At 37.1% G+C, this 144,179-nt stretch overlaps 4 protein-coding genes and 1 pseudogene across 4 annotated transcripts; all 5 read left to right on the forward strand.

Annotated features, from left to right (window-relative positions):
- Positions 1 to 29,866: 29,866 nt before the first annotated feature.
- Positions 29,867 to 33,201, forward strand: LOC117987846 (ecdysone oxidase-like). Its single transcript, XM_034974913.2, has 3 exons — positions 29,867 to 29,963; positions 30,945 to 31,078; positions 31,630 to 33,201. Exons 1-3 carry the CDS (start codon positions 29,927 to 29,929, stop codon positions 33,199 to 33,201), a joined length of 1,743 nt encoding a protein of 580 aa, XP_034830804.2. The 5' UTR covers positions 29,867 to 29,926.
- A 5,887-nt stretch (positions 33,202 to 39,088) lies between these two features.
- LOC117987847 (ecdysone oxidase-like) lies at positions 39,089 to 43,770 on the forward strand. The gene is made up of 4 exons (XM_069502734.1): positions 39,089 to 39,096; positions 40,591 to 40,712; positions 41,046 to 41,179; positions 42,196 to 43,770. Exons 1-4 carry the CDS (start codon positions 39,089 to 39,091, stop codon positions 43,768 to 43,770), a joined length of 1,839 nt encoding a protein of 612 aa, XP_069358835.1.
- Positions 43,771 to 47,869: 4,099 nt separating this feature from the next.
- LOC117987848 (ecdysone oxidase-like) lies at positions 47,870 to 54,435 on the forward strand (annotated as a pseudogene).
- A 7,852-nt stretch (positions 54,436 to 62,287) lies between these two features.
- On the forward strand, positions 62,288 to 63,742 carry LOC138403196 (ecdysone oxidase-like). The gene has a single exon (XM_069502735.1). The coding sequence runs from the start codon at positions 62,288 to 62,290 to the stop codon at positions 63,740 to 63,742; it is 1,455 nt and encodes a 484-aa protein (XP_069358836.1).
- Positions 63,743 to 67,439: 3,697 nt separating this feature from the next.
- On the forward strand, positions 67,440 to 71,215 carry LOC117987849 (ecdysone oxidase-like). Its single transcript, XM_034974916.2, has 3 exons — positions 67,440 to 67,556; positions 69,021 to 69,154; positions 69,629 to 71,215. The coding sequence occupies exons 1-3, from the start codon at positions 67,532 to 67,534 to the stop codon at positions 71,213 to 71,215; spliced, it is 1,746 nt and encodes a 581-aa protein (XP_034830807.2). The 5' UTR covers positions 67,440 to 67,531.
- The last annotated feature ends 72,964 nt before the right edge of the window (positions 71,216 to 144,179 follow it).

The raw sequence follows: 144,179 nt of genomic DNA on the forward strand, positions 1-144,179 counted from the left end.
CTTAACCACTAGGTATAGGCTATCAACAGTTACGCACTAGGCTTATTATTTACTAGCTTATGCTCGCGACTTCGTCCGCGTGGACTGCAAAATTTCAAACCCCTATTTAACCCCGTTAGGAGTTGAATTTTCAAAAATCCTTTCTTAGCGGATGCCTATTGCCTACGTCATAATAGCTATCTGCATGCCAAATTTCAGCCCGGGTTTCAGCAACAAATTTTAACCCATAGTCCGCGACAGGTTGAGATGGCAATTGGGGTATGAGGCGGGGGGACGCCCCGCACACTGGCACGGCACCCGCGCTCGTGCGCACCGGACTAGCGCGGGGCTACGCGGGTGTGCGGGGCATTCCCTCCCCGATTGCAATTTCAACCTGTTGCGTACTAAGTATACCTGTTCCTAACACAAACTTAGTTGAAGGATAAACAAATTCTTTTTAGGGTTCCGTTCCTCAAAAGGAAAAACGGAACCCTTATAGGGTCACTTTGTTGTCTGTCTGTCTCTCTGTCTGTCAAGAAACCTACAGGGTATAATTTGTGGTTACATCAAAGTGGGGTACCATATGAAAGGGCTTCACCTGTGCATTCTAAAACAGATTTTTATTTATTTTTACGCATCATAATTTTCTAATTATCGTGCAAAATGTCAAAAAAATACGACTGAATTACGGAACCCTCGTTGCGCAAGCCTGACTAGAACTTGGCCGGTATTTTTTTTAAAAGCTCTATTCCTGTTTCTGGGTAGGTAATAATGGGAAAACTTTATATCTCCAACTTTTAATAAATTTAAGAGAGTTCGGAATATCCCCAATGCACTTACAAAACAGTGGAAATAAAGGATTGAATTAGTTACAATAGTTGGAATCGGTACTGAACCTGAAATAATAGTCTTAAAATAGCGTTCAGAGACCTATATATCAGAAATGCAACGTAATTAAGGGGAAAATGGGCTGCAGGGGCGGAATTTATAACTTCCTTATGAAATGACCAACTTAAAATATTACCTCGTATAGAACAGTAATTGCTCCTTTTATTTCGCACATGGGAACCTATAGATTCTATGGAAATATTAGAGGTGCAACACTTGATGTTGCCGAATTATGTGCACCATGACAGGCTTTGTTTAAAAGGAAAAGGTGACTGACTTACTGACTGACGCACATCTCAAACTACTGAACATGCAGACACCTATTAGTCATGACGTAGACATCCGCTAAGAGAAGATTTTTGAAAAGTATCTCCTAAGCAGGTAAGGGGGATTTGAAATGTGTGTAAACTAGGAAATCTTATTTTTACGTCAAAACCTAAAGTTCTGCACCATACCTAATGGGCTGAACAAAATGTTTTGCGCTATGTTTTGATTTTAGGTATGAATTATTTACACACGCGAGTTTTTTATATTCTATAAACGCAGCAAAAAAAATTTTGTCGGACCGTGCGACTGCAGGACTATGACATTTGGAAAAAAATATTTTGCAGTTTGGTTAATACAATCTCGTAACTCTTGCTCGATCTGCAATATAATATTATAGTGACCAACTGTATATCATTTTCAAACGGTGGTATAGTATGCGGCAGAAAATAATGTACATCGACCGTTAGAAAGTAGTATAGTAGCTGTTTTGTGAAGCACTGTCTCAGTCATTGAGACCGAGAAAACGTCACATAGTTATGAGTGACAGAGACAACGCTCTACAAAGCCGAATTGTCATTCTAAAGGCCGACGTACATTATTTTCTGCTGCGTACTGTAATATCCATATAAGCAACGGCAATATTAAGTAAATATATTATATAGCGGATAAAGCAAAATTTATAGCCGTTAGCGCAAACTAATGAGCCTATAATAATAACGGGTAGGTACAGGTTTTGAAAAGAAAATAATTTTCCCCATTACTGCGACCCTTGTAATGACGTCATTTGCATCGTATCTTTTTCATCTGGTAAAGAGGCATCGTAACTGACTGGAATGGACTCCCAAATGGACAGTTTAATGTTAATGAGATATAATTGGTACAGTCCGATATCACATCTGGCGAAGAATACCTACACATTGTAGCGAATAGCTTCTTAATTAATAAAGCTGGACGTGCATTGGCGCATCTTCTGAGTGATTTTTTCTTGGCAGCTTTTTTATTTTTATCAGCTAAGCTTCTCTCTAGATTCTTGAAGCTCGGGGGCAGCTCAGATGACCAAAACTTATGACTGATGACGCTGCAATATACGACCACCTTTAACAATAAGTAAGTACGCGACAGATCGAGATGGCAATCAGAGTATGAGGCGGGGGGACGTCCCGAACACCCGCATGTCACCCGCACCCGCACCGCATATCTCGCACCGGGTCAGCGCTGGGCTCCTAAACCGTGAGGGCTGTACGGGTGTGCGGATCGTCCTCACCCCGATTGCCATCACGATCTGTCGCGTACTATAGTAAGTAGTATAAGTAGCGGCGCCATATACGCGGCCAGTAGGGCCTACGCAGCATAGTCAATCCGAAACAAATGATGAACAGCTGATGAACGCACGTCAATCGTCTCAGTCACGACCCACCAAAGCGCAAATATACCACAGCCTCAGGCACGCTCAGGATTTCAGGATGAGACAGCTTGACTCGAGGCAGCGCATGGACAATGGACATACGGCTTTAGAGCTGAACCACATTTAAATTGCTTCATCTAACCAGGTCCACACCAAGCAAACAGCCTCACAAAAACTGCGCGTAATGACGTCATTTGTCACGCACTCTTATCTTTTTCATCTGTAAAAGGCGTCATAACTGACTGGAATGGAGTCCCAAATGGACAGTTTTATGTAACTGAGATGAGATTGGTACGATCCAATATCGCATCTGGCGAAGAATTAACACTTTAGATATACTAGTAACTGCTTTATTAAGGCTGGGCATAATATCGGCTACTATTTCCTGAGCCAATTCTTCTTGACAGCATTGAGAAAAAACAAACACCTTGCGCGACAAGCCGGTCGATGTCGCGATGCCTGCCTGAGGCAAGAAAGTTGTCACCTTAACTAACCTGGTCCAGGCCTTACAAAAAACTGCGCGTAATGACGTCATTTGTCACGCACTCTTATCTTTTTCATCTGTAAAAGAGGCGTCATAAATGACTGGAATGGAGTCCCAAATGGACAGTTTTATGTAAACGAGGTGTAATTGCTTCGTCCGATATCGCACGCTCGCAAGAGGAGAATAATAAACACTTTATAGTGGTAATTTCTTTATTTATTTACTGAAATGTTGGGTTTAGGTGACGTCACGCCTCCGTAGGTAATGTACCAAACTTTAGTCATTTTTACTTTTACTTTTTAGAGCTCCGTACCCGAATGGTGCCAGCGAGAACCTGTTCCTAAAACTCCGCTGTCCGTCCATCCGTCTGTCTCGTGAACCGAAATAGGTAGAGTCGAAATTTTTACAGAATGTGTATTTCTATTGCCGCTATAACAACAAATAATAAAAAATAATTATTTTACTGTTAATAAATGAAACTCTCCCATTGGGTTATTTAAAAGTGTCATTCACTTCTTATCTTCATAGGATAATACAGAATTTCATTAATTTTTATTTAGTCAAATAAGTATAAATTTTATGGTCCACTACATCTACACGTATATTTCATTTATTTATCCAGTAATAATAATTTGCACACGCATCATGAATGAATAAGTAATTAACACAAACAAACTGGGAATTAAATTAACGCTGAGTAAACAAACGTTTTATAAAATAAAATTAGTAACACGGTAAAGTATGAAGTCCAAACAGAAAACTCTATTAAAATTTTGGTTAACACCCCAAAGTTATTGATGTTATATAAACATATCCTCTCACGTATCGGAACCGCTATCTGGTGTATGCAAACAAACACATTTTGGGATCGTTAATAAAATTTGTTTTAATTACCGAAGCCTTCTCTTAAACCAGTTTAAACCTTAAGATATGAAAAATAGAGTCTTTTTCAGATTGGTGATCATACTTTAATTTTAAGAGATACTTTAGTATTCTACGCGGCATTTAACTGCAGGGTGGTTATTACAAGTGCTTGTGAAAATGTGGACAGTAGAATTGGACCAATTTAAGTCTGGTTAAGCTATTTCCTATATTAGTTCCGGAGGGTTGGTAGTATTTTCAATTCAAACCCCTTTATGTAGTAACATATTGATAAGACAGGCTTTGGGTAGCTTAGTTGAAGGAGCCCCTTAATATCCTTATTCTACTTCACCGACTATCACATTGGTTAGAATAACAGCTAAAATATTCGTAGCAATTTATTTTTTTTACTATTACAATAAAACTTCAAGCTAGCCTTATCTAATTATCTTATCAATATAGCAATATTATACTCTCGAAAGTGGGACGTGCGGCCTAGTTGTGACAACGCATAATATCAATATTTATCAATCGGTTGCGATTGTTAAGCATTGACCCAAGTCGGTAACTGGATGGGTGACCGATTTTGGAGGTTCGGTCTTTTCATTTCTTCCGTGCCTCGGAGAGCACGTTAAACCGTCGTCGGTCCCCGTTATTATCGTTAACATAATATTCTGATAATAACTGCATAACCCTAGAATCGAAATCACGTTTTCGTAATGAGTTGTATGCGGAAGGACCTGGATTCTGGGCTCACCACATTATCATCTCAAGAGAACTCCTATGACGATTAATTGGAAGGAGTCACGACCCTCAGCAATGAGGAATACTACTATAAAGAAAGATGCTCTTAAATTAAAGTACGAGCGGTGCTAGCGAATATCTACTTACAAAATGTGTTTCTTAGCGTTTTATTCAGATACAAGGTAGCCCTTGACTGCAATCTCATCACCTGGTGGTAAGAAATGATGCAGTTCAAGATGGAAGCGGGCTAACCTGGAAGGGGTATGGTAGTTTTCATTAAACCCCCTGCCCCTTTGGTTTCTACACGGCATCGTGCCGGAACTAATAAAGACGCAACCATTTCATGAGCTGAATTTACTTTACACCACATTTTCAATGATTTGAAAATGTGCATGAGAATCCATTGTTAAATTCCAATTATCTATATATAGATATAATTAAATCCATTGTATCCAATAATATCGATTCATTAACGGATCGAAACAAATCGGACGGATATTTTAAATCGATATTGTAATATCGATTCAACAGTGAGTTCACATTCTTCACACTAGACTACAACCTATAGTCCGCGAGAGGTCGAGATAGCAATCGGGGTATGATTCTGGGGGACGCCCCGCACACCCGCACGTTATCCGCGCTCGTCCGCACCGGGTTAGCGAGGAGGCTGTGCGGGTGTGAGGGGCGTTCCCTCCCCGATTGCCATTTCGACCTGTTGCGTACTATAAATTAAATTTAAATTCAACGACATGGTAGGTATCAAAATACCATTTAAACGTGACTAAAGATACCATTTAAGTGTGAGTTAAATATACGGCTCGTATGTGTCACCCTCCAGTATAAATAAGGACTTGACACCGCAAGTGACAGTATAAAAAGACGACACAAGTGTAAATCGCATGACTGGTGTTCTGTTCGTGCCAAATCATGTTCTTGTTACAATAAATATTATAAGGAACGTATGTAGGGAAGATTTATTTAGAGTTAGAGATGGGCCATTTCACAGGTAGCATGTGAAAAATAATCATTTCATAATGTAATTAATTACTTATAGAAATCTGTGAAAAATCATGAAGCAATCTCACAAAGTATAAAATTCCAAGTACATTATGAAGTTAGTAACCCGAATTTAGCAATTCCTTAGTTTTTGCATCGAAGATTAAAAACGGCATTATAAATTCAAAGTATATCGGAATCGGCACACAACAGACATTGCTGGTCTCTTGTAGGAATTTCCACACGCCCATACCATTCAATGTCTATGAGTTTTTCGAAATAGGTGTGTGCCCTGCCCATCGCTACTTCAGCTTAGCAATTCGTTGAGCTGTGTCATCAAAAAATAGCAATATAAAAAAAAACCTACTGATTTTCAAAACATCCTATCAAAGGAAATATAATCCTGTAGTCATTTAAAAGAGCTCAGTACCCGTAGTATAAGATTTTACGTCACACCAAACGTTGCTCGAATTCGAGAGTCGAAACACTTCTGCGTTATAGTAAACTGGATCTTAAAAGCCTTGTTTTAAAGCTCAATTTTGTCTACACATCTGCAGCCAGCGCTCCAAGCGGAAACCTTGCGAAATTAAAATCAGTGGCATTGAATTTTGACTTCAATTCAAGGCTCTTTAGGTCCATTTTACTTTGATGTTATTGTGTTTCGATTCTCAAATTCTAGCAACGTTTGGTGAGACGTAAAAACTTATACTACGGGTACTGTATCAGATAAATTGAAATCAGTTCTGAAGAGAAAATAATAAAATCCAAAGCGATTTCATTTTATTTCGTTTTAAAGATTGCTGAATCTCGCTACGATATTTTTGTATCTAAATTGAAGCTGTGATTATATTTTTCTTAATGTACATTTTTCTACATCTATACCTACTTATAATAAAACTATAATCTCATAGATAGACGATCTTAGTGCATTAAATATATTTTGAAATTTTTGATCGGAGGAAACATTAGGTACCTACTCATCTACTATCGATATAGATGTTACCAGCAGTACATGTGTACTTCAGTCATTCTATAAGATACCTAACCATTCCATGAAATGCCGGGTTTGTTTCGGCAAAGTATAAAATGTGTGATCTATCGTTTACCATGTTATATATTTCCTAGGCATTGTATATAATTCTTAGGCATTCCATACAATTCATAAATGCTCGTAGGAAATGTACGAAATGTAATATTATACCGTAGAATAATCCTAATCCTATATATGTACTATAATATTATAAATGTGAAAGTGTGGATGTTTGGATGTTATTGTTATTCAATCCCGCTAAAACAGTTGAACGGATTTGGATGAAATTTGGAATGGAGATAGATTATACCCTGGATTAATACATAGGCTACTTTTTATCCCGGAAAATCAAAAATCTCCCGCGGGATTTTGAAAAATGTAAATCCACGCGGACGAAGTCGCGAGCATCAGCTAGTTGTAATTAAATAAATCAATAAAACACGTATAAATTATGAATTAAGAATAACGATGATGATAATGCTCCATACCCAAGATCATCATGGTTATTATCAGGATTCTCAGTTTATCTTTGTGATCTTGATTATGATGATTATGGTGATGATAATGATGATGATGATTATGATGAGGATGTTGATGGTGATGATGATAGTTAAATAATATCAAGTTTTTCAAATGGGCTACGCCAGAAGACTCGCTTTGCGCTTTACAGATACACTAGGGGTAAGACGCACGTTTTGTTTGGGGTTACAGGTTTGTTCATGGGCGGCGGTAATCATTTAACATCAGGTGACCCGCCTCGTTTGCTCGCTAAGGACAGACAAGACTGCGTGGAGTCGGGGTGCTCAGGTTTCGTTCTGGGCCACATTTGACTCTTATGCTAAAACTCTAAATGACAGACAAATAACCATGATCGCATTTGTATAGGGATATTTGTATCTAAAGAGATTTTTCATTCCGAATTTCATACATTTCCTATTGCTGTTTGAGAATTGTGTAGAATACCTAGGCATAGTATGAAATAAAATAAAAAAATATTCTCTAACTAGCTGATGCCTGGTTGGTTGGTGGAATTAGGTTTTTAAAAATCCCGTGGGAATTCTTTGATTTTCCGGGATAAAAAGTAGCCTATGTCCAGGTCTCTCCAGGTCTTTATCTATACCCATACAAAAAATCATGTCAATCCGTTGCACCGTTACGACGTGATTGAAGGACAAACCAACAAACAAACATACTTCCGCATTTATAATAAGGGTACTGATTCTAAGACGAGTATCTTAGACTATTTCATGTTTCCGTGCGAGTACCGACCATCACTAAGTAAATTCAAAGAAAGGAATGAGATTTCTTTGATATCAGTGTATAAATATTAACCTAGATTTCTTACGTAGATTCCGGAATAATCCTTCAATCTTATTTTTTTAATAAAATATTATGTAGAAGCAATATTATGATATTTTACCCTTATAAAAGTAGATAAATGAAATACAAAAATTATTATTTTCCCAAGGCTCTTCGCTCTACCTTATTTACCTGAATATGAAAAGGTTTATAGGAGTCTATGTTTGTTTCTATGTTTACCAGTTTCCTTATAACTTCCACGCTTAGTGGTCATATGACTCTATAAACAAACATTAGTAAGAAAAGAAAAATATGATATCAGATATCACACACACACACAAGCACACACACACACACACACACGCATACATACACACTGTTGTAATTTTTTTTTTAATTATATTATTTATTCTAAATCTATTCTGTTAAAATAGTTTTCATTACAATTTTAAGTAATCTCTTGTGGCCTTTTGTTAAAACTAGATTTGGATTTAAATAATAATTATGTAATTTCGCTGTTGATTACTTTCAAATAAACAATAAAATAAAATAAATAATCATAACGACCAAAAGCAGGCTTAGCCCATTTCCGAATACAAGCATCAAAATCAGTCAAGCAGATGGACCGTGTACAGGTACAAACAGACCGAGAAACATATAGACACACTTTGGCATTTATAATATACTAGCTGATCCCCGCGGCTTCGCCCGCGTAGATTTAGATTTTTAAAGATCCCGTATAGCCTATGTCACTCAGGAATAATGTAGCTTTCTACTGGTGAAAGAATTTTTAAAATCGGTTCAGTAGTTCCAGAGATTACCCCCTACAAACAAACTTAACGACATTTCCTCTTTATATAATAGTATAGAAGTATGAAAGTACGAATTCATTATGGACATAAAATAATTATTTTTTGGTGATATTCCGATATATAGTTTTTTTAACAGTCAAGACCAGCTAGTTGTCATATAAAAATTACGCAAGTGATCTCGACATTATCGTAATATTCCAGGATCTTCACCTTTTAGTGTAGGTACTTCATTTTACCTTATAGGATCACATTTTTGTCTGTCTGTCTGTCGGTCTGTCAAGAAACCTACAGGGTAGGTACGTCCCGTTGACTGAGAATCATGAAATTTGGCAGGTACAGGTAGGTCTTATAGCAGATATAAGGGGGAAAATCTGAAAACCGTGAATTTAAGGTTATGTCACACAAAAAAAAAATGTGGTCATGAACTTATAATTAGGTAGTATTTTCAATTTTCGAAGTAAGATAACTATATCAAGTGGGGTATCATATGAAAGAGCTTTACCTGTGTATTCTAAAACAGATTTTTATTTATTTTTATGCATCATAGTTTTGAATTTTGAAAAAATACGACTGTAGTACGGAACCCTCGGTGCGCGAGCCTGACTCGCACTTGGCCGGTTTTTTTAAGTCAGCCAGTTTATCCTTTTAAGTAAAGTAGTATAGATTCCAGTTTATCCAGTCAAGTCCAGTATTAGTTTATTCCAGTTTGTTCTCAGATAAACATTACGCAAGCGATTTTCAAGTTTTTCGTCGGGTACGTTCATATTTTTAATCAGCCTGTTTATCATTTTAAGTAAAGTAGAATAAATTTTACCCTTTTATAAATAAATCGAATACACGAAATGAATAAATAATAATTATTTTCCCCAGAGCTCCTTACCTAACCTTATTTACCGGGCACACGTACGACACTGCGTCGTCCTAGGTGCCGCGCGTCGTTGCGGTCATCTCGGTCAACCGTGGCGCGCAATTTAATGATGTTTATTTCGTACAGTATGTAACCAAAGTTCTTGTACATTTTTATCCCAGTTTGTTTTTATAAATCACTACCCATATTTAAAATGTGAAACTGTGTTTGTTTGTACCCACAGGATTTTTAAAAACAAACTGGGATAAAAATTGTACGAGAACTTTGGTTACAGATTGTACGAATAAACATCATTAAATTGCGCGCCACGGTTGACCGAGATGACCGCAACGACGCGCGGCACCTAGGACGACGCAGTATATCTACTCGTGTGACGCAGTGTCGTACGTGTGCTCGGTAAATAAGGTGGAGCTCTGGGGAAAATAATAATTATTTACTCATTTCGTGTATTCGCCATGCAACTTCACTATACCTATACTCATGCAAAAATCAAGTCGATCCGTTGCTCCGTTGCGACGTGATTGACAAACCAACAAACAAACACACTTTCGCATTTATAATATGGGTATTGGGTAGTGATTACCCATATTTTAAATGTGAAAGTGTGTACCAATAGTTACCTACTTGAGTTACGAAATTATTTTATTGTTAGTAACCGGTTCAACTTGGTTGCTCTTGCTACCCACAACTTTTCCGCTGGCTGTATCGCCCTTGGGCTCGGAAAATTTACCTGCCCTTAAAATCCCGGCACACAGTCATGTTATTCAACATTTACTGGGCCGCATTGAAAAGTTAGAAATTGGGTTCTTCCGATATTTCGGTTTGTGGTCGGAAGGTCCGATTGGTTTTAATATAATGTAGGCTTTGACCTATTTCAGATTTCAGCGATACAAGTTATTCAAAGAATTTTGTCGAGATTAGATTTTTGGATAGAAGCAGGTTCGACAATAGTTCGACGGGTGGGTCCTACCTTTCAGACCCACTCGAATAGTTGACGTTCGTGTATTAGGCTGCCTTTCATATTTGAACACGTGTTTAGAAGAATAGTTTGCGTTGTAAACTCGTGCGCGATTGGAGGACGCGTAACTTAAATTGAAAACGAATCTGGAAAGGTAGCGAACAAACCTGTGCCTGTTTCAAGGCAGCACGGCAACGTAAATACGCTTCGGGGTTCGATTCCCGGATGGGGAAACTTGGGTATATGTCCTGCAAATTGCTATTGCGCTGGAACCATGTCTCATCCTAACATCGAAATGACGTAATTTTGACGTCAGCGGAAATATAAATATATACCATCAGCTGGAAACTTCAGTCTAGTGGCGTCACTAAAATGGCGGCCACGCGCATTAGCAATTTACGGGACTTATACTTATAACTACTAATTTGTCTCTATGGTCAAGCCTAGTGGGAGGCTTCTGCCGTGGCTAGTTACCACCCTACCACACCAAACCAGTAGTAGATGTATGTGACGATTCTAAAGTACTTGTAAAAGTTTATTTGATTAAAAATATTTCTATTCTATTCTACAGGAAAAGCCTTACCGCCAAGCGATTTAGCGTTCCAACACGATACCGTGTAGGAATCACTGAGGCGTATGGGTTTAATAAAACTGCCCCTTCCAAGTAAGCCCACTTTTATCTTACGACTGCATCATGATCTTACCAGGTGAAATCGCGGTCAAGGGCTAACTTGTAATGGAATAAAAAATTATTATCACCAGAGATGTTCGCAATTGTAGTAAAGCGCTTAGTTTCAATTTAGGCTGAGCTTAGCGGCAATATATCAAAATGGCGCCCGTCCAGTGATTTATGGTAGCGGCGAGTATGAAAAATTTTAAAAACATTTTTCCTTTTGTTCTTCATAAAACAAAGAACTTGGGGCTTCGTAGCTAACTCTGCTTCGGTTTCAGTCAGGGTTGTAAACTCTGCTATATGCTGCTACGTAATAATTAGTGTTCGTTCTTCCAAAAACGGCGGTGTCTATGTCACTCGCCCCACACAAACGTAGTTTGGTTCTCATTTCAATATTAACCAATCAAACTCGATGTAATTTTGTACACACGGTTAAGAAATTAATATCTATGTCTGTGGTTTAACATATTTCTGTTTAAAATAACAAGTTTGTAAGTTTTGGATTTAATATAATTAAATAAGAGTTGGAGTATGTAAATTCTTGAGACCATTTAACTTTGAAACTGAATATTTTAATGGAATCCTGAAAACCACAGACATCTTGGAAAGTACCTGTCAACAAAATTATTTTGAGTCAATCAATCAAGATTAGTAAAATCAATGAATACTGTTACCCGTTGAGGAGTTCAATCCTCTATTTCCGAAATTATTCATCAAATTTTCACCAGACTTATATGGTACCAACTTGATAGTACAACCTTTGTAAAAAAAAAAGAATTGTGAAAATCGATTCTGATTTGACGGAGTTATAGAGTAAAAACGATAAAAAAATTGATCCCGTATTCCGAAGAATCCCTAACATTTTTAGGGATAAAAACTACTCTATATGTTAACCCAGAGTATCAGCTATCACTGTACCAAATTTCATTTAAATCCGTTCAGTATTCTTCTCGTGATGCAAGCACAGACAGACGGACAGACAGACAAAAATTCCAAAAAAAAAATGGTTTCGGGGTCTATATCGATAATAATGTATCCTCCGATAAAAAAAATTAAAATATATATTTTTATGTACAGAAATCGTTCCGTTACAGTTTTATTATAAGTATAGATTGAGCCGCTATATTGGGAGGTACGAAAATTACACACATATAAAATTGTAAGTTTTTCTTCAATAAAGATGGCAACCCTACATAAGAATAGGTATCCTTTTGTAGCGACTAAGTACCAAAACTCTGTTAATATACTGGGTTTAGAATAAAAGGGCTATACCGTTATCCAAAAGTTAAATTATAACACAACAAAATAGTAAAGTCAAAAGTAATGAGGGTATTATGATCATCCTTGATTTTTATATTAATACTAACAAGATGGATAGCCAAATAAGCAAAACTGTTTTTATCAAAATCAATTTTTATTATAAACAAGATAAGTACAAAGTATTATAGAATTAAATAATTGCTGTCTTGTTAAGTATGTGTCAATAGAATGAAATATTTAAAAATGGTTAATGTAAGAATTAAATTTCGTTATGTTGCAATTTATTAATCTTACAAGGCCTTAGTTAAATTATTATTATGTCAAAAATCATTTACAGGAGTGTCGCGCTATGGATTGGATTGGATGGAGTCTGAAAACAGTAAAAAGAGATGCAGTAGTCCGACGCCTCTGATCTCGTGGTAAATGACGACCACGACGACTCTTCAATATAGGGCGCTAGCAACGTAGACCAGTTTAGGTCGCTCCTTCGTTCCGCACTTCCCACACGATTGCTCTGTTTAGACGACTTCGTCGAAACTCTGTATATTATAATATCAAATCCTTACTCCGTGGTCTAAGGATGAGATCTATAGAGCGCACTTTGACTTTGCTTAGACTTAAGACAGAGTTAAAACGAGACAAATATATATTTCTCACATAAATATGTGTCGTTTTAACTCTATCTTAAGTCTGGGCAAAGTCAAAGTGCGCTCTATAGATCTCATGCTAAGGGTGAGATCTATAGAGCGTACTCTGACTTAGCTTAGACTTAAGACAGAGTTAAAACGAGACCTCTCAAATAAATCTGTCCCGTTTTAACTTAATCTTAAGTCTGAGCAAAGTCAAAGTGCGCTCCATAGAGCTCATGCTAAGAGTCGATCTATTAATATTTTTTAAAAAAGCTACTGCTTTAACTGTGCGATAGAAATACGGTGAAATAAATTGGAGTGTTGACTTGGCTGACATGTTTCAGCTGAAGTGTTTTCCCCATATGTCAATTGCACCCCGCCACTCGGTCGCTGCGATTCAACGCTCTTCGCTCTAGTGAATGTAGGATGGTTTTCCGAATGCATGAAATCCTGTTTCCACCATGAAGAACAAGAAGAAGGCGCCACATACAGTACGCGGCAGAAAATATTGGACATCGACCTTTAAAAAGAGATTGCGGTTTCGTAGTGCGTTGTCTCTGTCGTTGAGACCGACAAAACGCCACATAGGTATGAGTGACAGAGATAACACTTTACTAAGTCGAAATCTCATTCTAAAGGTCGATGTACAATATTTCTTGCCAGCTACTGTACTTACAAAGTATCACGGAGAACACAGCTCCCAGACTTTTTTTTTTATTCTGCTAAAAGTTAGCCCTTCACTGCGAGCTCGCCTGATGGTAAGTGATGATGCAGTCTAAGATGGAATCGGGCTAAACTGGAAGGGATAAGACAATACCCTTTTTGTTTCTAATGGAACGCTAAATCGCTTGGCAGCACGCACGGCTTTGCTGGTATCGTGGTAACTAGCCATAGCCGAAGCCTACTGCCAGACTAGACCAGAGTTATAGAAATTATAAAATTCCAAACCCCTGCCGATATTCGAACCCGAGACCTTCCACTAATAAGGCCACAGCGCTTACCACTGCGCCTGTTTTTGTTAACGGGGGGTAATTAAGATAATACGTTAAGTACGATAATACGATAAGTTAAGATAAAGATAAAGTTTAGCTTACTTTGGGACTGTAGTCTGTAATTTGTGTTAGCATATTATATAAGAAATTATATAAGGAATATGAAGTATATTATATAAGGAATATTAACAAATTTATATAAGGAATATGAAGTGTACATTTAATACTACTATTAAACTAACCTTAGCGTGATACAGTCGTGTTTCAATAAATCCTACTTGGCACACCTCTGTGGGGTGATTCGCTAACTGAGTGTCTTACACTGAATGATCCCCCGAGCTCATTTTGACATTTATTTTTAATCCATTGAAGGTTTTCTACGAAAACTTATTTTAATATCACTCAGTGAAGCAGCAATGTAGAACTAAGCAATGTCAAATCAGCTCGGTGGCTATCATTCAGTGTTAGTCACTGAGTTAGCGAGTCAGCCTACAGGATCATTTAGGAAAAATACGTTGCTTTGACCCTGCCACTATGTACTTCGAGCCTAAAACTCATATGAGACAATTCATAAAAAAATATTTTTTGCATAAGCCATTGTTTATTTGCAATGTGATAATAAAACGGAAGTGCGGCACGCATTTTGCGGGGACGTATACAAATTGCCCTCTTTTTCACAGCCGCACCCGATTTGGTATCATACCATGTAGGTAGGTAGGTAATTTTATCTCTTTACATTGTGGTCCGCATTAGTAAGACCCCTTTTATTAACAACTTTAACAATTTTGTTATTGTCAGATGTTAATTATAATAACCGGAATTTCACTTCCTGAAATGAAATGAATTTATTTATTTAATGTGTAACACTTTGAAAAAATGTACTACCTACTGTAAAATTGGGCGCCATTGCATGGCAGATTGTAATTGGACTTTTATAATTATGTGACCCTATTATTATACATACAATTTTGCAATAAATAAATAAATAAATAAGCCTACCTCTAAATTTTTTTTTGATATATTTTGTATATATACCTAGGTACATATTTTTTTATTATCTTTTTTTTTTTCTTTTTACTTTCTTTCAATTTTTTTCAAATTATTAATAACTTTTTTTTTTAAAATTATTGCTTATTAGGTATATCTAGCTCTAATAATTCAGAGGTCATCCCAAACGCGTTCCCAAATCCTGAATTAATAAATATTCTAATCTAATTCATGTAGGACAGCACTTATATTATGTTCACAGTCGATATCCAAAATTTTTAGGCGCAGCTGCAGGGAGTCAAAGTATTTTTTGTAACAAAGACTAGCTAATTTCATAAAAATGCATCGTGATTTCAAGTAACTTTTATTTTATTAAATAATACACATTTATATACACATAAAAGGAAAAGCTGACTGACTGAGTGATCTATCAACGCAGAGTTCAAACTACTGGACGGATCGGGCTGAAATTTAGCATACATGAGCTATCATGACGCAGATATCCGATAAGAAAAGATTTTTGAATGAAAATTCAACTCCTAAGAGGTAAAATAGGGGTTTGAAATTTATGTAGTCCACGCGGACGAAGTCGCGGGGTTAAGAGTGGCTCATAAACTTTTTCATTAAATCACTGCACCGAAAGAAAAGAAGAATTACTGCGGAAAAAACAACCTGACTGGACTGCCAAACAAAGTATGGTAGAGTTAGTTAAAAAAACCTTCTATAGCCTCTGAGGGTGTTACACAGTGATTGATGTATTGAAAACCCCAGCAGTAAAGAAAAATATTTTATAAAAGCTCCTATATGCAAAAATTACCATACAAAGGCGGTGTAGGGTTAACTCATTAATCTTGATTATTAGGCGTAAACTGATTTCTTCATAACAACACGAACTCCATTTCTCATTCCATAAAAATGAGCCACAATCATAAAAGGTCCCATTTGTTGTCAAAAAGGGACGGGTCACGACGCGAAAGGAAAAGGTTTGAAGGATAAACGATGGGATATGTACGTCTATATTGTTCAACAAAAAATAGTGATATGTAAATAAAAATGCGGCGCTTATTTTGTCTGGGAATTGGGTTATTCGTGTTCTCTCGGTTCTTTGTAAAGCCCGTTCTAGACGTGCGTGTAACGCGACCGTGAATTTTTCCCGTGACGCGTGATCTCTGTGCTAGAAATACCGTCTAGTTCGCAGTTCTTTTGTTGCCGACAATAAAATTGACATCGGACGGATGGCGATGTACAACACAACTCGAAGTAACAACACATTTTTGTTTCGCGGCATTCTTGTCTCTTGCGTTGTATATAGAGCACGTATAGAGCGAGGATATGAACTCCGTAGAGCATTTGAGTTCTGTCAGACAAGCACAAAAGAGTTTGCAGGTTTTATGCCGTCACATTTTATACGCAAAGACACGGCAAAAATGGATTTCTAATTTTTTAAATCTAAGTATTACTATCTACTATATTTATAATTATAAATAAATACTACTATTAGGATAGAAATTGTAAAAAAGTCTGTCACAAAATTGATAGCTGATGGAGCAAGCGTGTTCTGAAGTGAAACCCGTATAAGGTAAGCGCAGTGTAAGATAACCTCCATCCCGCTGGAACGACGAATCTAAGAAGATGTCGCGAAGAAAATGGATGGGGAAGGCGGAAGGATGTGTGTGGTGGAGCGCTTTCCAAAAAGTATGTGCCCAATGGACGTATATTTCCAAATTGGTACTAAAGCTATGTTTAAAATATCTTCCTGTAAATGAGTAATTTTCAATACATAACGTGCCAATTGTTTGCTCTTGTACTCACCATACAGACAAAATGACATATTTTACTCTATATCAGTTTTCAATCGTGGTTTTCAATCATAGGAAGTAGGCTATGTTACGAATGATAGGGACTTTGACAACCAAATGATAGAGTTTTGTTCCGACACTATTGTATAGTAGTAAGTAAAAGTAGTATATAATAATACAACGGTAACTGGCAACTGTACTGGTAGAACGTAGTGTTCATATACTCTTTAGTCTTTGGGTACTGGGATATGCGAAAATGGGCGAGCTGCGGGGAAGTGCAAGCAAGCGAAGCGAGGTGCGCACCTATTTCCGACGAGTTGTGTGCCCGACGATATTGGATATTGTGTAGTCTAGTGTGTTCACGCTCTAAGGCGAGGATTCGCTTACGTGTCTTATGTACGTAGGCCGAGGGTTGTTTGTATAGTGTAAAGTAAACTTGGATATATTTTGATGATAATGATGATATAATGAGATTCTACTTGAACATGTCACAAATTGCCTTAATATAATGACGTGCAAAATTCTTTAATAGTACATAATAAATAAAGATATGGTAAAGGTACTAGGTAACCTTACCTGCGCGGCATTATAACAATATGGCAATTTGGGGTCATATAAACAATAAAATTATGGATTTACGTATAATTTATTTTTTGCCAACCATACTTACCTACCTAAATAAAATTAAAGTGCTCATAACTAATAATCATGGTTAGATAGGTATGCTTATATTATATTACAAAAACCCGGAAACCTCTTTTGTGGTGTAAAACAAAGTTTCTAATTCCTATGAGATATGTAAAATCCCAAATCCACGTACCTACGCAAAAATTAGTATCAGTATAAAAGCGAAACTCTATATTTATGGAGAAAACTCGTTAGAAATGAAATGAAAACACGACTAAATTCCCAGCCACAATTACCCCATTTATAAACAGCTGCAGTCAAACGATTCCAGCCATTCCTGGAATGCTGCAGCATTCGCCCATTCGCTAAATTTACACGAGTGGAATTGACCGTGGAATGTAATCTTTATTTTCTAAGTAACTATTAGTGGAGACTGGGCAATCGCCTAACCGGAGCTGAAATCATCGTCATCATCTCAACCCATCGCTAGCCAGCTACTGACCACGGGTCTCTTCTCAAAATGACAAGAGTTTAGGCCATAGTCCATCACCGGTGGCTTATTACGGATTGGTAAATTTCACACACCTTTGACAAAATTATGGAAAACTCTTAGGCATGCCGGTTTCCTCACGAGTCACTATATTTACACTACCTTACACTTACACTAATTACACTACCTTATTTACACTACCTTTACCGTTAAAGCAAGTGATACTACTTCTTATATTAGTGAAACTATCTAAAAGGTTCTAACTACCAACCTACAAAAGTTAGCTTTTTAAATATTTCAAATTCCACTTTTACTGTTTTTAGTCTTTGTGTTTTTATTACCACCCTCCACCCTATAGAAATTGCGAGTTAAAATTTCGTTTTTATTTTATCGTTAGTTTTTTGTTATTTCCATGAAATCTGTATTTTCACAGCTCACGGCGTGGCCCATAAAAACGACAATTTTCATTAAAAAATTGCAAAATAACGCCCATCGGAATTAGCTAAATAGACTTCCACAAAACATTCGATTTCAAACAAAACCCTGTTTATTATAACCTTAACTGCAGGTTTTGTTTTGTGCGTTTATTACAAAACTATCAAAACAATAGATCGTAGCTATCAATAAACTAATGGGCAATGGCTCTCCAATAAAGTTCCGTAGTTTAAATCTATAGCATACAAAATAAAAATTGAATTGAAATTTATGAAAACTTAAAACTTTATGTACAGCCTGCGTACATTTCAAAAATATTTTGGAACCTTTTTAGAAAAACGTTTGGATTTAAAATAAGGTCCGATTTTTAATACTGTCTAAAACTGCGTTTTAGCTGACTTTACAATCAGTTTAAAAGCACGCCACAGGGAATTAAAAATCGGACAATAAGGATGCGTTTCCACTGTTCAATAGACCGAACAAGTTGTTGCTTGAAGACGTGATATTGCGTGTTTCAAAAACTGATGTTTGGACCAAGTGATCCTACGTAAGCACTGAATGCTTACGTCTTCAAATTTAACACTTGGTCCTCATTCACTAAATACCTACGTAATTTTTAGGATTCCGTACCTCAAAATGAAAAAAGGAACCCTTATAGGATCACTTCATTGTCAGTCTGTCTGTCTATCGTGTTTGTCAAGAAACCTATGGGGTATTTCCCGTTGACCTAGAACCATGAAATTTGACAGGTAGGTAGGTCTTATAGCACACGTAAGAGAAAAATACAAAACTGTGAATTTGTGGTTACATCACAAAAAATATGTGTTCATGAATAAATAATTAGTAATTTCAACTTTCAAAGTAAGATTAAAATACCTACCAAGTGGGGTATCATACTATGAAAAAGGGTTAACCTTTTCATTCTAAGTTATATCATTCTAACAGATTTTTATTTATTGTTATGCATAATAGTTTTTGATTTATCGTGCACAATGTCGAAAAATACGACTGTACCCTCGGTGCGCGAGTCTGACTCGCACTTGGTCGGTTTTCCCAAACGAGTTCGGGCACGGCATAATATAAATCACGCCTAATTATTGTTTCCTTTTTGTTTCAAATATGAAAATCTAAAAGGGGCGCACTTTGCAAGGCAGCAATAAATAAATGATCCATTTGATAACATTTGCCATCAAAGTAAAAAGGCAACGACCGTAAAAGGCTGTTTCAGTCAATCACGTAATCCCTTTCTGATATTCGTTTGTCATGTTTCTGCAACAAGTGACAATTTTGTTGATTGAATCCGTATCAAAGAGCACAAAGTATTTATAGGTCTGTGGACAGATGGTTCAGTACGCTTAGTAGGTATAAGATTAAAGGTCTCACCAACGTTGTTAATATTTAAGAGTCGAAACACAATATAACGTCAAAGTAAAATGGATCGTAAGATCCTTGAATTGAAGTCAAAAATTCAATACCTCTGAATTTCATTTCGCGACGTTTCCGCTTGGAGCGCTGGTTGTAGACGTGTAGACAAAATTGAGCTTTAAATAAGGCATATTAAGATCCTCTTTACTATAACGCTGAAGTCTTTCGACACTCGAATACTATCAACGTTAGTGAGACATAAAATCTCGTACTAAGCAATGTTTTGTGTAATCACAAACGGGAAATGTTTCAAATTCAAATATGTTTATTTTATGTAGCCTAGATACAGTATTATGCTCGCCGCCGCAAGGTCGCCGGCTTATCAGTGTTTTATAGGATATATTTCGGAGAGTGTGTTCAGGAACTTTTCGATCTTGTCCCCCTTCACCATTTTACCACCGAACCGCAAGACGTCGGGCGAGTCTCCATCCTTATGTCGACATCTACACGCACGAAACGTTTTGCGTCATCATTCCTCATACGTATGGCTAAGGTTTGGAATACTCTTCCGCGTTTAGTGTTTCCTACCAATTACAACCCGGGTATCTTTAAAACAAGAGTGAATCTTCTAGGTAAACGCGTCCCATCTTAGGCCACATCATCACTTCCCATCAGGTGTGATTGTGGTCAAGCGTATACCTATAATGAATAAAAAAAAGCCTTCCACTGCGAACGGAGCGGGCTCCACACGGACGCCGTTGAGCTCGCTTTGGTGAATTTCAAGTGCTTCACTGCAAAAGAGAGAGCGGAGCGGAGTGAAAGAGTTAAAAGAGTAGTGAAGGTGGTCGCAGACTTGAGCGGACTCCCAACGGATTCTGTACGGACTCTGTTCGACTTGCAACACTAATTTTCATACAAGTGTTTCCACGAGCGAGTTGTACGGAGTCCGCTATGTCATGACATCGAGAACTAGTTTTGAACGGACTACGCTCGCTCCTCCGCCTCCCCCAACTTTTCCTGCCGCTATAACGTCATTCCGTCGTAGTCTCTTCACTAGAATCGATCAACATTATTACAATATACATACCACAAACACATCTTGGTGACGCCAAGGCCCTCCAGAGCACTAGCAATGCTCGCTGCCAGTGGAAGCACACAAACTCGCTCATCTGACCCATATCATTTCCTGCCTAGCTCACTCTGCTTAACCCACTGGCAATCGAAGGCAAAATCAGTTTTGGGTGAAACTATTTTTTAATGGAAGGCAAAACTATTTGGCTCCGTTCCGCTCGGCCATTTCCCGCTCATTACCCTTTCGCAATGGAAGGCGGGCATAAGCAGCAGAAGTTGTCTTACATCATATTTACTTGGCAACAAGCTGAACCGCCCCGGTTTCTCTTGGATTTATACAGATATTGGCGTTGATTCTGATGTTTTTCTCTAGAATATCTGCATCTTTTTATTTCCAAAAAAGAATGGAAAATTAATTTCAAATTTAAATATTCTAAATTTTAGTATAATCTACAAAAAACAATAGGCTCACGACTGGCACATAAATTCACGAGGTTTGATAGTTCTAAATTAAATTATGTTTGTCTATTCTTTTCTTATTACGTTGGTAAAAAAGAGCGAACACTCTAAAATTTTGTGGCGCACAGAATCAGTACGATTATCACTAACATCTGATAATAATCTTTAGTACATAAATGTTCAATGCCTTAAACGTTGGCTAATTATAAAGGAATGTGCAGCGCTCAGGCAAGCCGTCAAGCGTTTAAGAGCACGAAGAAACCAATATCGTTATTTTTTGTTGAAAAATAAATAAATGAAATGAAATGGTTAACCAAATTAAGGGGTCACTCTCCGCAAAGAGATTCAACGCAGAGAGAGATGTTCTTAAATAAAATATACGTTTCCGTATTTTATTTTGGTCGAATATCAAGCCCTCGTTTTCAGTAAGTTAATTTAAAAAACATGATACGCCGTGATGTATGTATAAATACGCAACATCTGTCGAAGTAATCTTTTTGCGGGCTCACTTTTAATTACTTCCGACTTGTTCCGTACGGATGACATTCGATCCCTGATGCGTACGGTATGGCTTAAATAAACAACGGATTCTGTTTACAGCACATTCCGCTGGGAAAATCTAAAAATATATTTTAACGGTAGGCAAAAAAGTCTACACTCTATAACAGTCTCAGAACAAATACCCGTAGAAGTAGCTCTATTGTGTTACTGTTAAAGCGAGACAGCAATATCTCCGTGGCCACTTTTTTTGTTTCTCGAAATGTATTGTGTACGTGAGATTTTGACAAACAGCGTGAAGTGAGGTTATGTTGGCTCAAGTATTTTAAAGAAATAATTGATTTGTTTTGAATACAATTTTTCTTTTTGAAGTTATTGTGCAATAGTGAGTTGCAGTATACTAGGCTACAATTATAGCGGAAGCAAACGTAAAATAGAAGGAATAATATTTCATAAGTATGTAATTGTACTTATGCTTGAGTGAGTGGGACTAATAGTAGCCACGCTAAACTAGCGGCACGCTATGATGGCCGGTTTGACGTTTGTCCGCTCATGAAGTTCCGTATTAATTGATAACGACTTTGAAGGAAATAATTGTATTACTTTATTGACGATAGTGATGTGCAGATTCATAAATTTTATCGAATGTAGTTTTAGGTTTAGGACTCAAAATTTATTTATTAAATTGATTTCTTAAATGTATACAAGTGTAGAAAAATCAGTTTGCACCATTTAAGGGGTGAATGTACTTGTGAATATGAACAATTTTCACTATGTGGACAAACCTCTGAAATCGCAAAAAAATATCAATAAATTTTTAAAAATGGAATCTAATACGATCGTCACATAGGATCGCTGGCTAGCACAACTACTACCTCCGGCAAACTCGCGTCAATGCTCAATGCAAAACAAAGCAGTTTCGAATTGACGTTGCTTCGAAAAGTATAAACTGTCAGTGCAATGCGATTGTGATATAGTTTTGACCTGGCTTTGGATTTCAAATATTGATACTGCATTACTGTTGACCCTTGCTCGTTAATTTGGACTCTGTTCAAGCCCTTTGTTGTGGATTTCGTCGATATGACCGAACGTACGCAGAGAACTGTTCTAAATAGTCAGACACGTGAGTTCCTAATACGCCTTCGTAACTATTTCGATCGTGAAGCTCAAAATGGAGGGCCAATTTTACCTATAACGTCAGTGGTTGAACGCGTAGCTGATGCGCTTAATATTGGACAACGAACTGTTAGACGGATAACTAAAAAAAAATATGGCGAGACTGGCACAGAAGAAAATAAACTTCACACACCAAAAAAGAGAAAACGAGCAAAACCAGTCGTAGGCATCGATAGCTTTGATGCCGATGCTATCCGAAGACATGTTTACGGCTACTATTTACAGAAGGAGTATCCAACAAGAAAAAAGTTGGTGCATTCACTGAAGGAAGCTGGATTATTCTTCGGTGGGGAAAGTTCTTTAACGAAGATTTTGAAGACCATTGGATTTCGATACAAAAAATGTAACAAACGCAAATATTGATGGAAAGATTTGATATAGCGATGGCAAGGTATACTTTTTACGGCAAGTGAAAGAAATCAAAAATTGGCAAAATGTTGTGTTCTTGGATGAAACATGGCTTAATGCTAACCATACTGTAGGCCGTTCTTGGAACGATGACACAGCAGCATCTACTTCCAAAGTTCCTGTAGGAAAAGGATCGCGACTTATAATTTGTCACGCCGGAACCATCAACGGGTTTGTCGAAGGTTCTCTCATGGCTTTTGCGTCAAAAACCACTGGAGACTATCATGAAGACATGAATGGAGAAAAGTTTACTGAATGGTTTACCTCAATGTTGTGTAGCCTCCCTGAACCATCTATTATAATTATGGACAACGCCCCATACCACTCGATGCAAATTGACAAGCCACCTGCCCAATCCCAAAAGAAAGCTGATATCGTCGCATGGCTTCGTAAAAATGGCGTAGATGCAAACATGAATATGTTAAAAGCGGAATTAGTACGTCTTTTAAAAGAAAACAAACCAACCAAGATCCGATACGTCATTGACGAAATAGCATTAGAACATGGGCACAGAGTTATACGGTTACCGCCTTACCATTGTGAGTATAATGCGATTGAGTTGGTGTGGGCTCAAATTAAGGGATATGCTGCAAGACACAATACAGAACCCCCATTTACCACAAAAAAAATGCTAAAATTATTAGAAGAAGCTTGTGAACATGTGACTAAAGGAGACTGGGAAAAGGTTGTGAATAGAACTGTTAAATTAATAAGGGAAGATTATGAAAGAGATGTGAAAATAGATAATATTATAGAAAACGAACATATAATTATTAATGTATGTGATGATAGCAGTGACGACAGTGAAAATAGTAGTATGGACGAATCTGATTAATTATGGCCTTTTGTGGCACCTTTTTCGGTATCTTTTGTATTCATATGTTTCTTGTGTGCATATAAAGTATGTATATTCATTTTCGTTCAAATATTCAGTTCGTTCAAATAAATTAAATAAACATATACATTTTTGTTTTATTAAACCTATTTAATCAGGTACAAAAACAAAACTTAATTGTTTTTTGTTCGAGAATAAATTGACATTCCACATCACTATTGTAATGTGTCAAACCGGCCATCATAGCGTGCCGCTAGTATAGTTGCTTATATTCTGTAGGTAAATATCTGTGATGATACTAGTATAGTAGATATACTCTGTCCAGGCCGGAAATAAAACAATTGCGGCCGAGTAATATCGGAAAGTCAAGTCAAGTCAAGTCAAGTCAAATGATTTATTCAAAATAGGTAATAATTTACGCTTAAGGCGAGGCGAAGCCGAGTACTTCCACAGTAAATTTAAAAGTAATTTTTTTAACTAAACGAGCTCGTTAATTGATATTTCGGCCACTTTCGGCCGAGACTTGTATAATGCTTAGTGTTATTTCTTGTACAGTGTTACGGAATAAAACATTCGTGTGCGAGTCGGCCTCGGAAATATCAATACAACACTGATAATTTCAACTCTTTACCTATTAGATACAGTTCGTAAGATATAGAGAACCCTAACAACAGTAGATATTTTGTTAAATAAAATACTTGTGTTTGATATTAATAAAATACTTATATAAGTTACTTAGTAGCAATGTAGCATTTACAGCCTCAATAGCTCAACGGTTGAGGAGCGGACTGAATTCCGAAAGGTCGGCGGCTCAACCCCCGCCCGTAGCATTATTTGTCGTACCTATTCTTAGCACATGTTTTACGCTTAGTTGGACAGTAAAGGGGAATATTAGTCATGATTAGCATGGCTAATATTCTTTCCATTAAAAAAATATTATAAATATTTAAAATGTGTCTGTAAGCTGTATGTGGTCCAATAAATGGACAAAAATAAATTTGAAAATATTCGAGAAAATTTTGCTAGTAGGTAGTCATATTACGTTGTAAAAGCTGTCTAAAAGCCAACAAAGTATTTTAACGACGAAAGTTACAGCAACTTTACCAAGGATGTTAGCACATTCAAGTCCCTTGCTACCAATTATAGAAAATTGTGCCAACGAGGCGTCTCTACTACAAATTATGAGAGAATAGTGTAATTTTTTAGGGTTCCGTACCTCAGAAGGAAAAACGGAACCCTCATAGGATCACTTTGTTGTCTGTCTGTCTGTCGGTCTGGAAGTACCCTGTAGGTTTCTTGACCTAGAATCATGAAATTTGGCAGGTAGGTAGGTCTTATAGCAGACATTCGGGGAAAAATCTGAAAACCGTGAATTTGTGGTTACATCACACAAAAAAAATTAAATTGTGGTAATGAACTAATAAATAATTAGTGTTTTCAATTTTTAATGTAAAATAACTATATCAAGTAGGGTATCATATGAAAGGGCTTGAGCATTCTAAAACAGATTTTTATTTATTTTTATGCATCATAGTTTTTGATTTATCGTGCAAAATGTCTAAGCAAAGTACCTAATTGAATATTTAAAAAAAAATTAAGATAAGTAAAATAGAATAATCGTACTATCTTTAAACCAACTAAGCTAATTAAAGATTAAATAAAATTATAATGTAAGACAAGATAAAATCATCGTATTTTTCAACTAAGCATAAAACAGCTTGGCGGGCAACAGGTATCAAGACGTGAAAATACTTAAATATAATCATTTAACATAATTATACTTATATATATTTTGTGAACATTTTTTATAATTATTTATCTTGTGCTAAAGACGATACAATAATATTAATTTTGATCAATTATAACGAGTTACAATTAAACAAAATCGCAATATAGTGAAAAAAATAACTACTTAATTAAAGGACCTTTTTTCTTAGGTTTCAGACGTTCTATCAAAAGCACCTTTTGTTGTTTGGTCGGCAACAAAAGGAGTTTTATTATAACTCTCTAGACGACTTTAGGTAATTACTACTGAACTGAGAGGGCATCGACTAGTTTCATTCTCAGAAGCGCAGGCATTATTTATATAATATTTACGAGCTGAGTCCGAGTCATTAGAGAGCTGCAAGCTATTTCTGTACTAAATTACATCAAAATCGGTTAAACGGATGGACCGTGAAAACCCATCTGACAGACAGGTAAACCCTTTCGCATTTATAATATTAGTATGGATTGTATGATGATAACGACGTTCCAAGTAAGTAAAGACAATGATGATGGCTTTTTTGGGTTCCGTACCTCAAAAGGAAAAACGGAACCCTATAAGGGTCACTTTGTTGTCTGTCTGTCTGTCAAGAAACCTACAGGGTACTTCCCGTTGAGCTAGAATCATGAAATTTGGCAGGTAGGTAGATCTTATAGCTGACAAGTGGGGAAAAATCTGAAAACCGTGAATTTAGGGTTAGATCACACAAAAAAAATTAAATTGTGGTCATGAACTAATAATTAGTATTTTCAACTTTCGAAGTGAGTGACTATATCAAGTGGGGTATCATATAAAAGGTCTTCACATGTACATTCTAAAACAGATTTTCATTTATTTTTGTGCATCATAGTTTTTGAATTATCGTGCAAAATGTCGAAAAAATACGACTTCAAGTACTGTACTGTACTGTAGACGTACTGTAGTACGGAGCCCTTATTGCGCGAGCCTGACTCGCACTTGGCCGGTTTTTCTCTGATGATTAAATTAAGTTTTATGATAGGTATTAACGTATATTTCGCGGTCATTGTCATTTAATTTAAAAGGATAATGATCTCAGGTCCGAAACAAGTTTCATTTTTTTCCTCTTTTCAAATGTAATTGCCTTGTAATGTAATATTGTGTGTAATATAAGAATAACGCCTCAGTCAATTCACCTCGCCAGCATGAAACAGTAATTGGTTAAAAAATGTTGTGGTGAGTGAATAAACTGGTTTTTTAATTGGAAAAAATTACCATATCCATTTATTAAAATCATTTTAAACGAATGGTCATAATGGCGTACATACCTAAATATCTATCTAAGTCACTAATAATTATAAAGGTGTACAATTTTTGAGAGTTGTGGTCGATCGAAAGTAAGCTTAAAAATGTGATGTGTAATTTGTGAATGTGTTGAAATTAAGGGTTTTTTTAATGAAAATAAATACAATCCAATACAACCTAGGATCATTTGGCAGGTAGGTAGGTCTTATAGCAGACATTATGGGAAAACCTGAAAACCGTGAATGTGTGGTTAGCAAAAAAGTTAAATATTGTGGTCATGAAATAAAAATTAGTATTTTCAATTTCAATTTTGAAGAAGATAACTATATCAAGTGGGGGTATCATATGAAAGGGCTTTGCCTGTGCATTCTTAAACAGATTTTATTAATTTTTATGCATCATAGTTTTTGAATCATCGTGTAAAATGTCGAAAAAATACAACTGTAGTACGGAACCCTCGTTGCGCAAGCCTGACTCCCACTTGGCCGGTTTTTCAGTTTTAGTTTTCAGTTGCCCACAATAAACTAAAGTAATCTCTTTTGGCCTTCTGTTATACCTAGATTTAAATTTAAATAATAATTATGTATTTACGCTGTTGATTACTTTCAAATAAACAAAAAAAAAAAAAAAAAAAAAAAACTTAGTTTAGTAAATTCAGTAGGTACATTGATTATATTACAACTTTTATGATTTAAAATGAGTAACTGCTAAGTTTCTTGCCGACTCTTCTCAGTAGAATTTGCTTTCCGAGCCGGTGGTAGAGTCCCAGACGTATAACATAAGAGATACTAGTTTTCCTACATGAATTAAATAAATACTGCATTTAGTGTCTCTAAAGTCGATAATCTTTATACTTATCTAAATAGGTATATAAAAGGATTGACTGACTGACATCTGATGATCTATCATCGCACAGCTCAAACTACTGGACGGATCGAGCTGAAATTTGGCATGCAGATAGCTATTATGACATAGGCATCCGCTAAGAAAGGGTTTTTGAAAATTCGACCCCTAAGAGGGTGATATAGGTGTTCAAACCCCTATTTAGTCCACGCGGACGTAGTCGCGAGCATAAGCTAGTATATTATATAAAAGGAAAAGCTGACTGGCTGACTGACTGATCTATCAACGCACAGCTCAAACTATTAGACGGATTGGGCTGAAATTTGGCATGCAGATAGTTATTATGACGAAAACATCCGCTAAGAAAGGATTTTTGAAAATTCAACCCTTGGGTGAAATAGGGGTTTAAATTTGTGTAGTCCACGTAGACGAAGTCGCGAGCATAAGCTAGTTTAGTATATTTTTAAATATATAAAAAGGTGTCTACATCGATATAAATGACAAGTTAACATTAACTTAGATACTAAAGAACGACCCGTTTGAAATCCAGACGTCACTGAGGTTGCATTGTTGCTAAATAAACATTTTAGGACCAATGAGTCGGTGCCATTTTACTTGTTCAATGGCCCTGTCCTTACGAAGTAATATAATATAAGATAATGGGTGTCTAGATTGTTATAGATACAAACATTCAGAATATGCAACGGCACTAAAAAAATATGTAATTAATCTCCTTTCTAAAACCTTCAACTGAAAGAGAATGCCTAAAACTGACCTAGCGTGGACTAAAATAATTAACAGTAGCCGACAAGAAATATTGTACATTGACTTTTAGAATGGGATTTCGGCTTTGTAGAGCGTTGTCTCTGTCACTTATACTCATATGACGTGTTGTCCGTCTCAACGACAGAGACAACGCTCTACTAATCCGCTATCCTAAAGGTCGATATGTACTATGACATGCCTCAATAGCTCAACGGGTAAAGAAATGGACTGAAAACCGAAAGGTCGACGGTTCAAAACTTCAAACCCTGCCTGTTGCACTATTGTCGTACCTACTCCTAGCACAAGCTTGACGCTTAGTTGGAGAGGAAAGGGGAACATTAGTCATTTAACATGGCTAATATTCTTTAAAAAATAAAAGACTATATTTTCTGCCGCATACTGTAATTATTATTATTTACTAACTGATGGCCGCGACTTTGTCCGCGTGGATTTTGGTTTTTTAAAAGTCCCGTGGAAACTCATTGATTTTCCGGGATAAAAAGTATCTCAGTAATGTCACTCTCCAGGTCTTTAACTATACCCTTGCCAAAAATCACATCGATCCGTTGCTCCGTTGCGAAGTGCATGAAGGACAAACAAACAAACACACTTTCGCATTTATAATAAGGGTACGGATGCCGTAGATATTTTTTATGTCCGTATTCTCACGGATTCGGATCTGATGAGTGCGTGATCTTTGTTAGGGGTTGAATTTCCAAAAATACTTTCTCAGCGGATGTCTCCGTCATAATAAGCTATGCATACCAAATTTCAGTCCACTGTAATGATTTTTGTTTTAAACCCATGCGTCAGTCACTGATAATAATTATTTATTTTGAGGTTAGAATAAAAAGTTTCCTAAAGAAAATAACTAAAATAACAAAATATGATTGTAGTGATACGTTTTCAGGCATAATACTTGTACGGCCACAACAGGATCGGCACCTCAACTCTTTACTAATGCACTAAACTTCCTGGCAGCAACACAATGTTTTATGCCAGATAAAATATGTCCAGATGACACGGTACTTGGTAAGTATTTTTACATAGAAAAGGAGTAACAACGGCATAGTTCATGATCATAATGATGGCTGATCATCACCGGCTCACTACAGAGCATGAGTCTCCTCTCAGAGTGAGAAGGGTTTTGGCCATATTCTACGACGCTGACCATGTGCGGATTGGCAGACTTCACACACCTTTGAGAACATTATGAGGAACTCTCAGGCATGCAGGTTTGCTCACGATGTTTTCGTTCCTCGTTAAAGCAAGTGATATTTTAATTACTTAAGTAAACGCACGTAGCTCCAAAAAGTTAGAGGTGCGTGCCTGGTATTGAACCCCTGACCTCCGATTGGAAGGCGGACGTCCTAACCTAACCACTAGGCTACCGCAGCTTAGTTAGGTAATAACATATTATCATCCTTTCTCTGTGACAAGTGACAACGGTAATTTATTGACAGATTGATTTATTAACATTGATAATAATATGCCTCTTTTTCTGGGTGTGGACCTCAGAGTACCAAAACATATTGACTCATAAATGAACTGACGACCTCTGTTTCAATACGCCACCTGAACCGCTGAGCTGTTGAGACCTCTGAAATGTTAAGAATGACATTTCGGCTTTGTAGAGCGTTGTCTCTGTCACTCATACCTATATGACGTTATGCCGGTGTCAACGACAGAGACAATGCTCTACAAATCTACTAACTCCTTCTAAAGGTCGATGTACATTACTTTCTACTTTATGCCGCGTGTTGTAGGTAAGTATACTGGACTTTTGTATGAAACCGAATGCAGCAGAAAGTACGCGACCGAAATTACGCGACTGACAACTCACAAAATTATTCGGTCGCGTAATTTCGCAGTTTCATACAAAAGTCCAGTTCGTCCCACACGGCGACGCAAAATGAGTTTGAAACAATGAGAATTTCTCCTAGGCAGAATTTCTGCGACTTACAACTCAAAAAATTAAGTCCGTTTGGCCTCACCCTAACTGTAATTTTCCAGACCTGGACACATACGATTTCATAATCGTAGGAGGAGGTTCAGCAGGCAGTGTAGTAGCAAATCGACTCAGCGAAATAAGTCATTGGAACATCTTACTGCTTGAAGCCGGTCCCGAGCCTCCTATTGAATCTGATGTATGTATAACTAGCTTATGCTTGCGACTTCGTCAACGTGGACTTCATTCAAACCCCTATTTAACCTCTTTGGGGGTTGAATTTTCGAAAATCCTTTCTTCGTGGATGTACATACGTCTTAATACTACTATCTGTATGCCAAAAGCTCGATCCGTCCTGTAGTTTAAGCTGTGCGTTAATTAGTCAGTCAGTCAGTCAGTCAATCAATACTTCTAACGTATGTTTATTACTAGCAGATATCCGGCGTGTGCTATTATGCTAAAAATTAATGATTGGTTTAACGATCTATTTTAATAATAATAAATACACTTTATTTGCACAACCACAAGAAGGATTACATTAAAGAATAAAAAACACAGACAGAAGGAAGATACAAAAGGCGGCCTTATCGCTAATTAGCGATCTCTACCAGGCAACCTTGAAGATTGGAAAGTATAAGGAAAATTAGATTAGATTAATGTAGATAACGGGTGCATACTACGATTAATTTGATGTTTTTATTTGCCGATATTTCAACCGAATTTCAAAAAACATTACCTTACAAATTACAGATACCTTACCTGGATGGCACCTTGCATCAAAGCAAATACGACTGGCAATATGTTACAAAAAGCGATGGTATAAGACACCAAGGATTGCAAAATGGCGCAGTGCGATGGCCACGGGGGAAAATGCTCGGTGGTTCCAGTTCAATTAACGCTATGTATTATGTAAGAGGACAGGATCATGATTTTCAGACGTGGTATGACGAAGGAAATCCAAGCTGGTCACCGGAAAATGTAAACTTCTACTTCAAAAAGGCGGAAAATTTTCAAGATATGAAACTTAATGAAGATCCCGATATATATAAGACGTATGGACACGACGGTCCTCTTGTGATTAACACATTTAATCATACGCATTGCAAACTAGCTCAGAATATTATTGACTCTTGGGATTATATGGGAATCAAGAAGGTGCCTGATATTAATGCGGGAAAGTACCAAGGATATGGTCTGTGTGCAATATCTAGAGCAACTGCATCAAATGGACAAAGGCAAAGCACTTACAGAGCTTACCTGAATTCAGTAAGCCATAGACAGAATCTGAAAATTGTTACAAATGCCTTCGTCACCAAAATATTAATAGATGACAATGCACGAGCCTACGGTGTAGAGGTTGATGTAAATGGAAAACGAAAGAGGATATTTGCAGATATGGAAATTGTTCTTAGTGCTGGATCTATAAACACTCCACAACTCCTAATGTTATCTGGCATAGGTCCCGCAGAACACCTATTTTCAAAAAACATTCCATGTAAAATCGATTTACAAGGTGTTGGTAAAAATTTACAAGATCACACGTATGTTCCAATTCCAATCTACGGGGATGAACCAGGACCAGAAAATACAGCTGAACAAATGTTTAACGTTTTAAAATACCTATATGATAAAACCGGACACTTAGCTCATGAGAGTATATTGAATTTAAGCGCTTTCTTTTCACGGTACAAAGATATGTCTTATCCAGAGTTTCAAAGCCACGTTCTGGTATTTCAACAAAATTCTTCTACCGCTCGACCGTATCTTAACTCATTTACAGACAAAGTAGTAGATTCTTTCACGCGATACCATTCAAATAAAGCATTATACATTGTTGCATTGCATATTTTACATCCTTATTCAAGAGGCTCGATTTATTTAAATACGTCATATCCATATGATTATCCAATTATCGATGCAAATTATTACGGCGACGACAGGGATCTGCAAGCAACAGTCGATGGTATACAGATAGTGACTAATTTACTAAATACTCCCTATTTTAAATCTGTTAACGCCTTTGTTCCTAGAATAAACTTGCCAATGTGTAACAAATACGAATTTTTAAGTGACCTTTACTGGAAATGTTACTCAGTTCATATGACTCAAACAGTGTATCATCCGGTAAGTACAGCAAAAATGGGTCCAGATCCTAAAGATTCAGTAGTAAATAACTTCTTAAAAGTTCATGGTGTCGAAAGTTTACGTGTTATAGATGCTAGTATAATGCCCTTAGAAACTAGCGGTAATACTAACGCACCCACGATTATGATAGGAGAAATGGGATCTGACATGATTAAGACTGAGTATCTAATTAAATAATTTATTATATTAGGTATGTAACTAGATTTCGCCTACCCACTTCGGTTTGAGGATTTTGATTTTTTAACGATCCCGTCTAGAATTTCTCAAATATTTTCAGTGGCAGTTAGAGAGAACCTATTTGAGCTTTACGTTGATAGGCAGTTAATTTTTCTTTTTATGTTTTTCTATTAAACATACCTCAAAACCTGTAAATCTGAAAAGGCGTAGCTAATTCATCGCTTCGAAGGGGTACTTATTTTACAATTGGTAAATTAAGTTTTCATGTCTATAATATATTGTATATTTGACAGTAGTTAAAAGCTTAGCAAATATTTTTTTGTATTGTAGATACCTAAAACTAGTATAAAAACTAAATATTAGGTGCCAACGTAGAGCGTAGCGAAACCAATAATTAATCTATGGTGCCAACTGTGTGCCACCCAACGTTGATAGAATTTGAGATTGAAACAATAACATCAGTGAAAAAGTAAAGTAAAAAATTACTCTGTAATTTGACAACGTTTTCGCTTTGAGCGCTGACTGTAGATGTATGGACGAATTTGAGCTATAAAACTTGCAATTAAGTCCCATTTTACTTTACAAATTCTTTCAACGTTTGTGTGATGTAAAATCTCATACTAACCCCCACTGGCCATTTAAGATAACTTGCTGACGTACCTATTAGTTTATTTGTAAATAAACTTTTAAATAACTTTTTTTCTTCAATTTTTCTTTTTAATCGACGACACCTAACTAAACCTTGAATACGGTAAACAAAGTGACAATCTTTGTTTATCGTGTTCACAAGCTTCAAAACTTTATTACCTATCCATTTCTTTACGTGGTTTAGGTAAGGTCAGAATAATGTCATCCATAAAGCTTATAGTACAAACCTGAATAGCTGCTCAAAAGCAGACTCAAATATGATGGTTCGTTGGAATCATTGAATTTGGAAACTCATTCTTAATTCTTAACACGTAAAGTTCCTGGTGCACCTCAGACAATGGATAGCATGGTTATTGCGGAAACCAATATTTTGACATACTTCTAATAATGCAGATGCGGATTATTAGAAGTTCACATCCGCGAATGCGGATGCGGATTATTAGAAGTTCCCATCCGCGGATGCTGTTGCGGACGCGGATGTCTAAATTAATGCGAATGTTCCGCATTTGCGGATGCGGATGCGAATATCCGCAACATCCCTGTTCGGTACCATTGTACACTTTTTGATTGGTCAGTTAACGAACAAAGAAAATAACTAGCAAACACGCGCGAGGCACTCGCCACTGTGGCCCCGCCCACTTTATTTGCTGGTCTTTACTTGTTTTGGCAGTGGGCAGGGCACATAGTTCGTAAAACTGATAGAGGTTGGGGTCTCAAGGTGCTGGAATGGTGAGCTCGCACCGGAAGACGCAGCGTTGGAAGATCCCCACTAGGTAGACGGACGACATCAGACGAGTCGCAGGGAGCCGCTGGATTCAAGCAGCACAAAACCGTGGCGTGTGGAAGTCCCTACAGGAGACCTATCTCCAGCAGTGGATGTCTATCGGTTGTTGTTGATGATGATAATGATGATGACTTGTTGCAAATATGAATCCGCATCCGTAAAAGCTCCGAATTAATTGATGCAGATGCGGATGCGAATATCCGTAACACGCCTGGTGGGTACGGACATTTTATTGGTCCCGGAGGCGGGTTTTCCTCGGCAAACTCACTTACGCGAACGAGTTCAGCCCCTAGCTGGGCACTAGGCGATACGTAGGTCGTAGGACAGGTTGTAGGCTTTAGTCGGTAACAGTCCAACAAAACTTACGGGGCTCCCCGGGTGCGGAAGCAGTCATAACAGCTGATATTCTCACGAAAAAAAGAGTGGGTTTCATGAAAAGGAAAAATATTTTTGCTCTACCGAGATGCTGACAGCTGTTCTTATAATCGTATTAACGCCCAATTGATGCTTAATACGGAAAATATAAATTACAATAGCTATTACAATATTTTTAATGACTCCTCATTGAAATTTTACATAGATAAAATTAGTTAAATATAGTCCGCGACAGGTCGAGATGGCAATCAGGGTATAAGGCGGGGGGATGCCCTGCATTCCCGCAAGTCACCCGCGCTCGCCCGCACCGCATCAGCGTAGGAGCTGTCCGGATGTGCGAGGCGTTCTCTCACCGATTGCCTCTTGCCATCTCGACCTGTCGCGGACTATAGGTTCCTAAATCATATCGAGAACTAGCTGTATCAAGTTTAGGTTTTCGTTCCGTCGGAATTCGGAAACCCCATCGGAACTCTTTGATTTTCCGGCATAAAAAGTCTATCCTTTGTCCGTTTTCTGGATGCCAGCTATTTCTGTGCCAAATATATTTTTACCCGACTACGGCAAAGCCAAAAGGAAGGGTTTTTATTTTGGCAGTCTATGTATGCAGGTTTGTATTTATGTGTAAACCCTAAAAAGTAAAAACACTCAGGCATGCGGGTTTCTTCTTGATGTATTTCTTCCCTGTTAAAGCAAATTAGCCTAGGTATATCGTATAATTGCTTAAAACGCTCGTTCTTCGCAAAGTTAGTGCGGAATTAATAGCCGAACTCTTTTGAAGAATATTTAAAATTTTAATTACCTACATATTTTATGGAAAGTTTTTCTGATACCAACCCATCTCTTGTATTTATATAACTTTATTTAAACACCTGCAGGTTGTTTGCCATCGATGATGTGATGCAGAATTTATTTAATTTTTTTACCTCTCTTGTGTCGCTGTTGAATCCGTTATCTTAAACTAATTATTGTAGGTAATTATTGTAGGAAACGTGATAGCCAATGATAACAGTAACCCACCTAACTACTGTTGTATAGAAGCAGGCGTTACTTTGCGGAAGTCCATGATATGCAATGAACCAAAAACTTAATTTGCTGTAATCCGCTGAAACAGGTCGAATCTGTATGATGCAACATGCAGCATGCGAAATGCACCGCCCGTCCTCCCACTGCTAACCATGCAGGAAAAGCAGCCACTCGGCAAGCAATACGCACTACCACCACGCAGCACCACTGAAATCCCAAAACACACTTGACGCACGTTTCGCCCCGACACCGGAGCATCCTCATGATACATCTCATGAGGATGCTCCGGTACCTTACAATGCACAATTGCAAAGTGACTTTGCAATTGTGCATTGTAAGGTCTAAGTACATCTCCTTTGGCTGCTTTTCCTGCATGGTTAGCAGTGGGAGGGCGGGCGGTGCATTTCGCATGCTGCATGTTGCATCATACAGATTCGACCTGTTTCAGCGGATTACAGCTAATTAAGTTTTTGGTTCATTGCCTACCTAACTACTGATAGATAATGATCTAGATAGTTATCAATCAATCAATCAGCCTGTTTGCGTCCACTACTGGACATAGGCCTTCCCAAGAGCACGCCACCACACAAGATCCTCTGCCTTCCTCATCCACCCACTTCCCGCTACCTTCTTAAGGTCGTCAGTCCAGCGGGTTGGAGGTCGTCCCACACTGCGCTTGCTGATACGCGGTCTCCACTCCAGAACACGTCTGCCCTAGCGGCCATCGGTTCTGCGTCTAGATAGTTATATTAAATAGTATTTATTTTATAACTAGGTGATGCCCGCGAGTTCCTACGCGTGGATTTAGATTTTTATTAATCCCGTGGGAGTTCTTTCGGGCCAAAAAAATTGCCTATGTCAATTTCCAGGACGCAAGCTACCTCTGTACAAAATTTCATACAAATCGGTTAAACGGCCTTTAAGAATCCCGTGGGAACTCTATGATTTTTCGGGATAAAAGATAGCCTATGTCCATCCCTGGGATATAAGCTTACTTTGTACCAAATTTCATCAAAATCGGTTAAACTGTTGGGCCGTGAAAATCAAGCAGAAAGATAGCTTGCAGCGCAAGGATGAACAAAGGCTAGGATTTACTTCCGGAATATCAAAAGGTTCCCGTGGGATTTTAAAAAAACGCAAATTCATGCGGAATGCGGATGAAGTCACGAGCATCATCTAGTGGCTATACGTATACACAAAACTACGATTGAATAGATTCCTTGTATACGAAGTTAAAGTTCGGATTTATTCATGAGCTTTCTAGCAACAAAGTGAGGAATACGATATAGTCGAAGTTTGACTCCGTAATAAATCTCCTTGGAAAACTGGGAACTATCAAAAGATAAACTTTATGTATAAATGAACGTAAGTAATTAATCACAATAACACGACCTAGCGTATCCAAACTGACCCAACCAGAGAGATCAAAAAGGGAAAATTATTTATTTTCATAAAAGTAGGTATAGCGCAATTTGCTATTGCGCTGGAACCATGTGTCAATAACATCGAAATGACGTCAGCCGAAATAAAAATATCACGAATATATATTCGTGAAAAATATACCATCAGCTCGAAACTTCAGTCTAGTGCTGACGTCACTAAAATGGCGGCCACGCGCATTAGCAATTTGCGGGACTTATACCTTCGTATTTTAAATTTCATTTCATTGAACGTTGCTAATCTCTTGAAGTAGGTAGGTAACTATATTGTAGTTATAATATGATTTTATTTAAACAACTGCAGTTTTTCTCTCCACGATAGGTATGATACGGATATTTACAGTATTTTTTTTTTACCTCTCTTATGAATACTTAATAATCTGAAATCAAGCGTGAAATTTAGACTGTTTAAATTAGTTGTTTAATTTAATGGGAGATGCGTGAGGATATTAATATTACCTACCTAGTTCTATGATTATGTAAAGGGCAATTTTGGTCTAAATTGTTAATAAATATTTCAGACTAGCTCGCTGGCGAACTTCGTTCCGCCTAACAGTCGATTCAATTTTTTTAAATTTTTCTCTCCGTAAGAACCATCCTCGTTCTTCAAGGAATCTAAATATATAAAAGGAAAAGGTGACTGACTGACTGACGGACTGACTGATCTATCAACGCACAGCTCAAACTACTGGACGGAACGGGCTGAAATTTGGCATGCAGATAGCTACCTATTATGACATAGCCATCCACTAAGAAAGGATTTTTGAAAATTCAACCCCTACGAAAGGGGAGGAATAGGGGTTCGAAATTTGTGTAGTCCACGCGGACGAAGTCGCGAGCATAAGCTAGTATTATAAAAAAAGAATTAGCGAAATCAGTTCAGCTGTTCTCGAGATTTGCGATGACCATCATGAGTGATTCATTTTTAATATTATAGATAAGATGGTCAACTATTTTATTTCGAAAAGAATTTATAATATGTCAGTAAAAACGCCTTCGAAAGTAATGCTTTATTTCAGATCACATTAATTGAAAATCATAAAATTGATTATTGTGAGTCAACCTTAAAAGATACATGTATGCTATTGCTAATTTTTTGTAGAACTTTTTAAGAGAAACAATTTCACCATACATTGTTTTCGTGTAACTTTGAACGTTTAGGCAGCGCACGCCTCGGAAACTCTCAAATGAGAGAATTTCAATATCCCTAGGATCTCTAATTTTTTGAGAATTAAACTATACCTATTAAACTACCTTTCTCTTTAATTACTCTAACTATTGGTGACCGCATTAAAATCCGTTGCGTAGTTTAAAAAATCGACGCGTTCACACATACATACAGCGGGAAGTGACTTTATTTTATAGGTACTATGCAGAGATAATATTAGGTATACAAACTAAGTTACATGATTCAAAACAAAAGGGGTTTGCTTGAGGCAGTTGGATAATTTAAAAAAAAATTGTTTTGGATGTACGGAACTCTAGGTGTGCGTATCTGATTCGCTCTTGATCTATGTTTTTTCAGGTGTATACCAAAAAAAGTATATAATATCGAGTGTGCTTAAAGTAAATTACTTTAGACATTCGGTACCCAGCATGAAACAGTAATTCAACGAAAATGGTTTGGTGAGTGAATAAATATTTTTTTGTACCTACTTAGTTTATAAATTTTTATACTGATACATATTTTAAATTAATTTACTATTTACTAAAGTAATCCGTTCTTATATTATAAACTTACCAGCTTATGCTCGCGTCTACGTACGCGTGCACTTCACAAATTTCAAACCTCTGTAATACCCCCTTAGGGGTTGAATTTTGTAAAATTCTACGTCATAATAACTATCTGCATGCCAAATGTCAGCCCGATCCGTCTAGTGGTTTGAGCTGTACGTTGATAGATAAGTCAGTCAGTCAGCTTTTCCTTTTATATATTACTAGCTGATGCTCGCGACTTCGTCCGCATGGACTACACAAATTTCAAACCCCTATTTCACCCTCTTAGGGGTTGAATTTTCAAAACCTCTTTCTTAGCGGATGTCAACGTCATAAAAGCTATCTGCATGCCCGATCTGTCCAGTAGTTTGAGCTGTGCGTTGATGGGTCAGTCATTCAATCAGTCACCTTTTCCTTTTATATATTTCAAAAATTGATATACAGTGTGTCTATCTATTTTTTTTTAACGGTTCTACTATTCCATTTACTCTTTTCTTTCAAAGTTGGGTTGGAAAACTTCTATTAATTCTTTACCTTCAAATGTAAGTAGTAATAATATACCTAGTAGTAGTCATTTAACCCAATCTTCTCGGTAGGAATGGCACTCCGAATCCGTAGTAAATTCTTTTGACGAGTCAAATGCACTTGCAAAAGATTATTTTAATTAAAAAATCGATCTATTTTATTCCATTCTATAATAATTAATCATTCACTTAGTTGTAGTCCTGATATGATGCCCAGTTCTGCGTAGAAAGTTAGAAATTAACAAGGGGTATAGGTAGGTGTAGTTAAAACTGCCGCATCCCTTCCAGACTGGCCGGCTTCCGCCTTATAGATTGCATCTTAGCTTACCATCAGGGAAATTGCAGTCAAGAGCTATACAGTATACATTATATGAAGCAAAAAATTGCAATATATAAAAATATTCAAAATTAAGAAGTTCATGTTTCCCTACCATAACTCAATTTTCGTATCGATTTTAATCGTCAATAATAATTATTTTAAGCACTTGTTGCTTTTTTAATCTACCTACATAATTTGTTTATGAAATAACTCTAAAATAATCCTAGGTATGTAGGATTTCTATTTTATATTGAGATTATGTAACTCACTAATACAGAGAATTCAACCTCAAGAATACGCATATACAAGGTTTTGCATGAAACCAAAATCGTAAAATGTTGGCGGGGGACAGGGGAGAATGCTTTGTTGTGATTGGTGGACTCAAAAGTCAAATGTGCGCAATGAGGGTACCGAACGGGCGTGGGCCGACTTTTATGCTAAGCGACTGCCTAAGCTTGGCGATCAGGGGTATCCGGCTATTAGGCGTCTACCTACCTACCTTTCTATATACGGTGGTCTGTGGTCACTAACAAATGACTATAAATTTTGTTACATTTTCAGGGATAACACTTGTATTGCCACAACCGGATCGGCATCTCAACTCTTCGCTACTACACTCAACTTTCTGACAGCGACACAATGTTTTGTGCCAGACAGGAAATCTCCTGACGACATTGTTACGGGTAAGATTTTTTATAAAACCGCCAAAAATCATCATCATTTTTTCATCGCCCATCGCCGACTCAGTACTAAGCACGAGTGCCCTCTCAGAAAGAAAAGAGAAGAAAAGAGTTTGGTCATAGTCCACCACACTGACCAAGTGCGGATTAACACCTTTGAGAACATTATGTAGAACTCTCAGGCATGTAGGTTTCGTCACGATGTTTTCCCGAAAAGGAGATGGATAAATTAAATGCTAGTAAGGCTCTGAAGCCCCCAATATTATTTAAAAAATTAACAAAACAACAAAGTGTTTATTTTGTTTATTATTATTCAGTGGTTTGTAACATTTGCAGATTCGGAAAAATTCGATTTTATTATCGCGGGAGGAGGCACGGCTGGCTGTGTTCTAGCAAATCGACTCAGTGAAATTAGTGATTGGAATGTTCTGCTTCTTGAAGCTGGACCCGAGCCACCTGCTGAATCTGTTGTATGTATAAAATAGATTTGAAAGAAGAAAGAAAGAAAAATGTTTATTTCTTAAATTGTGCCACACATCACGTCAAGTTATACCTATAGTACGCGCCAATTAAATAGTCGCTCTTGAACTTCATCGCAAGACGCGTCGCAATAGCATTTTTTAAGCGTCAGTGGGGCGTTCGACGCGAGGGAGCGCAGCACGTCAGCCCGCACATTCGCCATCTGCATTAGTGTGAGTGCGTACATAATACACGAACGCGTGGAACAACACCTGCGTGAGATCGCACTCGCATCATAGGTCAGAATACTGTTTAATTGCCGGTAGCTATACCTAAAAATTGGTTAATACGTCGCTTCCTCCACTTGAGCATTAAAGCCAACATGCCTCAAGCAGAAGAAGCACCGGGGAGAATTTGTTAATTATCTATCCATTCTAATTATAAATGCAATAATCTGTCTGTTTAGTTGTCCCTTTTTAGGGTTCTACACCTCAAAAGGAAAAGGAATCCTTAAGAGATCACTTCTTTGTCTGTATGCCTCTCTGTCTGTCTGTCTGTCAAGACCTGATGGGAATCAAAACCTATAGGAAACTTACCGTTAATCTAGAGTCATGAAATTTGACAAGTAGCAATGTCTTATAGGACAGGTAAAGCGAAAAATCCGAAAACTGTTAATTTGTGGTTACATCACAAAAAAGTCAGTCAAACAGGCACTTTTCCTTGAATATATTTAGACTAGCCTGCGATTTTGACCGCGTGGACTACAGAATTTTCTAACTCCTATTTTACTCCCTTAGGGTTTAATTTTCAAAAATCTTTCCTTAACGGATGTCTACGCCATAATAGCTATCTACATTCTACATGCCTTTCAGCTCGATCCGTCCAATAGATTGAGCTTTGCATTGATAGAGCAGGCAGTCAGTCACCTCTTCTTTTATAATATTAGAATGGATATGGAACGCACTTGCGTGCATAAGATAGTATAAGTACCAATAAAGTAACGACTTCAACTTTAAAATTGTTGCAGATACCTGGCCTGGATGGCTCCTTGTATCAAAGCAAATACGACTGGAAATATGTTACAGAAAGCAATGGTGTAACGCACCAAGGAATGAAAAATGGCGTAGTACAATGGCCACGGGGAAAAATGCTCGGTGGTTCCAGTGCAATGAACGCTATGTATTACGTAAGAGGACAGGATCAAGATTTTCAATCTTGGTATGCTGAAGGAAATCCAAGCTGGTCACCAGAAAATGTAAATACATATTTCAGAAAGGCAGAAAATTTACAAGACATGAAACTTAACGAAATTCCTGAAATATATGAGAACTATGGGCATAACGGTCCATTTGTAGTTAACACATTTAACCATACATTGAGCAAAATAGGTCAGGATATTTTAGACTCTTGGAATCATATTGGAATCAAGAAAGTACATGATATTAACGCCGATAAGTTCGAAGGACAGGGATTGTGTGCAATATCAAGAGCAGCTGCGGCAAATGGACAAAGATCAAGCACCTACAGTACTTATTTGAATGCGGCAAGGAACAGGCCGAATTTAAGAGTGGTTACAAATGCTTTCGTGGCAAAAATATTAATAGATGATGATTTACGAGCCCACGGTGTAGATGTTGTAATAAACGGGGAAAAAAAGACGATTTATGCAGAAAAGGAAGTTATTGTTAGTTGTGGAGCTATAAACACCCCACAACTATTGATGCTATCTGGTGTAGGTCCTGAAGAAGAACTAGTTTCTCACGATATTCCAGTTAAAGTTAATTCACCAGCTGTTGGTCAAAACTTACAAGATCACGCATATGTTCCAATACCAATCTGTCTGGATGAACCAGGACCGGAAAATGCAGGTGAACATACGTTCGACATCTTAAAATACCTATATGATAAAACTGGGTATTTAGCACATGAGTTTATAATGAATTTGAGCGCTTTCTTTTCTCGAACTGACGACATGTCTTATCCAGAGTTTCAATGTCACACTATAGTATTTAGACAAAATTCATCTATCGCACGATCCTATCTCGGAACACTTAAAGATGAAGTAGCAGATTCTTTCATGCAATGCCAGCCGAATAAAGCGTTAATAATTTTTGCATTTCACCTTTTACATCCTTATTCAAAAGGTTATATAAGTATGCAAAACAACGACCCATTTACTTATCCCAAAATTTATGCAAATTATTACAGCGATGACAGGGATGCTCAAGCATCAGGCGATGGTATACAAATAGTAACTAAATTACTAGATACTCCCAAATTCAAATCTATGAACGCTTATATTCCTAAAGTGAATTTGCCCCAATGTGACGAATGGGAATATCTAAGTAATGATTATTGGAAATGTTACTCAACGCACATAAGTCAAACAGTTTTTCATCCAATAGCTACAGCAAAAATGGGCCCGAAACCCAAAGATTCAGTAGTAGATAACTTCTTAAAAGTTCATGGGGTAAAAGGTTTACGTGTTATAGATGCTAGTGTGATGCCGTCTGAAACTAGTGGCAATACTATGGCACCCGTGATTGCGGTCGGAGAAATAGGAGCCGACATGATTAAGGAGGAGTATGAAGTATCTAAATAAATCTGTCATCCAAATAATTTTATTACCGATTGTAATTTTATAACGATTAGTAAATAAAAAGCTTCCATGGTATATAATTAAAATGAAGGTCTTTTTTGTATTATTAAAAAGTTATGCAAAACACAGTAAAAATTCCAATGTATTTTTTTGGGTACCCTATTCAATTTAAAAAAATTATGAAAACTGTTTGTCGCCCACGTTTATGTTAAAGTTATAGCTCTATATTTTATGTCTATGTTATTGTTTCGTTGTAAAATACAGTATATTTCATTTTATTTATTTTTATTTATGCAGTTCATCCTAAAAGGCTCCTAAGTCGACATTATACAGTGTGTTATTTTAACTGGGACAGTATGGAGAAATCCAGATGTCCCGATTGTTTCTTTTGATACAATGAAATGATCCTTATATGAAACTGAATCGATCGGCATTAAAAAATGTTTAGTCAATTTCACTGATTTTTATGGACAACTCACGCTTGACCAAAAATTTGACTATTTTAGCAATTGTTTCCTCAAAAAAAGACCTAAAGATTTCTAAGACAGTTTCCATATATCTATAGTATTACTCAACTAACTAGTTCTAGACAGTGAATAAATGAATATGATCTCCACTGCCCATTGCCATCTCGACCTGTCGCGTACTATAGGTACCTACATCAATATCGAGAACTAGCTGTTTCATGTTTAGGTTTTTCGTTTCGTCGGGAACCTCATCGGAAATCCTTGATTTTTCCGCCATAAAAATTCTATCATTTGTCCGTTTTCAGGATGCAAGCTAGTTTCTGTGCCGAATTAATTTTATCAAGATATCGGTTCAACGACTGAGCCGTAAAAAGGTAATGAACAGACAGCCACTCATTATCATTTATATTATTACTATGGACGTGTTATAATAGTTACACATACTTCATAATGACATTTTAGTGACTTCAAATTTTTAGTAAGACCAGCCATAAATGGACAGCTTGAAGCAGTCAGGATGGACTGCTTCAAGCTGTTGACTCTGACTGCTTGAGCAGTCCGTGTATGGCCGGTCTAAGACTTATTTTGTTAGGTTGTATGTCTGAGGCGTCATAAATTTCTGCTGTGTGCAACACATAGCCGTGAGGCGGAGAGCGACAAAAATATTTATTTTTAGGTAATCTGAATACAAAAGGAAAAGCTGACTGACTGATCTATTAACACGCAGCTCAAACTACTGGACGGATCGGGCTAGCCATACAAATAGCTATTAAGATATAAGCTACTAAAATAGGGTTTCGAAATTTGTGTGGTGCACGCGGACGAAGTCGCGAGCATAATCTAGTACCACCTAGTAGTTAGTAGAGATTTTAACATTAACAAGAGATTAGAATAAGATAGAGATAAAGTTTATGAATCGCAACAGGTCGAGATTGCAATCGGGGTTTGAGGCGGGGGGACGCTTCGCACGCCCGCACGTCACCCGCACTATCCCGCACTGGGTAGGCGTGGGGGCTGTGCGGGGCGTCCCCACCCCGATTGCCATCTCAATGTGTCAAAATCATCATCTCAAACTTTACCTCTCTCTCTCCCATCGAAATGGCACACGGCCGCTAGGTGGATGACGACATCAAGCGAGTCGTAGCAAGTAGTCGTAAGTATTCTAGGCAAGTGCCCTCCAACCTTGACCTCATCATGGCTTTTAATTAAGCATGACTGGTATCAAGCGCAAGCTCATCTCGCATTTTTTTTAAATAGAGATAGCGAGCAAACGAGCAGGCGGGTCACCTGATGTTAAGTGATTACCGCCGTCCATGAACATTTGCAGCACCAGAGGAACCGCCGATGCGTTGCCGGACCTTTAGGAATTTATTGGTTACCCCCTTGAATAACCCCATGTTGTAATCTAGTGGGAACACCGCTGATGGGAGTTGGTTTCACAGTTTGCATGTGCGTGGAAAGAAGGATCTGGCACAGCAGACGGTCGAAGTGCACCAGACACACAGGTGGTGAGGGTGAAATTCCTTACGGTGGCGCGCGGTGCGGTTGAAGAAAAATGAGAATTTAAAAAACTCTCAGGCATGCGGGTTTCCTCTCGATGTTTTTCTTCCTCGGTAATATTAAATTGCTTAAAAGGCTCGTTCTCCGAAAAGTTATTCGAACTCTTGAAGAATATTTAAAATTTTGATTATTTTATTGAAATTATATTCGGATACCCATCATCATACTGTTTGTCATCTCTGGATGCGTCTTGTACTTATATATTATTTTGTTTAACCAACTGCAGATATTATTCCATCGATGATGTGATGCACATAATACTTACTTACTTTTTAAGTCCTTTGTGAATAATAATCCGTACTTAGTCAAGTGTGCAATTTAATTCAAATGATTTTCATAAATTATTGTATTACGAGGGAAACGTGATAATGATATTATAAATTAACCTGCCTAGCCTTCTTCTTCTTCCTTACCTTATCTCACGCTACGTGGGGTCGGCACAACATGTCTTTTTCTACCACTCACTTCTGTCATCCGTCAACTTAATTATCCACCCCTTTTACACGCATATCCTCTTTCACACCTTTTCTTTGGTCGTCCTCTCCTCTTTTTTCCTTCCTCATGCATATTTAACATTCTTCTAATACTCGTCTTTCATCTGTCCCTTTTACCGGCCAATATTCTGAACCATACAATGGGACAGGTCTAACGATTGTTTTATAACATTTCCCCTTAAGTTCAAGGGGCATTTGCGGGTCGCATATAACACCTGAGACCTGTCGCCATTTCATCCATCCCGCATTCGTTCTATTGTTCACGTCTCGGTCAATAATACCGTCGTTTTGGAAGAGCGAACCTATGTAACCAAAATTCAAAATTTAAATAATTTATTCAAAATAGGTAATAAATTACTTTTTTGATTGTCAGTTATTGGATTTGTAAGATATAGTGGTAATAGTTACTATGCAAGCTTAAAACTAAAGCTCTTTACAAAATCACTTAAACTTATTAGAGCTATCACAAAGCCGCTAAGCAACTCATTCCCAAGCGAAAAATCCTATTACAATGTAAAATTGTATTTATGTAATTGTATTTTTCAATAAGTTTAAGTTGTATGAAAACTTTGAACTAGTAGAGAGACATCTTCAATATGTTTTCTAGAAGCTTATTACAAAAACGTACCTATAGAATTACAAGCAAATGAATTCCTAAATTTACTTAGCCTAGAGGCGGGCGTTACAAGTTTATTTTTATTTCTAGTATTTACATTATGACCGTATATTATAATTATTTATAATTTATTTATGTTTGTATGTACCTACGTACAATAAATTTTCAAAAATATATTAATTATGGACTGTCATAATTTTAACTTCCCTAAATTTAATTCTCAGTGACTCTCGTGGTCCCATACTATTTAATATATATGGCTCAAACAGCCCTTTTCTGCAGCACAAAAATAGAATTTATATCAGCAGCGTTACCCCATAATAATATACCATATGACATAATGCTTTGAAAGTTACTAAAATATAATAGTCTCGCCGTTTCTGTCTGTCAACTGGCGAATCTTTTTTATTGCATATGCAGCAGAACTAATAACAATGACATGACCTAGATCCTAGCCTTTAAGAAATTAGAAATATCCAAATATACCCAGCCAGAGTGATAAGTGGTACTTAGTAGTAGTAGTAGTAAAAAGTAAGAAAAATCATAAAAGCTAAGTTAGTTAAGTAGTAAGTTTGCTGAGGACACCCTATCCTGAAAATTTCAGCTTTCTAGCGTCATCCACACCGAAGTTATGACTGTTCGAATAAACGATGAAACGCTTCGAGAAAAGGTAAGTTACGTAGTACCCCGTTCTTTAGTTTTGGTCTGATATAATATCAGCTACTTACCTATACAAACTTAGTTACATGATCCAATACAAAGGGGATTTGTTTGAGGCAGTTTTATTTAACAAAAATATTTTTATTATGGTTATATTATATTGTTTTGGTAACAATATAATATATTATAATAATCGGAGCTCTTGGTACACGTGTCTGGTTCACCCTTGATCTGTGTTTTTTCAGGTGTTTTACCAAAAAATGCATATAAAATCGAGTGCGCTTCGAGAAAATTACATTCGTCGTGTACCCAGCATGAAACAGTAATTCAACGAAAATGGTTTGGTGAGTGACTAAATAATATTTTTAGTTCCTTTATAAATTTTTAAATTGATACACATTTCTAATTAATTTACTAAAATAATCCATTTTTATATTATAAACTTATTGATGCGACAGTGTTTCTGTCTATTTTTTATTTTTCACGGCTGCACTATTTTTACTCTCTTCAAAGTCGGGATGGAAAACTTTTATTAATTTTTAGGGTTCCGTACCTCTAAAGGAATCCTTGTAGTCTGTCTGACTGTCGTGTCTGTCAAGAAACCTATAGGATACTTCCCCTTGACCTAGAAACATGAAATTTGGCAGGCAGGTAGGCAGCACACGTAAGGGGAAAAATCCGAAAACCCTGAATTTGTGGATAGGTAGGTACATCACAAAAAATAATTAAAATAAGTTAATGAAATAATTAATATTTTCAACGTTCACAATGAGATTACTATGCCAAGTGGGGTATCATATGAAAGAACTTTACCTGTATTTTCTAAAAAAAAAATATTTATTTTTATGCATAACTAGCAGTTGTCCGCGACTTCATCCGAGTAAAATTTCTAGTTTCTCATGAGATTTGAAATTTTACCTCACCACCAATTTTGAGCCTCACTTAAGTAACTTCTTACTTTTAGGTACATACTTACACAGAATACCTAAAAGCCGATTTTCACAACCATAACTTCAAAAACATAGGACTTTCATATAACTTTGCAACCTCCATTTTAACACTTTAGGGGTGGATTTTCGTAAATAAATTCTTACCTGACATCTAGCGGGATAGCGCAAGGGACGTGCGGGTGTGCGTGGTGTCCCCCCCACTTCATACCCCGACTGCCATCTCGACCTGTCGCGTATTATACCTGTATTTCAATTTTTATTGAGACTAGTCAAGTCACTAACAAAAATGATTATATTTCTTATGTTTTCAGGGATAACACTTGTATTGCCACAACTGAATCGGCATCTCAACTCTTCGCTACTGCACTCAACTTTCTGACAGCGACACAATGTTTTGTGCCAGACAGGACATGTCCTGACGACATAGTTACTGGTAACATTTTTTATAAAACCGCTAATCATCATCATTATCATTATCAATCCATCACCGACTCAGTACTGAGCACGGATCTCCTCTCAGAAAGAGAAAAGTTTGGTCATAGTCCACCACACTGACTAAGTGCGAATTGACACCTTTGAGAACATTATGTAGAACTCTCAGGTATGTTTTCCCTCACCGTTAAAACAAGAAAATAATTAATTAATTGTTTACAATGCAGATAGCTCCAAAAAGATAGAGATGCGTGCCCGGGATCGATCTCCCGAAGAGGAGATGGATAAATTAAATACTAGTAAGGCTCTGAAACCCCCAATATTATTTGAAAACTAGCTTATGCCCGCGACTTCGTCCGCGTGGAGTACCTAAACAAATTTTAAACCCCTATTTTACACCCTTACGGTTGATCTTTAACAATGAGAATCTAAATATATAAAAGGAAAAGTTGACAGACTGACTGACTGACTGATCTATCAACGCACAGCTCAAATTACTGGACGGATCGGGCTGAAATTTGGCATGCAGATAGCTATTATGACGTAGGCATCCGCTAAAAAAGGATTTTTGAAAATTCAACCCCTAAGGGAGTGAAATAGGGATTTGAAATTTGTGTAGTCCACGCGGACGAAGTCGCGAGATAAGCTAGTTTAACATATGAGCTTAATAAAATATGTCATACTGCTAATTTCAAAAATATTAACTACAAATTTCGCGATTCTAACTTCAAAACTGACAGACTTTCATACAAACTTCAAACCCCTATTTTACCCCTTTAGGGGTTGAATTTTGAAAAATCCTTTCTTACCGGACGCCTACGTCATAATAGCTATCTGCACGCGAATTTCAGCGCGATCCGTCCAGTAGTTTGAGCTGTGCGTTGATAGATCAGTCAGTCATTCAGTCAGTCAGTCAGTCACCTTTTCCTTTTATATATATAGATTAAAGATTAACAAAACAACAAAGTATTTATTTAGTTTATTATTATTCAGTGGTTTGTAACATTTGCAGATTCGGAAAAATTCGATTTTATTATCGCGGGAGGAGGCACGGCTGGCTGTGTTCTAGCAAATCGACTCAGTGAAATTAGTGATTGGAATGTTCTGCTTCTTGAAGCTGGACCCGAGCCACCTGCTGAATCTGTTGTATGTATAAAATAGATTTGAAAGAAGAAAGAAAGAAAAATGTTTATTTCTTAAATTGTGCCACACATCACGTCAAGTTATACCTATAGTACGCGCCAATTAAATAGTCGCTCTTGAACTTCATCGCAAGACGCGTCGCAATAGCATTTTTTAAGCGTCAGTGGGGCGTTCGACGCGCGGGAGCGCAGCACGTCAGCCCGCACGTTCGCCATCTGCATTAGTGTGAGTGCGTACATAATACACGAACGCGTGGAACAACACCTGCGCGAGATCGCACTCGCATCGTATGTCAGAATACTGTTTAATTGCCGGTAACTATACCTAAAAATTCGTTAGTACGTCACTTCCTCTACTTGAGCATTAAAGCAAACATGCCTCAAGCAGTAGAAGCACCGGGGAGAATTTGTTAATTATCTATCCATTCTAATTATAAATGCAATAATCTGTCTGTTTAGTTGTCCCTTTTTAGGGTTCTACACCTCAAAAGGAAAAGGAACCCTTAAGAGATCACTTCTTTGTCTGTATGCCTCTCTGTCTGTCTGTCTGTCAAGACCTGATGGGAATCAAAACCTATAGGCAACTAACCGTTAATCTAGAGTCATGAAATTTGACAAGTAGCAATGTCTTATAGGACAGGTAAAGCGAAAAATCCGAAAACTGTTAATTTGTGGTTACATCACAAAAAAAGTCAGTCAGTCACTTTTCCTTGAATATTTAGACTAGCCTGCGATTTTGCCCGCGTGGACTACACAATTTTCTAACTCCTATTTTACCCCCTGGGTTTAATTTTCAAAAATCTTTCCTTAACGGATGTCTACGTCATAATAGCTATCTACATTCTACATGCCTTTCAGCTCGATCTGTCCAATAGATTGAGCTTTGCATTGATAGAGCAGTCAGTCAGTCACCTTTTCTTTTATAATATTAGAATGGATATGGCACGTACTTGCGTGCATAAGATAGTATAAGTACCAATAAAGTAAAGACTTCAACTATAAAATTGTTGCAGATACCTGGCCTGGATGGCTCCTTGTATAAAAGCAAATACGACTGGAAATATGTTACAGAAAGCAATGGTGTAACGCACCAAGGAATGAAAAATGGCGTAGTACAATGGCCACGGGGGAAAATGCTCGGTGGTTCCAGTGCAATGAACGCTATGTATTACGTAAGAGGACGTGATTCAGATTTTCAAACTTGGTATGCTGAAGGAAATCCAAGCTGGTCACCAGAAAATGTAAATACATATTTCAGAAAGGCAGAAAATTTACAAGACATGAAACTTAACGAAATTCCTGAAATATATGAGAACTATGGGCATAACGGTCCATTTGTAGTTAACACATTTAACCATACATTGAGCAAAATAGGTCAGGATATTTTAGACTCTTGGGATTATATTGGAATCAAGAAAGTACATGATATTAACGCCGATAAGTTCGAAGGACAGGGATTGTGTGCAATATCAAGAGCAGCTGCGGCAAATGGACAAAGATCAAGCACCTACAGTACTTATTTGAATGCGGCAAGGAATAGGCCGAATTTAATAGTTGTAACAAACGCTTTAGTGACAAAAATATTAATAGATGATGATTTACGAGCTCACGGTGTAGATGTTCAAATTAACGGGAAAAAAAGACGATTTATGCAGAAAAGGAAGTTATTGTTAGTTGTGGAGCTATAAACACCCCACAACTATTGATGCTATCTGGTGTAGGTCCTGAAGAAGAACTAGTTTCTCACGATATTCCAGTTAAACTTAATTCACCAGCTGTTGGTCAAAACTTACAAGATCACGCATATGTTCCAATACCAATCTGTCTGGATGAACCAGGACCGGAAAATGAAGGTGAACATACGTTCGAAATTTTAAAATACCTATATGATAAAACTGGGTATTTAGCACATGAGTTTATAATGAATTTGAGCGCTTTCTTTTCTCGAACTGAAGACATGAATTATCCAGAGTTTCAATGTCACGCTATAATATTTAGACAAAATTCATCTATCGCACGATCCTATCTTGGTACTCTTAAAGATGAAGTAGCAGATTCTTTCATGCAATGTCAGCCTAATAAAGCGTTAATGATTAATGCATTTCACGTTTTACATCCCTATTCAAAAGGTAATATAGGTTTGAAAAACAACGACCCATTCACTCATCCCTATATCAATGCAAATTATTACAGCGATGACAGGGATGTTCAAGCATCGGGCGATGGTATACAAATAGTAACTAAATTACTAGATACTCCCAAATTCAAATCTATGAATGCTTATATTCCTAAAGTGATTTTGCCCCAATGTGACGAATGGGAATATCTAAGTAATGATTATTGGAAATGTTACTCAACGCATATAAGTCAAACAGTTTTTCATCCAATAGCCACAGCAAAAATGGGCCCAAACCCACAAGATTCAGTAGTAGACAACTTCTTAAAAGTTCATGGGGTAAAAGGTTTACGTGTTATAGATGCTAGTGTAATGCCGTCTGAAACTAGTGGCAATACTATGGCACCCGTGATTGTGATCGGAGAAATAGGATCCGACATGATTAAGGAGGAGTAAAGAGTAACTAAATAAGTCTATCATCCAAATAATTTTATTACCAATTGTAATTTTATTACGATTAGTAAATAAAAAGCTTCCATGGTATATAATTAAAATGAAGGTATTTTTTGTATTATTAAAAAGTTATGCAAAACACAGTAAAAATGCCATTGTATTTTTCGGTTTAAAGAATTTTATTCTCAAAAAGAACATACTGTTCACTTACATTAAGATTAGTTATATATACATTTTAGTAACTACTAACACAGACGCATGCATTACAAATTCAATTTTTAAATTTTACTATAATAATACTTAACTATGTCTATACCTAATTATAATATTTTTTATCTAACTTATTAACTATTTCAATTTTATGCAAATTACAAGTTCTAGTTAAACAATATTGTCCGCAACATATTTCTTTAGCCTATTCTTAAATTGAACAATGGTTTTAGTCTGTTTTATCACTTCAGGTAAGCTATTAAACATATGTACACCCTCACACATTATATTTTTAGTTCCGTAGGTTTTTGTTCGTGGTTGCCAAGTGTGTAATTTACTTTTATTTCTAAGATTATAGTTGATAGTTTTTTGTTTAAATGTTATATTGGTATGTACAGTTTTACTAGTAATTTTTTTAATGAGAAGACATGTGTTGTATGTGTATAATTGTTTTATGTTAAGGAGTCTAGTCTTTCTATATAGGTCTTTAGTTGGTGTTAGGTAATTATAATGAAATAGTGTCTTTATTAGTTTATTCTGGGTTCTTTGTAATCTGTTGATGTGTGTTTGTGCAGCTGATTCCCAGATTTCTATCAGGTACTCCAAATGTGACTTAGCAAGGGCGTTATAAATAATTGTTCGGATTTTAGGTGGAATGCAATTTGAGACTTTTCGTAATGCTCCTGTGAGTGATGCTAATTTGGAAGTTATTTGGTCAATTTGAGAGTCCCATATAAGCTTGTCATCTAATATTAGGCCTAGATACTTTTCTTTTTTAGATCTGTTTAGAATACTATTTTTTATCTGAAGTGGTGTGTAGTTAGGTATTTTTTTGTTTTTGGCACTGAAAATCATGTAAGATGTTTTAGTTGTATTAATTGTAAGTAGATTATGTAGAAACCATTCATTTAATATATCTAGATCCTTTTGTGCTTGTGTTATAACTTCGTGAATAGAATGTGCAAAATAGAAGAGACAAGTGTCATCTGCGTAGAGTGATAAGTGCCCTGATAAATTTAAATTTACTATATTATTTACGTATATTAGAAAGAGCAATGGTCCTAATATCGAGCACTGTGGAATACCACACGTCACCAGTTGGGAGTCACTCTTATAATTGGAGATTTGTACGATCTGCTGGCGGTTGGTAAGGTAAGAGACGAACATATCCAGTGCTGTTCCTGCGATTCCCATGTTGCTTAGCTTTTGTAATAGCTTTTTATGACTGACAGAATCGAATGCTTTTTTAAGTCTATGAATATGCCTAGACACACATGTTTTCTATCTATGTTAGTTTATATTTTAGTAACTACGTCAATTGCTGCAGAAAGAGTGTTTGATTTGGATCTAAAACCATATTGCTGTTCAATTAAAAAGTTTTTAGCGGTTAAGTACTCATTCAGTCTATTACATATAATTTTTTCAAAAATTTTGGAAATCACAGGGAGCACCGATATGGGTATTCAATTTTAAAAAGTTATCAAAAATGTTGTTCGCCCACGTTTATGTTAAAGTTATAGCTCTATATTTTATGTCTATGTTATTGTTTCGTTGTAAAATAAAGTAAATTTCATTTCATTTTATTTTATTTATGCCGTAACATCCTAACGGCGGTTACGCACTCATCCGATCCGAGTCCGTGAAAATACGTTCCTTTTTGTTTTGTATGATATTGTGTCATGAGCTATCATACAAAACCAAAAACAGAGGATAATTTCTTTCGATACAATGAAATAATCCTTTACATGAAACTAAGTCGATGGACATTTAAAAAAAATTAGTCGATTTCATTGATTTTTATGGACAACTCACGCCAAACCTTGGCCAAAAAATTGACTATGCCAAAATTGTTTCCTCAAAAAAAGACCTACTTAAAGGTTTCTCAGACAGTTTCCATATATCTATATTATTACTAATCTATATTACAATAGCTAGTTCTAGACAGCGAATAAATGAATACGATTTTAATAATAATCTACCGTGTTTAATTTTTTCCCCATTTCATTCTTACTTTTAAATATGTTTACATTGTCACATTTGAAAAAATATCTTAAAATATGAATGAATGAATCCCACCGGCAGCAAAGTCCAAATGCCAAGGTGCCGATGGCCAGGACTTCAGAATCAGGAACTGCTTACAGTGTAGGTATGTCGTCTATATAGAACCGACTCTACCCTGCGCTTGATCCAACAACCAAGCGATCAGTGGCGTGCAGGTCATAGAGGCATAAGTGCACTGCTTACCCCAGTTGTAATAGCTCAATGCATATTTTTCATTAGGACCTGCCAGTAAATAGGTTCCTACCTAACTAATGCCTACCCTGGCTTCAAACACTGTGCACGCCACTGCAAGCGATAGTACCTATCTTGAGGTAGTTGAATCTTATTCATAAGACCATAATATCCACTGAAGTTCAGCTGAAACGACAAATGGACAGTGGCATAGTAAAACATGAAATCTTCATCATAATCGTCATCAATATGACATTTTCATATTATGGCGTGTGGTGTGGTCTGTTCACCTAATGGGGGATCTTATCCAACGCTGCGCTTACCGGTGCGAGGACGCAATTCCAGCGCCTTGGGACCCCAACGTCTATCGGTTTTTCGAACTATGTGCCCTGCCCATTTTTTTTATTTTTATTCAGATACAAGTTAGCCCTTGACTGCAATCGCACCTGGTGGTAAGTTTTTAAATCGCTGGTATGGTAAGCGCTGTGGTGTTATTAGTGGGAAGTCCCGGGTTCGATTCCTGGCAGGGATTTGGAATTTTATAATTTTAAAATTTCTGGTCTGGTCTGGTGGGAGGCTTCGGCCGTGGCTAGTTACCACCCTACCGGCAAAGCCGTGCCACCAAGCGATTTAGCGTTCCGGTACGATGCCGTGTAGAAACCAAAAGGGCATGGGTTTATTAAAACCTGCCATACCCCTTCCAGATTAGTCCGCTGCCATCTTAGACTGCATCGTCATTTACCACCAGGTGAGATTGCAGTCATGGGCTAACTTGTATCTGAATAAAAAAATTAAAAAAAAAACATAAATATTAGGACACCCAGTTCAAAAGGAAAAAAAGTATTTAAAATCATTATTTACTTAATGTCGCGTCGTTTCGATACTAGTCCCTTGAAATCTCCTGAGTCCTGTAGTGTGATATTATTTAAACAACTGCAGTGTTCTGTCTGTCGATGATATTGTGATATGAATATCTAATATTGTTTTTTACCTCTCTTGCGAATAATAATCCGAAATTTTATTTAATCAACTGTGCAATTTAAAGTGTTTATTGAAAACGTTAATAAAAATTTGGGTTCGGTAAAAATGCGTAAAAAATTCAAGGTTGCGTCACCGACATGTATTGTATATGTGTTATAGTATAGTATATACACACATGTATTAATAGCGCTCGGAATAACGATAGATTTAAAAACTTATAACTATTGTTACTTAATGGTTTTCATTTACAAATTATGAAATTTTCATTTTTGATAATAACTATGAAAATACGTACTACACCTACTTTTCAACAAGCGACAGCTTAACTTAAGCTTAAAATCTTATCTCATGGGGGAGAGATAAAAAAAAGAGTTTGCGTTATAAAAAGAGAGTCATAAGTTATTTTTTTTTAATTTATAGACTAGCGCTTGGCTGCAATCTGACCTGGCAAGTGATAATGGAGCCTAAGATGGAGCGCGCTTGCCTAGAAGATGCGTATTCGAAAAAGTTGATATATTAACAATTTTCAGAAATTAAAATGTAGTAGTACCAGTGGCGTGCACAGGGTTCAAAGCCAGGGTAAGCAGTAGTTAGGAAGGTACCTACTTACATTGAGCATTAAGCTATTTCAACTAGGGTCACTATTTCTTGGGTAAGCAGTGCTTTTATGCCTCTATGAGCTGCACGCCACTGAGTAGTACACGCCGCAATGTAGAATATTGAACAATAATTAAAAAAAAAACTTTTTTACTCAAATAAACTTTTACAAGTACTTTCGAATAGTCGGATGCATCTACCACTGGTTCGGAATGCCTTTCTAACCGAGAAGAACCAGCAAGAAACTCGGCGGTTGCTCTTTTCAAATATTTGATATAGGTACAATTAGATGACATCATCAAATTATAACCCTACTAGCTTATACCCGCGGTGTTGCCCGCGTGGATTTAGGTTTGAACTCCTTGATTTTTCGAGAAAAAGTAGTCCATCTTCTTCTTTCTTCTTTGAGGCTGTGCAGATCCTTGGACTCCCTGTATCTCTTCTATCGCCTCCGATCCATTGTGATCCTATATCACTCTCCAGCTAGTCGATTGCGGAAAACCTGTGTCAATCATTATTACAATCTCAATTTTTGTGATTGGCTGAATGTATGGTATTCTTGTTGCAACAATGTATTGTAGCCAATAGTCTGCAAGCGTTAACCAATCAAAGGTGATTGCGATCGTGACATTGTTGCTGTCATTTTATCGTAATCGAGCCGCAGGTCTCTAATATAGCCATCAAAAAATCACGTTGATCCGTTGCTCCATTGCGATGTGATTGAAGGACAAACCAACAAACACATGAACCAACAAATAATAACACTTTTTTATATTATACATATCTTACACCCGGCTATACTCACGTGTTTAGTCGACGTTAGTCCGACTAGTTTCGAACCCATCCGGGGTCCTTTTTCAAGGAGTCAGTTTGCGCACGCGTCGCGGTTGAGACTGAGTATAGCCGGGTGTAAGATATGTATAATAGGGAAATCACTCACGATAGTTTAAACGCTAAACACACTTTTGCATTTATAATGTAGTTATTTACGTAGTAACGGGTTCGTTTTTACGTTTAATAACTTCACATAATTGGTATGATCTTGGTTAACACTACAGAACTAATTTATTAGAAATCGGCAATATTCTTTCAAACAAACTTAGTAGTTATACCGAGATGGTCCACAACAAACAATATTTTGATTAAAACAGCTTAATTTTATTTAACCAAAACAATTCCTTGTAATGTACGGAACACCTGGTGCGCGAATGTGACTCGCTCTTGGTCGGTATTATTTCAGGTGTTTTATCTAAAAAAGTATAGGTATAATATCTAAAGTGCTTCGAGAAAATTGTCTTAGTCGTTCCATACACACCAGCATGAAACAATAATTCTACGAAAATGGCTTGGTGAGTTAAAAAAAAAAAATGAAAAAGAGTGGCATCCACCTGTTGGTTTTTTTATAACATTTATTTTAAGAGATAATTCGCTAGGCGAATATGGCTCTCTATATCGCTACAATTACTAAGTATACTATAAATTATTACACTAAACTACTATTATTATAATATAAAGAAAAGAGTGAAGATGATATTTTCGATTTGTAATTTTAATATTTAATTGTAATAGGCTTGTACAAATAAATGATTTACTCATTAAAAAATACTTACTTTATAATTCTTAAAACAAGTACACATTTCGAATTCATTTAATTAAAATATTGTACTTCAGCTTCAGGTCAGGCTTCAATTTGCTGGCTGAGATAGAAACTTTTTAATTTGTATTCATTTTGTATTTTAAAGATGAAGTAAACTTGGGGCTAGGCGAACAGATGGTGGTAGTTCAATTAAATCGTTCCCATTGACTTATGTATTACTTCGTAAGGACAGGGCCATTGAACAAGCAAAATGGCACCAATTCATTGGTCCTAAAATATTTATTTAGCACTGAATGCAACCTCAGTGACGTCTGGATTTCAAACGGGTCGTTCATTAGTATCTACATATAAGAGGTGGCGCTGATTTATTTTGTTCCAAAACCGAGAAAAATTTTGTTCGCTTGGGTATATCTTGTCATTTATATCGATGATTATTCCAGATTTTTGCAGCAAATCTTAAGCTTCCAGGGAATCATGTAGTCTTCTTTAAATTAGTTATATGCCATTTTTCCAACATCTATCGTGTTTTCTAGCTACTCATACCTATGTGGCCTGCCCATTGATATTAATTTCGCTTTGCAACCTGTTGTGTTATGTTGGTTACTTTGCTTCTCCTACGGATCTCCTCATTTCTAATATTTTGTTCACGTAGAGAAACTCCAAACTTAGCTCTCTCTATCGCTCGCTGAGCGACTCTGAGCTTTCTTATGAGGTCCATAGTAATTAATGACGCATGTCTCAGATCTAAGATAATTCTATAATACTAGAGACTATTAATTAATGGTTTTGATTCTGAGTGCAACAAAATTTTAGAGTATTTGCATCTTTTTCTTACCAATGTAATAAGAAAAGGACAGACAAACCTAATTTAATTAAGAACTGTCAAACTTCGTGACTTTAGCTGCCAGTCGTGTTTTTTGTAGAATGTACTAAAATTTAGGATACTTAAATTTAAAATTCATATTTCTTCCTTTTTTAGCAATATTAATAAGTATAAGATGCAGCTACTGTAAATTTAGTTTAGAAGAAAACAAGAGAATCGACGCCAAATGACTATTTAATTTAAGTCAGTAACAATTCATGATTATTGTATTAACAAGGTACTAACTATGTTTTTAGGGATAACCCTTGTATTGCCACAACAGGAGCGGGATCTCAACTCTTTGCTACTACACTCAACTTTCTGACAGCGACGCAATGTTATGTACCAGACACGATATATCCTGACGACAAAATAACTGGTAAGACTTTTTTTATAAAACCCTCCAAAAATATTTTTTTGTTCGAATACCTCTTTTATTGAAGTAAAACTGCTTTACCAGTGTTAGAAGGGAGCAAAATACAATATTATGTATTTTGCTAATAATTAATTAGTAGATTGTACAACAAGGGCATAAAACATGCCATATTATCCGAAACGAAGTGTCCTGTAAGGGCTCCTTTTTTCCTCTTGAGGTACGGAAACCTAAAAATAGGATTTTAAACTGGTTTAAAAATAATAATTATTTTATGCCCTCGCCTACGGCTCGGGTAGATAACTACCCCAGCCGTAGGCGAGGGCATATTTAAGTCGAGCATAAAATAATTATTATTTTTAAACCAGTTTAAAATCCTATTTTTAGGTTTCCGTACCTCAAGAGGAAAAAAGGAGCCCTTACAGGACACTTCGTTTTCTGTCTGTCTGTCTGTCTGTCTGTATGTCTGTCTGTCAAGAAACCTACAGGGTACTTCCCGTTGACCTATAGAATCTTGAAAGTTGGCAGGTAGCTACGTAGGTCTTATAGCATACATATAACGGGATAAAGCTAAAAAAAAATTAAAATGTGTTCAACAATGAACAAATAATTAGTATTTTCAACTTTTAAAGTCAGATTACTATACCAAGTGGGGTATCATATTGTTACCTTTTGACGTATACGTATACCATTATGAAAGGGCTTTTACCTGTATATTCTAAAACGTTAAATGGTTTTTGATTTATCGTGCAAAATGTCAAAAAATACGACTGTATTACGGAACCCTCGGCGCGCGAGTCTGAGTCGTACTTGGCCGGTTTTTTCTGCAATGTGAGCCTCCATAGCAGAAAAAAATTAAAGCACGGAATTGTGGTAAGTAATCAGCATGCGTACAGTAAAAATATTAAAGAAAATATCAAATAGGTTTATTCCTATAGTTAAGGATAAATAAACAAGGATTGATGAGGATGAGGAAGGAGGAAGGAGGAACAAGGAAGGAAGGAGAACAGAATATATTTTTTTAATTTGTCTTATTTCTCTCAGTTTTCACTATGAACTCTACAAGATAGTTATGACAATGCTTACCTACTAGATTAGGTAGGACTTCCATTAATTGAAATTTCATACCACTCCCAAAATCCTTTAAACTATTGAGACTTCTAAAGTTGTAGTAAATATTTGTACTTAATATTTGCAGATTCGGAAACATTCGATTTTATTATCGTGGGGGGAGGCACGGCAGGCAGTGTTGCAGCAAATCGACTCAGCGAAATATGTGATTGGAATGTTGTAGTTCTTGAAGCTGGACCCGAGCCGCCTCTTGAATCAGTTGTATGAATGACTATAAAACCGATTTGTTAATAATTTTATTCTCTCTATCCGCTCTAATCAGTACCCTTATTATAACTGCGAAAGTGTGTTTGTTTGTTGGTTTGTCCTTCAATCACGTCGCAACGGAGCAACGGATTAACGTGATTTTTACATGGGTATAGTCAAATACCTGGAGAGTGACATAGCCTACGTTTTATCCCGGAAAACCAAAGAGTTCCCGCAGGGTTCTTAAAAACCTAAATCCACGCGGACGAAGTCGCGGGCGACCGCTAATCTATATCTATACTAATATTATAAAGAGGTAATGTCGTTAAGTTTGTTTGTAGGGGGTAATTTTTGGAACTACTGAACCGATTTTGAAAATTCTTTCACCAATAGAAAGCTACATTATTCCTGAGTGACATAGGCTATATTATATACACGCGGGCGAAGCCGCGGGGATCAGCTAGTATTATTATAAATGCGAAAATGTGTTTGTTCAGTTGCTCTCTTGTTATTTGCTTAGTTGTTAAAGCATCTTTATAGTATCTACCTCCATAATATTATCATCTATTCACGGCCTTCAGCTATTGTAAAATAATTGTTGGGTTTTACGAATTAATAGCTTTTGCAAGCCAATTGAAAATACTTTCATGTTGGAGTTGACAAAATTTTATTGAAAACTAGATGATGCCCGCGACTTCGTCCGCGTGGATTTACATTTTTCAAAATCCCACGGGAACTCTTTGATTTTCCGGGTTAAAATTAGCCTATGTATTAATTAATCCAGGGTATAATCTATCGTTTTTCCATATTTCATCCAAATCCGTTCAGCCATTTTTGCGTGATTGAGTAACAAACATCCAAACGTCCAAACATCCACACTTTCACATTTATAATATTTTTAGGATTAGGATATTTATAATATTATTGGGATACTAGCTGATGCCCGCGACTTCATACGCGTGAATTTTGGTTTTTAAAAATCCTGTGGGAACTCTTAAATTTTCCGGCATAAAAAGTAGCCTACCTCTGTACCAAATTTCGTCAAAATCGGTTGAACGGTTGAGTCGTGAAAAGCTAGCAGACAGACAGACAGACAGACACACTTTCGCATTTATAATATTAGTATGGATTAGGATTACTTAGATGAAGTTATTATAATATGTATATTTGTGTAAAACAGCTAACATACTGTGACAGGAACCGTACACCGCGCATGACATTACACTCACTTCACCGCTTTTTAATCTTCATCATTACCAATTTGAGAGAGAATTGTATATATTTATATTTCTTATAAATATATCAAAATAGTTATTATTTTTAACTGTAAAAATGTTACAGATACCTGGCATGGATAGGTTCTTGTATCAAAGTAAATATGACTGGAAGTATGTTACAAAAAGCGATGGTGTGACGCTCCAAGGAATGAAAAATGGTACAGTACGATGGCCACGGGGGAAAATGCTTGGTGGTTCCAGTTCAATTAACGCTATGTATTATGTAAGAGGACAGGATCACGATTATCAGTCGTGGTATGCTGAAGGAAATCCAAGCTGGTCACCGGAAAATGTAAATACATATTTCAGAAAGGCAGAAAATTTACAAGATATGAAACTTAACGAAATTCCTGAAATATATGATAAGTATGGACACGACGGTCCGTTTGTGATTAACACATTTAATCATACATTTAACGAAATAGGTCACAATATTTTAGACTCATGGGATCATATTGGAATCAAAAAGGTACCTGATATTAACGCCGTCAAGTTCAAAGGACAGGGATTGTGTGCAATATCAAGAGCAGCTGCGGCAAATGGACAAAGATCAAGCACCTATAGTACTTATTTGAAATCAGCAAGCAATAGGCCGAATTTAAGAGTTTTTACAAATGCCTTTGTGACAAAAATATTAATGGATGATAATCGACGAGCCTACGGAGTAGAAGTTGAAATAAATGGAAAACTAAGGACGATTTTGGCAGATCGGGAAGTAATTATTAGTGCTGGATCTATAAACACCCCACAACTGCTAATGCTATCTGGTATAGGTCCTGAAGAAGAATTAATTTCTCATAATATCCCAATTAAAGTAAATTTACCAGCTGTTGGTCAAAATTTACAAGATCACGCTTATGTTCCAATACCAATTTATGCGGATGTACCAGGACCCGAAAATGAAGGTGAAAAAACGTTCGAAATTTTAAAATACGTATATGATAAAACCGGATATTTAGCACATGAGTTTATAATGAATTTGGCCGCTTTCTTTTCTCGAACTGAAGACATGTCTTATCCAGAGTTTCAATGTCACACTATAATACTTAGACAAAATTCATCTCTTGCACGATCCTATCTCAGTGCATTTAAAGATGAAGTAGCAGATTCTTTTATGCAATACCAGTCGACAAAAGCTTTATTCCTAATTGCATTTCACCTTTTACATCCCTATTCAAAAGGTAATATTTGTTTAAAGTCATCAAACCCACATGATCATCCCATTATCAATGCAAAATATTACAGTGATGAAAGGGATGTTCAAGCATCAGGCGATGCCATACAAATAATAACTAAATTACTAGACACTCCCAAGTTCAAATCTATGAACGCTTTTATTCCTAAAATAAATTTGTCCCCATGTAACGAATGGGAATATCTAAGTAATGATTATTGGAAATGCTACGCAAAGCATGTAAGTCAAACAGTTTTTCATCCAATAGGAACAGCAAAAATGGGCCCGAAACCACAAGATTCAGTAGTAGACAACTTCTTAAAAGTTCATGGGGTAGAAGGGTTACGTGTTATAGATGCTAGTGTAATGCCATCTGAAACTAGTGGCAATACTATGGCACCCGTGATTATGATCGGAGAAATGGGATCCGACATGATTAAGAAGGAGTATGGAGTATCCAAATAATTTTGGCATATTCTAAATCCCGTTCTTACTAATAGCTAAGAAGAAATGTAAATTTTTATGTTATTGTTTGTTTTTTGATGTAAAATAAAGTATACCTATTTCATTTCATTTCCTAAATCCTTCAGTGTAAGTGATTCGGAATTATGGAATGAGTACGATTTCGAATACCACTGGTACGGTCGAACATAACTTCTTATAACCACTATGTTCTAACATCTTTAATATGTATCTATATTATTATATACTAAGTCCTAACCAATGAATAAACTAATTGAATTATTGGATATGTAAATAAAATCTATTATTTATTTAATCGACTTGTTTTATTTTCATTTCATTCTTATCCTAATTTCAAATATTTTTTGCGCAAAGGATAAGCCTAGCTGTCCACCGCGGAAACGCAGCCAACGAATCTTGGCACCATTCTGCGCGGGCATGATTTGTGTAGTAGGTAATTAGATAAGGCTAGCTTTAAGTTTTATTGTAATCTCTACATAGTATAAAATAAAGTTGCCTCCCGCTGTCTGTATGGACATATGTATGTATGTATGAACGCATAGATCTTGTAAACTACGCAACGGATTTTAATGCGGTTTTCACCAAAAGATGAAGAGAGAGTGATTCAAGAGGAAGGTTTATAGATATATATTAATTCTCAAAAAATTAGAGATCCCTAGGGAAATTGAAATAGTGTGAATTAGGTCGGAAAAAATCCTCTCATTTTCAAGAGGAGCCATTATCTAAATACTTCAAACCCATATGATCATCCAATTATTGATGCTGACTATCTAGGTGATAACAGAGATATTCAAGCATCTGTTGATGGTATAAAGATAATTAGTAATTTATTAAACACTCCTTATTTTAAATCTATCAATGCTTTCATTCCTAGAATAAATTTGCCACAATGTAATCAATATAATTTCCCAAGCAATTTATACTGGAAATGTTACTCAATACATACTACTACCACTGTATACCATCCGGTAGGTACAGCAAAAATGGGTCCAGATCCAACAGATTCAGTAGTAGATAACTACTTAAAGGTTCATGGTGTTAGGAGTTTACGTGTAATAGATGCTAGTATAATGCCATATATAACTAGTGGTAATACTAATGCACCCGCCATTATGATCGGAGAAATGGGTTCTGATATGATTAAAGCTCACTACTTAAATTATAGTCATATTTAGTAAACGTTATTTAGATAAAATGGTAGGTATGATTATAGGCACGTAGTAAGGTATTAAAAAAAATTCAATCATTATAAATCCTTATTATAAATGCGAAAGTGTGTTTGTTTGTTGGTTTATTGGTTTGTTGGTTTGTCCTTCAATCACGTCGCAACGGTGCAACGGATTGACGTGATTTTTTGCATGGGTATAATAGATAAAGACCTGGAGAGTGACATAGGCTACTTTTTATCCCGGAAAATCAAAGAGTTCCTACGGGATTTTTAAAAACCTAATTCCACGCTAGCCTTAACTAATTACTATACGAATCATGCCCGCGTGGTGCCAAGAATTCTGGCTGCATTTCCGCGCTGGACAGCCAGGCTGATCCGTTTCGTAAAAAATGAGCCAGCCCTTCTGGCACCAGATGAGGCTATTAATCGCTGTGAAATGTCTCGTAAATTTTTTTACCACTAAGACTCCATGGCCCCAGTGGTGCCCTAGTGTCTGCACGGCAAACGAACCAAAAATGTAACTCTCGATAAGAGGGGCATACTTGCCGCTTGCCGTTTATTGCTTTTTATGTCCTGCAAGAAAATAAATAATGCAACTAATATAATGCAGCCAGTATTCTTGGCACCATTCCACGCGGTCATGATTTATATAGTAATTAGATAAGGCTAGCTTTAAGTTTTATTGTTTTAAAAAAACAAAAAAAAACAAAAAAAAAAACTAATATAATTACATACAAAATGTTCTACTACATTTGGCATTTCATAGTAACAACATGCCCCTCGGAAGATCGGTTCCGGAACTAATCCAATCTTAGTCCGCCTTATGACGCAGAAACATATTATGGACTAAGAGCCCATGAGGGCTAGACATTCGTTATATTATACAAGCTTAAAGTATCTATGTGCATTGGTCCCTGAACAGGGAAGAACAATAAGCGCCTATGAAGTTTGGTTCGTGGTAGCTTTGGCAGATAGCAAGGTAATAAAACGTATAAAATCTTTACCATCCATCACCTAGCCAAGTGTGGATTGGAGACTGCACACAAACACACTCACACACACACACACACACACACACACACACACACACACACACACACACACACACACACACACACACGCACGCACGCACGCACTCATATTGTCATATTGTACCTATGAGGAGGGCGATGATCACTGCAACACAGTGTATACTTCTGCAGGATCATCGTTCCCATCTGTTATTGTTTGTGAAATTATGTGTGAAAAATAAAGATTATTTATTTATTTCTTTTTTTATTTATTTCGAAAACTCGGTTTCAAAGAGTCACTCACGGTCACTTGCAAGTTGCAGCTAGTATTCGCACATAAATGTAGAAACAAACATTCATATTATATTAAATCAACAAACCCTTCCGTATCTGAGTAATAGCACAAATTAACCTTGACCTAAAAACAAAGGACATTTTAGAGAGTGTGATAATGAAAGTGTCAAAAGATAATACACTAATTATGCCATGTTCAGTCGTTCATTGCACTCCAATAAAACCGCTCGCGTCGCACAAAATGTTATGGTAAGTTTATTGATAAAGAAATATTGAGTTAATAGGTACATTTTTCCCTCAAGTACCAATATGTTGGCTAAAGGACCTTAGGCAAGTGTGCACTGGCAAGTAACCTCTGAAATTTCTTTTAAAAGACTGGTTTATACCTAAATACTCGTAGCAAGTCAATTTCTGTAAATTTTGTATTTTTAACATTTGAAGATGTTGAAATTGCAGCAATCTTCTGCAAGAAAACATGCTTGTGGATACCTTGCCGAGGCTTGAGGCCTGCGGCTTAAGAACGCCTAATGTCGCATGCTTGAGACAAAAATTGTACCATTTGTGGTCTCGATAACTGGAGGAATTATTCAAATAAGAATTCACTAACTCCCTATGTAACTCAATATTACGTCTGAAAAAAGTTCTTTTTTGAGTTAGAACTTGATCTAGGGATGCGATATTATATTACAATATGTTATCGTGCATATATTCGAGTTGATCACTTGATCAATTTGCCTGGCAACATCAGCGCTGGTCTAGTTCTACAGATCGATCGGCCTGAGGCAAACATACGTAGAAATAAGTTCGCCGATAAGGACGCGACACCAATATGATAGGTATAAAATTTAATTAATTCTTGTAATTACGAAAAATCAGTCAATTGCGAATCGGACTCGCACACTAAGGGTTCCGTACTATCGGCATCGTACAAGATATAACACTGCGTACTTTTTAATTTTTTAATTTGCACGGCAGTCATTTAGTTATTATTTGTTGTTATAGCGGCAATACAAAAATACACACTATGGAAATTCCAACTCTGTTTCATACAGTCCGCTGACAGACTGACGAACGAACACACAGAGGAGGTTTAGTCATAAGATCCCGTTGGAACCCTTCGAGTACAGAACCCTAGAAAATACAAAATGAACCTAATGATTTAATATTGTTTTTAATTAAATACAAAAATCATTAATTTCCAGTGACAATGCATATTCTACTACTACCGGATCAGCGCCACAGCTTTTTCTGTCAGCACTTAATTTTTTTGCATCATCACAGTGTATTATACCTGATAAGATGCCTTCACATGAAGTAGTACATGGTGAGAACTTCTACATATTTCTTCCCAAATCATCATCATCATCATCATCTCAACACATCGCTGGCTCACTACCAAGCGCGGGGCTCGTCGCAGCATGAGAAAAGATAAGGCCATAGTTAACCACAACACAAGAGCAGATTGGCAGACTTCATTGACCTTTGAGACATCATGAAGAACACACATTTTCCTTCACCAATAAAACAAGTGTTTTTTTTTTTATTTAAGCATATAAATAGCGAACAAACGAGCAAGGAGCTCACTTGATGTTAATTGTGATTATTGCCACCAATGAACATTTGCAGCACCAGAGGAACACTGCCTAAGGGAGTAGAATAGAATAGGTATCAGTACCCTTATTATAAATGCGCAAGTGTGTTTGTTTGTTGGTTTGTTGATTTGTCCTTCAATCACATCGCAACTGAGCAACGGATTGACGTGATTTTTGCATGGGTATAGTCAAAGACCTGGAGATTGACGTAGGCTACTTTTTATCCCAGAAAGGGATTTTTGAAGCCCTAAATCCACGCGTACGAAGTCGCTGACAGCAGCTAGTAATAGAAATATTTTTATTCAAATAAACTTTTACAAGTACTTTTGGGTCGTCAAATGCATCTACTATTGCACTGATTCGGAATGTCTTATCCTAGTTCTTCCCACCATGGTTAGAACGCGCATTAGTGCCTATGCTCCCGGACTAAGTTAGAGGTGAGTGCCCGGGATCAATCCTTGGATGCGCCGAATAGGACGCTAGTGGTGTCCTATTCGGCGCTACTCTATCCACGGAAAGAAGTTAGTATAGTGCTCTCTATGTTACGTAATCCCATACAAATGATAGGGCCAAAAATCTCAGTAGCCGTTAACCATTTTGACTTATCCATGAAAGAGGGTAGTTCGCTACTGCCCATGACAGCTCGAACTTCATATCTTGCAGCACTGCAGTCCTGTCATGACCACGAACCCTTACCATTGGGTTGAAATATCTACTAATAAAACCATCAAATTAATCGTGGTATGTACCCGTTATCTACATTAAAATATTATCTTTTGTTTAAAATAATACCAATTAACAAGATCTACATTATTATCAGGGCCCAAATAAATAAATTCATCAGGTCATTATAAAAATTAAGTAGAAGTCAATGAACGAGAAACCATAGAAGGCGTGTTTCTAATAATTATGTCATTCAAAACTAGGGGCCACAAACTCACTTCTGTTTAAATTGCAACAGCCTTATGATTGGTTCGTAAAAAAATCAAAATCAAAACCAAAATCGAAAATCAAAATCTATTTATTTGTTGAAATAGGTAGGTATATGTAAGGTGTTGGTACAATTTTTATGGCACTCTATTTCATTACTGACCGCTGCCGTAATTGGCTGACTCTTTTTCATTCAGTGATAGCGGTCAAATATTTAAACCACTGATTCATTTTCTTACCTACATGTAGGTATTATGAATTTCCAGATCGGGAGACATTTGATTTCATAATAGTGGGAGGCGGATCCGCAGGGAGTGTCGTAGCAAAGCGACTCAGTGAAATTAGGCATTGGAATGTATTGCTTCTTGAAGCAGGAGACAAGCCACCCATTGAATCTGATGTAAGCATCTGATGTACCGGCCATTGAAATAAGTGAAATGTCATTTCTGAGCAATCTAGTGGTTACATTCATATCCATGCGAACTAATATTACAAATACGAAAGTGTGAGTTAAATGGATGGACCGTGAAAAGGTTACAGATAGGCAGACATCCCTAGCTGTTACATTTTCATGGCCCGCCCATTTAACCTATATTGATGGGCATAGAGATAGTTTGCACTCTGAAGGTGTATCCAAGGTACGTTAATTTTTATTCCGGAAATCAAAGAGTTTCGACGAGATTTTTAAAGGCCCATACATTTAAGCCATTATGAGGAAATTTGGTACTGAGCTTGCATCCAGGACATATACTACTTTTGGGTAACCTTGTTCTTTCCCCCAACAGAATTATTGAGAAATCTAAATCCACGCGGATGAAGTATAGGCATCATCTTACTTAAAATATAATCAATATTTTATCTTATTATGTTGCAGATACCCAACATGGCTGGTACATTACGAACCACCAAGTATGATTGGCAATATGTAACAAAAAGCAACGTTAAAAAGCATCAAGCATTGAAAAATGGTGAAGTACAAATGACTCGTGGAAAAATGCTTGGCGGATGCAGTTCTATCAACGCAATGCTTTACGTAAGAGGACAGGATCAAGATTTTAATTCGTGGTATGATGCAGGAAATCCCAGCTGGTCACCTGAAAAAGTGAAAAAATATTTTAAAAAAGCAGAAAACCTTCAAGATATGCATCTCAACAAAGACCACAATATACGTGAAAGCTACGGCCATGAAGGACCACTCATAATTAATAGCTTCAATAGCACATATAGAAAACTAACTCAAAAAATTTTGGACTCCTGGGACCATATTGGAATAAAGAAGGTAAAAGATATTAACGTAGCCAGGTACCAAGGATATGGAATAAGTTCAATATTAAGAGTTACTGCGGCAAATGGAGAACGACAAAGCACTTACAAAGCTTACTTAAATACAGAAAAAAATAACCAAAATCTTAAAATTTTAACGAATGCTTTCGTGACAAAAATTTTAATAAATTCCAATTCACAAGCATATGGTGTTAAGGTTGATGTTAATGGAAAACGAAAATATTTTTTTGCCAATCTTGAAGTTATTGTTAGCGCCGGAACTATAAATACTCCCCAATTATTGATGTTGTCTGGAATAGGTCCTGAAGAACATCTGTCGGCTAAGAATATTTTTTGTAGAAACAATTTGCCAGGTGTTGGCAAAAATCTACAGGACCATAATTTTATTCCTGTACCAATTTATAGCGATGAACCAGGACCAGAAAATACAGATGAATTAAATTTTGAGGTTATAAAATACCTTTACGATAAAACCGGCTATTTAGCACAGGGAGCTGTCAGCGATTTAAGTGCCTTTTTTTCTCGTTATAAAAATATGTCATATCCAGAGGTTCAAAGCCAATTAGTAATCATTCCGAAAAATTCATCAAATGTTCGGAAAGGTTTTGAGATATTTACGAATGAAGTAATAGATTCTTTCACACGTTACAATTCAGATAAATCATTATTATATTTTTCATTACATATCCTACACCCATTTTCAAGAGGGATCGTTTATCTAAATACGTCAAACCCATATGATCATCCAATTATTGATGCGAACTATTTAGGGGATAACAGAGATATTCAAGCATCGGTTGATGGTATAAAGATAATAAGTAATTTACTGAACACTCCGTATTTTAAATCTATCAATGCCTTCATTCCTAGAATAAATTTGAGACAATGTAACCAATATAACTTCCCAAGCGATTTATATTGGAAATGTTACTCAATACATATTACTTCTACTGTATATCATCCAGTAGGTACAGCAAAAATGGGCCCAGATCCAAAAGACTCAGTAGTAGATAATTACTTAAAGGTTCATGGTGTTAGGAGTTTACGTGTAATAGATGCTAGTATAATGCCATATATAACTAGTGGTAACACTAATGCACCCACGATTATGATCGGAGAAATGGGTTCTGATATGATTAAGGCTCAATACTTAAGTTATAGTTATATTTATAAATAATAAGTGTGATAATAAAGGATATGGACTGCACGAAGTTATATACTTACTAGCATTATAATATTATATTCATATTGAAGTTTGAAAGATTTAATTATTAAATTACAATTTTAATAAAATAACATAATCAATAGATTTAATCTTTAAAAACAAATAAAAGCAACAAAAATATCTTTGTATCCAGTGCATTTTAGAAATGGGCACATTTTTATCCTCTTATTTCCTTCATGCCTTTCCCAAACTTCTCTAGATTAATGAAGCGAGTAGAGAGAGAGAAATATATAAGAAATACTTAGGGTGAAATCTACAGAGCGCACTCTGACTTTGCTTAGACTTAAGTCAGAGTTAAATAAAAATAAAAAGTTTAGCTATAAAAAGAGAGGCATTTTTAGGCCGCGGTGTAGTGCGAACTGAATAGCACTTTATTGCGTCGTAACAAGAGTTACCATTTATTTAAAAGTCTTATCGAAATGAGCCCTCTGTATCTCAGGTACTATTAATTATTTATTAGTATAATAAGAAAATAGTTAATAACATCATGTTTGCTATGTGGTTTTACCATAAAAAAATTCAAGAACCATTAAATGCGCATTGTCTTTGAAACTGAAAAATTTTGCACGGGACCTTTTTTTCAATCTCTAAAATCTACTGAAAATAAGTGGAACTTGTCTATTTTTAGGGTTCCGTACCTCAAAAGGAAAAACGGAATCCTTATAGGATTACTTTGTTGTCTGTCTGTCTGTCTGTCCGTCTGTCTGTCAAGAAACCTACAGGGTACTTCCCGTTGACCTAGAATCATGAAATTTGGCAGGTAGGTAGATCTTATAGCTGACATTTGGGGAAAAATCTGAAAACCGTGAATTTAGGGTTAGATCACACTAAAAAAATTAAATTGTGGTCATGAACTAATAATTAGTATTTTCAATTTTCGAAGTAAGATAACTATATCAAGTGGGGTATCATAATATGAAAGGTCTTCACCTGTGCATTCTAAAATAGATTTTTATGTATCATAATTTTTGATTATCCTGCAAAATGTCGAAAAAATACGACTGTAGTACGGAACCCTCAGTGCGCGAGCCTGACTCGGACTTGGTCGGTCTTTTTAAGTCTTAGCGAGTGAGCCCTCTGTACCTCAGTTTAATTAGTATTCTGTGCTCTGAGAGGAAAATAATTAATATCATGTTTGCTATGTGGTCTTGCCACAAAAATGTTGAAGATTTTTAAAACTGAAGTGCAAAATCTAGTAAAACGTAGATTTCAGTCTCTCAAAATCTACTGGAAATAAATGGAACTTAGACAAGTTCTATTGATCGAAAATATTTTTCGATCAATAGAACTTGTCTAAGTAAAAAAGAAGTGCAAAATCTAGTAAAACGTAGATTTCAGTCTCTCAAAATCTACTGGAAATAAATGGAACTTAGACAAGTTCCATTGATCGAAAATATTTTTCGATCAATGGAAATTGATTGATTGATTGATTGAAAAACTGATGGTCTTAACACAAAAATCTTAAGTAGACACTTAAGATTTTGTGTTAAGACCATCAGTTTTTCTACAATTCTGGTACTTCCAAAAACAGGATGCTTACATCGTGAAAACTCCCTTTCATCTTTCTGATACGGCACCCTAAAGTTAAGGTTTTATGAGGCATGAACTATCGACACAAGATGAATGGATTCCGCATGATCATATAGACGTAACTCGGCGCTCTGCCAGGATTCAATAATAGAGCCTCTGACCGGAAACTATTTGTGAACGCCCTTGACTTATATATACGTTTAACGCGAGCCAAATAAGAATTTGTGCCAAGCGTCATCTCAAAAAATAAGTTGCATTACAAGTCCATTGGCAATTTGGCAGGTAGGTAGATCTTATAGCTGACATTTGGGGAAAAATCTGAAAACCGTGAATTTAGGGTTAGATCACACAAAAAAAAATTGTGGTCATGAACTAATAATTAGTATTTTCAACTTTCGAAGTGAGTGACTATATCAAGTGGGGTATCATATGAAAGGTCTTCACCTGTACATTCTAAAACGGATTTTTATTTATTTTTATGCATCATAGTTTTTTAAATTATCGTGCAAGATGTCTAAAAATACGACTGTAGTACGGAACCCTCATTGTGCGAGCCTGACTCGCACTTGGCCGGTTTTTTTAATTCAAATTCAGATACAAAATAATAAGCTGCAGTCTCACCTGGTGGTAAGTGATGATGCAGTCTAAGATGGAAGCGGGATAAAGAAAACTTTCAAAGATACAGAATAGCCTTGCTGGAAGGGTAATGGCAGTTTTTATAAAACCCATAGATATACCGTTTTAGTTTCCACACGGTATCGTACCGAAATGCTATCGCTTGGCGATACGGCATTGCCGTAGGCTGGTAACTAGCCACGGCCGAAGCCTCGTATCAGACGATTCGACCAGGAATCGAACCCGGGATCTCCCACTAGTAATACCACCGCTCACTACGCCAGGTAGGTTGTCAATAATGTTAATAAGTAGGTAAGCCTGTTACAGGTTGGTGCTATCCTGAGAGTGGTAATTGAGGTGAAAAGATAAGCATTTGGAGACAGGAATTTGTCAATTTACGGTATGTACCTAGTCGTCAATACAACAATGTAACAGTCGTTTATAAAACAATACTAATAATTGTTGTAAATAAACCTTAAAGAAACATTAGATTACCTCTGAAATAAAAAGAAAACTACTTATTACTATTCAAGGTAGTCGTCGTCGTCAATAGTGTGCGTATAGATCAGTCAGTCAGTCACCTTTTCGTTTTATATATTTAGATTTTGTCGCACCGCGTTTGAACCTTCCCATTACACTCTTCGAGAACAGAACCCTTAAAATTGAGTTTGACAAATTCATGGAAAATACAACGCACACTCAATTTCACCATCACGATATTTCGGGCACGGGCAAACGCCATTAAAACGTAAAGGAACCCGAAAACCAACGAAATAACGCTTAATAGGCAATACAAGTCGAAATTAAACTGGGGCAATCAAAATTCACTTTAATAGATGCCTACCACATTTTGATGCCACACAAATTTACTTTATAACCCTCGAAACATCGACGGGTATTCTTCCCAAAATAACCCTAACGATAATAAATTGTAAATGTTATTTTATTGCAAAGACGGAAGGTTGAAAATTGCGTCTTAGTAGATTATGACATGGAAGGAGAAATTTATAGCTGCCCCGATCACTTTACAGAGTTTATCAAGTCGTCAAATATTGGTAGTTAAAGAAAAGGTTTGTACTCTCACAGGACAGAGCTCAGATATTAAGCTTGCGCGGGGACATAGGCACATATTAGTAGAGGCCAAGAATATTAGCTATAAGTACTTGAGCATTACATGTTGGTTTCTAATAAGCCCAAGGGATCCAAACTCCAAACCTCATAATAATGTTAAAATACCACTCGAGGAAGTAAATTGTTTTTTGACGTCCACCTATCAATTAAAAGTATTAGTTGCTTTAACGGTGAAGAAAAGCATGGAGAGGATACCTGCATGCCTGAGAGTTCTCCATAATGTTCTCAAAGGTGTGTGAAGTCTGCCAATCCACACTGGGCCAGCGTGGCAGACTATGGCCTAAGCGTTCCTCATTCGGTGATGAGACCCCGTGCTCAGTAGTGGGCTGGCAATTGGTTGACAATGATGATGATGACGATTAAGAATTTCAACGTTATAGTTCTTAAAGTATATTTTTAAATGGTGGTGTCATACAGACGGACTGGATGAAACTATAAGGGTTCCACGTTTTGACGACCTCCCTTGCGCAGTGGTAAGCGCTTTGTTGTTATTAGTGAAAGGGTTCGATTCCTGGCAGGGATTTGGAATATTATATTGTTAATTTCTGAATTTCTGGTCTGTTCTGGGAGGCTTCGGCCGTGGCTAGTTACCACCCTAGCTGCAAAGCCGTCCCGCCAAGCGATAAAGCGTCCCGGTACGATGCCGAGTAGAAACCGAAGGGGCATTTGTTTATTAAAAACTGCCATACCACTTCCAGGTTAGCCCGCTTCCATCTTATACTGTATCGTCACTTACTATCAGGTGAAATTGCAATCAAGGCTGACTTTTATCTGAATTAAAAAAAGTTTTGCTGCGGGACCCTAAAAAACAAAAAAAACTCGTTTAAAGAGCCCAGGCTTTTATAAGAGGGACCAATTTATGTGTTCATTTAAAAGTCTCCATTGCACTAACACTTCAAACGCAGCGTTGTCATTAGTGTTAACGAGGTCCCGCGCAAGGTCGAGTAAAAAGTTCTAGTAAAAATTCAGCTATAAGTTTTTCTCAGCGCTATAAAATATGTTCCGCTAGATGCAACTCTTTTCTTCTAATATCATTGGTAATAACATGTTCCAACCAGCATTGGTCATTTCGTTCAATCGAACATAGATAAGTTTTATTTTTATTTTTTTACTTTCTTTATTTATTTAGGGGCTTTTATATTTATATACATGTCAGTCCCATTATAATCTAATACATACAATTAAAACAAGAAATTCTTACCCTAACGAAATAACACAAATACTAAAAAAGAAAAAGTTAAAGGAAAAACAAAAAAAAGGTATACCTACTGTCTTCAAGAAACAAGGCTTATGAATTCAAACAGACTTATAGCATCCTTAGATGCAGGACGGGCAAACATGCCCGTATCAAATCGGTTCAAATACATCAGCCTTAGAAGTTAGAACAGACTAAAAGCATAAACAGACGATCGAACCAGCGGACTGTGCGGTGCGCTCTGCGACGAGCGCACCGAACTCCGAACCGTTCAGTCGTCTTGTGCAAGCGATATGCCGCTTGTTCTATTAAAACAGTCTAAAATCACATTAGTTGTGGCATCAACATTACTTTTGGGGCTGGATGTCTGACTGGCTCATTTTTCGCGTATAACGGATCAGCCTGGTTGTCCAGCGCGGAAATGCAGCCAGTATTCTTCCCACCATTCCACGCAGGCATAATTTGTATAGTAATTAGATAAGACTAACTTTAAGTTTTATTGTAATATTCTCATTAAAAAAAACACCTACATTACCCACTTAGCCCAAAACAGGAACAAACCCCAATCTACTTTACAAAGCCAACATATTGTGTCCATTCCAGTAGGTCAGCGTTCAGAGATAAACAAAAGCCGAACTTCGTATCACTTTCCGATCCCGAACGTATCGTTAACCCCACGTCGTAATCGCGTTACCCGTCGTAAAACGTTTTACTGTGAACCGCAAACAAATTAGGGACGCTTACTGCTAATAAAATATGTGGGTTACAAAAGCTTCTTCTTTATAAACAACTAGCTTATGCTCGCGACTTCGTCCGCGTGGACTACACAAATTTCAAACCCCTATTCGCACCCTTAGGAGTTGAATTTTCCAAAATCCTTTCTTAGCGGATGCCTACGTCATAGTAGCTATCTATCTGCATGCCAAATTTAAGCCCGATCAGTCCAGTAGTTTGAACTGTGCGTTGATAGATCAGTCAGTCAGTCAGTCAGTCACCTTTTCGTTTTATTTATTTAGATTTATTTAATTGATGTCATACTAAACGCACACGTACAAATTTATTATGATACGAAGAAAGAACCCATGTAACATTACATAAAACCATGTAACCTTACATTAAATTAGACTTTGATAAAAAAATTACGGACGTCATAAAATGTAGTACATAAAAATATGTCCTCAAACACAACTCATATTTGATTTACTACCTATTTCTATATTTCTGTAAATATCTAATTATACGAGGTGGACACAGTTTCTTAACTAACACAGCTTTTATCGTTTCCCTAGCGTATACCTAAGTTCCTCTATGTAACTCTTGAAGAATATATAAATTATTTTTTTATTATTATATTATTTTGTCCATAGTTTAATTATTGGTTTCGCTACGCTAAAAATATGGGGCACTTCCGTACATGGATGGGTAGATAAATAAATAAAGGTATTCCACGATGCCTATAATCTGCAAAACCAAATGGTCTGAAGAGAAAAACAGGGGCATATAAATCAGGCTATCAGTGAATGAGTTGAAAAAACAGCGCACGAAAAATAAGAGGCTTTTGCGCAAAACAACCTCGTGTATTCCCAGATGATAAATTTAGCGGTTTTCAAAAATAGCTCTTAAGTAATCATTAATTTAAGTCTATGTTTTTCAGAAAGTGAAAAATCTTTTAGTTACTCGTATTACTTTTAAAAACCGGCCAAGTGCGAATCGGGCTCGTGCACTGAGTAACCTAAAATTTAGTTTCCATCAGACTCAGTAGGTACCAGACACCAGTACCCACCCGCATTGAACTATTTAAAAAAATAAAACCGGTCAAGTGCGAGTCGAACTCGCACACGAAGGGTTCCGTACCATCGTACTAGATATATAAGTCCCGCAAATTGCTATTACGCTGGAACCATGTGTCATTAACATCGAAATGACGTCATTTTGACGTCAGCCGAAATAAAAATAACTATCAGCTCGAAACTTCAATCTAATGCTGACGTCACTAAACTAAAATGGCGGCCACGTGCCTTAGCAATTTGCAATTATGTAGAAAACTGCAAGTTAATGATGGACTGCACCATCTTTATGTGATGTAGTAGGAAATTAATTTTTTCTTGAACACATTTTAATTTTTTTTGTGATGTAACCACAAATTCTTGGTTTTCGGTTTTTTTTCTTTACTTGTGCTATAAGACCAACTTATCTGCCAAATTTCATAATTCTAGGGCAACGGGAAGTACTCTATAGGTTTTCTTGACAGACACGACAAACAGATAGACAGATAGACAGACAAACAGAAAACAAAGTGATCCTATAAGGGTTCCTTTTTTCCTTTTGAGGTACGGAACCCTAAAAATATCTAGTGTAAATAGGATAATGTAATAAACCAATACGAGTCATGTTACAAAGTAGCGTTATTATTCAAATAAAGCGAAAGGCGCATCTCGTTTCATCATGTATTCATTTCGCTTCCACCAAATTACTTTAGACGAACCCCGCCTCTTTGAAGTTCAGTATTTTTTGCCAATCGGGAAAGTTTCACGTCGTTATATAGTCGAAATGTTTGCTCTGAATTATAGAATACGGTTAATTTAAGTACCTACCTTCACCTAACTTTAGAACTCAAGAAATGTTGTTTATTATCTTCTTCTTCTATATGTATAAAATTGAAAGTCCTGAATGACTGACTGTCTGACTGACAGACTGACTTATACGTATATCAACGCACAGCCTAAACCACTGATCCTAAAGACATAAAATTTGGAGCGTGTGTTATTTGTAAAGAGTAGGTATCCACTAAGAAAGGATTTTTCGAAATTCCGCCCCTAAGGGGGTAAATGGGGGATGGAAGTTTGTATGAAAGTCTATCATTGTTAAAGTTACATCGATGAAAATTAGTGGTATTTCGGTTTTTCTTTCGGTTAAGAATAAAAAAATACGTACCTACTTCACGATTTTTGTAAATTCTACTGCCAAGAAGATTAAATAAGGGATGAAAGTTTGTATGAAAGTCCGTCATTTTTCATGATATTTGGGTTTTCGGTTACAAAAGAAAAAAATACGTAGTTACGTACCTATTTCAGGATTTTTGAAATTGAACTACAAAGTGCAGATTATGGTAAGTAACTACCTAATTGAGAATGGAACTACATGATTTCATAAACAATTTTGTGTCTGACAACATTTCTGTGACTCTATAAATAAATAAATTAAAGCATAAGTATAGCACTTTGTTAACATAATTAACCCATAGTTTAATGTAGCATGAAGCATGATAACTACTTGAATTGCCTAGATACATAAACAGAAGTCAAATTGTACTAAGTAGTTTGATAAAATAACAGGACGACAAATTTTGTGATAAAACTGGAAAGTAGGTTAGGTACGCATTCTGAGCAGACGTATACAAATTGCCGTATTTTTTCATTTTCATCCGATAAGCATTGCACCCAGATTTAGCAAAAGAAATTCGTTTACTTTATGGCTCAATGTGGACAACCTTTGTGGATTTTTTGTATTTTTCTTCAACCCTTGTGTTTTTAAAGGATGATAAATATTATATCTTGATATTTTAACATGTCCAGATTTTTGTTTTCATAAATAAATTATAATATTATTATCTATTCATTTATTCTTCGTGGGCTCATGTTATTCTCAATCAATAAAACCGCCGGCCAAGTGCGTGGCGGGCCACGCGCAATGTAGGGTTCCGTAGTCACAATTAACCTCGAAAAACCGATATAACTCGACGACACTGACTCTAATAAAAATTAGCACTTTAAAACATCATAGTTTACAATCGGATCTAGAAATCGAGAAATGATGTTTCCACACCCAGTCTTTTTAAAAGACCTATTCAACGATACCCCGATACCAACGATGGCGTAGACGAGAAAAAAAAATTCATCTCCGTTTCACATGTACCCTAAAAAAAAATTATCACAATTTTATTTCACCACTTTGTCGGTGTGATTAATATTTATACCCATGCCAAATTACAGATTTCTAGCGCTAATATAGTCTCTGAGATTATTAGTGCTGTCTCGGTCGTCGAGACCGACAAAACGTCATATAAGTGACAGAGACAACGCTCTACCTACTCTTAACTTGAAATTTTATTCTAAAGGCCGATGTTCATCACTTTCGGCCGCGTACTGTAATGAATGTGATAATTAATTACGTAAAAAACTAAAGTTACGAGGATTCCAAAGGCGCCTAGGTCTGAGAAAAACCCACAACAAACTTAGTTTGGCCATTGAATCAACCCATATATTTTAACTAGCTTATGCTCGCGACTTCGTCCGCGTGGACTACAAAATTTCAAACCCCTATTCACCCCCTTAGGAGATGAATTTTCAAAAATCCTTTCTTAGCGGATGCCTACGTCATAATAGCTATCTGCATGCCAAATTTCAGCCCGATCCGTCCAGTAGTTTGAGCTGTGCGTTGATAGATCAGTCAGTCAGTAAGTCAGTCAGTCAGTCAGTCAGTCAGTCACCTTTTCCTTTTTTATATATAGATTAATGTAAATTGCAAAATTTCGCAATTCTAACTTCAAAACTGACAGAGTTTCATACAAACTTCAAACCCCTATTTTAACCCTTTAGGGGTCGAATTGAGAAAAATCCTTTCTTAGCGGATGCCTACATCATAATAGCTATCTGCATGCCGAATTTCAGCGCGATCCGTTCAGTAGTTTGAGCTGTACGTTGATATATCAGTCAGTCAGTCAGTCAGTCAGTCAGTCAGTCACCTTTTCCTTTTATATATATAGATGTAAGCCCAAGCACAAGAGGACAGATCACAGTTTTACCACTAAAACGGCATTTTCTTTTATCACACACCTAACCTAAAACCTGCCTGCATTGTGCATAGGAGGCAGTCTCAGTGTTCTTCCAGGTCACAGCTTTTTAATGTCGCCCTCGTGTATAGGTAAGACCTTTTGACTTTGTAACTAAACGCTAAAAGTTGTCTGTGTTCGTTTTTCTATTATCTTATCTTTGACGGTACAACTAAACAGTAGAATTGGACAAGTTTAGTAGCGGAAACAATACCTAAAACATTTTATATATTAATAGAATATTAATTAGTTCGTTTGTTTGAACATTCAACCGAATACAAAAGGTTTTTTCCTGAATTCTATCATTTTCTTTAAAATAATGGAAGTTAAGCCTTTCAAATAGAATCTATTCATTCGTGTTCTCAGAAGTTGGCACTAACACTACAGATGCAGCATTTTCATTAACACTAATGAGTTTTCCTTCCGAATCGATCGAAATTAAAGTTTAAATCTAGCAAATACTACATTTTCGAAGCTTCACAGATTTTTTTCAATTTACGCTATATACCTACGCTAAACACAGGCTAAATGAAGTCGGTTAAAAGAAAAGCAGGTTTCACCGTTTTGCAGGATTAATGCAACGAAAATTATGAAAATAATTGGATAAAGAGTAATAATAGCTTAGATTAATAGTATTGGGGTTTAAGGTGTCAAAATGTACACCAAACAAGTAGACGTTCGCCCATGTACTTAAAGCTAGGGTCAGACCTGCGCGTCGGAGCGTCCATGACGCGCGAATCGTCATAGCGCGACGCGTAGACGCTAAAGATGGGCGTTATTGGCTATTTCTGGCAACGGTTAATCAACAGTTATTTAGTTTCAATACCAATATTGATAACCGTTGCCGAATATCGGTATCAGAGTTGTGTTTCAACTAATTTAATATGCGCAACGCGCAGCGGTTTCCGTAGTAGTAACTAAGCTAGCTGCCGTATCAATACCGTCTGTATAGCTAGCGCGCGCATATTCACTAAAATAAAACCAATTTTACTTTCATGAATATCGTGAAGTAATCACAACCTTAAGTTCATAGCAGCAAAGTTTAATTATAATGATCATTGACATAGGTCAAACTATAGTGGACGCCTGCACGAATAGTTTGACACAATCCAGTTAACCAAAAACATTTCACGAAGATTGATAAACCAAAGAGGACCTTATCTCTATTACTCTAAGGCTAACTGTTTTAAAATTGATAGATCAAAGTGTAATGGACAAGTACTTGTACAGTTAAGCCTTAGCTTAATAGATCGTCGGCTTTGGTTTATCAAGTTCTTAGTTACTAAGCCGGTAGCCAATAACCGCTCCTTCTCAGCTTTCAGTGAAAAAAAGAAAGAGAAGGCATAATTATTGCGTTTCTAGTTACCAAAAAACCAAACAATGCATTGTCAGTTGCCAGTTGGCAGCGTTGCGTTGTCAGGTGGTTTGTCATAGATGTTAGCTGATAACCGTTGTTAGCTACGACAATAACGCTACGGTACGCTATAGGCACGGCAGCGGTTTTCAGTTAAGTGAAGCTATAGCGGACACATGTCTAGTAGACGCGTATAACATGTACAGTGTACACGGGCTTGTATCACTAGACGCGTGACGTCCCACTCTGCACACGCGGTCGAATTGCAATGTAGTCGCGTAAGTGTACATGGCGCCATTAAATATCGTAGGAGGCGACCGCCACGCGGCCTACGTTCTCGCTTCGTAGTCACTTTGGTTGCGCAGGTTTGGATGATACTTTATGCCAAGCTCTTATGAAAACGCTCCGCAGAAAAGCAAAAGAAGTTTCTTTGCACATTTTATTAGCTCAACAATGTCTTTAATCGCTTTTGCAATAAAAACTGAAACAAAGATACTGTCCCAAGTTTGCGACACTCGTTATCTTACAAGATATGGTTAATGGACTCTCAGAAAGAGGTTTTATAATTGCTGTTACAGAGTCCGGAGTTGGTTAACTTAAAGTTTATATCTAAAGCAAAATTAACATTTTTTTACAAAATAGTACCTACCTCTACAGCACTTTTCAACTAAGTTCGACGCATACCTGCGAAGCGGAGTGGATCCGGGTTTCATGATTGCTGTTTCAGAGTTCGGACTTGATTTTTAGGGTTCCGTACCTCAAAAGGAAAAAAGGAACCCTTATAGGATCACTTCGCTGTCTGTCTGCTGTCAGGAAAAAGTCTGTCTGTCAAGAAAACCTATCATGCAATTTGGCAGGTAGGTAGGTCTTATAGCACAGGAAAGAGGAAAAATCCGAAAACCGGGAATCACAAAAAAATGTGCTCATGAACAAATAATCAGTATTTTCAGTTTTCAAAGTAAGATAACTATACCAAATGGGGTATCATATGAAAGGACTTTATCTGTACATTTTAAAACAGATTTTTATTTATTTTTATGCACAATAGTTTTTGATTTATCGTGCAAAATGTCGAAAAAAATACTCGAGTACGCAACCCTCGATGCGCAAGTCTGACTCGCACTTGGCCGGTTTTTTTAACTAAATAGGCAAATTGCGCTTGACTGGCTCCACCTTAGGTTACATCATCACCTACTTTGGTGTTTGGTGTTTGATGGCACTTAGGTGATGATGCAGCCTAAGATGGAGCCCACTTGCTAGAAGATGCATATTCACTCTTGCCTGAAGGTCTTAAGTTATACTTAGCACGAAACACGGACGCCCCGGAAGGGCATCAGAAACGTTGAGCAAAAAAATTCGTACGAGCTACCTAAGTACTGTACAGGTGCAACCTCTGCCGTTACTTGGCTGGCAGCTATTAAGAAAACTTCGCAGCTGCCACACAACAACATTCATATTTGGAACGCTGTGGAGAATCTTCCTGATCTTGGACGAATCAAGAACCCACATTCCCTATCATCCGCTCGTCACGTCAACATCTTCGATCATTGTATTATATAAGGCTCGCGAGCCAGTCTGTATTGTAAATAACATAACAATTGTATAGTGTAAAATAAACATCATTGTATGTAGCTGGTTCTTCATTGCAACAACCCTCCAGCTACAGTACCTAGATTAGATGTAGATCACAATTAGGGTGTCGATGTTCACAGGAACTAACTAGTCTCCATATTCAAGATTTCTTTTACTCTTGTAAACAACAAGAGTATGTGTTTTTTAGTCTTGTTTTTGTATGAAGAAGGATAGATACAATTCATCCAAAAGAAGTCTGCTAATCCGGAAGCGTAAGAACTCTGCAGTCTGCACGTCGCTTGCCAAATCCTTTAATTCCATTCGGTGCAGAGTGCATGAGCGTGACATACAGGGGCTTAAAACTTTATTCGCTCAGGAAAAAATCACAGCGGAGTTTCATAGACAGCTTTTTAACACAAAAAGCAGTGAGTAACTCTCATGAAATGCAGCATTTTGACATAAATATTTGCTTATTGAAAAGTTTATTAAGTTGTTTTACATTGTATAGGAGCTTTATACAGGGTGTAACTAGAACGCTGGCAAAAATGAAGACAGGTAATAGTACTGATGATTACTGATATGATACCATAAAAACAAACACGAAAAAATAAATAAATAAATTCTATAATTTTGTGAAAGCTTAAGATATATTGCAAATAAAGCATCTGACTGACGCCAAAGGTCAACGAACGTTTCGTAAGTAGGTCACTCGGAGTTAATGCCGCGTCGTAGGTGGGGCATTGACCCAAGTTTTGCACGCTGTACATTGCGGGTTTGAAAAATACTAAATCACTAAAACTACAAAAGGAGGCAAATTGATATTGGTATTGGATTGTGTTTAGGTAGAATAACAATAAAGCAAAGTTTTTGCTAGCGTTCTGGTTACATCCTGTGTACTTTGCGGAAGTCCATGATATACAAGGAGCCCTTGACCTTACAATGCACAATAGGCTACTTGACACTTTTTTAAAGTTGGTCTTAAATGGTTAATATTTGTGCTATTATATCAAAAAAATTAACACTATATTTTTTTGCGCCCTAAAAACCGTAAAACTTTCATTTAAAAATATATTTTTCTTAGACAGGTGAAAACACTGTCGGCCATGTTTGGCCGATAGATTATCTGTGCTCTGACGTCATGCATTTGTAAACAACAGCATAACCTCCCAAAGTTTAATAAACATGACTTCTATACTAGTGTACATGAAAAATATAGTAATTTTCGTTATTGTATCATCCGAGAATGTAAAAAACGCATCGATAAAGACCACAGGAAAGTTGTGGATTAGAGTGCCCAGTGAAATAAATATACGTAACACGCGAAGACTTGCATATAGGGATCCTATATGACTAACGACTTCAACCCAAATTTATTTTTGCAAAGATCACTTTGTTGTAATAACTTATTCAATTTATAAAGAGAAAGCGATATTTTTTTACGTTTACTATGAGTTTTTAGAAATATATAAAAACTAGCTTATGCTCGTGACTTCGCCCGCGTGGACTTCATAAATTTCAAACCTCCATTTAACCCACTCAGGGGTGGAATTTCAAAAAATTCTTTCCTAGTGGATACCTTCTCTTTACCTACAAAGAACACACCCACCAAATTTCATGTATCTAGGACCAGCTGTTTAGATGTTTAGGCTGTGCGTTGATATATAAGTTAGTCAGGACTCTAAATTTTATATATATGGATACTACGTTAGTCCCCGCGTGACATAGGGATGACATTTCTTTGTTTACATATTTAATGACGTCACATCATGGCTGACAGCGTTTTCTGCGTTTCAAATAAAAATAAAAACTGTATTTTTTAAAATTGGATTTATATATCCATCCTGCGTTTTTAATAATTGTTATTGATAGATTTTGTTGTCTTAAGCAAAATACTATAATAAATAATGATTTTGGTTTGGTTTGATTGGACGAAATTAGATATGAGTCAAGTAGCCCATCGTAAGGTGTACGGGCTACATCTCCTGAGGATGCTCCGGTGTCCGGACGAAACGTGCGTCGAGTGTGTTTTGGGATTTGTGTGGTGCTGCGTGATGGTGGTGCGTATTGCTTGCTTGGTGGCTGGCTTTTCCTGCATGTTTAGCAGTGGGAGAGCGGACAGTGCATATTGCATGCAGCATGTTGCACCACAGATTTGTCTGTTTCAGCGGATTATAGCAAATTAAGCCCTTCCTTGTAGGTATATAAGTTGCTTCACAACAATAAACAGCATTGTGGATTTCAGATAATTACAGGCGCGTGGGAGATTCGATAAATGGAATTTCCTTGTTTATTTAGGCGTCAGGATGCGCAATCAATACAACCTGTTCTGCGGGAAACGTAATCCTTGACGAATGATGTTAATAACGTTTCGAAACATGCGTAGGTATTTAAAAAAATATTATTAAGTACTAGACGCCGCCCGCGACTTCGTCCGCGTGGATTTAGTTTTTTAAAAAACCCATGGGAATTCTTTGATTTTCCGGGATAAAAAGTAGCCTGTCTTTTCCCGGGATGCAAGCTATCTATGTACCTAACAAATTTCATCAAAATCGGTTGAACGGTTGGGTTGTAAAAAGCTAGCAGACAGACAGACAGACAGACAGACAGACACACTTTCGCATTTATAAAATTAGTATGGATTAGTATGGATATAATATATTGTGCAGTTACTCTAAAATGATGATGCTGATTATGTATGATCCTACCGGCTGCGCCATGTATTGTTTAATAAAACATTTGTTTAGGAAGTCTTTGGCGTATTTATTTTTATTAAACTGTATTAACTTGTTTTAGTCATTAATATTCAATTCCACACACAGTGCAATCCAATGGTCTCTTGCCGAGGTTAATCTTAAAAGTGACAATGACAGATATCCCATCTGTCACTTCAACTTTGACATTACTTTGACATTTGGCATAGAGTAAAGTTCCTCTTTGCTACAAATATTATGAAACCAATTTCGAATCAGATGAATATTCAAACCAGCCTGTTCAAAGCTTTCTATAACTTATCATCATCAACACTAAAGCAAGCGTAGGTAATTTAATTGTTTAAAACGCACATATAAACTACTGCGGAACCCTAAAAACCTTGAACTCTAGTACCTATTGAGCTCGGCAGGCCGAGATGACCCTAAAAGGGGTTAACTCTAAAACTACAAACATAAATACATTTCACTTAGCAAGAGCGTCTTAGAACGGTGCTCCATCTATTATTTAGCAGTTTATAGTCCATAACTCATATAGAAAGTTTCAAATTTTCGAACTACGCCAGCGAACTGTAACATAAAATAGCAAACTTACAAGAATTTGCTAGTCTTTATGATTTTCATTTATTCATGTTTTTATTCACTTACCGTCTTAATAAATATTTAATCACTACTTACATTATTATAAAATGTGAGTAGTGTTTAAATATTTTAAAACTCTGGAAATCTCTGATCCAGAGTCCAGACATATAAGTTTCTAGAACGTGTCAACAAAATACATTGATTGATATTCAAAAATCTATTTAATAAAGGGTCGAATTGAGAACCGACTTTCAAAAAGGAAGACTTTTGGAAGTCGATTAAAAAACTAAATTGAGAAAAGCTGACAAAGTAAAAAGAGCTTATTTATTAAAAAATCCTTGTAGGTACAGTAAACTCAAAATTGAGTGTTTAATCGGGGGTAATAGGATATTATAACAGGTAGATGCAAACATGGATGTAAGCGTAATGCTTTTATACCCGGCCGTTTCAAAGCTTTAGCAAAAACATTTTGCGGCTTGCCAAATATACCTGGATGTGAGTATGTTAAGTTGCGAGGCAGATTTGAGTGCAGAGTAGGTAATTTGCTAATGATTTCGTAAAAAATAACTAAAAAAGGTCTATTTTCTTCATGATTTTAAGCTTATATTTTAATGTGGATAACGGGTACAAACCACGATAAATTTGAAGCTTTTTATTTGTCGATATTCCCCAGGTCTTTTGGCCTAAAATATCGACAAATAAAAAAACTTCAAATTAATAGTGGTAGGTACCTACCCTTCTCTACATTAAAATATTTTCTTTTCTTTATATTTTTTGGGCCCCTAATAGTATAATCGTTATCATCAAATCATCGCTGGTCTGCTATTGATAACGAATCTCCTCTCAGAATAAGGCTTAGGACATAGTCACCACGCTAGCCAAATATAGATTGGCAAATTTCACACACCGCTGAAAATATTATGGAGAAATCTCAGGCATGCAGGTTTCCTCCCTCATGATGTTTTGTTCCCTTACTGTCCGTTTTAAAGAAAGTGATAATCTTATACTTAGATGGGTAGTAAGTTTGTTTGAAGGGTTAATCTCTGGAACTATTGAACTTATTTTGAGAATTCTTTCACCAATAGAAAGCTACATTATTCCTGAGTACGATATATTTTATTTCAAAAAATTAGAGATCCTACGAAAAATGTAATAAGCTACCCCTGCGAAGCCGGGACGGGTCGCTAGTTATAAAATAAAGTTTGATGAGTTCCCTGGCGCAGCGATAAATGCTATGGTATTTGAAAGGTAACACACATCTCCAATCACCTCTTCGTTATCTTTGAGTCAGACCCCAAGACTTTAACCATGATTAATCCCAATTGCTGAATAAATTAGACCCGGCCGCCTTGTTGTACTAGTTGTCTTGTTAGGAGGTATTGTTTAACATGAATCGAGTTTAATTAACCTACGTGACAACGAATACATTTACAACGTAGCGACACCCTCATATAAGTAAACTATCTGTTGTGTTGTAGGGATCTGAACAGCCTCTTTTTATCATGCTACTGGGCCAGAAATTTTGTCCAAAAATATACAGCTTTTTACATCTTCTTTTTTAAAATGTTGTCAATCCCTTTAATATTCTTCAACTTGATCTAGAAATATCTAAAACCCACATAACTCCGAAAAGTTAGAGATGTGTGCTTGAGATCGAACCCCCGACCTCCGATTAGGAGGCGGACCTAACCTAACCACCAATCTAAAAGTGCGATTTAAAAACTTGCGTTAGATATTTTAACGTAGATAAAGGGAACATACCTACCACGATTAATTCGACCAAGTCATGATCACGACCCGTGCAATTGGGTTGAAATATCGACAAATAAAAAAATTAATCGTGGTATTTACCCGTTATCTACATTAAAATATATCCTTAAACCACGAAATAAGCTTAAAATCGTTAGTGTCATCTGAACATAGCCTAAATTACGTGCTACGTCTTGTTTACAAAATGCATAGCCTATTAGGTAGGTACATCCTTGATCCTTTACGGAAGCGTTGTTGCGTGGGAGCGAACAATGTTTGCAGCACTTAGCTATAAGCGAGCTTTAGGCTTGCAAATAATCCTTACAAAGTTAATTATGACATGTGCGCGAGGATGAGTTTCTGCGTCTCTGCCCATCTGAGTAGAGGTGTAATCCATCTCAACGGATTATGTGATGCGGAAGTTGCTAACAGATTACGAAAGAACGGTTATTGCGAGCCTATGTATAGTACGCGACAGGTTGAGATGGCAATCGGGGTGGCAACACGTGAAATATTGTTCGTAAAATAATATTTTTATGAAATAGTAGCTAATGCAAGCGAGTAACAATGTGGATTTAGGTTTTTGAAAATCCGGTAAGAACTCTTTGATTTTTCGGGTCGATCTTGTTATTTTCCAGGTCTTTCTCCATGCAAATACGTCGATCAGTTGCTTTATTGCAGGGTGATTGAAGGACAAACTAACCAACTAAGAAACTTTTAAATTTATGGGTTGTGATTCTCTATCTCTATAGGAATTTAGGTACACTGTACTGGTTATCATCATGATCAATGCATTGTCAACCCACTACTGAGCACTCTGAATAAGAAGGGTTAATGTCATAGTCCGCCACACTGCTTGATAAGTGCGAAATGGCTTGGCACACTTTTGAGAACATTATGGAGAACTCTCAGGCATGCAGGTTTCCTCACGATGTTTTCCTTCGCCGTAAGCAAGTGATATTTAATTGCTTAAAACGCACATACCTAACTCCGAAGAGGTAGGACCAGTTTCAGAGGTATGTTAATAAATATTAACCTGTTTTTGTCAGTAATTTTTCACTTAAATAACATAAATTATTACGAGCCTTTAATAATATAATTTTACACCTCTTTATCCTTTATAATTTCATCATTACCGTGTTGTACGTAGCGCTTATGAGATAAAGTTAGATAATAATTAATGTAATTAACCTAATGTGTAAAGGTAAGTCTAAAATTACTCTGAAAATTCTATTATACGCACAAAGACACATCCTTATAATCCCATTTTTAATTCACACCACCTAAGTGGAATATTATATTATTGTAGGGTGACGTAAGTACAATATTTATACCGAAGCTTTGACATAATATTATACAGCGTGTTTGATACATGATAAATCATAATATAACATGACAAGTTTAATCACTACCCCTATCACTACCACTATTACAAATTCGAAAGTGTGTTTTTTGTTGGTTTTTCCTTCAATCACGTCGCAAAGGAGCAACGGATTAACGTCAGTTTTTGCATAAGTATAGTTTAAGACCTGCAGAGTGGCATAGGCTACTTTCTATCCCAGTAAATCAAAGAGAGAGAGTCAAAGGGATTTTTAAAAACCTAAATTCACGCGTATACTAAGTAGTTGTCTCTGTTACTTAACAAACGTTCACGCGGTCCGTCAAGATCACAACGTTACGAGTTTATTTCCGTGGTATTATTTTGCAGGTCTTCGTATCTCCCGCGAGTAGGCATCACGCTACGAGTACGACGCTCTCAACCTCTTCTAAGTTAGCCCACTTCCATCTTCACCATTACTGCATCGTCACTTACCACCAGATGAGATCGCAGCGGAAGGCTTACTAGTAATGGAATAAAAATATGTAAAAAAAACTTATTTGACAGCCAAAATTAAAAAAATTATTAAAAAATTAGACAGCACACTGCAGGAACCGAAAAATGCTGATACGATACTAGAATTCGTATTCTTTCCAGCACTCGCACTGGAAAAGCTAAAAATAGTCAAACCGAATTTATCTGCACAAAGCCTGAAAATCGCATACGTTGCACTTAAAAGTTTCTAGTCGCAAAGATTCTCGTTACAGTGCCCGCGGTTATATTTATTGGCGTCAATAAATTCCGCTATCACCAGCGACAATAATTTCCCAGCACTTGGTCTTCCGTGCATCGCTGGCTCCCTGAGTTTGCTTTGCACTGGGATATATTCATATATCGATGTTATGCCATTTTGCGATTTTTACACTTCGCCTGTAACTTCGTAACAATTCGGGCCATTTTTAGCAGTGTTACATGTTTAGCAGTGGGAGGGTGGGCGGTGCATGTCGCATGCTGCATGTTGCACCATACAGATTCGATCTGTTTCAACGGATTATACCAAATTAAGCTTTTGGTTCCGCATTCTCATAGATTTCCGCAAAGTAACGCCTGCTTCTATACAACCTATTGTATGAGGTTGGTGATTAATATGTTAACGCTCACTTGTATAACTATTCATGTTGAAGTAACCTACTTGACCCAATAAACGATCCCCCCTCTCTCCTCTTCCCTAGCATCCGCGCGTAATTAATTGACTTAAGTTGTGTGAACAGTTGAGTAAATAGATAAATAAGTGACAGCAAAATTGGGTCGAACTATAAAGGAGGATCCACACCTGCGAACTGAGCAGCTCGTGAGAGTCAGCTCGCAGGTGTTTAGGAACGTGGATGGAGTTGAACGGCTTGTTCGCGCCAACCGAGCAGCAACTTTAACTTGACCCAAGTGTTTGCGTGAATCAACTTGTTCATGAGCCGGTAAGCTCGCAGGTGTAAATACTCCTTAAGAATGACAACAGAATGATAAAATCGGTGACATTTTCAGCAGTTTCTCCATAAGGCACTTGTCCCAATGTTGACTAGCTATTGACTATTTTCTTACTCAAGAAACGTACAATCGATGTAATATGACTCCAAGACAATGAAAGAGATAAAAATAGTTGATCCCTGACTGTGCAGTGTGCACGCTGTCGGCGAGAACTCTCTCTCCTCTAGCTTGTAGCAGCGCAGCGACAAGAGGTTTCAAAAGAAAAAAACTGGCTCACATAAATACAGTCAAAACACTCGCGCAGTTTGCGCAGGAATTCTATCTGAGCGGCTGGCCGGCGCAGCCCAGCGCGGGGAGTTCTTTTGGTTCTTGCTTAGGTAGGTATACAGCTCTAGAATATAGTCCGCGACAGGTTGAAATGACAATCGGGGTATGAGTCGAGGGGACACCCCACACACCCGCACGTCACTCGCGCTCGCCAGCACCAGGTTAGCACGGGGGCTGTGCGGGATCCTTCCCCGATTACCTTCGACCTGTCACGTACTTATACCTACCTGTTTTGTTATCCAATTTGTGGCAACGACCTGTATAATATAATTTGTGGCTCACGATAAACGCTTTACGACGGAGAACGTGATTATGGCGGTAGGTTAACAACACCTACGGGACCTGGAGGCGATACGAATAATAACTTTTACTTCTCTTGCTGCTTCTGTATTAACCGAAAATCATATTGCCTTTGGCACAAAATTGTTTAGGCCCGATTTGGTTTCCAGTTTTTCTTTAGGCGTACCTACTTATTTATAAAACAAGACGTAATGATTGAGCATAATTTTTTAAGGTAAGTTTAGATTTAAACATCGCCAATCTTATCCGTTTCGCTTCTGGAACTCTAGTGCAACTTTTTAAGTTAACGTTAACTGTTCATAAATCTCTCATTCAGTGTGGATGGGACAGGAGCGACCGTTTTTTCGTGATGCCTTTCCCATCCATACTAACTACATACATAATGATTTATTAGTTAGCCTGTAGAAGTTTATAAAACCTTTTCCTATTATACCCACCTAGACTGCATCGATCACACCTTGATTGCATCGATTTCTAGCCTAGTTTAGATCATAAGAGGAATGTGCAACATTCACACAAACTCTAGAGAGTTTTTGGATGTAAAGCGGATAAATGTACATTTATTATTTTGGTCAAAATAAAGAGAAAAAAAAAAAAGACGCCCACAGAACAAAATATATGAAAAACCAGACACCTATATTTTATTCATCGATATTTTTTTTATCTTATCTGCTAGCCTGTAGGAGTTTATAAGACTTTTTCTATTAATATACTAAGTACGCGTACCGATCAAAATACCAAACACCTATATTTTATTCATCGATATTTTTATCAGTAATTCTTAGTAGCTTATATTCTGTTAGCCTGAACGAGTATATAAGACTTTTCTACCTAGGTACGCCCACAGAAAAAATAATAAGTAAAACAAACATCTACAGAATATATAATATTTGTATTCATCAATATTTTATTAGGTATCAAAAAACAAAATATAATATTTAGTCTTTCATTTTTACATACTGTACAAAAAAGGTCTTTACAGGAAAATTGCTTAGTATCATTTGCTTAATAGGTAAGTACCCAAAGATGTAAAAGCAGCCCCATGGTAACCATTAAACGTTTACTTTATTGAATACTTAATTCACTGATGTGATGGCCTCTTTGGTAAGTGTAAATATACTTACCTAAATGGCCTGCTGTGATAGCCTAGTGGTTAGGACGTCCGCCTTCTAATCGGAGGTCGGGGGTTCGATCCCGGGCACGCACCTCTTACTTTTCGTAGTTATGTGCGTTTTAAGTAATTAAATATCAATTGCTTTAACGGTGAAGGAAAAGCATCGTGAGGAAACCTGCATGCCTGAGAGTTCTCCATGATGTTCTCTAAGGTGTGCGTGAAGTCTACCAATCCGCACATGGCCAGCGTGGTAGACTATGGCCAAAACCCTTCTCACTCTGAGAGGAGACCCGTGCTCTGTAGTCAGCTGGCGATGGGTTGATCATGATGGTCTACTTCTTCACCAACAATAAGATTTGGCTACGATTCGCTAACTACCTTTTACCCGCGACTTTTACCGCGTTTTGTAATTTATAATAGCCAAGCACTCGTGTATAATTTATGCGTCTATTAGTGAAAGAATTTTCAGTCGGATAAATCGTTCTGGAGATTACCTCCTACATTCAAACTTAAAAACTTTACTTACCTCTTTATATTAGTGTTGTCGTCTCGTCGTGTAAATACAAGATTATCCTGTACAAAAGATGGGAATTCAATCAGTTCTATAACCAATGTATGACTAACCTGTTTGGGTCCACAGTGGGACATGGGCTTTTGCGATAGCTCGCCATCACGAAGCCATTCTCGTGACTCTCTCCTAATCCACCCACATCCTGGGTGTTGGTACAGCAGGCCAGAGATCATCTCACGCGGGCTTGCTGGATCTCTCGAATGGAGACCGTTTGAGTTACAGAACTATCTTTATAAAAAAATTAAAGCAGACTTCTGGGCTGGTTATTTGTGTATTCTAAGACTTGAGGCTTGAGGCTAGTTACCATACTATCAGTGAAGCGATTTCGTTTATTCATATACTTAGCACGCCATAAAATAGACAATGGAACTACGCCTTAGCAGCCTTCGAATATTCCCCTATTCACTCTTTCAAACTGACGTAGCCTTGGCAAAGATATTAAAACTCGGAATGCCTGGAATTAAAGGTCGATAATTATAATGCTCAAGGCATATTGTTCTGGAGCATCAGAGTCGAAGTGCAGAACATATCTACTGAATTTAAATTGATTAGTGGATGAATTTCATTAAACTGCCATACCGAGCTCCCAAGTTTGCTCGCTTTCATCTAAGACCATTCATCATTGGTAAATGATGTAGTTTACATCGTGAAGTTTACGTTTTACCAGTTTACGTGGTAGGTACATACAACAGTTCGTTTTCGCTGGCAATTTTGGCCAATTTCGGTACAGAGATAATTTTGCATCCCTGAAATGGACAAAGGTAACTTTTTATCATGGAAAATCAAAATGGTCCCATAGGATTTTTAAAAAACCTATATTGGTGCGGAATGGAAGAAGTCCTGGATATATTCTAGTTGATTAATAAAAAAACTACGTATTATTACGTAGTTTTTGTGATGAACAAACTTCTTGCTCGCTCTTTGCTCATCGTTTTATTTTTCTACCCACAAAATATGTTCAGTATACTTACTATAGCATAAAATAAATTCACGTTGCTTAAATAAATAAATAAAAATCTTTTTTATTTGAATAAACTTTTACAAGTACTTACGAATAGTCGGATGCATCTACCACTGGTTCTTAGCGTCGACTCTGCGCCTATATGCCTTGAGTCTAAAGAAACTTTGTCGATTCGATACAGACAAATACGCTGAGAATAATTCCAAGGATATTGTAATATTTGTTTGTGAAAGGACGAGGCGATTTGTTTGCTACGCTTTGACGTTATTTCAAAATTAACTCGAAGAAGTTTTGTGATCAAAATAAGGGGGATTGTTTTGGCTTCCTGTTTGAATCTCTTTATGGATGAAACACTATTAGATAGAAGCAGAACTTTGCGGAAGTCCACGATATACAACGCGTATCGAATGCTACGCTGATGATGCTATGCTAAGTGATCAAATCAGAAATGAAGATATCTGTAGGAGAATCAGAGTAACCGACATAGGTCAACGGGTTGCGAAGTTGAAGTGACAATGGGCAGGTCGCACACCTAGTTGAAAAACCGATAGAAGTTTGGGTCCCAAGGTGCTGAAATAGCGATCTCGCACAGGAAAGCGCAGCATTGAAATACAGTATATACAGTCTATCGGTTGATGGTGATGATGATATCCAAAACCGAATTCGTTGTAATCTGCTGAAACAGACAATATTTTTAAAAGCTTAATTTAAAAGTTTCATTGAAAGACGCAAGCGACTAGTTATTCACACAAAATCGTACTGGACCGCTAAATCTCGTTGTTATGGATCTGATTAGGCCTGACGCGTAATTGTGATCGCGTGATTTTCACTTTTTCCTTTACTTATTTATGTTCTAAGCTATGGTGATGGATGAAAGGTCTTTTGTACGTTCGAGAAAGATTGATTGCTTTATTCCTCAAGTCGGTATCGTAATTAACAGGAAAATATCGTATTAAGGCAATGATAATAATACGTATCTTGATATTTTATCCACACAGTGGTATCGTATCCATTCAAGGAACATGAAACCGGGGACAGTACCTAACGTTTTTTTTTATTCTGATAAAACACATGACACAAGTTAGCACATGACAGCGATCGCACCTGGTGGTAAGTGATGATACCCCGCTCTTGGTAATCTTTTACTTTGAAAGTTGAAAATACTAATTATTATTTGTTCATGAACATATTTTAATTTTTTATTCGTGCAAAATTCACGCTAACCTAACTGCTAAATTTCATGATTCTAGGTCAACGGGAAGTACCCTCAAGGTTTCTTTATAGACAGACAGACAGACAGACAACGAAGTGATCCTATAAAGTTTCCGTTTTTCCTTTTGAGGTACGGAACCCTAAAAAAAATTACTGGTGTAGAGATAAGTTTCTATCTTGTCCCGGTATTAATAATGGTATCTAGATAACCATAATGGTTGTACAAAAATTTGAATAAGTACTACGGAAAATTTTAAATGCCCTTCAATTTGCTGTTGTTGCCTACTTAAACAGATAGGTAGGTAATTACAAATTCAAACCGGTCCAAGTTTGTATCGCTACAAAGTTTCTATCAACATAATTCGCTAATTCTCTTTTCGGCCCGACAAACCAAAAGCAAAAGTAATTAGTATTGTTTTATTTTAATCTAAATGCGCAAAGTCGTTAAGTGAGAGTATTTTATGAATCTTATGCCGCTTCGCGCATTCCCTTATAAATTGAATATTAATATCGAATTGTTTGCGAAGTTGAGATGACGGGAATTCGTAAAAATATGTTATGGTGAGATCATAATAAGATGGTACTATCCTGGTGCCAATTAAAAAGTAAAAAAATACTTTATCAACTTTTGGTCTGCAAAGAGGCTACAATAGTGGCTAATTATTACCATCCTTGTTTTTACGGTGTAGCAAAACATCGTGAGGAAATCTGCTTGAGAGCCCTCCATAATGTTCTCAAAGATGTGGCACACCTTCAATCTCGCCGCGCCACCGCTCCAATCCACACTTGGCTAACGTGGTTGACTATGGCCTTGGGTATGGGTATGGTGGTAGGTAAAATAGGCAACTATTACTCCTTTTTTTTTTTGTGTTCCTTCCTTTTTTCCTCCAACATGGCGGTCGGAGACTTTTGTAGGTCGATACTATGAATGGCTTTTTTGCCTTTTTCGTTTTACTGTAATTACAATTGACTTTTAAAAATCATATTTCTTACTTTTATTCCAGGAATTCAAAGTTTCCTTGGGATTTTAAAAACATGAACGCACGGACGGACGGACTTTACAATTTTTAAATAAATCCGACACACAACATACAACATTTATAATACGTAAAACTTTTAAATACGTAGTAGGTATGAAAATTTAAAAGCCCACATTAAATTTAAAACGCTCTGAATAAAAATGAGCATTCGTATGTTAGATACGGGCCTAATTCACCCGCATACCACGATTATTACACCCTTGCATTATTTTACCGCTACCACCGTAAAGGACTGAGCGTGCTATGAAGGGGTTGAAATGAATAAACAAATGCGGTATAAAAAATCAGGTTTTTTATTTCTTGTTTAAAAAAATATGTTCACATAATAATAACCATAAGTGAGAGGGTTTTTGTTTGTTGGTTTATCCCTCAATCATGCAACAACGGTGTAACGGATCTATCAGATTTTTGCATGGATATACATAGTTAGACCTGGAGAGTAACATAATATGCTATTTTCATTTTGGAAAATCAAAGAGGTCCCACGGATTTTCAAACACCCAAAATCCACGCGAAGAAGTCACGGGTCTAGTAATAAAAAAATTGAGCTGATTATTGAATTTGGCTTGGTTTTGCCAGTTGGTGATGACAAAGTCTATATACGTTGGACGCGGAGGACTAACCTAACCTGGAAGGCGAAGGTATGCTAGTTTTCATTAAAACCATACCCCTATTTGGTTTTTATTTGGCTTCTTGCCCGAACGCTAAATCGCTGGGCGGCGGATTTTACCAGTAGGGTAGTAACTATAGCCACAGCAGAAGCCTCCCACCATATCGGACGAATTATAAATTTTTAGTCGGGTATTGAACCCGGGACCTCCTGTAATACCGTAGATGGTACTCAGTATTACGATATCTCTATAGATTCTCAAAATTCAAATCATTTGTGGCAAACAAAAAAACTCTAAGATAAAATATAAAATGTTGATTTTATTCAAAAGAAGCTAGACTTGAAATTATTAATACCCGCGAATTCACAGGCAAAATCTAGTTTTTGTAGCACTTTGTAGATACGGGTACATCTACGTAAGTGCTACAGTGTTGCTACGAGAGTTCTACATTATTCATAAAGCCTATTCTAAAACGTGATGTCGGTGTGATTTGGAGGCTCAAGCGCGAATCAGTCACTGAACGGAAAAGCTGATGAAACACAGGGTTTATTGAACCGAGAGTAATTCAAGGATCAATTGTATCATGCCAACAACCGATAAGACTATTTCAATTTGTTTTGAATAGGTACATATTTCACTTTATTTTTACTTTTCCCTAAAATGGAGGCCTAAAACTAATTTCACTTTTATTTTTCACCACAACTAACTTCAACTAATTTCACTTTCACTTTTATTTCAGTTTTCACCTTATTGATCGCCCCCAAAATAACACCCTATGTAGTCTACCTAGTATGTGGGTCCCGTTTAGGTGGCGTACTATACTCGCTTGTTTAAATATAAATAAACCTTTTTGTTGTTTTTCTTTCAATATTGTGTCATCTACTTACGAAGTTTGGTGCAAGTTTTTAAACCACAATATTATATACCTTGACTTCATTCTATTGTTTTGGTTTTGGGGTACAGTAAAGAATATTTCACTTTTACTTTACTTTACTTTTAACTTTCCGTGACCAGGCCTCCTCATGCCTGTCACTTTTCCTTGCATGATATTATGTTGAAGGAGTTCATCCTTTCTGGTGTCCGTTACGCATCATCATCAACTCATAACTGATTCACTATTGAGCACGGGTACCTCTCAGAATGAGAAGGGTTTGTGTGTAAGTGCGGATTGACAGACTTCACACACCTTTGATGTAATATGGGAAACTCTCAGACATGCAGGTCTCCTTACGATGCATTCTTTCACCGTTAAAACAAGTGATACTAAGATAATTACTTAAAAACACATATTAACTCCAACTAGGCTGGGCTATCACCGCTTTTTACGCATCACGTGTCCAAAATATACAATACTTTTTTTTTTGATAAACTTCCCAAAAACATTTTCGAACATTGTGGATACAGTACAGCACTTCAGTGTCTAACTATCCTAATAATAATCCATCATGGACCAAAGTGTCAATAAGGTATTCCCTACTCTGATCTTAAGAACCTGAAACAATTTAATAACCTGTACGCTTAGTACGAGATTTTATGTCTCACCAACGCTGATACTATTCGAGTGTCGAAACACTGCCGCGTTATAGTAAACTGGATCTTAGCTGCCTTGTTTTAAAGCTCAAGTTTGTCTTCGCATCTACAGGCAGCGCTCCAAGCGGAAACGTTGCGGAATTAAAATCAGTGGCATTGAATTTTCAGCTTCAACTCAATGCTCTTTAGGTCCATTTTACTTTGATGTTATTTTGTTTCGATTCTCGAAATAGCAACGTTTGGTGAGACGTAAAATCTTATACTACAGGTACTGTTCGTATGGTAGAAACTGCGGATGTTTTCAAAAGTTCGTACATTTTCCATGCAGCCAACCGCGGCTGGCCCGCCGGGAAATCAGACTTCATCACTGAGATGACTCTCTCCCTAAAAATGTAATTTCCGAGATAGCATCCTTTTAACGAGGGCTCTTTGCTACACCGTGTTATCCGCACTTTAACATATCAATCCATTTCCATACTAATATTATAAATGCAAAAGTATGTCTGCCTGTCTGATGGCCTTTCACGGCCCATCCGTTCAACCGAGTTTGACGAAATTTGGTACAGAGATAGTTTGCATCTCGGGAAAGGACATAGGCTTTTTATCCCAGAAAATCAAAGAGTTCCTATGGGATTTTTAAAACCCTAAATTCACGCGGGTGAATTTGCAGGCATCATCTAGTTCCTTATAACTCTGAATATTAAAAAAACCAGCAAACGAGTATACCAATTTATCAATTAAAAAACAGAGTCGTAAGGTCACTATAAAAATCTCTTCCATCAAATTGGTATAGGAGGTCATTGTTGGGTGATCAATGATAATATTTATTGGGTGATCAATAAATTTTAGAGAGTATAAAAACGAGATTGGGTTAAATTGTATAAATATTAAACGAACGTACGTACTCCAATATTCTTAGTTTTTTATTCATCATGATCAACCCATGACCGGCTCACTACAGAGCACGGGTCTCCTCTCAGAAAGAGAAGGGTTATGGCCATAGTCTTCCACGCTGGCCAAGACTTCACATTCCTTTGAGAACATTATGGAAATATTAGGCATACAGGTTTTCTCACGATGGTTTCCTTAAACCATTAAAGCAAGTGATATTTGATTAGGTACTTAAAACGCAATTAATTATCTCCGAAAAGTTAGAGGTGCGTGCCTGGGATTGAACCCCCGACCTCCGTTTTTAATTTGGTTAGGTTTCAAGTAAACAATAAGACATTTAGGTTAGTTCAGGGGTTAGACAAATTTTTATGATAACCGTTATAATAACTAGAGTCAAGGACTTTGCACGCTCTTAAGCTCAACAAAAAGCTTATTTACCGGACCTCTAAGAACTTTGGTCACCCAGTTATTGAGCTAAGGAGTGAGTGAGCTAAATTACAATCAGCCCATCGATTGTAATATGGTTTGTCACCCCTTATTGACCTCTCAATTAAATAATAAACTTTATTAGCTGATAAAGAATAGAGTCAATAACAATAAAGTACTAAAGAATCAAACACAACAAACGAATCGCAAACAATGCTTAATAGAATCAAGAATAATAAACGCTATAAATAGAGAACTTTGTGCCGCTTACACGAGATTTATTCAACTTGTTTTCTCCCCCCAGAGAGGTGTCATTTACTAGAGGTGGTGATGTCCCGCTAATCGGCTTCAATTTGTCAAGGGACAAGAAGACCGAGAAGCATGAGTTTTCACGAGTCTTGCAACGCTTTGTTGATGCGAAATGCGAATGCGAAAGTAATGTGTAGCAATATAGGATCACTTCGTTGTCTGTCTGTCAGTCTATCATGTCTGGGGACGCGCATGTCAATGGACTCAAAACCAATTGGGTACTTCCTGTTGACCTAGAACCATGAAAGGTGTAGAGATGTCTTACAGCATCAGTGAAGGGAAAACTCCGAAAACCGTGAATTTGTGGTCACCTACATCACAAAAAAGTGTTATTTATTGTGCGGAACTCTTTGTGTGCGAGTCGGACTCGCACTTGACCTTTTTTGGGAAAGTATATGTGTCTACCTGTCGGTCTGTCTGCTAGTTTTTCTTGGCTCATCTGTTTAACCAATTTTGACAAAACTTAATTCAGAGTCAGCGTCATTGAAATGGATATAGGATCCTTTTATCTCTAGGTAGATATCTAGTTCCTATAGGATTTTTTAAAAATCTAAACCTTAATAATATCACGATCTCTATTATATTTTGAAGCAACTTTTATCGTTTTTGGAAGCAAAACAGATACAATTTTGACGTGAAAATTATTTATTAGTTCTATTACATCTTTGTATTAAAGACTGATATAATTTGCATCTCTATGGTCTTAATCTCAATGACGTATCCACTATATTATTCGAAATCCTTTTAGAAACTGCTTCTAATGTAGTCGTACTCGCTTTGTTTATTCAACTCAAAGCGCCAGTCCTCAAGACGTCCGAATCCCGATGTAAGAGCCCTCGTACACATTGGATCAACGTATTGGCCATTGGGTCAAATCACTAATTTACACCACTGGGCCAGTTGGATCTTAGCTGTTACTGACCAATGCTAGCCAGTCCAACTTAACTCGCTTTCAAAATATGATCTTGGCACTATTCGCCAATGGCGTTGGTACGTTGCATATCTGATTTGATGCATTCTTAAAACAACACAATATCAAAAATTTAGAAATCAGAAATCCAAATTTACCCACGAGACCTTCTAAAATGTATACTAGGTATAGTACGCGACAGGTCTATATGGCAATCGGGGTGGTAACGCCCCGCACACCCGCACAGCCCCCGCGCTGTACCAGTGAGGGTGAGCGCGGGTGATGTGCGAGTGTGCGGGGCGTCTCCCGCCTCATACCCTGATTGCCATCCCGACCTGTCGCGTACTATACCTATACCACAACTTGAGCTAAGAGAAATAATATTTGAAATAAAATCTCATACCTACTTGGGTTATAAGTATATCGCATTTCTTACAATTTATGCCTCGCCATTTTGCAAGTAGAAAATATACGGATCAGCAAAAAATTCACCTAACTTCAAAGAGGTTGTACCGCCTTAAGTAATTTCGCAGAACCGCATGAATATACGATAAATATAGAGAAGTTACTTTGAATTTATCTGAATATTGGTCGTTTAGGTTTCTAAATATAAAGGCTCCAGTATACATTGACCAAATGCATTCGGCGAGTGCCAGCCAACTTTGGAACGATCCATTGTAATATGTACGAATTGACAGTTTAAACGTAGCATCTTCATATTAGCTGTAACATAAAAATGCAACTCCTCAATATATCGAATTAGGTTGCCTGCACATCGGATTGAATGAGAGGTGATGCAAAATTATGTAGGTTACGTAGTTAGGCAATACGATTAAGACAATAGTATGTAAGATTTCTTTATTAGTATTGTTAGTCCATAAGCAGGAGTAGATCATAAGCCGGCTCTCAGTAAACATCTTCCACCGTTGCCGCATTTAATTATTACCATACGGCCACAACATATCTCATGGCGACCCTTGCCAGTCTGTGCATGCCTAATCTAAGTGCGTGCACCGGCTGGGCACGGATCAAGAAGAAGACTACACAATTTTCTAAAGAATATCAAGATTCAAGACTCAATTAGAACAAAAAGAAGAAAATAATTCCACGTCCTGTATTAAAAATCAAGAAACACTAACATCAAGAAATAAGCCCAAAAATGAATCGCTTATGAACAGAAGACATCTCAAGCTTCATTGATCGGCCCAGCAGCATCGTGCGTCCAGGGTTATCCCGGCCACAACTAGGAGGTGTCCAGGGTATTCCCGGCCCAGTTCGAGGAGTCCAGGGTTTTCCCGGCCCATATGCGGTAAAGAAGAGGCGCAGACTCCAGACCTCCAGACCTGATGACCAAAACCAGTCCTGACGACGACGGCGACTACACGGCGGTCACGAAATTGACTATTGAAATGCGTCGCTAACAGTTAAAGTAAGTGCAATTTATCTTTCGTAATGGGCAAATAGGTAGAATGTGTAGCTATTGTAATTTTTTTTTCTTGGGTACCTAGATAATTTAATTTTGTACGTAGGTTATGTGAATATTGGTTTTATAATAATAAATAATACTTGCTCCACTATCTACTAATAAGTTCCATTCGTGCTTTATTTGTAAGATTTTATATAGTGTGTAGGATAGTTTAAACTAATAATAGATAATAATTAATAAATGAATAAGTAGGTAGGTACTTACTTCTTTCGTAAATATTCGGTCTTAAAATCGAACTATAATAATTCAGAGAATTATAACGGTGTCATCGCGTGGTCAACGACACACGCGTACCCGAACATTTTGTATTGTTATACGAGACAATGGTTTTGCTCGAGATGCAATTTGCAAATACAACGAAATGAATATGAAATAAGGAGAATTTTTTCCCCTACAGACGTTTTTCGTCTAGTTTCGTGCTAGTTTTGACGATATAAGACTTTACCCGGCTTTGACAAATTAGGACTCTGCAAACCAAAGGCTTGATCACCCTTCGGCTGTAGAAGTGCTATAGGTATAAAATATACAATATTTATTTTGGATTGAGACATACTGACGTAGGAATCTGATTGTTATTTATTTGTTTAAACGCGATGTTTTGCGCATATTTAGTACCTCCTCATTCAACTATATATTTGTCTAGACTCTTGATCATTATCTACCGCGCTGGTGTTAGTGAAAGACCTAGAATTTTTATGAAAAGTTGAATGTTATTGAAATACTTATTGAAAGAAATAAGTTTGATGAAGATTATAAGTGTTATGAAAAATGCTCGCAAGCATGTTATGTTAAATATTGATTAGGAGAGTACGCGCCGCGTTTGTTGTTTTGTTTATTTATTTGTATTATGTGAAGAAGTAACTTGAAAGGAAGATGAAGACTAGGAGAGATTTATTTTGACTGTCCAGGAAATATAAATACCTGAGATGTTTACTTAGTAACAGGTAATATTGTGGGTTATGGAATAGAAACCTTATATTTACTGTTTTACGCCGATGCTACGACAGCTGTATACTGATGATGAGGACGATTTGATAGGTCAAAGAATCTTTTGAGACAACTAAGTCGATTAGTGAAATCGATACCTCAGCTATATCTAATACCTATGATGCTATTTTGAGACTATATTATTACCTATGATGAGATTTTTCGAAACTTTTGTAAAAGTTAAATCCTTGACTGCACTTAATAGATTACGATATTTCTATTTATAAGTAAGGTTGAAAGTATGCCCATACGAAGTAAGAGATAAGATAAATTGCACTTTGAGCACAGGAAGCAACGATTTAAAAAAATGTTTCCTTACATAATTAATTTTATTTAGCATTAGATTTTATTTTTGTGATTGTCATCATCTTTTCTTCTGATTCGATGTAGCGTCTAACATTTTTTTTTCTTTTAAGGGGAGGGGTAACCGCATACATTTTCAGGGGAGTTGTAATATGTACGAATTGACAGTTTAAACGTAGCATCTTCATATTAGCTGTAACATAAAAATGCAACTCCTCAATATATCGAATTAGGTTGCCTGCACATCGGATTGAATGAGAGGTGATGCAAAATTATGTAGGTTACGTAGTTAGGCAATACGATTAAGACAATAGTATGTAAGATTTCTTTATTAGTATTGTTAGTCCATAAGCAGGAGTAGATCATAAGCCGGCTCTCAGTAAACATCTTCCACCGTTGCCGCATTTAATTATTACCATACGGCCACAACATATCTCATGGCGACCCTTGCCAGTCTGTGCATGCCTAATCTAAGTGCGTGCACCGGCTGGGCACGGATCAAGAAGAAGACTACACAATTTTCTAAAGAATATCAAGATTCAAGACTCAATTAGAACAAAAAGAAGAAAATAATTCCACGTCCTGTATTAAAAATCAAGAAACACTAACATCAAGAAATAAGCCCAAAAATGAATCGCTTATGAACAGAAGACATCTCAAGCTTCATTGATCGGCCCAGCAGCATCGTGCGTCCAGGGTTATCCCGGCCACAACTAGGAGGTGTCCAGGGTATTCCCGGCCCAGTTCGAGGAGTCCAGGGTTTTCCCGGCCCATATGCGGTAAAGAAGAGGCGCAGACTCCAGACCTCCAGACCTGATGACCAAAACCAGTCCTGACGACGACGGCGACTACACGGCGGTCACGAAATTGACTATTGAAATGCGTCGCTAACAGTTAAAGTAAGTGCAATTTATCTTTCGTAATGGGCAAATAGGTAGAATGTGTAGCTATTGTAATTTTTTTTTCTTGGGTACCTAGATAATTTAATTTTGTACGTAGGTTATGTGAATATTGGTTTTATAATAATAAATAATACTTGCTCCACTATCTACTAATAAGTTCCATTCGTGCTTTATTTGTAAGATTTTATATAGTGTGTAGGATAGTTTAAACTAATAATAGATAATAATTAATAAATGAATAAGTAGGTAGGTACTTACTTCTTTCGTAAATATTCGGTCTTAAAATCGAACTATAATAATTCAGAGAATTATAACGGTGTCATCGCGTGGTCAACGACACACGCGTACCCGAACATTTTGTATTGTTATACGAGACAATGGTTTTGCTCGAGATGCAATTTGCAAATACAACGAAATGAATATGAAATAAGGAGAATTTTTTCCCCTACAGACGTTTTTCGTCTAGTTTCGTGCTAGTTTTGACGATATAAGACTTTACCCGGCTTTGACAAATTAGGACTCTGCAAACCAAAGGCTTGATCACCCTTCGGCTGTAGAAGTGCTATAGGTATAAAATATACAATATTTATTTTGGATTGAGACATACTGACGTAGGAATCTGATTGTTATTTATTTGTTTAAACGCGATGTTTTGCGCATATTTAGTACCTCCTCATTCAACTATATATTTGTCTAGACTCTTGATCATTATCTACCGCGCTGGTGTTAGTGAAAGACCTAGAATTTTTATGAAAAGTTGAATGTTATTGAAATACTTATTGAAAGAAATAAGTTTGATGAAGATTATAAGTGTTATGAAAAATGCTCGCAAGCATGTTATGTTAAATATTGATTAGGAGAGTACGCGCCGCGTTTGTTGTTTTGTTTATTTATTTGTATTATGTGAAGAAGTAACTTGAAAGGAAGATGAAGACTAGGAGAGATTTATTTTGACTGTCCAGGAAATATAAATACCTGAGATGTTTACTTAGTAACAGGTAATATTGTGGGTTATGGAATAGAAACCTTATATTTACTGTTTTACGCCGATGCTACGACAGCTGTATACTGATGATGAGGACGATTTGATAGGTCAAAGAATCTTTTGAGACAACTAAGTCGATTAGTGAAATCGATACCTCAGCTATATCTAATACCTATGATGCTATTTTGAGACTATATTATTACCTATGATGAGATTTTTCGAAACTTTTGTAAAAGTTAAATCCTTGACTGCACTTAATAGATTACGATATTTCTATTTATAAGTAAGGTTGAAAGTATGCCCATACGAAGTAAGAGATAAGATAAATTGCACTTTGAGCACAGGAAGCAACGATTTAAAAAAATGTTTCCTTACATAATTAATTTTATTTAGCATTAGATTTTATTTTTGTGATTGTCATCATCTTTTCTTCTGATTCGATGTAGCGTCTAACATTTTTTTTTCTTTTAAGGGGAGGGGTAACCGCATACATTTTCAGGGGAGTTGTAATATGTACGAATTGACAGTTTAAACGTAGCATCTTCATATTAGCTGTAACATAAAAATGCAACTCCTCAATATATCGAATTAGGTTGCCTGCACATCGGATTGAATGAGAGGTGATGCAAAATTATGTAGGTTACGTAGTTAGGCAATACGATTAAGACAATAGTATGTAAGATTTCTTTATTAGTATTGTTAGTCCATAAGCAGGAGTAGATCATAAGCCGGCTCTCAGTAAACATCTTCCACCGTTGCCGCATTTAATTATTACCATACGGCCACAACATATCTCACCATGCAAACTGCGCCTATAAAATATGATCTGATGTCAAGTGGCTGTGTACACGTTCGCCATGGCATTGGTTGAGCGTGTTGGGCCAATGGGCACTACGCCCATCAAACAATGTTTACAGAACTTAAAACTTGTAAAAAAATGTGAAGTATATTATGTACTAAAATGTGTAGATAAAATGTGGATATTGTGTTCTTCCTTGTTAGATTCCTGCAACTACATCTGCGTGGAATTTTTTTTGAGTGTTTATTAGTTCATTCCGGCTCTGGCCACTTTCTTTAATTCAGTGTCTAACACCGAATGATAGCGATTGAGCTTATTTGACATTTACGTTTAATCCATTGAAGGTTTACTGCGAAAAGTTATTAATTATTTATACTCAATGAAGCAGCAATGTTAAAATGAGCTCGGTGGCTATCATTCAGTGTTAGACACTGAGTAAGCGAATCAACTCGCTGCTCTGTCTCTGAAGTTGTTTTCAAAACTACTGCTTAAAACATTTCAAAACATAGGAAAAAATGCCAATTTCTTATAATATATTTTTGTAGGTTTTATATTACATTGCAGACAAAATATTACAACTTTATAACATAAAAAATTAACCTACTTGACACCTAAAATTAAAATTACCCGAAAGTTATAATTAAATTGACGCTATTAAATTACTTTCACTCCCAAACGTGTAGTTAATCTCATGGTTCATATTATGAATTTCTAAATAGAAACAGATTAAAAGTTTTCGCTTAGTAGGTACTATTTATATGCATGAATTACTACCAAAAGGTTATCCTGTTACAATATAACAACGCCTGTGGGCGTAGTTAAATATAAACTTGTAAGTACTTTTAAATAATTATAACATAATAATTATGTCTGAATTTATGTTGAAATTCGATTTGCCTTATTACATTTAGTAGAATTCTACCTAAGAACCTATAGGTATTTTATTTCAGACTCATGCAAGATGAATTTAAATGCAAATGACACAATACGGAAAAGAGCCCGACCTTCTGATATTGTTTTGAAAGTGTCTAGGTTGAAATGGAGATAGGCAGGACGTGCCTGTAGGACTACAGGTGATCGATAGAATCCCGTTGGTCCGATGACATCACCAAGCTTGCTTGATAAACCAACACCGGAAAAAATGGCGTGCACGTGAGGAAGCGTACCTAATGTCCAGCAATGGATGAATTAATATTAGAGCTAACAAAGAAGAAGAAGAAGAAGAAGAAGACTTAATAATAATTCTATGATAAATTCAAAATCATAGAATTAGTACCATTGTACACTTTTAAATTTTCAGTTGTTGAATTTGTAAGACAGTTTCATTGAACGGAAACACAAAAAACGTGTCAATGAAAAAAATTAGAGAAAACGTTTTCAGTCACAGGACTGTGCTAGGGGTAACGAAAGCAGCGTCAAGACCGGAACTAAACGACCGCGACAATACAATTTTACTTAGACACCGCAAGAACAAACTTTGTTCTTTTATAAATTGAAAATGTCTTTTACAGGGGCGGAACACGGAACTCTTGTTAAAGTTTCATTAGCGGTACAAGCGATCTGCGTATAATTTTTCTTAGGTTAACAAACTATATCTACCAAAGTTTGAAAGTGGTATAACTTTGTAAGTTCTTTATTTTGTTAACAAATTACTTGTTACGCGTTGAAACTAAGAATAACACCGCAACTAAAATGTAATTTGAAACTTGTACACTTGAATTACAGATTTCTCTATCGTTCTTCCTATTTTTTACTACATAATGCCCGCGAAATATAAATTAAGGCTATAAAAAATTAACATCTGGAGAGTGAAATAGGCTACTTTTTATCCCGGAAAAATCAAAGAGTTCCCATGGGATTTTTGAAAATCTAAATCCACGCGTAGGTACGAAGTCGCGGGCATCAGCTAGAATTACCTATATAGTGTTGAAAAATGCTTTAGGTACCTGCGGCTCATAAGTCATAACGAAACGTAATAAAAGATCATTTTCTTTAGAATGTGGTTTTGACACTCAATATCGTTTATTCAATGGCCGATTATAAAAGGGCGCCACATATTTATTCACAGACCCCTAGCATCTCAATGTGTGAATGCATTAGTTAGATTACATTTCGTATTCATACGCGATGTCCGTACATTTGACACGTTGTTGATCCCTTGCCTAAAATGTATTGGGAGCTATCGAGGGTCGAGACTCGAGAGATACAATCTGTGGTTTTGTAACACTGCTTTTTCACTAACATCTAAATCATGGATCACCAATAGCAAGTTGTGACAGTAGTTTTTACAGAAAACTTTTAAAATACTTTTAATTTTTTTACGCAAGTAAATATGACTCTAAAATAATGTAAAAATAAACTTAGGGTGAGATCTATAGAGCGCACTCTGACTTAGGACAGAGTTAAAACGAGACAGAGGTATATCTCTCACATAAATCTGTCTCGTTTTTAACTCAATCTTAAGTTTGAGCAAAGTCAAATTGCGCTCTATAGATCTCAGCCTTAGAGTAGGTGCCTAGTTATGAGTATATAAACAGATTATTAAGGTTGAGCTGAATCTAATTATTATTATCATCGGTCATCGAAAATGTCAGCATAGAATCAAAGGGGTTGCGTAACTCACTGTGGTTTTGGCCTGGTTACGCAGCTAATTAGCTAAATAGGGCACTTTCAAAGGGAGAGACGCTACGCTTTGGATGCGCTATTGACGTCGCGTCGGTGATTCCAGCTCTCTTACATCTGAAAGTTAATAATTAATTTTCTTGGTGTAAGTTGGAAGCAAAAATTGTGGTCTGTAGTCATCGATATACAGGATGTAACCAGAACGCTAGTAAAAACGAAGACAGTACTGATGATTACTGATATGATACCACAAAAAAAAACGCAAATAAAATACTATATTTCAAAATTGAAGCTATTTTATTTATCCTCCATTTGATGTGTTTATTTATTTTTACTTTTTATTCCACTTATCTGTCGTCTATTCCTCCCTTATTTACTGTTGTATTTTCATTTATATATATATATATACGTATATTATGTGTATTTACTTTATTTAATTAGTACACCCCTTCCGCTTTCTTTAATTTTTATATCCTCTACCCTAAGGTTGCCTGGAAGAGATCGCTATTTTAGCGATAAGGCCGCCTATTGTACATGCTGTATTTGTTATATGTCTATTGTTTTTGTTTTAGTGTACAATAAAGCATATTTTACTTTACTTTTACTTTACTTTATTTCGTAAAAGTTCACGATATATTGCAAACAAAACATCTGACTGGCGCTAGAGGTCAACGAACGTTACATTAATAGGCTAATCGGAGTCAATGGCGCGTCGTATGTAGGGCATTGACCCCAATTTTGCACGCTTTACATTGCGGGTTAGAAAAATACTAAATCACTAAAACTACAAAATGGTCAAATAGTTATTGGTATTGGATTGTGTTTAGATAGTATAACAATAACGCTAAGTTTTTGCTAGCAATCTGGTTACACCCTATAGAATCATACAAGATTTTTATTATTACATTCGATGACGATACGTTAACTACTTAAAAATCACTGCTTAAAAAAAAAAAAAAAAAAAAAAAAAAAAAAAAAAAAAAAAAAAAAAAAAAAAAAAAAAAAAAAACATGCTTGAAAATCAGCACTCAGATTTTAAGAAAAAACTTAGTCAATATGGTACAAGAAATAACACTTTTAATTTTTTTTGTGATGTAGCCACAAATTCACAGTTCCCTTCCAACAGTTCCATTAGTTAAATTCGGATTTTTTCAATTTACTAGTAGTCAGGTGGTGTTGAAACCTTATCGATATTGCATTGTTATGTTTAATGACCGTCTGAATCTTGCATTAAACTGCCATTAAATTGAAAATAGAAAGCAATCACAAATTCATTACACTTGAACCTCTCAGCTTGCATCCACTGTTGACTTTAAATGTAAAGGCTTGCAATTCAAGTCGCAAAAGCTTTTGTAGGATGTCGTGCTGGCGCATAATTAAATTGTGTTGTCTTACTATAATTGTTATTTGTTTTTGTTTCATATGATTTCTATTAATAATAGGTAATTTAAGTTTTTATACGATTTTCTAAAGAAAGGAGTGTCATGTTTTCAGGGTTTGCGACAAATAGCGACTTTTATAGCCCCTAAATAGTTGTTTGGTGCTTATTTTAGGTACAAAATATTTTCAAAGATACTCCATACCATGACATAGACGGCAAGTCTTTGCTTGGTCTTCACTATATTTAAGCATAACTTAAGCAAATTAAGATAAAATAAATCTCGGTTGAGATAAGAATATTAGTTTGGGATGAGTAAAGAACGTCATAGGATGAAAACGGAACAACCCAATAAATCAGCTTAGAAACCATAGAAAAAAACTTCACTAAAAGCTTTGTTTCAAGTAAGGGTAAAGGTAATACCTACTTAAAATGTCATTTTGCAGTTCAGTGTAACTGCAAGGTTCGGTTTCCAGCATCAACTGGCATTGTACGTATAATAAAATACCTAATACAATTGCGGGCTTACAACTACAATTTCTATATACAATATTTTTAGAGAAAAGCCGTATTTACGTTAATAGGTACTCGAGGTTGTCGTGGAAAATACTACAGTTATCACAGATAGTATACATTCGTATTTATTTTAGCTAATGTACTTTGTACCAATAGTTACCTATATAGTAGAGCAGCTTAACGGATCCAATCTCCGTTTCATATATATCTAAACACTTCAAATATAGCCTTTCCCTAATAGAAAGAAGGTTTATGTATTTAATGGTCTATATGTGTACTTATGTACCTACTTCTATACAATCATAATATTATGTTTTTCTATTAATCTATCATTTGATCGTTTGTCCTTCAATCATGCCGTAACTAAGCATCGGATCAACGTATTTTTTTGCATATGGTTAAAGACCTGAGGATTTAATTACACATGAGTGACCAGGGGTGAGTCAGCTAGTAGATTACAAGACATCTTGACAAATTCAATATGGCCGTTATAACAATTATATTATATTTCTTTGCGGTCATCTGATTCTAGATCTTTTGACGGGGAAGGTTTACCCATGTAATAGCACATTTATATTTAGTCTCGGTAAGCCAACTTACACGTTCCCTGGGCGTATAAACTAGTTCTATTAGGGTTCCGTACTCGAAGGGTGCCAACGGGACCCTATTACTAAGACTCCACTGTCCGTCCGTCCATCCGTCCGTCCATCCATCTGTCCGACTGTCTGTCAGCGGGCTGTATGTCGTGAACCATAATACATGTTCTGTGAAATGTTCACAGAATGTGCAGCTATTTCTATTGCCGCTATAGCAACAAATACAAAAAAAAATGCCACCACGAATATATAAAAAAAGTGTTATTTCTTGTACGATGGCGCGACGTACTTGGAACCATTCCTGCGCGAGTCTAACTCGCACTTAACCGGTTTTTTATTTCAAAGTGAATTCGAAAACATGATTTCAGTCGAAAAAAAATATATGAGAGATGTTTTCTTAGTGAAGCTGCAAAAGTTTTCTCATTTGGCGACAATTTCCCGAGTCAACATTCTGAACATGCTCTATTGAAGCGTCAAACTTCCAGTTGTTAGAAAATCATATTTCATATGTGAGTAACTTTTATGCGAGTTGCCAATTCAATTTCAAGCGACGTATTTAAAGCTAGTCTGGTAGATGTGACTTGTGAGTGCAGTGTAAGACGACCTATGTTCCGCTGGACCGATGACCTGAAGAAGTTATCGGGAAGCGTATGGTTGAGGAACGTGGAGGATCGTGTTTAGTGACGCGATCTCGAAAAGGCTTACCTTATGTCTAACAGTGGATACAAACAGCCTAATAATGTGAACAAAGATTAATTATTGGTCTCGCTCATGAATGTGAAATTGAATTTTTAAAGCATTTTACATATTATTCCACTTTGTAAAAAACGTCAAAATGTAAATTTAGAGCCTCAATAGCTCAACGGGTAAAGGAGTGGACTGAAAACCGAAAGGTCGACGGTTCAAACCCCGCCCGTTGCACTATTGTCGTCGTACCTACTCCTAGCACAAGCTTGACACTTACTTGGAGAGGAAAGGGGAATATTAGTCATTTAACATGGCTAATATATATAAAAAAAATATAGCTACTTTTGTTAGGACAGCAGTGCAGTTTAGTTCGCATATCACTGCGGCCTATAAATCAAGAATCACTTATTTCCCTCTCTTTTATGAGATAAGACTTACGTGAAAGTCGTCGAAGGAGAAGAGCAGTCATTCATATAGGTATATTTCTCGGGTTACGTGACCGAGTCAGCCTGATCTGAATATAGGGTACAGTACGCGGCAGAAAACAATGTACATCGACCTTTAGAAAGAGGTAGCGACTTTGTAGAGTACTGTCTCTGTCGTTGAGACCTACTAAACTTCACAAAGGTATGAGTGACAGAGACAACGCTCTGCAAAAGGCCGATGTACATTACTTTCTGCCGCGTATTGTACGAGTAGGTAAGTTCTAAATTAAACTTGCGCACCCCACTCCACTTTGCTCTCGGCTTTACAAAGGCTGAATCATAGGCTCATCTAGGGTTCTAGTGGATCAAAGTTAGAGCAGTAGTTTCATCTGATTGACTAATCTGATAGAAAGGTTCATCTCGATTGATTTAATGCGTAGGTACCTAATAGGTACGCATAGGAACAACTAAGCAAACCAAGTATTCTTCTAAATTGGCAGTCAGTGCGGACTACCAACAAAAGTGAAAATTTAAAACTGTGAATAAAAGTAATTTCTTTTGGATTTTCAAATTGTAGCATCAAAAATTTCACTTTAATAATTTTTTTTAATTTAAAACTATTAACCAACCATTAGATTTTACATTTATCGACTCTCCAAGCACTATAACCATGTCGGTGCAACCTTGAAGTTTTGTTTTTGTACTAAGCAAGCACAATAGGTTAATATACGCTGTCACAACTAGATCTATTAAAGAATACGATCCTCTACTTATATTATGGACACTATTGTATTTCATATTTATTTTGTAGTATAGTAGTACTCCTAGTATAGCTACTTAACTAGTAAATTGTTACTAAGAAACATAAATATCCTTTCACAATTTGCAGGTAGGTATGAATGTGTTATGTATACTGTAAAGAGCCTAATACACAATAGCCCAACACACTTGGTCAATACACTCGGCGTGATAATATATTTTCCGCGTGCGGTCAGGCGCTGGTGGGTTTTCAAGCCATGGGTTTCTTGCTAAGCCTCAATAGCTTAAAGATAAAAAAGCGAACTGAAATTTAAAAAGTCAACGGTTCAAATTACACACGTTCCTCCACTATGGTATCTACTGAGGATTTAAAACCACTTGTAAAAGTTTATACGAACTTTAGGCTTAACTAAAAAAGAAATAGAATATACAGTCATGATTGAGGTGAACTTAATTTTTCTTTAAAAAATATGAAATACCTATATCCATAGTAATAGGTATATAATCTTTCTATGCTAGATATATTATGCGACTTTGGTGGCAGACAACTCAATAAATGGGTATTATTCTTTGGTTGCTTTAAAAGTGTTTCCTTTAGGAAGAAGATTTTTGAGGAATTCCAAGTTCCAACGAGATCATTAAAAAATGTAAAGCCACGTGGACGAAGTCAGAATAAGACAAAGAATCTTGGTACAAATTCACAAGCAACGTTCACACATTGGTCAACTTTCACCGAGCGCTTTTGGCTAATGCGTTCAGGAGTCATAACGTTTCCCCTAGCCAGCAAACTGCGCACACTGTAAACAAAGCTCTTTTTTCCGCCTTTATTTGCCACCCACTTCATTAGTGGACTTTTCGCTTCAGTGCACGGCACTAACGATACAAAGTCCCGTGTATAAAACACGTTTATGCTTTGTAGTCACATGCTACGCTTACCTATAACCTTGTATTGAGCTAGTTAAGCGTTAGATCATAATAGCAATTTGTACCAAAAAAGAAACTATTTGTACCAAAAAAGAAGATATTGGCTAATTCAGAACGAAATTTTCTTAGAACTCATTTTTCTACATTTGAAACTTTTTATTATCCGGCTTTGACTACGGCAGAAGGGTTATGATTTTAGAAGTCTAGACGTTGGACTTCTATTCGGAAGGTCGTTGGTTCAATCCGAGGCACGTACTTTTCGGAGTTATGTGCGTTTTAAGCAATTAAATATCACCTGTTTTGTGAAGGGAAAACATCCTAAGGAAACATGCATGGCTGAGAGTTCTACATAATAATATTTTCAAAGGTGGGTTCGAAGTCTGTCAATCATCAAACCAATATAGCACACCTGTAAATGATGCATGGAGATTCTTCATTGATAAAATGGAAGTCACATTCTTTAAAACTGCATTTTTCACTTTGCATATTATAAAATACGCGCCAGAAGGTTTAAAGGTGAAACTCCCGGAATAAATCACGTTTCAACAAATCCTCCGGATTACATTCCTCTGTTCCCACCTAACATATTACCCAAGTGTCTTGGACATGTTTCAAGACTTTCGTTACCGTCTTTAATATAGGATAGGTGGAATAGTGAAAAAGGAAGGATAGAGTATTTTCTTTTATTTTTTAACCAGCTTATGCTCGCGACTTTGTCCGCGTGGACTAAACAAATTTCAAACCCCTGTTTCACCCCCTTGGGGGTTGAATTTTCAAAAATCCTTTCTTAGCAGATGCCTACGTCATATTAGCTATCTGTATGCCCGATACGTCCAGTAGTTTGAGCTGTGCGTTGATAGATCAGTCAGTCAGTCTGTCACCTTTGCCTTTTATATATTTAGATTATGGAGCAAGATTATAGCGAATTAGTACATTAACTAGGTACTTTACATACATTTAAAACAACTTTCGTGCGTACAGAAAGGTAATACGGCGAACTTCATTAATTGAATGAAATTTGAATATCCGCTTTCTGGGAAAGTTGGAATATGGAAAATTTTCAAGCGGAATAACGTTGGTAGGTACTACAAAAGTTTCAATACCGAATAGAATGAAAACCATTTCCTACCTACATGGTAAATATTTAATGACTCTTGAAGTTGAGTAGGTGTATTTATGTAAAAGTAAATTTTATATTTTGTGTTGGGTTTTTATATTGTTCCACGCGATATCCATTTACCCCTGTCTATTGTTTCATTAATCACATAATGGTAGGAGATAATAATGAGGTGAGTTCAAATTCCAAGTTCTTTAAACATATACAACTCGACTAAAAGAACGAGATTTCATCTCTTAGGTATTCATTTATTATCAGATGTTAGTGATAATAATCCCCGGGACCGACGGTTTAACGTGCATTCCAAGGCAAAGAAGTAACAAAAATGCCAAATTCGGACCTCCAAATTCGGTCACCAACCCAGATGCCGACTTGGGTAATTGGAATAGTGAATACATACAGCTAGCATAAACCTTGCTTTGCTTACATGCCAGAGATGTAATCCCCATTGTCTTAATTCAAATTAGCGTTTACAAACAATCTCATCAGAGTTCACACGTACGGTCTAATTACCAAACATGCAGTTTCACCCGGCCGGCCTACTAATAGTCGGTATTACACCACTCTAATAATAAATGACCGAGGCCTACCCCTAATTATTGCGTATGCCCGTGACACTTTCTAAATTGGGTGTCAAATTTGATAAATGTACTGAGAGCATTCTCTTTGTGACCCGCATGTATAAATAATCAAACAAGTGTCATAGAGCTTTCGGGTTATAGCCCTTCGGGCTGCCTTCGGGTTGTTCACCTTTTCCCACGAAATCTAAGAAAGATAAAGAAAGTTAAGGAATGGACGACGTGTGTTCGTAAAACGTGCTTTCATTACGAGTGGAAAGGTCACAATAATACACTCTGACCATGTGCAAAGGTCCTAAATTGGTTCGATAATTCAAATATTTTTTAGTAATAAAAAGAGCAATCAAATAACTGTACCTTCTAATGTAGCGAACTGTCAAAGAGAATTGATAGCCAAAGCTCTGAGTTTAAATACGAGTTAAGTTTGCACCTACCTACCGTACTTAGCATTCATACATAACCTCAAACTGAATCATAAATTATTGCACAGATTTTCTAAAGATAAAAGCTAACATAGAAGTAGTTTCCATTTCTTTTTTGCCCTAGCTTACAAAATCCTCTTTTTCAGGCTTTTCCGGGATCCGATTCGGACTAAGATACAAAATGGAATTCATCAAGGATACCCCTGAGGCAGTCCGGAATTGGTAACGTAATAAAACAACAGATCATGACCTACATCCCATGTTTGGGATGTTGACAAAGGGATATTGACTTATATAAATTGGTGAATGGATTGTTTATATCGCGAATAGGTATACAAAATCGCATCAGATATTTATACATCATCATCATCAACCGATAGACGTCCACTATTGGACATAGGTCTCTTGTAGGGACTGCCACACGCCACGGTCTTGCGCTGCCTGAATCCAGCGGCTCCCTGCGACTCGTCTGATGTCGTCCGTCCACCTAGTGGGGGTCTTCCAACACTGCGTTTTCCGGTGCACCTTGGGACCCCAATGTCTATCGGTTTTACGAACTATGTGCCCTGCCCATTGCCACTTTAAGCTTCGCAACCCGTTGACCTTTGTCGGTTACTCTAGTTCTCCTACGGATCTCCTCATTTCTGATTTGATCACGTAGAGAAACTCCAAGCATAGCTCTCTCCATCACCCGCTGAGTGACTCTGAGCTTTATACATAAGTTGAATATAAAAAAAATTAGTGAAGATGGTGTGACTTAGATACGATATGGCTTAGTGCATATCAAATTTTTGAAATTGACCTAAGTCGGTAACTCAATGAGTCAGCGACCAATTTTATTTTGGATGTTCTTCTAGGTATCACTGTTGATAATAATAATTATTAGAAGATATAATAAAAATATTCATACACTAGCTTATTCCCGCGACTTCGTCCGCGTGGACTACACAAATTACAAACTCCTATTTTACCACCTAAGGGGTTGAATTTTCAAAAATCCTTTCTTAGCGGATGTCTATACCATAACAGGCATGCCAAGTTTCAGATTAATCCGTCCATTACTTCAAGCTGTGCGTTGATAGATCAGTCAGTCAGTCAGCTTTTTGTTTTATACACATATTTAGACAAAGGCAATACGTTAAAAACCAATCAGTTACACGTCTTGTTTAAAATTTAAAATACTATGTAATACCTGATACCTAACTATGTTTGCCGTAACGTAATAATGATGAAAACGAACGAAACGAAAATTCCCATTTATTTCTAAATCGTATACCTTAATTCCTGAAGGACTAAAAGCTGAGGAATTAAAAACTTAGGTATATAGGTACAGACGAAGTTAATTCCGTTCGTAAAACGAAAACAGCCAACAGCAATTTCATGCTTCTCCTACATTTCTCCTAAAAACATTTGACGGCATATACACCCGTTATAGACAAGAAACAGATGGCAAAAAAAAATTACTATAATATGCATCATATTATGAAGTTGTAATCAGTGAAGCTTTATCCCGCCCCGGCTTCGCTCGGGTGGAATTTAGAAAACCGAGGTGAGGATTGAATTTCCAAAAATCCTGGAACACGTATTTCTTCATTTGTGACCGAAACCCCGAATACCAATTTTCATGCAAATAACTTGAAAAATTACGCACTTTCATACAAACTTTCATCCCCTATTTAACCGCCTTGGTAGTAGAATTTTCAAAAACATGAAATACGTATTTTTTAACCGAAAACTTTAATACCAATTTTCATCATTGTAACTTTAAAATGACGGACTTTCATACAAACTTCCATCCCCCATTTAACCCACTTAGGGGTGGAAAAATCCTTAGTGGACACCTACTCTTTACAAAGAACACACCTTCAAAATTTCATGTCTGTAGGTCCAGCGGTTTAGGCTGTGTGTTGATATATAAGTCAGTCAGGCCTGACTTTTATGTATAAAAGAAAAGGTGACTGGCTGATCTATCAATGCACAGCTCAAACTACTGGACGGATCGGGCTGAAATTTGGCGTGCAGATAGCTATTATGACGTAGGACGTAGGATGTAGGGACGCGGACGAAGTCGCGAGCATAAGCTAGTTATTATAGAAACCACTTAAATTAATTTCTATCTCCGATATGTTGACTCCGATTTCACCTGGTGGTGAAAGATGATGCAGTCTAAGATGGAAACTGGCTAACCTGGAAGAGGTATGACCGTTCATATATTTTTGTCAATACGGTGGGCTCCCAGACTCTTCACCGAGATCGATTGCCACCTAGATTAGTCTACACACAACCTAGCTACAGTACGCGGCCGAAAGTAATGTACATCGGCCTTTAGAATGACATTTCGGCTTTGTAGAGCGTTGTCTCTGTCACTTATACCTAAATGACGTTTTGTCACTATTGCGACGTGATTGAAGGACAAACCAATAAACCAACAAACGACCACACTTTCGCATTTATAATAAGGGTAGGTACTTAAGGATTAAACCCCTATTACCTAGCTACAAGTATTTCTCAGTGACAAGCATAAACTGAAATTTTTACCAACTCCCTTGCTATAAGCCATGAAATTCGTTTTTTGTCGCTTTGATATGCTGCTGGGGCACCTAAAAGTCTTTTGGACTTACGTATGAAAAGTGTAGAAGTCAAATTGGTCGTTTTAGCTTACGATATCCTTTGACGACCCAAACACGTTATCAAAAAGGTAGGGCAAGTCGTCTGGTCGGCTGTAACGTACAACATTTTTAATCGCCAGTTTTGCTAGCAAAAACAAGGTGCTCTATCAGTAAGCTGCTTGAAGCGTGTCCTACTGGCAAACTATTCTAGTTCTTGTGTAGTTCAGAATAACGTATAGAATAGAATAGAAACTTTTATTCAGAACTGTGGCATTGTAGACCGTATTTCAAAGTTACGATGGCTTTTGATCGTTCCTTTATGTGTTCTGGAAATACAACGTTGAAATGGACCAAGCCGATGCGAAAGACCAAAAAAGTACCTACCTATCCAAATTTTTAGCATTTTTCACTTCAAATTGTTGCTAAGCTGAAGTACGGTATGTTGTAGATCTATATCCCTGCTTATACTACAGTTACTATCTACTAATATTATAAAGGCTTGCTGTGATAGCCTAGTGGTTAGGACGTCCGCCTTCTAACCAGATGTCGGAGGTTCGATCCCGGGCACGCACCTCTAACTTTTCGAAGTTATGTGCGTTTTAATTAATTAAATATCACTTGCTTTAACGGTGAAGGAAAACATCGTGAGGAAACCTGCATGCCTGAGAGTTCTCCATAATGTTCTCAAAGGTGTGTGAAGTCTACCAATCCATACCTACTTGGCCAGCGTGGTAGACTATGGCCAAACCCTTCTCACTCTGAGAGGAGACCCGTGCTCTGCAGTGAGCCGGATGGGTTGATCATGATCATGAATATTATAAAGAGGTAAAGTTTGTAAGTTTGTTTAAGTAGGAAGTAATCTCTGGACCTACTAAACTGATTTTGAAAGTTCTTTCACCAGTAGAAAGCTATACCTATTGTTTCTGAGTGACTTATGGTATACTTTATTTATAAAAATTTTAGAGATCCCTACGGAAATTGTACTTAATGAGTTACCCGTGCGAAGGCGGGGCGGGTTGCCTATGTTTCATATTTAAATTTTAGCCTGCAATTTTAAGTAACCTACTCATATTTCTTAAGTTATTGTTTATAAATATTGTTACACAAAATATTATAAGAAAACGTGAAATATCGTTGTAATATTATGATAATAATTCTCATAAGATAATATACGGGATCTCCTAGTTTAGGGGCCAGGACTCCATTTAAGTCAAATGTAAAAATTCTGGTAATAAATAAATATTCATTCATAAATATTCAAATATTCATATATTTAAATTTCTAACATGAGTAACAACTTTACTTAGATTGTGGTGTCACTGTAATCTAACGTCTTCAATTAATTATATGTTATAAACATATTATGAATTAATTATTCGTGGTTTATTAATACTTCAAACCTTCTAATGATACGTACCTACTTACATCCACATCCTGAATAAATTACTTATTAATAACTAATAGACTAAGAGCAAGCGCGTGCCAGACTTTCGTTATTTTATAAAAGCTAAAAGTTTATCTACGTATTGTCCCCAACACAGGGAGGAACGATCCGCGACTATGAAGTTTGGATCATGGTGGCTTTGGGAGATAACAGGTAATAAAAGTATAAAATGCAGGACATGATTTCTAATACTATTCCGAAGAAAATATTAAAAAAATAGACTTTATACTATGACGTAATTTTTTTACACCTTTATTACCTGTTATCTCCCAAAGCCATTATGATCCAAACTTACATAGTCGCTGATGATTCCTCCCTGTGTTGGGGACAATACGCAGAGAAACTTTCAGCTTTTATAAAATAACGAATGTCTGGTACGCGCTGACTCTCTCTCTCTATAAGTAGATAAGTAAATTATATTATAAGATGATACAAATACAAGCTCTCTAGTGTTAACACTGTCAATAATAATTAATTAATCGAATTGTTTGTTATAATAAACTAGCTGTTTCAATCGATTTCGTCAATGTGGATTTATTATTAAGTAGGTACACAAATTCAAACATTGATTGAAGGATAAGCCGAAAAACAAACACACTTTCGCATTTATTATATGGGTAGGTAGTGTTATTAAAGGAGATTTATTATGTAAAAAATATAAAATCTGTTCTCTCTTATCGTGCTGGTGTCATAACAATGTTATTTTTATATGCCAGTTAAAACTACGGACATTCGTCGCAATACTTACAACGCTATATAACATTATATTATATACGCTGTAATTAAACTAGCGACCATTTACTAATTTCAGTGCTAAAATAACGTGTTTTGACGCTATAAGGGAATGGGTCACTTGGCGCAAGTTCAACCGACCGTGTAGTGCAAAATATCGGCTCGTTCCCCGTGTTTACCAAGTAATGGGAATTTATGGCGACATTAAGTCAATGCAGCGACAACGTGCGACCGTTAGTCGCTAACATCGATTTACCACAAAATCAACTAATGCAACTTTTTACTATAGTTTCTAAATCGAACACCAAGTAACTAAAGTATGTTTTAATCATTACATATCTACTTATATTAAGAGAGTAAAACGGACTGTGAGTTCACGTTACGTAAATATTTTCCTTGATTATAATCAGGAAAAGATGACTTATGGAGTCCGGTTAGTGCATAAAATATGTTTTATTGCACGGAGTGTCAGCTCTCTTGGCGCAAATTCAGCGAAATGTAGTTTAAAATATCGCCTCATTTACCTTGTTTACTCTGTAATGGAAATTTATGGCGACAAAACTGAACGCAACGACAATATGGGAGTTTTTATGCACACATTTATTAACCAAAAAATCGAAAAAATGTTGCTTTTAGTTGAAGCTTCAAAAAAAATTGTGGTGCATATATTTCTACTATAGCTATTAGTATTAATTTTTATTTTATAGGGACATTCTACATGCATAAAGATTTTATTGTGTTATTTTTTCGCTCACTATAAAGTTTACTCTAATTCCAACTCACATTATCTTGGTCGATTAGATCTACTGAGCTATTGGTCTTAAAATAGACCTGATAATCCATACTAAAATTTTTTTTTCAAAAACTTAAATATAATTTTAATAATAGCTTGAAATTTAGCCTTTGTAACCACCTTTCTTAACTACTTTTCAACTTTATAGTTTCTAAATAAAATGCTTATGACTCATACATACATGGAGATATTAACGGACTGGACGAAATTAAGTATCTATAGGGGTCCCTGGTTTTAATTTAATTTAACTTAATTTGTACCTAAAACATTTACAATCAAGAGAAAAAGAGAGTATAAGTGGACAGGGAAGCATGTAAGTATCTCCATTCTCCATGAGAGATATCTGCCAGTGACCCTTGGCAGTGCGAGAGGTTGTAGAGGGAGTAGAATAGATACAAAAAGAAGTAAGAAGTTATAAAGTTTTACTACCAAACCCTAAAATCAATCTATTGAAAATGAGAGAATATTCACTATGTGAAGACTAGATTGTGAACGCAGTCAAGCATATAACGGGCTCTGTTTGAACACTTCGCTTGAGAAATCATTCTGCTTGTCGTTCGACCTAACTCCAGCTAGCTCAATACGGTTGCCGAGGGAATATTTTGCTCTTATGAATAGGTATATTACGCGACAGGTCGAGATGGCAATCGGGGTATGAGGCGGGGAGACATCCCGCGCACCCATCGCGTTACCCTCGCTATCCCGCACCGGGTTAGCGTGGGGGCTGTACGGGGTGCGGGGTGTCCCCACCCTGATTGCGATCTCGACCTGTCGCGTACTATAGAGAGTGTAACCAGAATTCTAGCAAAAACTTAGCGTTATTGTTATACTACCTAAACACAATCTAATACCAATAATCTGCCTCATTTTGTAGTTTTAGTGATTTAGTATTTTCCAAACTGCTCTCATATTTCAGCCACATCATACGGCGAGCTTAGCTTTTAATAGTGACGGGCAACACTGAGGGCGAAAGAGCGAGAGGCCGCACGATCTTCAGCAATGAAGGAATGACCGGAGAGAGAGAGAGATTTTCCAAACCCGCAATGTATAGCGTGCAAAACTCGGGTCAATGTCCCACCTACGACGCGGCATTGACTCCGAGTGGCCTACTTACACAACGTTCGTTGACCTGTAGCGTCAGTCAGCCAGAAAACGGCGCATAGCTCCCACTAGGTGGACAGACAGGTGAACGAGTCGCAGGGAACCGCTGGATTCAGGCGGCACAAGACCGTGGCGTGTGGAAGTCCCTACAAGACACCTAAGTATGTCCAGCTGTGGACGTCTATCAGTTGACAATGATAATAATGATGACGACGAACTAATATAAAAAGAAACGATCCGGTAAAGTAATACCTATCTTACTCATCAATTTCAATGTGTCGCAAAATAGTGCAGCAAGTAAAGCCCGAATGCAGTCAAGCATATAACTGGCTTTATTTTGAACATGTCGCTTGAGAAATCATACCGCTTGCCGTGTGACCTGGCTCGTGCTAGCAGCTAGCTCCATACGACTGGGGAGAGAACATTTTTCCATTATGAATGTACTTCACTAACTTTTGTTTTATTTCAAGTTTTGCGCAAAAATTTCACAGTACGCGGCAGAGAATAATGTACATCGACCTTTAGAAAGAGGTAGGGATTTTGTAGATCTGTCTGCCTCTGTCGTTGAGACCGACAAAATGTCACATAGGTATGATTGACAGAGACAACGCTCTACAAAGCCGAACAGTCATGTCAAAAGGCCGATGTACATTATTTTCTGCCGCGTACTTGTACAACATTTTAAGGCTGAAGTAAATAGAATGCGTGATGACAGTCTGGCATGTTGGCAAGTCCAGCCACAAGCCAGTCGTTGGGGCTGACTTGGAGCTGGCCTTAGTTGGCCATAGGGTGAACGGAGCGGCCGCTCTAGGCGCACTATCCCCAGGGCACCTCTGTGGTAAAATAATTATAAGGAAAAAACGTTTTTCCTATAATTATTTTAGTACTACTTAGTAGTAGTATAAAATAAACATAAAGAGCCTTGAATTGAAGTCAAGAATTCGACGACGAAGACAGGGTCTTCTCCGGTTGGCCGAAGGCCAAGCGGGGGTACGGGCCTCGAGGCGTAGCCTCCTTACCCGGGCAAGGCGCGGGGTATTCATGTTACCCCGGTGTTGGTCTTCTAGCCGGAATTTCACCGGCTAGGGCCCGCCATCTTGGCTTGGGGCCTCGTGGCTGGTTGTGTTCCCCGCGCTGAGGGCGATAGATTCGCCGTCGCGCACGGGGGTGGTGTCTGGTCCGGTGGTGATCTCCGCGCTGCGGCCGATAGGTTGGCCATCGCGCGTGGAGATAGTGTCAAAAATTCAATGCCACTGATTTTAATTTCGCAACGTTTCCGCTTGGAGCGCTGGCTGTAGATGTGTAAACAAACTTGAGCTTTAATACAAGGTTCGCAAGATCCAGTTTACTATAACGCGGAAGTGTTTTGACTCTCGAATACCATCAACGTTGGTGAGACATAAAATCTCGTACTAAGCGTACTGTACATTTGCAGGAAGTTGTACGTTATTTCGAAAATGATTAAATAACATGTTTGAATATAACCGTGCAATTTATTTCCCAGCGGGACCAGTTGTTATCTCACTTAGCAAAATTTAGGAAGGCAAATACAAACGGACTCTAGCAAACTTCGGTTCTACTGCCGAAGATAAGCTAAAAATGTGTTAATCCCGACTAACCACTACCCATATAAATACGTAAGTGTGTTTGTTAGTTGGTTTATTGATTTGTCCTTCAATCACGTTACAACGGAGCAACTGATCTACGTGATTTTTTGCAAGGATATAGTTTAAGACCTGAAGAGTGACATACAGGCAATCACATCATCACAAAAAAAAATTACATTAAAATGTGCTCATGAACAAATAATTAGTATTTACCTGTACATTTTTGTGAATAACAGTTTTTGATTTATCGTGCAAAATGTCGAAAAAATGCGACTGTATAGTACGGAACCCTTGATGCGAGAGTCTGAATCGCACTTGACCAGTTTTTTGTGATGTAACCACAAATTCACAGATTTTGGATTTTTCCCTATAGTTGTGCTATAAGATCTATCTACCTGCCAAATTTTATGATTCTAGGTCAATGGAAAGTACCCTGTTGGTTTTTTGACAGGCAAATCTGGCAGACAGACAGACAGATGATGAAGTGATCCTATAAGGGTCCTTTTTTTCCTTTAGAGTTACGGAACCCTAAAAAGCAATATAATTAAATAGTTTTCAGTCAGGCCAAAGCCTAAAATAGTAGTCGCGTTGTTCGCTAAGCTTCCATACGTCTTGTCTTCACTGATTATGTCGCGTCGAGAGCTAAATTATATTCCATCAAAGCAAATATGTGGAAGCAACATTAGAGCTAAATAAACCTGAAACAACTGCATTCGATATTGAAATATGCTTTTGAATATTATGCATATTATTATCCGATATATTATCCAACTGAATAATTCAGTTGGATAACATAATAAGTCGGATGTATTATTACTTAATCAACTCGACATTTTGTGTAGGAATTAAAATATTATTTTCTCTTTTTGGTCAATTTATAATCGGCTTATAAAAGCTTATAGAAGTTTAAGTTATTCATATAAGGAATCTATATATATGGCGATATTTGTGATATGTATGTTCACTCAGTACTGAAGCGACACTGGCAGCAAGTATGCCGTAGCTTAGTGGTCAAAGCGTCGGGCGCGATCCTAAGAGACGCGAGTTCGATTCCTGCCGGTGCGCAATTTTTGATATGTATTAAAAATTATTTAGAAATTTCCTTGAAGTATAGGTAAAACACTATAAAAATTATACAACATAAAAATTCTCGGTAAGCCTGTACGCGCTGTGATTCATATCCGCGCGCTAGTTTAATATGAGAGGACATTTTAACTAACCTATCCAAAAATAGCAAATAATTTCCGTGGTTTTCTTTCTGTCTAGCTTATTTTATGCTTTATTTCTTATTTATTCATCAGCGTACAGATTAAGATGTTCATGTGTCGCAGCACGTTCGCGACATACTTCTTACACAAAGTAGCCTGAGTGGTGTCGCCTGTAGACGGAACCGCAGAATAAATTATAAATGTTACCACGTACGTCGTACACGTACCTGACCTGAAACGATTGTATTAATATTAATAATAAATCTTTATTTGATAAAAATTCACAAGGTTAGATACCTAAACCACGGTAGTCACAACAAAATTCCTGGCCCCCAAACTTGGATTCCATTTGCTATGTCAAACATGACACTGGAACTTAAGTTGTAAGCAGAAACGAGTTGTAGCACACAAAAACTATTGTTTGGAGTGACCCATCTACCACAGTCCACAGTTCACTCTGGTGGTACCACATAGAGGTCGTCGGATCTTTTTATGACTTAGACCCCACTAAGAGAAAAATTTAAGCAATAATTTAAATAAAAACCCTAAAACCAAAGCACGAAATTGCTTTTGACATTATTTCAGCAGCTTATAAATACCCCAGTTTGGAAAAATGATCTTTAGATCAATTAAATCGTCTCAACTCTTTAAAAAATTTAGTCTTTAGTAAATCAAATGTCGAGAGATAATGTTAAAAAGTGGGGTAAATCTCTCACGTTTGGCTCTACAGCGATTGCTATATCATCATTATCCAGCTGCTTTAATGACTCCGTTTTAGTGGAAAACGGAACGCTGTTCCGATTACTGTTGAGTGAAGTTTTAAGCCATTTTAAAACGTTTCTTTTCCAATTTTGTGGAACTAAAGATTCGCACTTATAAGTCTGGGTGGTCCAGGCCTTAATACAATACCTGCAAGCCTTATGGCCAGCAGGTTTGCTACCATTATTCAGAGGCAGTGAAGAAATGCTAATAACGTAGTATTTTACAAAAATTTCTGACACGCTCGATGCTGCGTACATCACTGAGCCATGATTTTTACGACGGTTTTTCTAGTTTTGAAAAATACAGGTCTGCGAGTCTTGTTACTTGCACCAGTATACGATCACCTTTACTCCTTATACTGTTGTCTGATAACTTCATGGTCTCAACCGATAGACGTCCACTGCTGGACACGCTCTTCAGAACGTGGTCTAATAGCGCTTTTCAGCATCTCCCAGAAACTCCTTTAAAGTCGTCTGTCCACCAAGTGACGCTTCTTTTCATAAGAGTACAATATCCAGTACCTACCTATATTTATCCTTTATTTTCTTCATGGATATCTGAGCCAACAGATTTCTAGCCCCAATGAACGGCCCGTGAAAGCTTTGCCCGTGCAAACGTACATTTGCTGCATATTAGCGAGCAATAAGTCGCAACTCGATGTGCCGGCAAACATTGAATGCGTTCGGTTGTGCAAACTTCATTACTGATGTCAGCCAAGTGCACTGAAGTACGCTGATACGACCTGAGTATGCAATCGCTTCGAGCTTTTTCATTTAAACTTAGTCGCATATTCACATCATGTAGTTAGAAGTTGGTATATGACGTACCAACTTAATAATTAGTACGTAGTTTTCTTTTTCAGAACTAAGATATTATGTTTCAGCAACTCCCTTAAGCTCGTCCATGGGGTCGTCGTCGGGGAGGTCCTCTGACACTGTTTCCTGCGCGTACAATATACAAAACGTACTTGTAGACTTTATTTGCTTTGTGAATATCTGAGCCAACAGATTTCTAGCCATAATGAACGGCCCGTGAAAGCTTTGTCCGTGCAAGCGCACATTTGCTGCATATTAGCGAGCAATAAGTTGCGACTCGATGTGCCGGCAAACATTGAATGCGTTCGGTTGTGCAAACTTCATTACCGATGTCAGCAAAGTGCGCTGAAGTACGCTGATACGACTTCAGTATGCAATCGCTTCGGGCTTTTTCATTTAAACTTAGTCGCATATTCACATCATGTAGTTAGAAGTTGGTATATGTCGTACCAACTTAATAATTAGTTGGCTGGTTTTCTTTTCCAGTACTATGATGTAACCTATCCCAAATTTCCCAAATTTTTTTGCGAAATACCGCTTCAAGATAACCCAATCGTTATTAGACCCATCAATCGCATAATTAGTATTATGTGAGTCTGTTTTTACCCGACTACGCCGCTACGGCAAAGCCAAAAGGAAGGGTTAATATTTTGGCAGTCTAATGCATGTATATTGTATATATGTTTGTGTCTATGTGTGTTCGTGTGTGATGCCCCGCACACCCGCACGTCACCTGCGCTCGCCCGCACCAGGTTAGCTCGGGAGCTGGTGCGGGGCGTTACCTCCCCGATTGCCATCTAACCTGTCGCATACTATACCTACCTGCCAACTTTAATTATTCTAGGTCAACGGGAAGGACCCTATAGGTTTTCTTGACAGGCACGACAAACGGACGGACGGACAGACAGACAACAAAGTGATCCTATAAGGTTTCCTTTTTCCTCTTCAGGTACGGAACCCTAAAAAGTAAAACACGTAGAAATTACATATAACTTACCTACTACAGACTAAAGAAGTCTTTCGATCAGTCGTATTTTTAACAGTTTTCCGTAGAATTATATTTAAAATCCCCAGGTCTTTAACGTTGTGTCAGTAAGTAATCTCGCTAAAACGCTTCGAACCAAACTTTAAACCGATGGGTTAGTCTCTTTTCCTTCCACGACTACAGTTAAATGTAAGAAGACTTTTAAAAGCTGAGACGTCTCTCCGAAGATAGTTTGAAGCTAAGCGGACTGAAAAAAACTTAAATGCATTTACAGAAGTTGAAATTGTAATCTGACGGGAGCTTTTATTCTTTCCTATTTATTCTGTGGGCATACTTTTCACCCAACTGCGGTGAAGTCCAAAAGGAGGGTTATGTTTTCACCTGTATGTATCTCCGTTCGTAATATCCGTTAATGATACGTCATTAGATTCGTCTGCATGGTGCGAGTGTCATTGGGTTCGTACAACTCTTAGAAAAATCAAAATGGCGGATTTTATGCGCTTTAATGTGCAGGCTGAAAATTATGCAGGGCAAACGCAGTCGAAGGTTTTTTGAAAATTTTAAATTAGGTACTTGTTAAGGAACTAAAATAAGTCATGTTCTGTCATTCTGTAGGGATACTTTTTAGGAACTATAAGTCGAAATAATACTGATACCTACCTATACATAATGTAAGAAAGTATTTCACTGTATTTTTCAGTCCACGGTAGCACTGCGCATACCAAAGTGATGTCAGACCAATCAACTGATACTAAAAGTGATTTTTTCTACGGAGCTAAAAAGCTGGAGAGTAACATGTTTACTTTTTTTTTTAAATCCTAAATCGAGATACCAATCAACTGATACCAATCGACGTGATTTTTTCTACGGATGTGTACCTATATAGTTAAAAAATTGGAGAGTGACATGGTTACTTTTTATCCCGAAGAAATAAAGCGTTCCCATGGGATTTTTAAAATCTTAAATTTTTATAATTTAAGTAAGTATGTACTTAGGAAAAGAGAGGAGATAAGGGAAATGAATTGGGCGAGGGATATTATGGGGTAGAAACTCGTACAAAGATATGGGGTGGTTAGTACAGTTGAAAAATATGTGCTCGACTGTTCCCTCGTCCAGACCACATTCACAAAGCGAGCTATCTCTCACCCTGATTTTATTTAAAAACACTGGGGAGCATATGTGGCCTAATCGTAGCCTACATAGAACGGATATTGTCCTTTTATTTAGTTTTTTGGATTTGAAAAACCAGGGTTTGCGGGGAATATTGGGCTGGATATATCTATAGTGTTTAGCTATGTTTAATTGGGTAGTATTCCATCTTACATTCCAGTCCTTATGCATGTAAGTTTTAGCCAGAGGGATGAGGTCTCTTGGGAAGATGCAGCTGTATGTTGGGGATCCTAACTGTATGGCTTGCTTAGCCCACATATCAGCTTGTTCATTTCCTTGTATGCCTTTGTGGCCTGGTATCCATGCTAAAGCTATATCTAAACCGTTGTTATGGCAATGGTATAATGTTTCTTTTATATTTAAAATAATTTGAAAATTCTGGACTTTATTTTTGAAAATATTACCCAATATTGCTTGCAAACAGCTCTTTGAATCCGATAATATTAAAACTTTATTTAAGCTGTGAGTCTTAACATATTTTAATGCCTCAAGGATGGCAATAGCTTCCTCGGTGAATACTGATGTTTGGGGAGGACTTCTGAATAAAAGGGCAATATTGTACTTTGGAATCCATACTGCTGAACCAACACTATCACTTTCTGTTAATTTAGAGGCATCAGTAAAAACTAGAATCCACCCCTGCCAGTTTTGGTCTAAAATTTGGCCTAACTTTGTGTTTGCCTCAACTTCGTCTTTGCAAATGCCAAAGTCAAGTTGTATATTGGGGTTGTAAATTAAAGCATCAAATGAACAGTTAAATATAGGGAATATAGGAGACTGGGCTATTGGGTGTTGTAAGTCTTTACATCTCCTGTAGCTCTTTATTAGTCTAGGAGGGTCTTTATGTGCCCAGTATTCTTCAGTGTTAACCTTTTGTGCCATTGAGTTCAACTGTGGAATCAGTGGGCGCGACTCCACTTGTATTAGCTTACAGACAAACCGATCTGATAAGTACTGCCTTCTTAGGTCAAGAGGAGGGTCAACACATTCTGTCATCAGGGCTATTTTGGGTGAAGACTTCATGGCACCCAGAACTATCCGCAGGCATTTTGCTTGGATTAGATTTAGCCTTTCCAAACCATCTTTGTTGCAAGGTTCAAAGATAAAGGTGCCATAATCGAAGTGGCTTCTAACTATAGCATTATATAGAAGTTTCTGGCAGTATGGATGAGATCCCCACCACACTCCAGAGAGAGCTCTCATTATGTTAACTCCTTTTTCACACTTTTGGGCTACATAATTAAAGTGTTGTTTACCTGTTAACCTTGCATCTAGTATAACGCCCAGAAATTTTACTGCCGGAACTGCTTCGATAATCTGCTCTTCGTATCTTATTTCTATATCCGGAATTCTTCTTTTTCTAGAGAAGATCAGAACGTTACTTTTAGAAGGAGAGAGACTTAGTCCATGTTCTTCAAGCCATATGCTAAGGTAGTACATAGCAGAGTTTAGGTTAACAGCTACATCACGGATTGAGTTACTTGAGATATATAATGCCAGGTCATCTGCATACTGCAGTGTATTACAAAAGCTATTCACCGCCAGCTCCAAATCATACGTATAAATATTATACAACAGAGGACTAAGTACGGATCCTTGTGGGAGACCCTTCCAGACAGTTCTGGGCGGCATGAGCTCTTCATTTATACGTATTTTGATAGATCTAGCCATGAACAGATTCATAACAAAGTGCACAATCCTCTCAGGGATACCCAGATTAAGCATTTTGCGCCTGAGTAGTGGAAGATTAACACTATCATAGGCAGAGGTAATATCTAGAAAGATGCCCACCAGGTAATCTCCATTCGCGAAAGCAAGACGTATATCAGTAGACAGCATGCTTAAACTATCCATAGTACTCTTACCTTTTCTGAATCCAAATTGAGTTTTACCCAAAATGTCTTTGCTCTCTACATACCATTCTAATCTATTCTTTACCATATGTTCAAATATTTTACAGAGGGTGGATGACAAGGCGATGGGACGATATGAAGTAGGTTCTGAAGGATTCTTTCCCGGTTTCAAGATTGGTAAAACAACTTGAGTTTTCCAGGGTTCTGGTATATTACCCGATATAAATATATTATTTACTATATTTAAAAAGTAGGTTTTACCCAGGATGTTTAGGTTCTTTATAAAGGAGTAGGGGATACCGTCTTCTCCAGGCGTAGAATCCTTCAGCTCCTTTAGTACTATTTGTAGTTCTACAAGGGAGAAGGGTTGCTCTAATCTATGTGAGGGGGGGGGTATGCTAGTTGATGGGAAATAATCCTGATCTGGAGCAAAGGGTGGAGCTAATTTCATTTCGAATTCGTGTAACCATGGAGATGGATCATTAGAAGGGGAATCTATAGTCCTAGATCCTCTGAATCTTTTGATATACCGCCAAACCAGAGAAGACGGGGACCTGGGAGACAAGCTGTCACAGAAGGCTTTCCAGCCTTTATGTTTTTTTTTGGAAAGCATTCTTCTGACTTTAGCAGAGTTTCTCTGGAAGGCTATGAAATTTTCTATTGTCATATTTCTATTGTATTCCAATTCTGATTCCTCTCTCAGCTGCACTGCAGATGTACATTCAGAATCCCACCAAGGAGGTGATAGAAATTTTTGTTTATATTGTTTAATTGGAAAGTGGATGTCTGCAGCATTCACTAACGCCTGTTGGAATTGGTTGTAATTTTCTGGGAGGTTTTCCAAATTTACAGGTTCCAGTTGGGATAAGAAACTATCTACTGACTCGGCAAAAGCGCTCCAGTCAACATTGTTTATCCTGTATTTTAAAAGAGGTTTTGGGGCAGGCTTGGGGGATATGTGGTGAGTCATGTATATTAAGATTGGATAGTGGTCGCTACCATAAGAATTGCTCAGGACTTCCCAAGTTATGGTGTTTGCGATACTGGGAGAACAGAGAGAGAGATCTGGGACTGACCGAGGGTTTTGGCCGGGATAAACTCTATGTGTTGGGGATCCATCGTTGAGGGAGCATACATTAATCTTGTCAAAAATATCTATTAAGTAGTTTGAAAAGGAGTCACAATAGTATGACCCCCACGAAGTGTGATGACAGTTAAGTTAAGTTAAGCGCACTTATAATAATTAATTATCTCTGACAGACGTCACGTGATGTGTTGCATCACCATCTTGAATCGATTGGTATAAAAGCGAGTATTTGATGATTCTTAAGGCAGTCTGTGTTCACCCACAGACTCATTCGACTATTAAATGCTTTTGTGTTTAGGTCGCATTTCTGATTGAGTGGTTTCAATAGCAATTGTGCCCTAATCAATTTAATATTGCAGTAAGGTTATTATGAAAGGCAAAACTCTCGATAAGCCGCTGTGTGTTGTGGTTAATAAATAACTTCACTTCTGGTATGTTTATATACTCTAACTAAGTAATTGGTTTAGAATAAGTTTAAGGTCCCAGACAGTCAAATATAAGTATTTTTTAAAATAGACAAGACTGCAAAGTAATAAAATATTTTACAAAGAAATCTCACTCCGCGAATAACATTTTCAATTTATGATAATTGTAGACAGTGTCGTCATTATTATCTGCCACTCTTGCGGGAACTTTGAACGAAATTGGATTGTCGCTTAGCGCTGCCACCTGCAGAATATTCCCCCTCAAGATCGTATTCTAAAGCTGATCACACATTAGCGACTGGCCGCAAAAGTTGTACGTACTGAACGCAACTTTGTTTTGTGCTGATAAGGGACACAACGCGCCATCTCCATGGACGAGAGAATCGCAACGTGTCCGTCCTACTATCGTCGTCGTAGAAATTATTTCTACGATACAACAATAGTTTATAAAACAAAAAGGTGACTGACTGACTGACTGATCAATCAACGCACAGCTCAAACTACTGGACGGATCGGGCTGAAATTTGGCATGCAGATAGCTATTATGATGTAGGCATCCGCTAAGAAATGATTTTTGAAAATTCAACTCCTAAGGGGATGAAAGCGGGGTTTGAAATTTGTGTAGTCCACGCGGATGAAGTCGCGAGCATGAGCTAGTGTAGTATACTTACATAGTATAATTGATTAAAAACAACGAAGTGATTCTGTAAGGGTACCATTTTTACTTTTGAGGCAGGAAATCTTAAAAACCGGTCAAGTGTGAGTCGGACTCGCACACAAAGTGAGTGTGACACTCGCGCACCGCCACCGCGTCTAAAAAATAAAGCTTTAATTTTTTTGTGATGTAACCACAAATACACGATATTAGGATTTTTTCCTGTACTTGTGCTATAAGAAATAACAGCTACTTGGCATTTTTCATGATGCTAGGTTAACGGGAAGTACCCTATAGATTTTAATTTCCTTGACAGGTCTTGTTAGACACAACAGACAGCCACACAACGAAGTTTTCATACTTCATTAAAAACTACGAAGTAATATAACCTATAAAGTTTCTTTTTTCCTTTAAAGGTACGGAACCCTAAAAATAGAAACTTCTCCATTCGCTAGGGGCGGGCGGTTCGTGCAACGTAGTCTGTAATCAGCTTTAATTTAACTACTAGAAACTTGGAGAAATCAAGCTTCTGATTACGACCTTTTTAAAAGGCAAATCCGTTTTTGTTCTCTTGACTTTCTACTTAAGAGGGAATGAAATCTTAAAAATTACTTATTTCTGTCTCTTGGGAGTCCTTTTACGTCCAGACTAGAAACCTCTCCATGTTGGTTTATTTTGTTATAATATCTAAGTATGTCTGTCTCTAAATTTGTTTCATACTGAAATGACCTTGAAGTTCGATAAATTGAGATCACTACATCATCATCATCATCATCATCAACCGATGGACGCCCAATGCTGGACATTGGTTTTTTGTAGGGACTTCCACACGCCACGGTCTTGCGCCACCTGAATCCAGCGGCTCCCTGCGACTCGTCTGATGTCGTCCGTCCACCTAGGGGGGTCTTCCAACGCTGCGTTTTCCGGTGCGAGGTCGCCATTCCAGCACCTTGGGACCCCAACGTCTATCGGTTGTGCGAACGGCATCTATGTTTCATGCCAAGGATAACAGTTTAAATACCTTCAAGGCAAGAATGAATGAGTCTCTTCTAGGCAAGCGCACTCCAACCTTAGACCTCATCATTACTTTTTATTGGACACTAGATGATGCCCGCGACTTCGTCTGCGTGGATTTAGGTTTTTGAAAATCCCATGGGAACTGTTTGATTTTCCGGGATAAAAAGTAGCATATGTCCTTCCCCGGGATGCAAGCTATCGCTGTACCAAATTTCGTCAAAATCGGTTGAACGGATGGGCCGTGAAAGGCTAGCAGACAGACAGACAGATAGACGGACAGACAGACACACTTTCGCATTTATAATATTAGTATGGTTGTCTTTAAGCGCAAGCCTATCTCACAAACAAAATTCGAGAGCCCGCCACCACATACGGCCCTTTGCCTTTATCATCCATCAACAATAGAAATAGTGGAACCTTTTTCCAGTACTTAATTCAACTGCACACAAATCATTTTAAGAGTTGTATTACTTCGACGAAATAGTTAAACTCACCTAAAGCTGAAGGGAAATCAAATAATTTCACCCCACGTTCTGTTTACCAGAACGCGGTCTCCACTCCAACTTTTAAATCATAATCCTCGTATCGCGTAATTAACTCATAACAATATTCATTACGTTTATGGACAATGGTCATTGAATGGGTGGCAATAGGTTGTTTGCATGATAATATGCAAATGTGCTGTTCATTATCAGTCCATTCCAGTGGTTCATATTGTAGCGAACGTTAAATTCATCTGTACTTAGTGGAATTAGCACAATACACTGATATTAGGTACGAATATATTGTATTACCTGAACGAACAAATAAAGCCTTAAATCTAGACATACTAAAATAGTTAAATAAACAATTCCATTCGGACTTCAATGAAATGTTTCATTCTGCTTAACTATATTTTCTTATTTCTGAAACACAGGATCGCCATTGTTATTTCTTAGTAAGATGCCATGCCACATGTAGATTTTTTTCTTTGGGGCGCTTTTACTGCTTTTTTAAATAACTTTTAATGTTTGGAACATACCAGCGATACAGTCCTGTTATTTAGATAAGTAATCTCTTCCTACTCAAGCATTTTCCCCCTTCGGGATTTACGCTTTAGTACAGTTCTTCCATTTGGACTTAATAAAATGTTTCACTCTGGTTAACCATGTTTTCCAATTTCTGAAACATAGAGCCACTATTGTGATTTTCTTGTAAGATGCCGCATGCGGTATTGTTTTCGCTTTCTTTTTAAAACACATTTTAACATGTCCACCGTATTTTTTAATTTTTAAACATAATGCCGTCATTGTCGTTTCTTTGTAAGACGTTTCTTGTTTTTTTCTTTTTTTCTTTTGGACGGTTTTACTACATTACTACTTATTATGTATCTTGTTTATTTTGCTGCAATATTGCATTCAATTTATTCTGGTTTCAGTGTATTCATTGAATAATCTTGTCTCAATTTTTTTTGTAAGGTACCACTCGTATATCTTCTTCTTCTTTTTGGACGGTTTTATTGCTTATTAGCGTATCTTAATTATTTTGATGCGATATTGCATCCGATTTATTCTGGTTGCAAAGCAAAGTATTGATAGAATAATTTTGTCATATATTTTTTTAAGATGCCACTCGTGTTTTTCTCTTTGGACGATTTTACTGCATTGATGTTTACCAGCGTATCTTGACTATTTTGTTGTAATGTTGCATCCGATTTATTCTGGTTGCATTGTATTGATTAAATAATCTTGTCTCACATTTCTTTGTATTGTTTTCACTTTGGATACTTTTATTATTTTTAATGTTTGGAACACCTCTCGAAAATTTTGCTTTTGTTAAATTCTTCCAATGGGACTTCAATGAAATATTTCATTCTGATTTCAAATTTCTGAAACAGTCATTGTAATTCCTTTATAAGACATCGTTTTTTGTACCTACTGTTTCCGCTTTTACTGCCTTTTTGAGTTATTATTTTTATGTTTGGAACATCCCAGCGACACCAACTAAAAACTGTTTCTTCTCTATCTCAAACATTCCTTCATTCTCTCAGAATTCTGATTTGGTTTCATTGTTTCATTTGTACTTTAATAAAATGTTTCAATTTGCCTTCGTTTATTTCTACCATTCCAACTTTAACGGAATATTTCATTCTGGATAAAGCGTATCTTAACCTTTTCACTGCCTTCAATTTCTGAAACATAAGGTCGCCATTGTCATTTCTTTGTAAGACGCATTATTCTATAGAGAGTATTATTCCTTATTAGTGTATCTTGGTTATGTTGTTGCCATATTGCATCCAATTTATTCTGGTTGCTGGCAGGTGTTGATTGAATAATCTTGTCTTGATTTGAATCAATGTGATTTGGTTTTGATATATTTCCATCTAACATATCTCGAAATTTTGATGGAACTGCTACAGCCTTGTACGTCAAAGGTTCTGAGAGCCTGAATGAAAATAGATTATTTAATATCAATTTGAGTTGGTGATAAGTTGAAGTTGATGTTAGTTGTTGTTGAAATTACTTGCTTTTTTTAATTTTTGCCGGAGCTTTATCGCATTGTGATTATGTCGCCCCCGTTTAATACAAATCAACTTATATTAACACTAAATCACTAATTAATGTCTATTAAATTTTATAAAATATGTTGAACTAAAATTCCTGGACCACAAATAGTAATGTGCCATCCTCGCCTACTCCGATAAGGATTTCCTGCCTCGAGGTGTAAGATTTAGATTATTTGCAGTAATACTTGGTTTGTTTAAATTACTTTGTAACACATAATTTTTTCTCGGATTTCTTTCGTCTGTTGATTTCCTCGTCAATGCTCTATCCATTTTAATAATCTGGCTGAGATACTAGTAAAAACCACTATAATACCAACTTTTTCGACGAATTAGAATTGATTGTTAACGTACTGATATTGTATAACATGTTTGAAACTTCCAAAAACAATAGTAAATAAAGAAACTGAGATTAATATACCTTTATTTTTTTCCTTATACGATTCGTCACGTTATGATTCGATTAGCAATAGAGCTATCAAAGTTAGGCGGAGAAACAAATAAAGCAATCGTTCAAATAAGTTTCTTTGGTGATTGATTTTCCGAGAATTTTCCGTATCCTACTCTGTATCGATATAACAAAACAATAATATTTCTTATTAGCTTTTTATTATTATTATTTATATTACTCTGCCAAATTGCAGAAATATTTCCTTATACAAAGGTAACATTTCTGCAAGTTCGCAGAATAAACCGAAAAATAAAGAGAAAAGAGCCTAAATGAGACTTATCGAGTGACATTGAACCCTGGGCAAGCCATGTTTGTCTCGAAGGAGTGACGGCTGCTAGAGATGAAAATCTTAGAACTTTTAAAAAATAATCTGATACACCTAAACACCTCGTCTCTCCTCTCACCAAAGGTTGCCTGGTAGAGATTGCTTTTAGCAATAAGGTCGCTTTTGCATACAAATATCTATTAGTTTATAGTTTGTTTGTGTTTTTTTCCTGTTTTGTGTCCAATAAAGTTCTCTATCTACCTATCTGTTTGGTCTTTCGTTGATGTCAGAAATGCCTCCCTCTAAACGAGCGGGCAGCGTTCATCTCAATCATCATATTCATAGCAAACAAGCGTCCTGAGTGACTAGTGACTTTACATATAGAGAAGGTGGCGATTGGCTGGATGAGGAAAGCTGAGTGTTCAGTAAAGCCAGTTGTTTTTCGAGATTTTCAGCTAGCAATACAAGCCACTCTCGCGCCGAACACCGGACTATCCTGATTGGTGGATAGCACTGATATATTCGCATCACACATCATTAGTGATGCATTAACTGTCCGTTGCAAGTCACCGTGCGTCACGGTCGTACATACATACAGAGCGTCTCCCCACGCCGTGCGTGAGAAATACAACTACAAAAACATTCGAATCCCACGTTTTACCCCACCGGTGAACAATTGTGCTGTGCCGTGCCCATCCCTTTGTGTGCTGGTGATTTTTGGACGTTCCAAATCAAGCGGTAAGTGGTAGTTTTGTAAGTTGTAGATTTTGGGAAACTCTGAGCAACTGAACACCCTTTTTCCTAATTTTTATAATTATTATTGGTCCTTCGTTAGCTCTCCAACATTTCTGGCCTCCGAGCCGGATTAAGTTATATATTTTGATAAAAAACCAGTGATAACATTGAAATAACCTTGAAAGTTCTAAATATTTATCTTATTTATTCTATTATTTACGTAAAATATATTTATTTCTATTCTAAAATATTAATAATTATATGTATTTTACGTATATTTCACTAGTTAATCAATAATTCGTAATTATTATTGCTAGAAACAACCATAAGATTCTTTTGTGTGCGAGGTGTCGGACCGGTAAATAACAAACATGGCCGAACCCACTCAGACAGAGAAACTTGAATTAAAGTTGAAAACATTGCATTTTAAACGAGATTACCTATTCACGAAAGCACAAAAATTATATGATTATTCGAAAAATATTAGAGATGATTCGAATAAGATGCAAAGCTTTCTAGCTCAGTTCTCGGAATTAGATAGTGTTCGAACTAAATTCGAAAATACGATTATGGAAATTTTGGAAATTGATATGCAATTAAAGCCTGGTATTAAGTTAACTACATCGCAATTAGATGCCTTTGAAAGTTTATATGAGAGTTGTAGTTTGCTGGCGCGTAAATATCAAGCGAAAGAAAAAGGCGGTATGTCAGAAAAAAGTGAATTAACGAAACCGTCGCTTCCAAAGTTAACATTATTCGAGTTTGATGGCGAATTAGAGAATTGGACAACATTTTATGATACTTTTCATTCGCTCGTACATAGCCGAGACTTTGCAGAAATCGATAAATTTCATTATTTGCTTTCGTGTGTAAAAGGCAATGCACTTAACCTCGTTAAGAAGCTACCTATCACCGCAGCTAATTACCCACTAGTGTGGCAAAGCTTGTTGGAAAAATATCAGGACAATAGGGCGCTTGCGGATAGGTATCTCGACAAAATGTTAAATTTCACTCCTTTGCATAAGGATACAAGTGCGAATCTTACTTTATTTGTGGAAACGTTTGATCATTCGCTAAAAGCGATTCAAGCGCTTCGAATTGAAAACTTAGATGATTATTTAATGTGTCATTTAGCTTTGCGTGGCCTTGATCCTCATACAAAAAAGTTATTTGAAGAAAGTAGGGATCAGAAAACTATTCCGAAATTCGGCGAATTGATTGACTTTGTTAATAAACAAATTAAAGTTCTGGATCACGTGTTTCCCAGTACTTCTGCTAATACAAATACGCAGTCTAAAGCCAAACCAAGTTATAACAAAGGCAATCAAAATTCGAATTCGCGACAAACGTCAAAATCGGTTCTGACTACCTCCCGGATTAATAAGTACGAAGATAATAAAAATAGGTTAGTCTGCCCGCATTGCAATTTGGGGCACATGATATATAGGTGTGACGTTTTTAAGAAGTTGCCAGTCGAGGAGCGAATTGACCGTGTCAAGGCTTTAAGACTATGTGTAAATTGCCTAAAAAAGCACGACCAGGTCTGTACTAGTTCTATGACCTGTGGGGTATGTACTGGTCATCACCATTACCTACTTCACAAAGACCAGGGTAGCGCGGTCTCTGTGGGCACCTCGGCCGTGCCGTCAACCCCACCCGCGCAGCCCAGCTCATCGTATGGGCAGCAAGCGCTCGTGTCGTCGTCTCACTCCGTGAGTGACTCGGTGCCAGCGCAAGATGCGCTGTGTTCTCTTAGCGAATACGGCGTAGTACTAGGAACGACGCGGACCCACATTCTCGATTTTAGCGGGCAATATCAAGACTGCAGAGGAGTCATTGACTCCGGGGCGCAGACGTCCTTTATTACCGCCGAGTGTGCCCAACGTTTGGGACTCCCGCGTCAAAAGTGTCCTTTTTCGATCTCCGGCCTTGGCGGGGAATTCATTAAAAACCAAGGTATGGTAACGTGTACCATAAAACCGCGGCATCAGGACTGTCCTAAGTTTACGTTAAACATGGTAGTCGTAACTAAAGTCGCCGGTGATATGCCTAATGTTTTGTTCCCGCGCGAAGTTATTCGTCATTACGATAAATTCAACTTAGCGGACCCGCAATTTTATAAAAAATCGCGGGTTGATATTCTTTTAGGTAACGACATAGTGTCGCAAATTGTAACAAATAAACCATTGTTTATTAACTCCGAGGTACCTAGCGTAATCGATACGGTATTCGGTTCTGTGATAAGTGGGAAACTTGTAATCGATAAAAAAGATAACCGGGAAAAGTCTCAAAATTATTGTTTGTCGGTGTCAGAGGGTGAGTCACTAGACCAAGCGTTACGTGCATTTTGGACAATCGAGGAGGTGCCGTGCACTCCGTCCATAAACCCCCTCGACCAACTGGCCGAGGATATTTTTGTTAAAGAACACACGCGGGAATCGAACGGGCGTTATGTCGTACCTTTGCCACGCGTGCCCGGTCACCCGGAACTCGGTGAGTCATATTCCATCGCGGAGCGTCGTTTACTGCATACAGAACGTAAGCTATCACGTACTCCGGTCTTGCAGCAAGCGTACGCAGATTTTATGCGTGAATACGAGGCTTTAGATCACATGGAGTTATATGTAGGAGCGTCTCCTAGTAAATATATAATTCCTCATCATAGTATTTTAAGACCGAGTTCCACCTCAACGCCCCTCCGTGTGGTGTTTGACGGGGCCAGTCGTACTAAAAATAATGTGGCGATTAATGATATATTGTTAACCGGGCCAAACCTTTATCGTGATATTTCGGCTATCATTATCAACTTTCGTCTTTTCAATTATTGCCTCGTCTGTGACGTTTGTAAAATGTACCGAGCGATACGACTAAAGGAAAGCGACCGGTGCTACCAACATATTTTATATAGGTCATCGCCCACTGAACCGATTAAATTATTTGAATTAAAAACCGTCACCTACGGACTTAGCTGTTCACCTTTTCTCGCGATACGTACGTTGATTCAGCTAGCTCGCGACGAAGAGGAACGTTTCCCGCTCGCCGCGCAAGTGATCAGAGAAGGGGTTTATATGGATGACGTCTTATATTCTTGTAATACCTACGAGGAGGCTTGTACGATTCAAGACCAACTTATAGGTATATTTGAAAGCGGTCGGTTTTTATTGAAAAAGTGGACGAGTAACAGCTCGGAACTATTGAATCGAATTCCTTCGGATCATAGGGAATGCCCTTTGACCTTTATGAAAGACGGAAACGAATGTACCATTAAGGTGCTCGGCTTAACTTGGACGCCTAAGTCCGACAACTTTGTTTTCGCCATAAATAAAACAGACTCAGTTTTGACCAAACGATCGGTCCTAAAATTATTAGCGTCTATTTACGACCCCGTCGGGTTCCTTACACCTTGCACGTTCCTTGCTAAATTAATTGTGCAGGATTTATGGAAGTTAGGTATCGGATGGGATGAACCATTACCGCGCGAGATAGGTAACCGGTGGTCGACTTTCACTTCGGAACTCCCGCGCCTAGCGGACATACCTATCGAGCGCCACATGCTACTGCCTGGACAAACTGAATGCGAGTTAGTAGGTTTTTGCGATGCGTCATCGCGCGGTTACGCCGCGTGCATTTACGTCGTTTCGAATGATGAGCGAGGCAAAGTTAAGGTTCGCTTAGTGACCGCTAAGTCTAAAGTGGCGCCGGTTAAACCTATGACTATTCCCCGATTAGAGCTCATGGGAGCTGTGCTACTTAGCAAGTTATTAAAGTTCGTTCAGGATAATCTAACACGGGTCAAAATTAATAGAATAACATGCTTAACCGACTCAACAATCGTGTTGTCATGGCTTAATACGGACGCCTATAAATTAAAAACGTTTGTGTGCAACCGTGTTGCACAAGTCACGGAGGTCGTACCTTCTCATAGTTGGCGTCATGTTAGCAGTGAGAACAATTTAGCAGATTGTTGTTCGCGTGGAGTTTCTCCAACTCAACTAGTCTCCGAACGTTTTCGGTGGCTAGAGGGCGCTGCGTGGTTGTATCAGCCCCCGACTGATTGGCCCATCTCAGTTTATATTCAGGAAAAGGAAGTTGAACCTCCTGAATTGAAACCTTTACAGAATTTATTCTCTGAACAATTAAATGACAATAACGAATCAAAAAGAGAATTTTGCGAACGACTATTGAATCGATTTTCGTCTTATTCTAAATTACAAAGATCCGTTGCGTGGATTCTGAGATGGCGCAATAGAATACGCTCTTCTATTCAATCTAAATGTTTGACCACTGAAGAATTGAATACAGCTCAGGACTCACTGATTCGATTGGTACAAGAGGTTCATTTCTCAGACGAACTCGATCGCTTATCAAGAAACGTTAAAGTTATTCCTTCACTAAAAAAGCTTTCGCCTTTTCTTGATTCCAGGGGCTTTCTCAGGGTAGGGGGTCGTATCACCTACTCTGAGCTACCGTATAACGCGAAACATCCTCGTCTCTTACCAAAAGACAGTTTGTTCACAAAATTGTTAATTGAATATTGTCATAAAAAATATTTACATGCCGGACCACGCGCGCTCCAAGGTTTAATCACGGAAAACTTTTGGATATTATTGGCTCGTAGCCTAATCAGATCCGGATTAATTAAATGCAGGGTTCGTTTCAAAACCAAACTGCCTCTGTTGCAACCTGGGATAGCGCTCTTGCCTTTCACCAGGTTAATAGACAAATTCTTGACTTTTCCAGAACTAACTATCGTATTCTGTAAAGTCAAAGCTATACTTATTTCGCTATATTTATGTCTCTTTACCACAAGTGACTTTAATATGTTGTCAGTCGGATATTTCCTTATCGGTAAAAGTCTAACGGCCGTGCCGGAATATTCTCTTGAACTTGAGCCGATCAGCGGAT

This window comes from Maniola hyperantus, chromosome 13, assembly GCF_902806685.2.
Source record: "Maniola hyperantus chromosome 13, iAphHyp1.2, whole genome shotgun sequence".
Lineage (NCBI taxonomy): Eukaryota > Metazoa > Arthropoda > Insecta > Lepidoptera > Nymphalidae > Maniola > Maniola hyperantus.

What these genes read in the sequence shown, in the direction of transcription:
- LOC117987846 (XM_034974913.2), top strand. Translation starts at nt 29,927, where the DNA reads ATGCCAGATAAAATATGTCCAGATGACACGGTACTTG. An exon ending in TCCAGATGACACGGTACTTG is followed by an intron (nt 29,964 to 30,944) that starts GTAAGTATTTTT and finishes GTAATTTTCCAG; the next exon opens with ACCTGGACACATACGATTTC. An exon ending in AGCCTCCTATTGAATCTGAT is followed by an intron (nt 31,079 to 31,629) that starts GTATGTATAACT and finishes TACAAATTACAG; the next exon opens with ATACCTTACCTGGATGGCAC.
- LOC117987847 (XM_069502734.1), top strand. An exon ending in TCCTGACGACATTGTTACGG is followed by an intron (nt 40,713 to 41,045) that starts GTAAGATTTTTT and finishes TAACATTTGCAG; the next exon opens with ATTCGGAAAAATTCGATTTT. An exon ending in AGCCACCTGCTGAATCTGTT is followed by an intron (nt 41,180 to 42,195) that starts GTATGTATAAAA and finishes AAATTGTTGCAG; the next exon opens with ATACCTGGCCTGGATGGCTC.
- LOC138403196 (XM_069502735.1), top strand. Translation starts at nt 62,288, where the DNA reads ATGCTTGGTGGTTCCAGTTCAATTAACGCTATGTATTATGTAAGAGGA.
- LOC117987849 (XM_034974916.2), top strand. Translation starts at nt 67,532, where the DNA reads ATGCCTTCACATGAAGTAGTACATG. An exon ending in TTCACATGAAGTAGTACATG is followed by an intron (nt 67,557 to 69,020) that starts GTGAGAACTTCT and finishes ATGAATTTCCAG; the next exon opens with ATCGGGAGACATTTGATTTC. An exon ending in AGCCACCCATTGAATCTGAT is followed by an intron (nt 69,155 to 69,628) that starts GTAAGCATCTGA and finishes ATTATGTTGCAG; the next exon opens with ATACCCAACATGGCTGGTAC.